The sequence below is a fragment of the Crocodylus siamensis genome, chromosome 5 (genome assembly GCF_052110815.1).
Source record: "Crocodylus siamensis isolate JL-2025a chromosome 5, ASM5211081v1, whole genome shotgun sequence".
NCBI lineage: Eukaryota > Metazoa > Chordata > Crocodylia > Crocodylidae > Crocodylus > Crocodylus siamensis.
In genome coordinates, this window is record NC_143399.1 from 67,951,283 (window position 1) to 68,095,461 (window position 144,179).

General features: G+C 44.0%; 2 long non-coding RNA genes across 2 annotated transcripts; both read left to right on the top strand.

Moving 5' to 3' along the window:
* Positions 1-6,241: 6,241 nt before the first annotated feature.
* LOC149864206 (uncharacterized) lies at positions 6,242-100,702 on the top strand. Its single transcript, XR_016442664.1, has 4 exons — positions 6,242-6,296; positions 66,726-66,903; positions 75,522-75,746; positions 99,987-100,702. It is a non-coding gene; the product is annotated as an uncharacterized LOC149864206 (long non-coding RNA).
* A 33,260-nt stretch (positions 100,703-133,962) lies between these two features.
* LOC149864207 (uncharacterized) lies at positions 133,963-141,127 on the top strand. The gene is made up of 3 exons (XR_016442436.1): positions 133,963-134,122; positions 139,656-139,758; positions 140,948-141,127. It is a non-coding gene; the product is annotated as an uncharacterized LOC149864207 (long non-coding RNA).
* Positions 141,128-144,179: the final 3,052 nt, after the last annotated feature.

Here is a 144,179-nt window from a genome sequence, read left to right on the forward strand (position 1 = left end):
CCATTCTGTGGTCTTCCATACAGAAGTACTGGTTCTGCAGAATTTTGACCACCTCTAATTTCAGCCAGAAGCCCCTGCCTGTGGTTGGCAAGACAACAGTATTTGTGGATTTAGTTATGGCTGAGTGTAATGCAAGGTAGATAATGCTCTTTGCCACCCTAGCCACGCGTACAAGTCAAAGCAGAGGTGACGTGTAGGGGTGCACACACGTGCATGTCCAACCCCTAAGTGTGGCGGTACACCTCCTAAAAAAAGGCACCGCTGATACTGTCAGCAGCACCTGTGGGCGGTCATCGCTCACCACCCCACCGCTGACACTGCTGGTGACATCTGCAGGCGGACTGCGATTCCCATTGGCCGCTGTTGACGCTGCTGGAGGGGTCACCAACCCCTCATCAGTGCTCGCCACCCCCCCGGCCTATGACAGCGCTGGCAGCATCTGTGAGAGCTCCCCGCTTACCGCTGTCATGCTCCTGCCACTGCCACTACACTCCTGCAGCCGCCGGGGGCACACGTTGTTCATGAGTCAAAGAGCTGAATTTTAGCTAATTTTGGATTTAAACTTCATTGCTGAGCAACAAGAAAGATTTCTACATCTCTCAGCCTTTCTGCCATCTGACACCACCAGCGAAAGAATCCTGCATTATCTGCACATCAAAGAGCAGCTCACAAAGACACTCTCATGGACCCAAAGGAAGAGACTTCCACTGTCAGCTTCCTTTGTGTAAAAATGAAAATGAAGTTTATTTTCTACCTATGGGGACTTCTTATCATCTTTAATTTTCCTTCAGCCTGATGAAGGGCATGTATGCCCAAAAGCTTGCAGAAAAATATAATTTTTTTGTGATTTCTTAGTTGGTCTAATTAATAAAAAGTATCATCTCTGAACCAAGAGTTCTAGAGTTTTGCATTTCTTATTACTCTTCATGCCTTCTATATCAGCAACTTGTTCATGAACACTAAGGAGTCAATAGTAATATTTCCACTGACTTCTGGGGAGGGAAGCAGATTTCTTATTTTTATGGATTCCCAGATTAAGCCACATATATGGACCTGATTTTAAGGAGTACTGGGTGAGTCTACACATGCAAATGCTGTGGGGTGGTTTTACTCTAGATCAAATGACTATAGCATAAACATACCCTGGGCAGACATCTAAATGCGTGGGGATATGGGACCAGATTTGCTGCTCCTAGCAGCAGTCTTCTCCCACTCCCTCTGGCCTTGCACCGGCCCCCTGCAGCAGGAGGGGGAGCTGGAGGCACCAACGCAGCTGCCTGTGGCCATCTTTAAAAGTCAGTCCTGCACACTGCTCCCTGGCCATCTGCTTTCTGGGCTCAGAGCAGTACACAGAACATGGTAGTAGCATGATGCAGCTCTGTCACTGGAGTCTCTGCCTACCGCACCATGGCTGCTCCATCCCCAGATCCCAGGAGTGATGTCTGCCACTCCGGGCTCTTCTTTGCTACTATGCTGACTCATCATGGCAACCAACACCTGGCCCAGGTCAGTCTTGGCCCTTGTGGCCCCCCCCACATGGTGCAGCCTCCTAACCTGGCTCACTGCACTTTCCCAGGACACCTGCCCCCATGCTGCTGCTGCTGCCTGGACCCCATGCTGCTGCCCGGGGCCTAGCACGGATGCTGACAATATGTTCCTGGATGCCACCACTGGGGCTATCCATGTGCTTCTAGGTGTCCAGCCCCATCAGCTGTGGACCCACCAGGCCAGTCACGACTTATGGCTACACATGGTCGAGCACATCTGTGATGCTGAGCAATGGCTGGAGTCATTCTGGATGACCCAGGCCACCTTCCAGGAGCTCTATAACCAGTTCTTTCCACACCTGGCCACTGTTATGTGTCTGCCTCTCCCTGAAGACACCGGCTGACCCTCACACTGCTCAAGGTGGCCCTGCCTGCAAGTCTCCACTCTATCAGCCACTTCTTCAGAGTGGGAAAGGCCACTGCTGAGGAGGCCAAACTGGAGGCATGTGATGCCCTCCAGAATGTGCTAGGGCACACTGCTGCGGGTGCATGACCCTCTAGAGGTGGTGGTGGGGTTCAATGTCCTGGGCTTCCCCCAGTGCATCAGAGCCCTGGACAGAACTCATATCTCCATCATCTTCCTGCCTTGTGATGATTGTCCCTACTACAGCCAGTGGGGCTTCCACTGCACTGTGTTCCAGGCCATCATGGACTGTTGCAGCACGTACACCAATGTGAGTGCCAGCTGGGTGCACAATGCCCACGATGTTCATGTCTTCTGTAACTCCACCTTTCCAGCTATGGTGGAAAGTGGGTGCTTCATACCAGAGCTGCCAGACCTCCAGCTAGGTGCAGTTGTCCATGGATCCCTGCCCCACTTTGCACCTTTAGCACCATACTCACTGCAGACAGTTATCAGAAAAGCACTTCCCTCTCATCACAAACACAGCTCCCCAACTCTCCTCCCTGTAAGAGGGATACCTGTGGCTGTGCTAAACATCTCTGCCCCCCACACCCAAGGAAGAAATTGGTGCTGGCATCAGTGCATTCCTCAGCATGTGAGAGGCCTATGCCCACTTAGTTGTGGGGGCTCAGGCTGCTCAATAAAGTTTTACACTGTCTCCCATCTCCCTGTGTGTTGTGGAATGGGAGTTCTGAGGGCCAGGTGGAGCACAGGTGGGCATGTCCAGCTGCTGCAGAAGGGGCATGGCTTTGTAGGCAGCCCCCAGCTAGTGGTTGTGGTCAGTGATGGTGACCCACTGTGCCCCCAAAGCCCTGATCTTTATGGGGCACTGGCATGCTGACTGGTCATGCCCACACTCCTGCATGTGACCTGACAGGCCCTCATAAATGTGAACTTTGGAGCACCCACTCTGTGCAAACTGGCTGAGGACCATGGTCTTGCCCCACAGTACCACAAGGTCCAGGGTCTCCTCTTGGGGCCATTTGCAGCCCTGGAAGGTGGCATGTAGTGTTGGGGAGGATGCCAGCATGGCTCCCTTGACAGCTTGGTGGGCCTCTGTGTGGCAGTCCCAGTACTGGCAGGCCTGGGCAGGTGCCTGCAGTGTCCAGTGCAGGAGCATGGCATGGGACAGGCAGGTGTATAGTGATGGTATGCCAGGCACCAGAGGTGGGTCTGGGCAGGCTGCTGTAGGTGTCCTGGGGCCAGCTGGAACCTCACCTGGGGGTCAGGAGCTGGCTGCAGGTGTCCCAGGGTACTGCTGGGCCTGGCAGCTGCCTGCAGCACCCAACACAGTGCAACAATGTGGGACAGGCAGCTGCACAGCGATGTGGTGCTAGAGACCAGTGCCAGGGTGTGGGCAGCCTGCTGAAGCTGGCCTGAGGCCTCTGCAGGCCATACAATGGCCAGAGGCCAGGTGCCTAGGTGGCTTAGGGCCCTGGTGTGCCTGGAGACTTTTAAGGGCCCGGGGCTGGAGAAGCTCTTAGCCCCAGAGCCCTGGAGCTAAGGTGCTGGTGGCCCCTTAGTGGTGGGGCTGACCAGTAGCAAATTTGCTCCCAGTCAGTGTCTACATGTGTGTTACTGTGCAGTAATTACTTGGGAGTTAATTTGCTACTTCTATTTACAGGTAACAAATTTACTTGTGATTGGACCAAATTACTGTGCAGTAATCATCTGCATGTGTAGATGGTGAGGCTTACCGAACAGTAATATGGTCTGTTGCCCAGTAAAACATCTTGTGTAGACACGTTCACTGAGAACACATATCTGACTGAAGTCCACAGGAGCTGTGCATTTTTAACACATCTAAAAAACTGGATGTTTCTACTGTTTGTTATGGAACGTGAAGTTAGTGGGCAGGTATGGAACACTGGACTTTGAAATGCTTTTTGTCTAGTGTCCTCTTTGTAAAAAGCAGCATATAATGTCTTTTCTTTAAAGGTAGGTACATTAGTGTTTATATGAGGCACTCAGACAGACAGTGAAAAACCCATAGAAAATCCCACACAGAAATAAGAAAACCCTTACATAGTGCAGGTCTGGGATGTCATGAAAATTATAAGGCATGGGACCACACACTGACTGATGAATAAAACAGTGCTGAACAGCTGCCTCATTCCCTAAGCACCAACCAACCTGCACATTGAATGAGGCACAGGTCCTGTTAAAAAGAGGACATGCGATCATATAATTAGAGACTGAATGATTATGTATGCACACACGGAGAACAAATTAAGGTCACACAAATTCTGGAAATGTGTAACTTTAAAGTGTTTGTTTTGCATGTCATTTTAATGTAATTCATTTGAGGAATATAGGTGCTGTGTAAGAGATTGTGATACAGTATGGGTGACTGATATAACTAATACAAACCTTAATAACTAATACAAGTCAATAGATTGCATGATTATGATAAAAATTCTTGATCCAAAAAACCCTGATTAGAACAGTGATTTACCAACTGTTCACATGGGAATGAGCCAGGATTCATCATTTAAAGTAATACCTAATTAATCCTGCTTTTCAACAGATGTCAGACTTATTTTGTAGTTGTCTGTACATGAATTTGGTTTTAGCTTGGCTCAATCTTCAGCTGCTAGTCCAGTGCAGGAGAGCCATGAAACTGCCCTAAAATAGTAGCTGGGTATTCTTTTGATGTACCTCATACTCAGGAGGTATAAAATCAATGTATTCAGCCCTAAATCACTTGTTCCATCTATTCCATGCTAGGAAATGGCTGAAACAAGTGCTAGGAAATGGCCTGGAGTTAAGATGCAGTGTCAAATACCATGGCCAGCCAGTATAGTTACTCCAAGGTACAATATAGTGATGTGGTCCCTAGTGGCCCAGAAGTAGGGGAGACAAGAAGGAAGACCAAACTTCTCTCTCTTTTTACATCTTTTCTCAGCTGCACATCTATTTGAGGGCCTGCATTGTCTTATATGCAGGAAGCATTATTGTAGGTAGGTAGGACAGGTAATTGGCATGCCAGCAGTCAGTATCTCAGGCAGACAAAACAAGGCAATTCAGCTGTAGCCCCTAGCACTGTGCTGAGAAGCATTCTGGGCTACCGCATTAATTAATATGATTCAAATTGAATGTTTTTTTATTCTGTAATTGTAAGAGGCTGTTGTATTTTTTGCCTTAAAAAGTAGTTTATTATATTGCCTCGGTCTCCTCTGCCATAATATGACACTGGCTATCCTGGTCCACTGCCTGCAGGGATGCTCAGAACTAGCTTAGGAATGCCAATCATTGTACACTTTGCCAGGAACTATTATATATAACTATGCAAGCTGTAGTGTGTTAGCCTTTTTACCAAACTGAATTTGTATAGCATGCACAACAATTAATATAGAGTGCATTGTGCACTATTCATATAGTTGTCCATGGCAGCTTGCAGACAAACCCAAGGATCTTAGAGTCTCAGACAAAGAACATAAGGAGATATGACAAAAGATCTTGAGAGGGATGGAAATGGGAGAGACAACAGAGTACAAAATGATAGAGAAAACATCTGTGAAATGCTGAATTTTCTTGGGATTTTTTCCTTCCCTCTCTAATTTCATCTAATTTGCTTTCCAACCTGCAGAGCTTCAAAAAGGCCACAGGCAGCCCCCACGGCTTGTGGAAGTGGGAAGAACAGAGGTCAGAGGTGGATGTGGCTCTGTACAATTTATTTTACATAGGGCTCCCCAAAACCTAGGGAGCTGTGGATATTGAAGAGATGATTGGACAGAAACACAATACAGAGGCAGCAGATTCTTCAGTAGCAGAGACTTAAAAGGAGGTACATTAGCAAAAAGAGTAAGAAACAAATTTACTCCACTGATAATTATCCCAGCCTTCAGAGCCTAGGAAAAGAACTACACTTCTCTTGCTCCCTAGCCATTCTTCTCCCTCCTTTTATCCAGCAGTCCTACTTTCCCCCTTTCCCTGTATACCTGTAGAAGGTGAGAGCAAGGGAAACAGGAGTTAAATGTTGGTGAGAGTGAAGAAATCCCCTTTTTGACTGTCTCTGTTTTGCTGTGTGTCTTGTTTGGGCGTTGTGCTTTGCTTCCTCTTATCCCCCTTTACTTCTTTCAAACCCTTTGTCTTAAGTTTCCCGACTGGGGAACTTGTGGAACTAGTTTTGTGATACTGGTCACCCCTCCAGGCATTGCTGACAACTTTTAAAAGAACTGGACTATATCAGCGGTGTTCAGAGGATGCTTGTTTCTGGTTGGAACCAGGTGATGAGGTCAGCAAAGTTATTTAAGGGTGAGGCCACTTGGTCTGGGGAAAGCCTCCAGCAGGCATTTGGAAACACACACCGAAGCATGGGCCTCCAGAATTCTCTGGATGTATATGTAAGTAGCTTACCTGAAATTTAGCCAGTAAATTAGGGTTAGGTATCTTTAGCCAACAAGTCCATTCTGTTTTGCTCAAGGCATTTTCTTTAATGCAGGCAACCCCCACTTAACATGGTTTCACTTAGCACTATTTCACTGTAGCACTCATTTAAAATTCATACTTGATTTCACTTAGTGCTGAGCCAGTTTCATTATAGCTCTCAGCAAAGCAGCAGTGGTGGCAAGAAGCAGTGAGTGACAGCGAGTGGGCAGGTGGGCATGAGTGCAGGGCTTGCATTGGTGCCGCAGGGCCAGCAGGAGCCCAGGGTGAGGCAGCAGGAATGGGAGGCCTGGGCTGGCACATGGTGCCGGAGCAGCTGGTGGGTGGCGGGGGAGGGGAGAGAAGCGGCAATGGCAAGAAGGAACAAGTCGGGGGGCAGTCATGAGTGCGGGGCCCCTGCCAGTGCCAGCAGGGGCCCAGGGCAGGGCAGCAGGAGAATGGGCCAGGGCTGGCACTTGGTGACTGGAGGGCAGTGGAGGAGGGAGAAGCAGTGGTGGCGAGAAGAAGTGAGTGCGGGCCTCCACCAGTACCCAGAGCCGGGCACCCAGGGACCCAGAGTAGAGCAGCAGGAGTGCAGGGTGTGGGCTGCCACGTGGGGCTGGAGCGGCCAGCAGGTAGATGGAGGGTTGGGGAGAGGCGGCGGCGATAGTGAGATGCTATGGCAAGAAGCAGCAGTAACCAATTGTTTCTATTTACATTAATGTCTATGGGTAAATGAGTTTCACTTAGCGTGGTTCCGCTTAATGCTCATTTTTTCCAGAACCAATTAAGAGAGTTAAGCGGGGGTTGCCTGTACTCCTTTGTCTTGGACCCCCCGCTCCCATTTTACCCTTCTCTGATTAATAAAAGCTATCTGTTACAGCATACCTAGCTGTGAATGCTTGAGGGGGTACAGGCCTATTTTCTCCTAAGATAGATTGGCTGATTATTATCTGGCTCAGTCCTACCTGGAAACATTCTAGGTGGCTCCAGGTTATAAATAACACCCAGCAATAGCACCCCCAGGGTCTGCAGAGTCTGTGTACCCCTGGCTGCACAGACCCCTAACAGAGATCAGAGCCTGGGTGGCAGCAATTATCCCTGGCTTGTGGGTGTGCTCCAGGAAGTGGGTCAGCCAGAAGTAGGCACCCCAGGGGAGTCAACTGAAGCATGGTTTTGGTTGGGCACAGTGAGGTGGGTGGCTCAGTGTAGTAGCAACCCCTACTGTCCTGCCACAGTGAGTTGGGGACAAAGTAGTGTTTTTCCTCCCTGTCACAGGATCTGTGTTAAATCAGATATCTCTTTCTTATATGATTATTCTCAAAATCTACTTATACCTATCTAAATTATTTATGAAGAGGGGGCAAGATTTTTTTTTAAATTAGTAGTGATTAGAAATATAAATTTCTGTGTGTTCACATTATGACACTTCAGAGGCACCTGCCTTTCTGAGCTAAAACCAAACAGTTTGGCTATAATAAAAAAACAAAACCCTTTGGCTGCAAATGATGCAATATTACCCTTAATTCCCAGCTTTCTTTGGCTTTCTTCCATCTGTCAACACATGCAAAAAGTATTATCATAAAAAATAGCTCCTCATACGGTACAGCTTAGGAAGAAGCTTGACATTCAAATATGCAAGAGTAATTAATATGTTATAAAATAATATTTATTTAAATACAAAAGGTGAGATTGAATCACAGGATCACAACTCTAAAAAAGAACAAGTTTTATGGCTTGAAAACAGCTCAGCTCGGTTTCTTTAACAAAAATTGGAATCTTGGGCTTAGGCTGCATGTGCCAATTTTCAGCTGAGAGTGATTTTTTATGGTTGAGTCATAAACCCCTTAAAATCAAAGTATAAAGTAGAAAGGCTGATACAGCCTTAATTATAATGTTGGAAGAAACAACATGACTAAAAGCATGTTATTCCTGTAACGCATGGGAATAAATTAGTATTTTAATGTCCCGTGTGCCCCATTTTTGGTCATATTTTGAAAAATGTGACAGCAAAACAAATAATACTATTCATTCTTTCAATCTATATCTGATTATCAAGTGTGCAAATTATATTACTTCCACCTAAATGGCACATATTCTTTTAAATTCATTGACCAGTTTAGAATGAATATAGTAGTACTGGGTGCATCTACACATTCAATTAATTTGAAGCAATAAACTCCAGAGCAGTTTGAGCTGCAGCAAACTACTCCTGGGCACGGCCTCTACATTTGCATTTGGAACAACAGCAATTTGAGCTGGGACGGAACAGTTTACACCAGGGCTGCTCCTACCCTTCTTGGCCTGGGCTGGCAGGGGACACGGGGGGTGGGGGAGTGGGGAGGGGAAGATGGTATCAGGTGGCGGAGGGGCTGGTTGGGGCACAAAGGTGCTGAAAATGTGAAGCCATGTGGCTAAGCAGCAAGCAGGAGTCTGGCCCTCTGCTGCCTTAAGTAATTGGGCACAATTTATGCCTACAGTCAGCATCTACACATGCATTTACACATGTAAAATTGTACTGTCCCAGACAGTACTATACTATGGCAGTGAAAATTAGTTTACTGCAGCCTGACAGCAGTACACTTATAGATGGTAGCGCTTTACCCCACAGCTAATTCATCTACTCCATAGTTAAGCACACCTGTAGATATGGCCACAGTGTATTCATTGTGAATGACTACAGCAAAAGGCTATATATTAAACCATTTAACTTTGAAATCAGTGGACAATTTTTTTAAAACAATGTCTAATTTGCTGGCAAACACTAAACATTCAAAATTCATGTCTCTCAAAAATTATAATTATAATGTCATAATTATAATTACAATGATAATGTTATAATTATAATTACAATTATAATTATAACGTTACAAAAAACAAGATTTAAAATATACAACATTTTATTTTGACTCCTAGTTCTTAAGGCTTTAGGATCCATATAATCAAGTTTTGTTGTAAGACACAAAGGTTAGAAATATATTTAAGAAATGATAGGTGATATTCTCACAAATTTCTAGGAGCTGGGGCTCTAGGAATAATAGCAAATAGCATTTGATAAATTGTGGAAATTGACAATTATAAATTGCAGGCCATGCAAAACTTTAGACCTGCTTACTATGGTAATAGCATTACAGACTATTTTGAGTTCCTTTAAAAAATAAAGCCCTTTAGTTTTTTTAAAATTAAATCTGAACTTAAAATTTGCCTCACATCTTAGCTAGAGAGACCAATTTTAGGGAAAGAGAGAGTAATTAAAGTCCCCCTTACTAACATCTTCTAAGATTGCTTGTGACAGTGCGCATTAGTGCCATTTATGGTAGTATTTTACTGTTGTGGACATGTCTACTAGGTCTTTGTGCTTACTAAGTCATTTTTCAAAGGGTACTGTTGGTTGTTAGAGGCAACAAGTTTTATTACCAAGCTGGACTCTGCTTTTTTATCTCGATGAAGTCAGTTGGAGATTTGCTACAGTTTTTAATGAAAGTGAGATTGGGCTGGACTTGAATGGGTGCCTAGAGACTGTATACATGCATTTATGCTATTACCAATATCATAAAAAACCTGTTTCATCAGACACTTTTAATAAGTACAGATACCTGGAATATACACTAATTTTTAACACAAGATCAATATTTTGTAACTTTGCTAAGTGTCCTTTGAAAATGGCGATTTCTCGAGGTCTTTAGATAACTATTGTTATTCACAAGTAATTATTGATGTTATTGAGATTTTGGAGGGATGTATACAGATTTGCAGGCTGGTCATAAAATGTGAGCATAGTTTCAAGGATGCATTGAAGAATAACTTCAAATCATGCAATCTGTAACAACAGACACAAAAGTAGTTTTTGAACCCCTGGATATTGTCGTGTCTGAGGACCGGTATACCCTTGACCTGCGAGCCTGGATCGGCACGACCGGCTGGACGCGGGTGGGGTAGGTAGTCAGACAGGTGGGTAAGTAAGAGGAGTCAGGAAGTTTAACGCATCTTGGTTATGCAGAAAGTTTATTTTTACTTACACTACAGGAGATTGCAGCGTAGGAAGGAAGTTGTGGTTGCACGGTGTAGAAAGAGAAGTTGAGCTATTCAGTTCAGCATGCAGATATTTTCGTTGCACAGATTACAAACTGCGTGGTGCAGATTTTAAGCAAAGCATACAGGTAACTTTGATCTGAAGATTTTCGTGAGCTCTTGACGAGAACGAATGAGCCAGCAGAACGAATACACTTGAAAACTTTTACCGTAGGTGGGGAGAGGTCAGCGACTGGCCAAATTGCTGACTATGTCTCCTGGGTGTGCGTGGAGGTCTCCACAGAAGGCGGAAATCTTTCCAAAATTATAGTTTATAGGGTAGCCTATTACAACATGCCAGGCCTGAATAATTACAGGACTGCCAATCATGACTGTGAACAGACTCTGTATGTTCTTAGGTTTCATGTGAGATTGACTGCACATGTGTTTTACATTTAAGCTGGGGGGGGTTGGATATGGAACTATAATGATGAAATATGTTATGTTAGCCTTTTGACCTTTTTGCCATCAGCATCTGAAACCAAAGATTTTTCTTTGACAGATATCACCTGATGGTGAAGCTAGTGTAATAAACAGATAAGTATAATTGCACGGTATATTTATAAAACCCTTGCAAACTTATGCTGGAGCTTCTATGATACTTGGTGGGGAGTAGGGCTTATAGAAGAAATCATTTTAAAGGCAATTTAATCTGTTTAGCGGGTAGAATATAGCATTCTCTGTATGCTTCTGATACACAGGAAAGAAAAGCAGCAAAATTAAAGATTTGTTAAGCTTCTTGGAAGAAAGGTCCCATCTTTCTGTGGTGTGTGGGCACTGTGATTACTACAAAGAAATACTGATCCTGACTGGGATCTCCACAACCTAGTGCAATATAAATGATTATATCAATAAATCCAAATTTATAGCTCTAGCAATACCATAATTACTCAAATATAAGACAAACCTGATTATTAGGCAACGCCACAGTAATTAGATTCTATATAGGAAAAAATTATAAATTTGTTACAATTTTTCAGGTACAGAATCTAATTATTGGATCTTTGCTTTAAATTTGTCTCCCTGCCAGATCTAGAGGGTCAGGTAGTCCCCTTGCCCTCTGCCCTTCCAACTTCTTTCCCCTGAAGCCCCTTCCCCTGTTCCTTATTGTCAGACCCTGCTGTCCCTAAGCAGATGGAAGGGAGGGACAAATTTGAAAACACTGATCTAAAAATAAACATACCTGTAATAAATTGCATATAGGGAAATTACTACAGGTAACCAGAGACTTAATTCACCCAGAATTGATGAGTTTACCTCATTTGAAACTGCTGCAAATTTTAACATAGGCACTCCATATATGCCCTTTTAAGCAGCACTTCTGTACCTATTTGTATATAATACAAACTTCTTTTTTTAAATAGTTTTGAGGGCCAAATCAGTTCCAAATACTATTGGGTAAAGCGCAATAGACAAGTTCTAAATTTCGACTGAGCGGAGTGGAATTGTTCAAGTCTGTGTGGATCTAACACTGAACATGTATCTTCCTTCCTTTCCAGATGTATCAGTCTGGGCCTTCATATTTTCCATCACTCCCTCATGCCCCAGCCAGTCCCTCTACAGCACATTGGGATGGGGAGAACAGCCTTGGGCTGTCAGACTGGTGTCCTGGGACCCCATGCCAGCCAGGACTATTCCAATCTGGTTCAATGTGCTATGGTCCTGGGTGCTCATTCAAATAGCATACCTGGCAGCAATAAGCTCTGGAGTTTATAGATTCACATTCATTGCATGTGTAGATACACCTGCTAGGCATGACATTAGTACAAAGCCAAAAGGCTCATGATTTACCATATAGTTCATTGGGCTGTACCCCAGGTGACTTAACAGAATTTCAAGCCATGGTGACCCTACAGCTCAGCACTGCTCAGTGTATGTGTGTACTCGAGGCATCGCTGTCACAAAGGATCCATGTGTTAATTAGCTCCTCCCCCATGACTGGAACCAGGTCTCCTTGTCATGAGTCCTGGTATCTTGTATGCAGATGAAGGGCAAGGCCCCTGGTCAGGGTCCATCTTGTGGAGAGTGGAGCCATGCTAATCATATGTGACAGGCTGAGAGAGGGACTGACAGAGGGATTCTGGGTAACCTGTTTGGGGCCCCATTTAGTGATGTTTGCCAGACATTTAAGGCTGGTTAAAAACCAACTCATTGATAATGGGAAAGGAAGGTACAGTTTAGCTGTGGGAGTGAGGACGTATTCAGCTGTGGGAAGTCAAAATGTATTCAGTGTAGTGGCTCACTATGACTTGAAAAAGAGTGCTGATGGGGACTATATATTTTATGCAGATGGGCTGTACTAATATATTCTCATGGTAGGTTCCAGTCTTCAGATATGCCCAGTGGAAAGCCAGGAACCTTCTCATAAAAAGACACTTGGGCCCCACAGTCAAGGTGGCCTGAGTGAAATGTACTGGCACTACAGAAAGACAGAAGAGGACAATGGGAAAGAAATGGCAGACATCATATGGTAGAGAGGGGACTAGCATAGATTTTTCAGAGGCAAACTCTCTGAAAGAACAATGCGTGATAGCACTGGAATGGTAGGTGCACGGGTGCGCAGTGTGTACTGTGTAATGGAACTACAATAGTTTAACTGTCAAAGTATGTTTTGGTCTGTCAACTGAACCACAGTGGTCACTTGACAGGTTGTTGGAAGTAGAGCTACATATGACTATGTATGTATATATATTGAAATAAATATTTTTGCAAAAAAATCAGTATGTTTGCCCAATGTGGGCCATGTGTTTTTATAGTTATGCTCAGTGTTGGTTGCATTTAAGCTCCTTCCTAGGTGGATTCTATTACTAAACACACACTGCTTTTGGCAGCAGTTTAATGATAGCCAGTGTGTTTAGTAAGAGTACCTTGTATGTGAAGGTATCCTCCCCATGTCGATTTGGGGGAATAACCTCATTTTATATTTGAGTAAGTATCATAGTTAAATCACCAGCTATCTGGGAGAAAATTCATCCAAGGAAGGACTATAAACTGGACCCAAAATAACAAGGATGGGTTGAAGCAGTCCTTGCAATTGATAATTATATTATGAAATGGAAATCTTTGGCATGTAGGAGACAAAGGGACAGATAATTTACAAATGCCATGTCTAGGTAGATCATATCAGCCACTTGTTTGCTAATAGTTGTCCTATTCCAGCAGGCTCATCCTGCTTTCAGATGATAAAGCTCTTGGTTGCACAACAGATAGATGACAGCTACAGGGAAATACTGCTGATTTAATAGAGCCACCAAAATCACAACCCTAGTAACTGAGTCTGCGTTTGTTAGTAAACACAGTTAATTGAAAAAAAGAAACAAAAATAACTAATTCTGCAGGCAATGAAAGAGTAAAGCATGAGAATCTCAGTTAAAGTTAATGCCATGTTGGCTGATGCACAGGCAGCTTCAATTCTCTTTAATTAGTTCAGAGTTAAGTGACAAAGTATTTAATCAGTGAACTAACAAGTGCAGCAGCTGATTGCTCTGCATGTGCCTGTGCGGGGGTGTGACTGAAAAAAAGTAAATAAAATTACTTTCCTTCCTTTAAATGAAATGGAATCCCTAATTTTATTACAGTAGCAATCGGTTTAGAAGCATGATAGAGCAATAAAAATTGATTCTTTCCTAGTTTATTCCTTTAACAAAGTATTTCATTTAAGAGGATACCATTGTAGTTTAACTCTTTGGGTCCCCTGTGAATGAGAGAGAGCCTTTTCTCAAGAAATAAGGTCAGGTATCCTTTGTTATGGAGATAATTAATTAAGTATATCCTACCACGGTGTTGTTATTTTTAATAACATGTTTACTTTTTTTAAATTTGCAGTTGGCCTGAACTTACTTTGACAGAGATCTAGCCATAATCATCCATGCTTCCAGTCTTAATAGTGCAGTTCATGATCCAAACATCCTGAAAAATCTTTTATTGTAGCAAAATATGACCACTCACGTGTTTAGGAACACAGATTGCTACCACCACATCATCCGTATGCTATGCTGCCTGCATTGGCTCCCTACTGAACAATGTCCAGTAGAAAATTTCTATTTCTATATTCAAAGCCCTCAATGCAGATATGTCTAGCAATCTGATAGATCACATCTCCCTTTGCAAGTCCCTTGACAGCTCTACTCCACTGGAAACATGAAACTGTCAACCCATAGTGGGAGGCTCATGTGTATAAAAAACAGGCATGAACTTGATCAGCACCATGAAACTCATGCCTATCACTTAGAAAATGATCATGAACCTTTTCATTTTTCTTATTATTTTGTATTATATTTCTGTAGTACCTAGGAGACCCAGTCAAGGACCAGAACCTCATTGTGTACTCTATTGTGTTAGGTGCTGTATGAACACAAAACAGAAAAGAAAAGAGTTCCTGACCCCAAAAGGTCACAATCTAAGGAGAAAATAGAGACCAACAAGGGACAACAAGGAAACAATGAAAGCATGTATGATGGTACTGCATGACAGGCAATAGTCATAGCACAGCTATAGCCTGAACTGTTGTCAGGGCTAAATGCAAAACAGATTTCTTATACTTAGCTTTTCTTCAATAAATTTGTCATATGCACAACACATCTGCTCCCACACACAAACTATCTTAACTAATCAAGCTATTTCCATTACAAGCTTGTGTGGAAAAAAAGGAAAGAGAGAGAAAGGGATTGTAAGTGTTACTTGTATTTCTAGTGACTAATCAGTCTCAGATACTACAGATATGGAGGCCATAAGTCTCTAAGTTAGAAACTTATTTAAGATGTTGATGAAGCACACTTGTATAAAATAATTGTATTGAATGTGTGGGGTGGATATACATGCATGGTACCTCCTGTTGTAGAGTCCATCTGCAGGTACCTTTCATGTTTAGCAATTATTTTGCATTTCCGAGACCAGCTTTGTGAACAAGGACCCCAGGTTTTTATGAAAGAAGTAGAAAATGATCATAGGGCTCACAAGGGGAACATCCAAGGGACAAGGGTCTCACATGAACTCCCTCCAAATCATGTGTGCACTATAAAGACAAAATTAAATTGGAAATACCACAATTTCTTTATACAGTTTTGGCCCTTCTTGCCACACCCCACTTACCCACCTCCCCTACACCCCAAGTAAGAGAAGAGAGTTTGTCTGGATCCTCAGCAAGTTTCCAGTGAAATCAGTTGGAGGTATACCTATTTACTGCAGCTTGAAAAACACAGGTAAAATCCTGAATTCTGGCAAAACTTCTACCAACTTCACTGATGCTAGGCTTTCTCTTTGGGACCTAATACCAGGTACTCAGTGGGTACATCTACATGTGCCCCAATTGCACAGTTGGTACTGGACAGTCCTGGTGGAGCACAGGTCGTTTTTGACCCTACTATGCAGTAGTATTGAGCTACTATGCAGTAGCAGAGGCATCAGGGTTAGTGCCCGTCAGTGCTACAGTGACATAGTAAGGAGCTACAGTGACCTAGTGTCTCATGTAGACGTGCTCAGTAAGCAAGCTTTTTGTCCTTCCCTGCAATTCCAAGTATCCTGACAGGAGCTGCCTAGTGTTATTGGAAATAGTCACATCCCACATACAACTACGCATATACCTATAGTGGGGAGATTCAACCTGAGATTTTCTGTGATTTCCTGTGAGATGAGATTTCCATAAAAATAGAAAGCAGATGATTTATTTTGAGGATTTATAATCCTGACCCCACTGAATTTAATGGCAAATATTGCATTACATTCAATGAACCTAATACAGGATTTTTGGTGTTGAGTTCAGGAAGGTCAGGATTTTATCCTTGGTAACTAGTTTACAGGAGGGGGCTGCACCAGCACCAGACAGCTCAGGAGCAGCAGAACATAGGGATATAAATGACTTTTAGAAGCCCACTTCTAAGGTGTGCTGTGCACTTTTCATTCAGAGCGGAGGACCTAGGGCCTCAATTTCTAACTGTAATACAGAGAGCTAAGGGAGGCTAGTCAGTAAAGGCAGCAGAAGGCAGACTTGCAAAATAGACCCTTGAATGTGAGGCTGACAGGCTTTATTTAGAAAGCCAGCATATGCACTAGCTGCATTCATATCTAAAATGTTCCCCAACTTGACAGGCAATCTACAGCACAGTGTATATTAAGGGGAGGTAGTTTTGGATCTGGATTTTGGTTCACTTCTAACAATTCTTGTAACACTGAACATTTTCAGACAGGCATTGATTTTGTTTTTCAATAAGGATTATGGATGGAGCTGATCTTAATGTCTTTTTTTTAAGAACTCACAGGAGAAAGATTGCATTTTTAAGATGATTCTGACTGCCTGTTTAGGCATTTTCTCCAAGTCTGCATTTTCTTCAAACACAGGAATACCATCAAAATCCATTCTGGAAAGACTAGAAAGAGGGGATAAGGTTTTTAATGGCTTTAATTTATTTTCAGAAATAATATCTAGCAGGTAGAGTGCAATATGTAGTAAAGTAAACAATTTTTGTTACCCTCAAAGTTTTACTTTTTTAGTACCCTTAAGAGGTGGAGTTGGAGTTGTGTGCATTTTCAGTTCAACGGAGTTCCTTCAAGATCTCAGAATGAGCTTTCTATAGCCGCCTCTACAAGTTATAGGTATTGCACAATAAATTGATTAGTTATTGTGGGAGGTCAGAGCAGCTGCAGTTTCCCAGACAAAGAATTGCGTGGTGGTCCCCATGGCTGGAAGATCACAGCAGAAGCAGTCTCCTAGCCCCAGAGAACCCCCTGATGATAATGATGACGGTGAAGTGGGTGTCGCCACACTCATGATGGAAGCAGGAGGGTCAGAAAGCCAGCAACAGGTAGAATGGTCAATCTCAATAAGACCTTGGGCACCCGAAAAGGGGACTGTAAGGGCATTCATAGATGATGTGGGACTGGGCTGCTTCAGCCCAGCCATCGGAGCAGACAAAAGTTATGAAGGCACTCCACTTTGCAGAACCTTCATTTGAACCCTCATTTAATGAGGGTTAATTTGCTGCGCCATCAGAGTGCTCTTTAGGTGTGCACTTGTGGCAAAATATAACCACTCACGTGTTTAGGAACACAGATTGCCCTCTTTCAAGAGCCCTTTCAAGGGGCCAACGATGCAACAAATGTAGTTTCTGTCTGTGCCCTAAGAGAAGTTTGCAGGAGGAATTTGGAACCACAGTTGATTGACTTTTCAGCATTCCCCAGATTTATTTAAAATGGTCTTGACTGTTAGCTATTTGTACAGTTAACGAAGTGCAGTATCTCAATAAAGAATTAAACAGGAACCTCTCTGCAGTTAGAGATAGAGGACCACATTCAAACGTGAGTATAACTGAATTCCCTAAGCTAAGGGGATCTAGATTGGTATAATGCGTCTTTTCTTGGGTCTGTCAATGTATTACATTAATTTAGGCATCCCTAAAGGAAAGAAAATCCGAAGGCTCTAAAGGAAGTCTAAAAGATCTAAAGTCTAAATCTGAAGCAAGTATAAGATTTTCTCTTAGGACCATACTGCATTGTCAATATACCTTTTGGCTTACATTTCCCTTCAAGAGATCTCTTCTGAATTTGGCTCATTGAGTTGGTGTATAAAGACCTGAAAAGAGGTGCACAGCAAACAGCAACTAATAGGAAAATGCCAGAAATTGATCCTTGATTGTGCTGTGCAAATACCTTCATGAGGGAGAAAATCAGGTATTAAAGGATTCTTTCATCTGGCAGAGAAAGTCATGATAAAAAACAATCACTGGGAGTTTAAATAAATTTAAATGAATGATAATGCACACTTTTTTAACAATGAAGATGATTAGCCATCGGAAGAAGCTATGAATGGGTGTAATACATTCTCAGTTTCTTGAAGTCTTGTTGAAATTTGGGGCAGAAGTCTTCTTAAAGATATGCTTTAGTCAAATACAAGTTACTTGGCTCAACACAGTGTACATGGTAAAACAGTATGGCTGCTTTTTACATCAGGTGAGAATAGATACTAAAATGGTCCCTTAAAATCTGTGAATGTATGCATAAGTAAAAGCAATCACTTCTCTTTTTAGCTTATGCTTTTTCTTCAGCTCCTTAGTATGTATATTAAGTCAAATTAGCCTGCCTACATATCAGAAAGTGGGCATAATACAAACAGATCTATCAAAATCTAGCGTAAAGAAATTTAAATTACATCACCTTTCATGTCAGCTCTGCATTTGGCTTAATGAACCTGCATAGAGGCAGGGATTTATTGAGCTGATATCTTTTATTGGACCAACTGCACATTTGGGATAACGTTAGACATTAACGTTGAATCTGCACATGCATTCAACTGACTAATATGATTCTTACTGACTACAGCTGAGGACTGTTTTGCTAGGGCCTTAGTACTTTCTTGCGAACATTTTAAGTCTGAAATTATTCTCTGAATTATTCTCTGAATGATTTCAGGGAACCTCATGTCATTCATCATCCAGGTAAAAGTACAGTGGGCCTCAAAGCGTAAAATATTTTGAACGAGGAAGAGTGGATCATTTATGCAATTGTTAAGAAGCTTTTACTCCTAGGTGGCAAGTTGGAAGCCTGCCCAACTGAACAATGAAATAAAAGCAGTACCGTATGATAGCTGTTTACTGACCTATATGTTAAATGAATTGGTGGCTTCAGTTCAGCTCCCAGTAGACTGATGTCTGGATGACAAAACCTGCCACTACTACTGGCACTGACACTATGCCAATTTTGGAAGACAGAACAGGATAGTATAGAAATAGTGACTGAATTATCCTAATGCTACAGGTGACCCCTTTGCTTCAGCCCATTACTGAAGCACAAACAGGTCAGGGAAAGTACAATGATGGCACTTCCACTCCTGCTGCCGTGGATAGAAACTTACACCAGAGAACCTGCTGTTATTTTTTGTCATAATAAAAATGTGCTCTGAATAAGACCAAGCAAATGTAATTCCACAGACAAGTATGTTAGTCAATTATTCATTAGTTTGCTTTGCATGAGTTTTTAGAGTTCTTGCTTAAATGAGTCCATCAGGATGAATGAAGTAGAGTTACTGTTGTCTTCAGCACACAAAGCTTCTGGGGAATCATATACTAAAATCTGTGGGAAGAGAATACATTAGTACTCGTTTGGCTTGGCTTATTAGAGACACTTCACACATCTTGCATGGGCTAGATGAATTACCCATCCAGGTGTGGAAACCTCTCTGCTACAAAACCCTTGGAAGTATTTTTCATTTGAAAAAGGAACAGAACAGTAAGATGAACAGTCGTGCAAATGAAAATAATGCATTCTCAGAACGAATTCAAACATTTAATGTTGTTGTTATAATATAACTCCTTTCCTCTAGTTAAAATGAAGTCTTCTGGTTGCAATATTAGAGGGTTCATTTGAGAGTGTGAGGGAGAAGGGTAAGAAGAGAGAATTTAGAGAAGCTTTGAAAAGAAAATATAGTATCATCTACTTTGTGGCTAAACTGATTAGTTCCTTTATAATGACTTCTCAGCTGATGAACTTGGGAACTTTAAGACTCCTGTCTGTTTTTTCTGTTTCATTCTTTAAGGAGATTAAGAGGTTAATCCTGAGGCTGTACTAAAGCACCTGTTGTTTGAGCCTCTCTGTCTAACATGGCTTTTGAGGCAATGCTTTGATAGTACACCTCTTTGTGCACTTGTTAAGTTCCAAGTGTGCAGAATATTGGGCATGTGAGGTTTCCATCAGCACAATTAGAAAACCTAGTCCTTCCTCTCCAGCTGTACTGATATGTTAACCTCTTCCTCTTGCTCCCTATTTTCCACTTCCTGAGTTTGCTCTTTATAAAATAGCCAGCAGTGAGAACATTTGTTCTTTGTTATGCTGTCCCTTGCTTGTCAACCATCTCATACTGTGGAGTAAACATGGCCCTCTACACACACTATAGAGGACTGGAAGGATGTTCTAGGGGAAGAGTAATAGAGACAGGAAAGCCCGTGAAAAAGGACTGAGTTACAACCACAGTGTGGCTGCATTTTCTTTTTCTCTCTCCCTTGCTCTATACACACCATCTGGGTACATGAGGTTGTAAAATGGATCATGCTTCAGTATGTACTCAGTTTATCAGGGTAGTTACTTGGGACTGGCATAGGTCTAGCAGTTTTTGGGCAGAATAATGGCATGCACAAATACAGTTTGGGGAATGACTGGATAGGCTGCAGTACTACAGAGATAGACCTAGGGCAGGGACAGGCAATTATTTCGGGCAGAGGGCTGCTTACCCAGTTTTGGCAAGCTGTTGAGGGCTGCATGGGTAGTCCTGCCCCTTGACAGGTGCCCTGCCCCCTGGTGCTGCAGCCACATGCAGTTCACGTTGGGCTGCCTGTGCCTGCTCAGGACAGCCCCGCGTGGGCTGTGAGCGGCTGCTGCAGGGAGTGCCGGCCATGGGGTGGCGGGGGGCCCACTTTTCCCTGCACTCAGCTCCAGCTCATTTCCTGCCTGTGGTCCTCTCCTGCTCCACCCCCTCCTTCTTACCTGAGTTTTCTGTGCCGGTGCAGCCACGAGGAGCCACATGGAGCTCTGTGGTTTATTGCTGCCCCCAGATGGCATGTGTAGATGAGCCCTATATCCTCTAGGTCAGGACTGGGCAAAATATGGCCTGTGGGCTGGATCCAGCCCACTAGGCCATTCTATCTGGCCCATGGGGCCCCTAAAAAATTTAGAAAATTAATATTTGTTTGCCCTTGGTTCCTGTCAAAGAGGACAGGAGCCAGGGGCAGTAGTACTCAGGGAAAGCCCCAGCAGCCTCCTGCAACAGCAGGGCCTGCCTGGCGCCCCCCCCACAGCTGGAAGCCCCTGCCTAGCTAAATGCTTTTGCACCGCTTTAATGGTGTTGGTGTTTGCACACCTTGGTGGCATATTGTGCACTAAGTCCAGCTGCTGTAGGAACTTCAGTGCCATAATGCACCTTGAATGACTTGGGGCACAGCAAACTAAAACTTCAAAGAGTTTTAGTTTGCTGCCCTTACAGCCATGAAGCACTGGGCTCCATGCACCTCCATAGCTCTGCAGGAAGCCCCGCAGGCAGCCTAAAAGCAGCCTGGGAAAGCAGGCTCAGCCCAAGAAAAGTGGTGAGCCTTGATCTCCCCCACCCCCTGAAACCTGCCTGCCTGCCTGAGCTGCCTGGGACCCCAGTGCTTTCCTCCACGGCTGTGGTGCCCCCCGGATCTACCTAAGCTGGGAGCCTGTGGGTGGGCGCTGCAGCTTTCCTGGAGGGAAGCACTAGGCCCCCTGGGCCCAGGGACTGCTCTGCCCACCAGCAGCTTGCCCTTCCCTCCCACTGGAGAAGCAGGTAAGTCAGCAGGGTGTGTGCATGACACAGGGGTTTAATCAGCCCTACACTGAAGCTGTGTTTTTTTAAAATGTACCACTTCAATTTAGGGCCCCTGTTTAGTATAACATGCCCAGTTATGCTAAAACTGGCTTGAAATCCTTATTCTACATAATCTGCTAGGACACCCTGGTAGCCATTCAAACTGGAACACATTCCTGCAAACCATAGTGGCTGGCCTTTCTACTCACATGTAATTCATTCAGAGTCAGATTCCAGAGTTAGACCCACATTCTTTTTTCCTCATGAATGGAGGATCCTTTTTCATTTTAATTATTAGCAAAATGCAGTTATTCAGGAAATTGTTTTAAGCCTATCCAACAAAACAGCGTGCTTAACACCAACAAAACAAGTGGTTAATGTCAAGCAGACAAATAGCTTCTTTGATTTTAATGGCACTACTCAGATGCTTAGAATTAAGCTCATACTTAAATGCCCTGCTTGACTGTGGCCTTCTATTCTATTACAGATGCATTATGAATAAAAAGAAACAATGAATTCATTTTTATCATCAGCCACATAAACATTCAAGCTCTCCATTTCAAATTCTGTCCCTTAGAAAAGCCCATGAGAATAGGCAGACTGCATTATGATTTGAAAGTTAACATACCCAGGTTATTTTAAATGTGAAGGGTAAGTAGGTCTCAGGGTCAAGGGCTCTGTATTGAAAATGTCCTGCCATCAAGCTTCGTCATATATTAATGCAAGAAGCTGGTAAGAGGTAGTTCATTTTCTTGTCCTTTTTTGATGTTTTGTGCATCCATCCAGCCTGTCTTCTCTTTTCAAGCTACTCTGAATTCATTACTCTTTTGGTCATAATATTTTCAAATGTATTGTGCATACACCTAGAAGAATTATAGTTGCATATGGTTTTTCTGTCTTCTTGAGTTACGCAGGTTGGCAGAGCCATATTTATTTGCTACACATTTATTATAACCATGGCATTTTCTGTAGAATGGAAATTGACAAATATCAAGCATCGACTTGCCAGTACATTTCTGACACTGGAAGGATGATTACCAAGAAACATCTGTAAACATATGGCTATTGTTTTTGATGAATCTGTTCCTTTATATTCTCTGACAGGGAGTGGGAAGGTCACTGAATTCCAGCATGGCTGAGTCACTTCTGGCTGCCCCTAGTTCTAACCTCTAGTAATCACAATTAAAATATTCAATTAGACTGCACACAACATTATATTAGAGAATGGATCAGTATAATTAGCACTTGTAATACTAGGAATGGCTCAGTAGAAAGAGAATTTTCTGAAAAATATTTTCACGGAGTGCCTTAATTTGCAAAGTGCTGAACACAAACAGGAGATTACATTTATGTTTTGGTAGCAATGGATGAAAAAATGGATTAATCATCAGGTTCCTGATACTACAACACAGATAAAATGAACAACATAAGAGTTCTCCAATACCTAGAATATTGTGCAGTTAACCAAGGAAGATCATGGCAAACATAATTTCTGAATTTGAATTTTTACAAGCCGTCTTTAAAACTGAATTGCAAGAAAGTATATAATAGGTGTGCATCAGGATCTGGGGGAATGCCTGTTCACCAGAGCACCCCAAGGGATGACGAGGTCAAACAGTCACAAACCGCTCCAAGCCCATTTCAGGCTGGACATAAGGAAGAATTTCTTTACTGTCCAAGCCCCCAAGACCTGGAACAGATTGCCACCAGAGGTGGTGCAAGCACCTACTTTGGACTCCTTTAAGAGTCAATTGGACGTTTATCTTGCTGGGATCCTGTGACCCCAGCTGACTTCCTGCCCCTTGGGCAGGGGGCTATACTCAATGATCTTCTGAGGTCCCTTCCAGCCCGAATCTATGAAATCTATGAAAAAAAGTTCAGCATTTTGATGTAAAAGATGTCAGGAAGGAGAAGTTTGAAGATAAATTTCTGTATGGCAACACTAAGGAGGCAACACTAAGGATGCAGGGGTCTTTCCAAAAGTAAATCTTCCAGGAGTTGAATGGCTTTTCTTGCATGGCTCTGTGTTCACTATTTTTGTGTAAGAAGCATATAGTTTTTATAAACAAGTCTTTCAGTCTTGCAGCATGCATTTTATGCCACCCCAAAACATTTTAAATACCTTTATTTGAATATATTTGCAGAAGTTAAAGGTTCAAGTTTTGAATCTTGGCCCTTATTTATATTGGGATTTCAGCCACTGTCTTACTTTTTTCCCCCCATTTGTTAGCCACCCTAAGCATTTGTTGGGAAGGGTAGCATGTAAGGGTAGTCCATGCCTAACAACTTTACAGAGCTGAAATGCAGATCAACTGGTCCACTACTACCAGCGTCCCTCCTATTATTACTGTGTTCCTTTTTCTGTGTGGCTTATTGAAGAAGTGCAATAATATATACCTCACTCCTGTCATAACAACTACACTGATAACCTACTATTAACAAGACCTTTACCATTTTTTATATTACAATTAATTTAATTTTTACCTGTGGGTTGGCATTACACTGAAGGAATAATGAAGACCCTTAGAAGATGCTGTGGGGTCTGATGTGCAATCCCAGCAATCATACTTTCTGGCATGCCACATGTACATGGCAGGGTTGTGATTGTGGGATCAGTCATCAGATCCCATTGTGACATATTGCTGGTGGAGGAAAACCTAGGATCATGTCTTTAGGTTCCCTGTCCAAGAGCCAGTAACAAGCTTCCCTGGCTGGAAGCCCCATTGGTTGATAGGACTCTCAGCTGTGGGGTCAAACTAACCCCCCACAAGGCTGGGAGCTATCCACTGATCTGGATCAGCTGATCTGGATTCAGATCCCGGATCAGCTGATGCCTGCCAGCCATGGGGCCACTAGGTATGCCCCAGACTCACCACATCGTCTATTAATGGTGTTATAGGAACCAGCCACAAAGTTATTAAACATATTTTGTGATATAACTTTGTGATTTATTCATTGTTTTATCAGGCCATCAACTGTTTTAACACGTGGCAGGGTAATTACTTAAGATGTGATTAATTGGTTAATCATGTCTTTAGTGTAATGTGTGCAGGGGACTTAGACTGATATCACTCTACTTCTTAACAAAAGATGATCCTGCATTTTTGTATATTGTATGGTAACTAACTGGAATAGTAAAATCCCAATTATTTTTGTTTAAAAGTTTTTCTTTATACACAAATTAATGCCGAATAAATACAATTTCCCTTTTGCTTTATTATAACTTATTAGTTGACACGGCTCCCTTAATTTACTTGTAATCTCAAATAAGTCAGTACATAGAGCCTCTTTCCAGCAAGAAGTCTTCATTATATCTTATGAAGACTTTCAAAGCAACTGAGTGGCATTATATTACTAAGTACTAACACACAGATATGACAGCCTCACAGGAAAATGAATGAAGTGTTGAGTACATAAAAAGTGTTAGAGAAGTAGATATTTTGGAGAATTATTATTCCCTGTTCTTTAGCTGGCAAAGCTATATGTCTTATTGCAATGAAATATAAGAATACATACTCATGAGGACAAAACTGATCATAACTGTATTTAATACAGCTTTTTGCATATTACAGAAGATAAAGAGATCACATGAGAATTATTCCAGCTCTGTATAAAAGGATTTACAATATTGTAGAAATTAATTTTGTATTTTCTACAAAATACTCAGAAGCTAGACAATTTATATGTCATATCAATGTATCACTAGAAATTATCTGCAACTTCTTTGGCATCATTATTGGTAATGCAGAAGAACTAAAAAGTATATGACTGTTGAAAGTCATGACAATCAGAACATTGAGAATTACCTATACTGAAGCCAGAATAGGAAAGCAGAACTATTAACCATTCCAAGATAAACTGAAGGATAGAGTAACAAATAAGTGGTCAACTAGATCTTCATTACTATATTTACTTTTCTTTACAACTCTTTGTGTAGATAACAATTCTTTCTTTCCCTGAGGGAGTACTTTTTCCTTCTCTTTGTGTGTCACCATTTAGTTATAGGATGACACTAAAGTGCTCCAGGATGGCCATTTTTGGATTTCATGGTGGCAATGGCATGACAACTCCAAGATCACAGCCGTGTAGCAATATTGAGCCTAAGGCCCCTGTCATACATTAATAAAATGGTGTGGCTGGGATCTGAGGAATTTTATGCCATCCTAAAAATTGTGCATCCTGCCATGCCAGATGTGCAGTGTCTAGGATGGGGTATAAAATTCCCCAGATTTGGGAGGAATCAGTCTGGGAGCAGCAGGCAGGTGGGGAGGCACCACCGCACACAAATGAGGTAGTGGCGGCTCACCCGTCTCACCCCTGGGCAGCTGCTGCAGCACTCTGCTCCCAGCAGCCCCCGTGGCGCCGGGTCAGGAGGTCCTTTTGGTGGCCAATTTATAGCCACAGCAAAAAAAAGGTTGGGAATCACTGTCATAGCCTAACCAATGGTTTGCCTTGACCTTGATTTAGACACAAACCCTGGTTTGGTACTTCAGACTCAAACTGGTACTGAGCAGGTGTATCTACATGTTCACTAATGTGCTTTAGATAATGCGCATTTAGTTTAGTAGTTTCTTAATAAAGTTCTAACTAAATAAGCAGTAACTAGTTATTGCACAGTAGCACCAGTGCATCGTTATTTTGTGATGCTTACTGCACCTTCGCCTAATAACCCAGCACAGTAGGCTGTTAGCACAGTTTTTAACCACCATGCCACTGTGCAGGGTTATTAGGCTAATACACAATAAGCATCTCGTGTAAAAATTTCCAGCCTGACTCTGGCTGTCTTCATGTAACCACTTTTTTAGCATGCCCAGCGGCCCATACTCTGCTCCACCCTAACATCAGGACACAGCCAAATGCTTCTGAACCTGTGGGAACAGGCTGGGGGCAGCTGATATTGAATGTTGGTTCAGGGCAGCGCAAGGACTGGTTCAGCCCTGGCACCACCATAGTTGAGATCAGAGAAATTTTATTATATTTTAAATAAACAAACAAACAAGTCTTTATTTATTTTATTTTATTATATTATCCAAACACTGTACATCATACCATGCCTGTTTGGCATGACAGGAACTTGATTTTTGGGTTGGAGCATAAAATTCCTCAGATCCAAATCATGCCAGGGGCTTTATAATATTAAATTCAATTTCTCCTAGCCATAAGACATCACAGAAAGATCTAGAATTACAGGGTGTGTGGCAGGAAACTCATCCTTTTCTGAAGATAAACTTCCATAAACTTGAAGATTTCATGTAGTAAAAGACTTTCCCAGATTTATAGATTTGACTCATCTGAATTATGCAAAGTTTTGATTTAGTATATGCTGCTAAAAGCAAGCTTGATATAATCAGAAATGATGCTCGTTTCCAGTAGAAGAAAAACAATCTTAAAATGTAAGGATCAAGATATGTCAAGCCATTTTAGCTGATGTCAATCTAATTCTTCTGTTTCTATATTTTAAACTCTATAATAATACCCAGATATGTATGAATGTGAATGTTCTAAGGCAACAAAAGCAGCCATTAACAAGGAAATAAAATCCTCTCTTCCCACCTGAAAAGGCTTAACAACAGCTAAAAGGTAGAGTACTGGTATGGTTCAAACAAAAATATAACCAGATTATTCCAAGGCCCAAAACTGGAGCTTGCCAGGTAGAAGAGCTTGTGATTAAAAATGTCAGTCGTAGATTTGGAATGAAATTATTTTTACTAAATGGTATACTCAAATATCAGTTTTACTTTAGAGTGTAAATTATTACTTTATTCACTTGAATACAAGATGATTTCCCCTAATAAGATTATATCTATGGAAAATATATTAATTAATTATAATTTTACAGGTATAGAATCAAATTATTGGCGGTTTACCTTGAATTTGTCCCCTTCCGACTGGTACAGGAGGGGAAATAAATCTAGGGAGGAGAGAGTCAGGCAGGCCCTTGCCCTCTGCACCCCAAAACTTTTTCCCCCAGTCTTCCTGCTACCCTTAATATCACACCCTGCTCTGTCTCTGTTTCCTGCCCAAGCACAATGCAGAAATGAGCTAAGTGTGACATTAAGGAGGGAAAGGGACAAAGAAGAGGGCAGAAACTGCAAAACAGAACAGGAGACTGATGTGGGACTCACTCTGACTTCAGTCCTGACTGCTGCAAGTTTTAGCACAAGTACTCCATAAACACACTTTTAAGCAATGCTTTTGTACCTACTTTAAAAAAAAAAAAATTAAGTGCCAAATCAGTACCAAATTCTACTGGGCAGAACCCAATAGTCAAGTTGCAAATTTTGACTGAACAGAGTTCAAATATTCAAGTCTCTGTGACTCTATCACCTTCTTTTCAGACCCATTAGTCTGGGCCTTAAGATACTCTCCAGATTTGTGGCAGGCATCAAGTGTAGTGGCTGGGCAGAGGCCTGGTTTTCATTGCCTTGATCAATGTCAGGAGCAGTGTGGGGAGCACCAGGAGGGAGGAGTTGTTTTTAGGAGCCTGAAACAGCATCAGTGGTGGTGTTGGAGAGGAGAGTGACAGTTATGGAAGGGAAAGCAGACCAAGAGATGAGAAGTGAATCAGAGAGCAGAAGAGAAGACTGAGAGTCTGATGGAGGATTGATGAAGGTGGGGAAGAGGAGACAAAGAGGAGAGGAAAGAAAGGTGTGGTGGGATCTGTGATTTTGGAGGAGGCTTTACTGAAAGAAGCAATGAGGGAAGAATCCAGCTGACAGGAAGAACAGAAGAAAAGGAGGGAGTGGCAAGCCATCCACTCCTGAGACTAAAAGCAGTATTAACAGGGAAGGAGAACAGAGAAGTTGGACAACGAATAGATATGAATTTATAGAGAAAATATTGTTTGAAGTTTTAGATGTTAAAGCAGAATATTTGAATACCTTTGTCTTTGCAATCTGGAAGTCTTGGGAATTTTTGTATTGGAACACAGAAGGTTATGAGGATTTTTGGAAGACGGAGCAGTAGGGGAGAGAAGAACTTACGGGGTAAGATTTATTGCAGGAGAAACGACAAGAGAAAGGGCATATTTGTGTACATTATTTGAATGTACATGGGTATGCTTGAGTTGGGGGAGATAGGAAAATGGCTGGAGAGTTATGTACAAAAATTTATGTTGAGAAGATACACAATAACGATGGTATATGGATAGGATTGTGGAGAGCTTGCGTGGTAGTGAGGGTGGATGAGTGGAGTTCAGTGGGATAATGCACTTATTATTAGTAATCAAAGTCAGGTGACACCAAGGGTGTACAATTATTTCAGGCAGCCTAAACTCTGTAGCAAGTGTGGGCAGGAAGAACATCTGGCTGCATCCTGCCAGTGCACAATATGCTACAGAAGAGAAAGGAAAGGACACAGGGCGGTGGAATGCCAAGAAGTACCGGAGTGTATTATATGTGGGGAAAAGGGACACTTCCAGTGGTGATGTTCATGGTCCTTCTCAAATAAAGCTAGAGCTACAGAAGAGTGGCAGAGACAGGAATGGGAAAGTGGGGAAGAAGAAGAGGTTGAATCAGAATGTATGACAGTGGAGGAGATGCCACAAGGAGGAAGACCTGGGGAGGAAGAGAGTGAAATTTCAGTAGTTGATGAGGCACAGTGTGGCAGCTGAAAAATATGTCTGTGTGATAAAAGTGCTTGCTGAAGGCTCTATGAAGATTAGACCAAGTGTTTTTCTGTATTTGTTTAGATATTAAGCTATAAGTTGTTGCTGAAAGCCTAATTATAGTTTAAGACGTAGTGAGGCCTTGTATAAAGTAAGGCCTAGTACATTTAACAAAGCATAGAAGTAGTAAGGCTCTGTGGCGCGGTTAAAATTACCTTATCAAAGGAATGCAAGGCATGTATGGCTATTGGTTAGCCTATGAACAGTTGAAGAAAAAGGACTCTAAATGGTCGTACATTATCAGTGTCCTTCAGAAGCTATAAATTAGCCGAAATATTTGGAAACCAGAAGGAAGATGCAGCTCTGTGAAAAGGATTAGTTAGCTTTTGCCTGGATCAGTGGGCCTGTGGACCTCAAGGAGCCCAAAAACTGCATTCCAGGGTCCTTCCCAGCATCCCTCAGACAGTGTTGTCTGGGGATGCCTGACCTTGCTGAACCTTGTGAAAAGACGCTTGCTGTGGATTGTGCATCAGAGGGACTGCCGATAAGTTGCTGATGTGAATTCCTTTTGTCTGTCATCATTTGTCTTGTTACTTCTCGTAGTTGTGTTTTTCTTAAGTCAATAAATCTTTCTTACCTTTCCAGCCCCGACCACACTCTCAATCTAAACGCTTTGCAGGCGGCTGGGACACGAGTCACTCTGTTTTCTAACGCTCAGTTGCTCCCACAGCCATGGAAGCTATTTTGAGCTGTATAAAGCCCAGCATGATTTCTGATGATGACATGCTGCAGGATCCCACATGGAGCCTTCTTAGAGATGGTGATATAAATAAGTACATCTCTAAGCCCACATTCATGATGAATTGAAAGTTATGTTAATTGCAAAGCAATTCATATTTCCTATTTAGAAATCCTCATCCCTCATCAACAGTAGTGGGCCTCAGAGAGCATGCTAAACTGGAAAAGCTTCTTTTCAGCTGATCAATAAAGGCAACATTTCCAGAATAGATGTTCTTTATTTTTGGCTCTGTGTGATTAATAATTTAGCAAATAAATTCTAGTGTGTTTCATAAACCATTCCCCTTACATTAAAATATTGTTCTGCTTTGTAAGCCATCGTTATATGAATCCATTTCTTTTTGTTATTTTTCTTTTGAGTTTAGTTCTGTTTCAGGACAATCTCCAGCGCCAGTGAAATTTGAAGCAAAGATTTGAGAAGCCCAGTCCATGAAAATATAGCTGACAGATTTGATCTCCTCTATGCCTGGTGCTCCATGGAAAAAAATAGTGTGTTATTTTGCATATTTACACCTAGTTTGCATATCACTATGCTAGAGAAGAACTGGTGGGGGCATCAGTAGTGGATATCTAAGTGGTGGTGGGATTAGCTGTGGGGAAGCTAGGATCCTTAGGGAATGGTAAGATCTTTGAGGGTGCTGAAATACATGACTAGAGTACATGCAGACATTACACTTAGATCAACCTAAGTAGGGTTAGGTTGATCTGAGTGCCAAACTATACATAAGTTCAAGGAATTTAGATTGGGCAAAAAATGGCAGGCTTGATTTAACTTAGTTCACCTGAGGAGAAATGCTATGTAGATCAGGCTAACCCTTGCCCAGACTAACTGAACCAGCTGCTTGTCCTAGCCCTGGGGCTGTGCTTTTCCTACCCATCCACCATGACCAAACTATTTTTAGCCCTCTGACCTTCTGCCCTCGACAGATAACCCCTCCACCCCTACAGATCCATTGATCATCCTCTTGATCCCACCTGCCCCTTTCCCCACCCTGACTTTGATCTTGTTTCTAGGGCAGCTTCTGACACCAGCAAACTCGTACACAAGGGGGATCCAATCTATTATCCCATGACTTAAAGTAAGCCGCCTAATCATAGATTGGATCCTGAGAACATATCTGCATGCCCCTAGGAAGAGAAATGGGTGTAGGCAGGTTCCCTACAATACTAATACACCTGGGCTGGAATGCATGATGGGCATTTGTTGACATGGGTACAGGTTCTCAGGTGACCGTGGACAAACACTAGACTGAGATATCTAAAAAAATATTTGTTCTGTGAACCTACAGCAGCTAGGCTTGGAGAAACACTAAGCGGGATGCTGACTGCTATTGCTGCTGGCCCCCCAGGGCCCTCCATGGGCTGCAGCAGCTCCCAGTTTGGCAGTGGCTTCTAACATTGCTGTGACCCTACTCTTGGGGCTGAACCTGGAGCTGGGGAAAGGCTGGATCACTAAGTAAGCTAACTGCATAGTGCATAACCAACTGAGTTAGACAAGGAAGTGCCTAGCTAGCCTTTGGGTTTTAAAAAGGACTGCAAGCTACCTTGGGGCCAGAGCCCTTTGGTATTGCCCTTCACTGGGGACAGAGACAGGAGAAAAGGGTATTTTTATTGTGTTGCTTCTTCATTTTTTGTAATTGAACAATACATTTTCTAAGAAGAATAAGTGGGTTTAGGGCACAGCCATGGACTCCTCTCTACTTCTCATGCCTGACTGGCATTAGCTTTGCACTAAATTACTTCAGGGGTGTCAGTTGTGGCTTTCAGCCATCCATTTAGGAGAGGGAGATATGGTTTGTGACAGAAAGTCACAAGGACTCCCTTGTGAGCCAGACGAATGTGAGTGGTGGGTATTGTAACAAGTCCTGGCCCCCTAAGGCAAGCCATGATGCTCCTAGTGGTTGACTTACTTCTACCTCACTTTGGCTCCTTTGCTTGTCTCACCTGCCACTCCTTGTTGGATATTTTTGTCCTTTGGGAGGCAGCCCCAGAGCCCTGAAGTGAGCCTCAGTTCACCTCTCCCTCTACTTCTCATGCCTGGCTGGCATCAGTTTTGCTATTAGGTACTAAGTCACCCTTAAAGTGTTAATTAGTCTCCTGATAACCACTCCCATGCCTCACAGGTGTCACTGTTGTTATCCATCTTCATGGGTGACTGGGGCCGACATAGTTGGCGGGGGCATATGCCCCCCCACCCGTGACATGTCCCTCTGACTAGAGGGAGGGCTTCCCCTGTGGCCAGTCTCCTGTCCTGGCTGATCTTGTGGTGGCCAATTGCTGCAGATGATCAATGTGGCCATTTCTGGGACTGGCTGCCGCCACTTTTGAGAGCAGCTGCAGTGATCAGCTGGCGCTTGAATGGGGGGCACGAATGCTCCCTCCGGCCCCCCCTTCCCATCGCCTAAGTGGTGAGTGCAGTTGGTCAGGGGGGTGCACTGGCGCTCTCAGGGGGTGTATGTACACTCCTGTGTACCCCCTACACATTGCCACTATCCACCTCTCTGTACAGACTTCAGCCCTCTGGCTGTAAGCCTCCAGGCTGGGTCCACTTATTTTGGCCTGGCTTTTCAGTCTCACCCTTTTTCTTTCTCTGTTTGTGGGCTCAGACTCTGGCACTCTTGGTTGCAACCTGCCCCTGGGCCTTTGGCCCCTTTCTGGTTTCAGCCTCTGTCAGGCTCTAGCTCCATTAGCTAGGGCTTTAGCCCTCTTTCTCTTGGCCTAGTCTTGTGTGACACTGGCTCAAACCCCGAGTGCCTCAGGCACCCCTGTAACCACCTCTACAGCAACAACACATTGGGAATTGTCTTTCTTTAAGCAGGGTTTGGACTAGATGACCTTCTGCAGTCCCTTCTAATACTAATTTTCCATGATTCTGTGATTCTATAACCCTGTCCATTGGTTTAAACTGCAACACGAGTGTAAGAAAATCAGTTCCCACAAAAATTCAAACCTCCCTTTGGGTCACCAAGCTGATGCCAAAGCTACCTCCCCACTCACTGGCTCTCTTAGCCCCTGGGGGCACCTGACATGATTTGCAGCTTCTGCTTCCAGCATAAGCTTATCACTCTGTGGACTATAGGGCAACACTGGTCACCCCTGCCTCAGGGACCCAGGTTTACATTCCCTGAGGTCTTCCACTTCCACTCAAGTGTTTTTCTGACCAGCTGCAGGTATGGTCCCTGAGCTTAATGAGCAGCGTTCTGTTGTTTTGGATGTGTTGCAGTTGGTTCTCTCTTTCCTACCTGGACCCCTGTCTTTCTGCTCTGCAGCTAGCTACCAGGTAAGTCTTTGCAGTCCTTTAGCTCCCTACCTGCCTATTCTTCTGCAGCTAGCTCTGGTTCAGCTGCTAGCTTCTGCCTGTGGGGCTTAGCTGTTACAATTTTTACCTTAAAGTTGCAAATATGAAGATGACAGCCTTTTGGTAAAAAGGGAAGTCACCAGTGAGTCTGTAGGTGATTGAGGACTTGTCTACATGTGCCTTAATTTACAGTGCTTACTGAACATTAAGTTTAGCAAATGCTCAGTAACCAGTGCTACTGTGCAGTAGCACCACTGCATGCCTTTTAAGTGATGTTAGCATACACTAGAGAGTTCCCTGTGGTTCAGTGGCAGACTCTGTGTCTACCCCACAGGAGACCTAAGTTCAATTCCTAGATGCTTATAGAGTGCTATGGAGGCACTAAATATCTGGATGTGTTTTGGTCTTTGGCTTCTGTGTCAGTGGCCTGATGAAAGGTCTGAATAGCTTCCACTCCTCCCAGGTATATGTTTCAAAGGTCTGGGTGGTCCTTATTCACATACCATGATCCGGGAGGACTGACAGCTGCCACCAATGTGCAGTAGACTAATTCTACTGTGCATTAGCACAATTGCATGGTTTTTGCCATGATATGCTAATGCACAGTAAAATTAGTCTACTGAGCATGTAGTGTCTCGTGTAGATGTGCCCTGAGGAGTCCAATCCAAGATCCTCATATTCAGTTGTGTATGTGGCAAATAGTTTTAGAAGGAAGAAGCAGATTCTGGTGATGTCAGAACATGGCTTTTTCCTTTTATCTTTCTCATCTATCTGCCCCCACAGTAAAGTGAGTTTGCTTGAAATTATTGATGTCTTATCATATATCATGGTGTCATTGGGGACAGTTTAGTGCTGGATGTTAATATTGTATTTCTTCAGACTGACCTTCAGGGAGTCCTCAAATCTCTTCTTTTGCCCACTTCTAGAGTGGTAACCATCAATGACTTAGAAGTACAGGGCCTGTTCTGGGAGCTGGTTGACAGGCGTTTTCAGGCACATGAATGCCACATGCCCTCGACGGTTGGTGGTGGCATGGTGAGCTCTGGAAGGTGGGGGTGGCACTGGCAGTGGTGGGAGCATGGCAGCATTAAGTGTGGAGCTCCCACAAGCAGCTGCAGCGCCGTCACAGGTGGTGGGTGGTGGGGAGCACCGACCAGTGGTTGGTGACCACCCACAGATGCCGCCAGCAGCATCAGCGGTGATTGGGGGGGGAGGGGATGGCAAGCGGCGACTGCCCACAGGTGCCACTGGCAGTGTTAGTGGTGCTTTTTCATAGGGGGTGCACTGCCATACTGAGGGAGTGCACACACACCTGGGTTCATCCCCTATGTATTGCCAATGCTCAGGCATGTCCTGTCCAATGGCACTGGTGCCATATAAACATATCTTCAATGCTTGTGGTATTTCATTGAGCCAGAATGCTGGTCTTCATTTTTCTGTCATAGATTCATAGATTCATAGATTCATAGATGCTAGGGTCGGAAGGGACCTCAATAGATCATCGAGTCCGACCCCCTGCATAAGCAGGAAAGAGTGCTGGGCCTACATTACCCCAGCTAGATACACATCCAACCTTCTCTTGAATACCCCCAGGGTAGGGGAGAGCACCACCTCCCTTGGGAGCCCGTTCCAGACCTTGGCCACTCGAACTGTGAAGAAGTTCCTCCTAATATCCAATCTAAATCTGCTCTCTTCTAGCTTGTGGCCATTATTTCTTGTAACCCCCAGGGGCGCCTTGGTGAATAAATACTCACTGTCCTTCCAATTGACATAGCAGTTTGTATTGAATGTGGGTTGTGTTGTGTTGGGTGGGCGTTCTTCCTATTCAGAGGCAGGGGAATGGAAAGGGTTGTAGATTGTTTTTGAATTTGGTGAATTTGGCACGGGGGTTGGGATTTGTTTTGTGGTATCTTCTTTTTTTAATCCCATATTTTATGTCCTGAGCCTTTTTTTTGGGAAGGTTGGTATATAAATCTAACAAGCAAATAAGTTTTTCAAGCTGCCACTGCTATTAATGTGGCCAGGTGTTCCGTCTTTGGTACACCCAGCACGTGGCTTCAAGTGGGAAGGCAGACCTGCCACCTGCTCAGCTCCTCTCACATAGGCCCCACATGACTATGACATGAAGCTGTAGGAAAAGGCACCCTTAGGTGCTCATGGAAGAGGTTCTGAAGCAGGCGGTATCAGTTAAGAATATTATCTGTCCACCAGCCTACTGCAAGGCTCAGTTACTTCCTGCAGAAGTATACCTCAGCAAGGACCCAAACTGCAATGTTCTCTGCTGCTTGTGGGGGGAAGAGGCCTTTCCCTCAGCTTCTGTGGATTTCTCAAGTCCACAATCTTGTATATCATACACCCAAGATTTCACTACTTAAAGAGTATGCTGTAGATATTTTCCCTCCAAAGCTTGAAAAAGTTATGAAGAACAGGACTGGAGATCATACCCCACAGTACGTAAATTATACATTAAGTAGCTCAAATATTCAATCCAAACAATAAAAGAACCTTCTCATAACTGGAACACAGCACAAAATATTCAGGTAAGAATAATTTATGACAGTAGTTATGGCATAAACCAACATGTCAGCAGCTAGTTGTTTAACTTCCTCCTTTCCCACTCTATACTTCTCAAATCTTTGGGGAAATCACTGGAAGAAATGACCCCTCTACCAGGCATATTCATCAGAAAAAGGATGCTATACATGAACGCTTTACTGAGTAATGAAAAACAAATCTCATTTGCAGTGTCTAGAGATATACAGGGTCAACTAATGTTTTGGTAACCAGCTTTAGTTTTTACTAGCAACACATGACATTAATCAATATCTTTGCATGACTTTCATGAGTAAAATTTAAACAGCATTTATGCACATAATTATAAATACTGTCTTTTTTAATGTTTTGACACCCACTGCTTTTATTTTGCATACACTTCATTTTATGTAATCAGCCATAAAATAACTTGGTTTTTTTTAGTAGCAAATGTGTTCTGGATTAAATTATGACATTATATGACCTATAAGTGTGCTTTCAGGGTTACAGCTGCAATTTCAATGTTGCAATCAAGACAGAGAGGACTGTTGCATTTTGCATTAATGAAAAATGTAACCCCCCAACCCAAACCAAAAAACACCTCCCTCCCAAAAAGTGCTCCCTAAATATCTTTAAAATTAAATTTATGTAAGTGAAGCATAACAGATTAACAAAACTGAGGTCTGAAGTACTCGGGCTAGTTCAACACTAGAAGACCCCAGCCAGTACAGGAATATGTTATAGGGTGTATTTACATGAGATGCTACTGCTCAGTAGCAATGAGCTCCTTCACAGTAGCGCAGCAGCATTGCTGGGCACTAACTGTGATGCGAGGTGCAGTAGCATCGGAAAAAAATTGTGCAGGGATAGTACTCTGCAGTAACTAAGCATATGCAAGTACTAAATGACTGCTTAGTAACACCTGTGCAGTCCACTGCTCATGTGGAAATGGCCATATTATACTATATGGTGTACTATACTGACAAAGTATTCCTAGGCCGAATACAGACATTCAAAAATTCCAAGCCTGAATCAATTCAATCTTTACAGGTTAGTCTAACCTGCATAGATTGAAACAAGAAGCAAGTGAAGAGACATTCACTTTTGATTCTGGAAATGCAGCCATAAGCCTGCAGTGGGGGTGCTAGAGCAAGACCTTCCTTCCCTTCATCCAGAGGGAATCTGAGCTGGGGCAGGGGGAGAGCATGCACAGTCCCCAGCCGGGGTATGCCTTGAGGGGGAGGGGGTCAGCAGCTCTTGCCAGGGGGTCCCCCCTCATCCCTGCTCACTGCAGGAGCACTTGAGCTTCCCCCTTCCCTGGGTGGAGACTACTGAATTTACTCAGACTGAGAGACTTCACTGTGCACAGCATTTGGAAATTTTGTTGAACACTGGATGTAGAAATTGGAGGCTGCTTGAATTTAGAGCTGTTGAGGATTGCAAGATCTGTTCGCGGGGTTTGGAGGCTTAGTAACATAAACTTGCCAAACTGGTTTTGCAAGGGGTGGAGCACAGATTAAGTTGGAATTCAGGAGCTTTTGCCCTTTTTGGATTGATTTGATATGGCAGGCTGGTGAGGAAAGAGCTATTGGACCTAGAAAAGGGGATGATAAGAAAAACAGGTCCAGGTTTTTGGAGTAAGGATGTATTACATGGACCAGATGAGTTTGTACAATTTTGTGATGAGTGGTCTTCTCAGATTGTCTTTGGGCATAAACTCTGGGTAAATAAAAAGATAAAAAAAGAATCACTCTGGAAGGGTTACTATTGATATGCAAAGTTTTAACTAAAGAGATACAACAAAAGGAACAGCTGTTAAAGATAGTGAAAGAAGAATCCAGGAAGCTGCAGCATGACAGCGCCTCCCTCCCCCCCGGTTCCTGCCACTCAAGTAGAAATGCGGGGGGGAGGGGAAGGGGAGCGGGGTGGTGGTGTTGGAGGGCTGGGGACAAGCAGACAGGCAGACCTTGGCTGGGGTCCCATGCAATTGGGAGAAGGGAAGAGAGTGGGGTGGGAATTAAACCGCCACTTCCCCTCAAGCTCCTGGGGAGCAGGGTTTCCCACCCCTACCACCTTTGCAGCCAGATGGAGCAGTGATAGTGCTCTGACAAGGGGGGAGAGGGGTGGGGTCAAGTTGGAGCAGACAGCCCAGCCCAACCCAGGGCTGCAAAGCATGCTGGGATGCTGTGGGACTGTAAGTTAACTTAAACCCTTAAACCAGGAAGGAGTCTGGGACAGAAGTTCCATAAACTGGTTTGACTTAAATCAATGAAGTCTGATACTACATTCAACCAGGTTTATCTTAAACCAGTTTCAGTCATTTTGAAAGTGGTTTATGTGCACTGAACTTCTGCTCTGTTACAGGTTTAACCAGTTTCTGATTGCTTAAACTGGTTTATGTATAACTTCTGTTTCTATCCCTAGTGTGCTTAAAGCTGGACTGGCAAAGTTGCACTTTGTACTTGTATAATAAAAACACTTCCACTAAACAGAGCAAACTATTCTGGTTCAGCTTAATCGTATAACTGGGACTATAGCAGAGGTATCTCTTGGCATAACTAGGTTGGTTAGTAATTAAATGTTCCTGATATAACTATGGTTGCACAGTTTAGATTGTAGGCCTAATTTCTACACTGACAGAACTGAGCACAACTTGGTGAGAGCAGATTAATCCCCATATCTATTCAGGGACCCCTGGGAAGCTCTGAGCATGCTGCTTTTCTGCTGAAGTTCTTAAAACCTTGTCAAGTCAAGAATTCAATCCCTATTCTCTTAGCCAAAACTACTAGTTGGAGTGCTAATGTTGGTTTTTGTGATGTGGGTACCTATTCAACAGGAACTTGAGAATGACCATCAACCCTTTTCACATTGGTCACCAAGGAATCTTCAAATATGGACCTTGCACTGTGAGCCATACAAATGTGGATGGATGTTAGTGGTAGCTTGAGTTTGGAGCAGTCTCAATTCAGGCCAGCAAGGGCCTGGAGGTACTGAAATGTAAAACTCCCTCACCCTCCACCCTTCAGGCCCCCCACCCTGTTTCTCACTGCCTGCAGGGCATTACTTACTTGTAACTGCCTGTGCTGTCTGTTGCAGAGAAGCAGGCAGGCAGAAGATAACCTGTCTGCCCAGCTTCCGGCTGCTGCTCTTCTGGCCCAGAGAGCAGCAGCAGAGGCAGCTGCTGGGCAGAAAGTTTAACCTTTGCCTGCCTGCTCCCTTGGGACAGACTGTGAGGGCAGCCACAAGTAAGTGGAAGGGAGTGGTGATCTGGGATGCTGGGGAGGGCAGGAGAAGGGCAGTGGCCCTGATTTGGGCCAGTGGGAGAGGTGGGTAGGTGGGGTGTTCGCATTAAGGCGTAATTTAGAGTGACTATGCCTTAGTTTAACATGATCTGGGTAGAATGGATCAGAGATAATCCTGCCCTGGAGTGGCATAATTTGAGTCACTTCATGAATGCTTAACACCAGTTTCAGGTGTTAATGAGTGAACAATCCAGGGGTTAAGAGTTCCAGGATCTGCCCAAAATTATCATATAACAAGGCCCTGTGTTACGGTTCTTTCACCATTAGCTAGGAAGAGGATGAATCTATTTTGAGGTTCAAAAAATGCCAAATTGAACATGTAGGATTGAGTGTCTGGGTATGTGGGAGGAGTGTGTGTGTGTGTATGTTGGGGGGTGTTGGGTGTGTGTGCATGGGGGGTGGGCGTATGTGTGTGGGGTGGGCATGTGGAATGTATGTGGGGGTATATGTCTGTGGGGGGTGGGTGTATGTATGTGGGAGAGTTGGTGTATGTGTGTTGGGGGTTGGAGCTGCCCACAGGTGGGGAGAGCAAGGGAGCTGGCCCTGAGACCTGCTATAGGTGAGCAGAGGGAGGGAGGGAGAGGAGGGAGAGGAGGGGGAAGGGGCGTATGCAGCAAACCTTATCAGCCTGCTTTTACCTGTGGCAGCACAAACTGCACTCCCATTCCCAGCTATGACCAGTACACACAGTTTCCTGGCAGGGCTGTTCCCAGTGTAGCTGCAGCCACCCGACATGATGGACAGCCAATTGGGTGGAAGGTGGCTGGGAGCTGGAGCCCTGCGAACTGGGCAGAAGACGCCTGGCTGCAGCTTCCCCCCTGCCTGGCTGGGCATCTGCTGCCCTGCACATGTCTCTATGGCCTTCCTGCTTTACCTGCTGCCTGGAGGGGCAGGAGGAGGAGCTGCTGGCAGTGGAGGGGCCAAGCAGTACCCAGGCGGCTGAGGCAGCAGTCCTGCTGGGAAGCTCTGAGCACTGGCTAGGGCCAGGGTGGTGCTGTCTGGCGAGGCGTGTGGCAGGTATGGACTGAAGCACTGTGCTGGCTGTCCCAGGTAGGAATAGGTAGGACTTGGCCCCCCATGGAGCGCTGCTGGGGCAGCTGCAGACCAGATCCAGTCAGTTGGTGAGCATCCACCTGTGGGTCGGGACCCATTTGGCAGGTTGGATTCAGCCTGCGAACCGTATTTTGCCCATCCCTGATTTAGCGCATTAAGCAGGAAATTGACTAGGTAACTAAAGTAAATGCTTTCTCAGTAACAGCCTTTCGTGATCAGAATTTTATGATGTGTAATTTCTTTTGAGAGCTTTCCTGATTCTTGACAGCTTCATTTCTGCATCTTGTGGCATCATGCTGCCCCTTGTACTTACGTCCTTACAAGGTAAAATTAGTATGTGAGTACATTGGTAAAACAAGGAAGTCAACTGTGTTTCAGACTGAGAGCTGTTGGTTTACGAGACCTGTAAAAGAAACAATTGCCAGTAATAGGAGTTATTTGTAATTTTGTGTATTGAATAGAAACAACACCTGAACAATTAAAGAGAGCCTGCTTCTCCTGGTAATATGATATATGCAGGTCAGGAATCTGCAACATTGTTGAGTCAATAATCCTGAAATGCTCTATTCCAAAGTCAGTACACCTTCTACAGGATACAGTATTGCCAACCCCACAGTGTTAAAAATCATGAGATAAACTCTTAAACATCAAGAAATTGGGAATGTAAATCATAGGATGCTATTTTTGAAGAGTGTGTATGCAGTTCCCAGGGCAAAAGCAGCAGGGCGCAGAGCTGCAGCCAGAAGCCTGCCTCTGCCACCCACACAAATCCATGGGACACATGCCCCTCATGCCTCCTTCAGCCCCCAGACCCCACTCCCTCCCTCACCATGGGGGTCTCGATCTGGCCCCATCCCCCTTCCCTTTCCCCTTCACCTCCACAGACTCACAAGCTTGGCACTGTCTACATGTGCCAGAGGAAGAAATCCTGAGATTTGATCTCTGTTTCATGAGATCATGAGTCAGAGTTAATTTGACATGGAAACCAGGAGTCTCGTGAATTTTTCATGAGAATTGGCATTACTGGGGATAGTTGTGGACAATCAGAGCAACATCATGGCTAACAGGCAGGTGTTCTAATTCAGTCCCAATGTATCTACACCAACAGGCAGCACGAAGCAGAGTATACCAGCAAAATCAGGAAGCAGAACAGGTGCAGAGGTTTGGAGCCAACATGTGGATTAACATTACCTCCAGTAAAACCTTGGGGATTCACAAGTTCTAGAAGCTGGTCAACCCTGTTAGTTGTAATGTGGAGAGAAGGGAGAAAAATGAAGGAAAGTAAAATTATTCAATAATCATGGGAAATTCTGAGTGGCTCTACCATTAAGGAGCTTTCTGTTATCAGGCTTGTCCATGGACAAGACCATCTGGCCCAAAACATCTCCATCTTCCCCTAACATGTTATTTCTATTTTCATCCTCACCCTTATATGTGTAGCCCTTCTGCCAGGCACCAGATGGCAGCAACAAGGGCTGAGTTCAACTTAGGGATTTTACACAAATTGATTATCTTAGCGCAAGCCCCCACTCAGAAACCTGGGGGAAAATGTGAACAAACTTCCCCACTCACAAGCAATATCAAATGACATAAACCTGTATTAATGGGAGAAAGGGAGATGGGATAACAAACAGATTTAAGAACCCATTAATAGTTGGTATCCCACCTCAACCTACTATTAGCTTTTCAGCACAGTCAATAGGTTTGAAGCTCTTGCTTAGCTGAATAGGGTGAACAGTGTAGTCAGTAGAGCTGGTGTAGCTCTTAGCCTAAGGTTTCCCACACCTCACCACCACTGGGGTGCTCCTCTTTGTCATCCCTCATCACTGCTAGGGGATGGGGGCCACTGTTCTTCACTGCTGCTGGGAAGCACTGTTTGCTGCCTAGGGGCTCTGCTGTTTTTCTGGTTGCAGAGGCAACCCAGCTCTTTTAGATGCAACTTCAACTCTTCAGGATCTAGCAGATATAGGCTTCTACCTGTTAGTATCCAAAGGATTTTAGTTCTTTAGGACCAAGTGGGTAATAAACTCAGGCTGAACTCAGTAAGGGGACTTTCATAGATTCACAGATGCTAGGGTCAGAAGGGACCTCAACAGATCATCAAGTTTGACCCCCTGCCTAAGCAGGAAAGAGTGCTGGGGTCAGATGACCCCAGCCAGATGCCTATCCAGCCTTCTCTTAAAGACCCCCAAGGTAGGGGAGAGAACCACCTCCCTTGGAAACCCATTCCAAATTTTGGTCACCCTTACCATGACGTTTTTCCTGATATCTAGCCTAAATCTGCTCTCTGTCAATTTGCGATCATTGTTCCTTGTTACCCCAAGAGACGCCCTGGTGAACAGAGCATCTTTGATCCCTTGCTGTGTCCCTCTAATGAATTTGTAGGCGGTCACAAGCTCACCACTCAGCCTTCTCTTGCAGAGGCTGAAGAGCTCCAGGTCCCTCAGTCTCTCCTTACAGGGCTTGTTTTGTAAGCCCCTAACCATACGAGTGTCCCTCCTCTGGAACCTCTCGCGTCTATCAACATCCTTCTTTGAAGTATGGCACCCAAAACTGGACACAGTACTCCAACTACGGTCTGACCAATGCCGCATAGAGGGGGAGTATCACCTCCTTGGATCTATTTGTCATGCATCTGCTGATATTTTTGTGCCATAGGTGGATATTTTTGTGCCATAGGTGCATCACTTGTCCTTGTTGTACTGTATCCTGTTGTGTACTGCCCACTTTCCTAACCTGTCCAGGTCTGCTTGCAATTGTTTCCTACCCTCCAGAGTGTGCACTTCATCCCACAATTTAGTATCATCTGCAAACTTGGACAGAGTACACTTCACGCTCACATCCAAGTCACTGATGAAGATATTTCATAGATTTCATAGACATCAGGGCTGGAAGGGACCTCGGGAGATCATCGAGTCCAGCCCCCTGCCCAAAGGGCAGGAAGTCAGCTGGGGTCATAGGATCCCAGCAAGATAAGCATCCAATTTACTCTTGAAGGTGTTCAATGTAGGTGCTTGAACCACCTCCACTGGTGGACTGTTCCAGACCTTGGGGGCTTGGACAGTAAAGAAATTCTTCCTTATGTCCAGCCTGAAACAGTCTTGCAGGAGTTTGTGACCATTCGACCTCATCATCCCCTGGGGCGCTCTGGTGAACAAACTTTCCCCCAGATCCTGGTGGTCACCCTTGATAAACTTATAGGTGGCCATGAGATCACCCCTGAGCCTGCGCTTTTCCAGGCTAAAGAGTCCCATGTCTCTCAGCCTGTCATCGTAAGATCTGTTTTCCTGACCTCTGATCATGCGCGTGGCTCTCCTCTGGACTCTCTCAAGCTTCTCCACATCCTTTTTGAATTGTGGAGCCCAAAACTGGACGCAGTACTCCATCTGCGGCCTCACCAATGCTGAGTACAAGGGAAGAATGACGTCCCGGGATTTGCTCGAGAAGCATCTATGGATGCAAGCCAGCGTTTTGGTCGCTTTATTAGCCGCAGCATTGCATTGCAGACTCATGTTCATCTTGTGGTCAATGATGACCCCCAAGTCTCTTTCTTCTGTAGTGCTATCCAACGTAGCACTGCCGAGCCTATAAGGATGCTGCAGGTTTTTCCTCCCAAGGTGGAGAACCTTGCACTTTTCGGTGTTAAACACTGTAACAGGGCGCCTGCTACTAGCAGGAGGAATAGGGCTGCTGAAGCACCCTGGAGCAACACAGATGGGGGTTGCTAGGGCAACCAGGCAGGTCATGTGGCCAGGAGGGGGCAGGGCCAGGCCCTTATAAATAGCTAGGCCAAAGCCTGGCTAGCAGTATCCTTCTGGATGCCACAGGAGCAGGAGCTCTGTGGCTGAGCTGAGCGGCCAGAGTCGGGGGTTGCAGCCTTACCTCACTGACCGGCTGCAATGATGCTAGGGACGAGGACACCCTGATAAGAGGTAGGGCTGAGAGCCCGAGAGGGGCTGAGAGTTTGCATTACGAGCGGGTAGGCTCTTTGTTGGTTTTGTTACAGCCGTTCGGGCTTGGCTTGAGTTATGGTTAACCGGAGGACCGGGTGAGGCTGTAGGGGAGTGAGGAGGCCTCAGCGGGGCTCCCTAGCAGCTTGGGGGCTCCGGGTGCCCAGTAGGGCCACAGTGCCAGTGGGGCACAACTGTTTGTGCCGGAGTGGCACGGAGCACGGGGTTGGACCCCGGCCCGTAAGGACGGCACTTTGCCCAGTGGGGCAAAAGACCCAGGAAAGGGTCAAGGGGGCCAGGCACGGCTAAGGCCACCTGAGCCCCAAGCCCAGAGAGGGCGCAGCGCCAAGGAGCGTGGTATAGGCCCAGAGAGGGCGAGGCCCCAAGAGAGGGCGCGGCGCTGAGAGAGCACGATACACAGGCCCCAGAGAGGGCGAGGCCCCAAGAGAGGGCGCGGCGCTGAGAGAGCACGGTATACAGGCCCCAGAGAGGGCGAGGCCCCAAGAGAGGGCGCGGCGCTGAGAGAGCGCGGTACACAGGCCCCAAGAGAGGGCGCGGCGCTAGAGAGAGCGCGGTACACAGGCCCCAGAGAGGGCGCGGCGCTGAGAGAGCGCGGTACACAGGCCCCAGAGAGGGCGAGGCCCCAAGAGAGGGCGCAGCGCCGAGAGCGCGGTACAGGCCCAGAGAGGGCGAGGCCCGGAGAGGCCGCAGAGCAGAAACGACTCAGGAAAGGGTCAAGGGGGCCAGGCACGGCTACGGCCACCTGAGCCCCAAACGCGGGAAACCCGCAAGCGCGGAGGACGCGGCAGAGACCCCGAGTGGGGCCGCAAGCGCGGAGGACGCGGCAGAGACCCCGAGTGGGGCCGCAAGCGCGGAGGACGCGGTGGAGACCCTGGGGGGGTGAGAGGAGCTAGGGAGACCCAAGGGCGTCAGTAATAGGCTGGTGGGTGAGAGCCCGGCCCAGGGGTGCCAGGTGGGTGACGAGCCCAGGGTGCCAGAGGGAGAGCACCAAAGGGGCAGGGGACCAGACAACGTCCCCCGGGACAGCTGCGAGGCTTGGGGCGTGCTAAAGGGGAGGTTTTGGAGGCACGCATTTGCCCATAAGGCTGGGGTGAGAGTACACCCCACTTTGGAATGGAGGGGATACCATCAAGGTGCCGTTAGGTATAAGTAGGCAGCCTCCCATTTTGAACCTCAACAGCAAAGACGTGGCGGGCGAGTAGAGGGTGCCAGACCACCCTAATTGGCACGGCAAAGGGGCACTCGCGAGCTCACGGCCGCTCGCGGGGCCATCCGTGACAAACACCATCAGGTTCTCATCTGCCCATTTGCTGAGTTTGTCCAGGTTAGCCTGGATCACCCGCCTATCTTCTGGCGTGGATGCTTTGCCCCAAAGTTTGGTGTCATCGGCAAACTTGACCAGTCCACTCCTGACTCCAATGTCCACATCATTAATGAAGATGTTGAACAGTATGGGTCCAAGGACAGAGACTTGAGGGACCCCACTGGTCACAGGGCACCACGATGAGTGACTGCCATCAATTACAACCCTCTGGGTCCGACCATGCAGCCAATTTCCCAGCCAGGGAAAAGTACAGCTCCAAGGACTGAACCCCACTCCCTGCATCCTTCCAGGTCGATACCGACCCATCTATTACTATTCTCTGGGTGCAACTGCTAAGCCAATTTTGCCACCTACTGGACCAATTCTTGTAGGAAATGAACATCAGTAGCTACTGAGCATGAGAGTTCATAGATTCATAGATGCTAGGGTCAGAAGGGACCTCAGTGGATCACTGAGTCTGACCCCCTGCCCATGGCAGAAAAAAGTGCTGGGGTCATGTGACCCCAGCCAGGTGCTTGTCCAGTCTCTTCTTGAAGACTGCCAACATAGAGGAGAATACCACCTCCCTTGGAAGCCCATTCCAGATTCTGGCAACCCTAACCATGAAGAAGTTCTTTCAGATGTCCAGCCTAAATCTACTCTCTATCAGCTTGTGGCCATTGTTCCTGGTTATTTCAAGGGGTGCCCTGCTAAACAAAGCATCTCCTATTCCCTGCTGCCCCTGTGCCCCCTTCCCACCCCCCGGTGAATTTATATACTGCCACAACATCTCCCCTCAGCCTTCTCTTGCTGAGGCTGAAAAGGTCCAGGTCCCTTAGCCTTTCCTTGTAGGGCCTTCCCTGCAGGCCTCTAACCATATGAGTACCCCTCCTCTGGACCCTTTCAAGGTTATCCAAATCCCTCTTGAACTGCGGCACCCAGAATTGGACACAGAACTCCAGTTGTGGTCTGACCAGTGCTACATAGTGGGGAAGCTTCACCTCCCTGGTCCTGTTTGTGAAGCACCTACTACTGCATGACAAAGTGTGGTTAGCTCTGCTAATTACTTTGTTACATTGTCAACGCATTTTCATCTCAGAGTTGACAACGACTCTGAGATCTCTTTCTGCCACTGTGCTGCTGAGAAGGTCATCCCCCAGCCTATAGGTGTGCTGGTGATTCCCTTTCTCTAGGTACAGCACCTTGCACTTGTCCTTGTTGAACTGCATCCTATTGTTCTCTGCCCACTTCTCTAACCTGTCCTGGTCCACCTGGATTTGGTATCCTCCCATCAGTGTGTTTACTTCTCCCCATAATTTTATGTCATCTGAGAATGTAGACAGAGTGCTTTCCACGCCCTCATCGAGGTTGCTGATGAGGATATTGAATGGTACTGACCCAAGGACTGAGCCTTGGGGGACCCCACTGCCTGCATCTTTCCAGGTCAATACTGACCCATCCACCACCACTCTCTGGGTACGACCCTTTAGCCAATTTGCCATCCACATGGCTGTGTAATTGTTTATGGCACAGCTGTTCAATTTGTTTATGAGAATGGGATGGGATACTGGGTCAAAGGCCTTCTTAAAGTCCAAGTAGGTGACATCTACCTCGACTCCTGCATCTAAGCATTTAGTGACCTGGTCATAGAAAAAAACAAGGTTAGTCAGGCAGGATCTACCTGCTATGAACCCATGCTGATTGCCTTTCTGCATTATATTACCTGCTGGACTCCTACAAATGATCCTTGATCATTTTTTCAAGGGTTTTCCCAAGGAAAAAGGTGAGACTAACTGGTCTGTAGTTACCTGGATCCTCCTTCCTCCCCTTCTTGAAAATGGGGACCACATTGGCCCTTTTCCAGTCGTCTGGGATCTCACCTGAGCACCACAAGTGCTCAAACAACTGTGCCAGTGGCTCTGCTGTGACACTGGATAATTCTTTCAGCACCCTTGGATGAAGCTCATCTGGTCTTGCTGACTTAAACACATCCAACCCTGCCAAGTATCTTTTTACTAGGTCGGCGCTGACAGTACGTGGGCTGGTGTTCTTCCTGATTTTATCTCTAATGCTTGAGAGATTTGTCTAGATCTGTGTTCAAGAATACAGAGGCAGAGCACCCATTGAAAACTCCTGTAGGGGTCCTATGCTGCCCTGCGCGTTCTTTTTGCTTCATATGTACCTGAAGAACGGCTTTTTGTTGTCCTTAATTTTTGTCGCCAGTTTAAGTTCTAATGGAGTTAGGGATACAGCCTCTGAATCAGAACTTCCTAGACCTTATACGTGCCTATACATGAGCGGCAAGGCTGCTCCAATGCACCATAAGTACAATGCATCGGAGCAGACTCAATTAATTGAGAGTGCTGGAGTGTGGTAATTACTGTGCTCCAGCAGATTCCAGCACCTCATGTATCAGTGTTCCCGCACTTAAAAGCAGTGGAGTGAGCACTTTAACTAAAGCTTATATAGTGAGCTTTAGTTAAAGCACCCCTGCCACCATTTTTAAGTGCGGGGACACTGATACATAGGATGCTCTGGGCACTTAATTAACACCCCCTCCTTTCACCCCCCATCCTGGAGCATGCGTATAAATTCTGGAGGCTTCAAGTGAGGAGGAACATTGGGAAAAATCCCTGGCCATTCCCAGTTTATTCTCCCTTTCAGCATCCACTCTCTGCCACTGTGTGACACAGGATATTGGACAAGATGGATTAATAGACTGACACAGTAAATGTCTGCTTTTATGTTCTTATTCATTATGTGCCAGACCAGCTCCATACAACACATGAAGCGTGGGGAACTGGGGCTGGCACATGATGTATGTGGAGGGCAGTGCTGGTCTGAGACTCAGCGGGGGCGGTTGGGGCTGCATATCCTGCATGCTGCTTGCACAGCTGGTCTGAGACCCATGGGCCAGATCATAAGGCTCCACAGGCCAGATCTTGACACCCCTGACTTAAACTGTTTCAGGATAGTGGTATAGAATACGCATGGAAGTTTGAAAAAAATCCTTCGTGTAATTGTATTTTAAACCGAATAGGGATAACACGAAGAAAGCGTAACAAAAATAGGTGCCCTCCTTCCCCTTAATACCAGTCAAAGGTTAGGAAAGAGATTAGAATGAAGTTTTACATTTTCAGACAAGGCAATCACTGTTAAACTAGAAAAAAAGTCAGAAGGCCTTTTGAGGAGCAGCAGGATGCAGAATTGGGATTGCTAAACAACTATGTCCAAGACAACATTTCAAATGATAAGAAGTGATGTTAGAAAAACAATGGAACAGCATATCTCATAGATGGTGGGAACTTTTAAAACAGAAGAATAACATACGGTGTATATCAAATACTGGGTGCATCTACACAAGATGTTTACTGTGGAGCTGCTTACTTTGGCTCACGGTAGAGTCTCAGCATCCACACATTTGGTTCTATTAGGCTGCAGTAAACTAATTGACTCTGCCGTAGGTTAGTACTTGTAAACACAAATACTATCCTATAGCAGTATTCTTTAGTGTGCTGCAGTGCATGTGTAGATGCTGATGGGGCTGGCTGGGATGTTAGGGTGCTTCAGTCTGTGGGCTACCCACCAGCTAGCCCTTCACTGAACCACTCTCATGCCCCAGCCAGCCCATCCACAGCACATTTAGCTGGCAGGTTTCATGCTGGTAGGCTGACCTCCTGGGCCCCTTGCCAGCTGGGGCTGCTACAACTCGGCTCAGTGTGCTGCAGTCCTAAGTGATGTGTTTACATGTTATATGCCAGAGTTTATAGTGTCACATTAATTTCATGTGTAGATGCATCTACTGAACCTCAGTATTCTGACAGACCAATATTGTTTGGCTGAAAATCCAGGTATTAATATGAAAAACAGGTGTTCTTAAAACATCCTCAGGAATAAAACCCTCTTTGTGCTGGTGTTTGTGAAGCATGTAACAAGGGCTGCACATGATCCGACTTGGAGCTGTTCAGAATTAGGACAAATATTTACAAACACATTTTATGCAGTGTTTGACCAGCTTGAATAAAGAGTCAGAAGAGGAGTATGTGTCCTGATTTGGATGGAAATGGTATTCCAAGCACCTCTAATAACAAGAGGTTTTGAAAAGGAGCACATAAAATATGCCTCCCATGGTCCCATAATTGCACATACCTTTCATTTCATTGTTTATCACTTCCCTTGCTATTTTTGCTCATTATTAAAAAAAAAAATCGTTTAAAAGAAATATTTTCCCCTCACAGCTCATTTACTTCTCTTGATTGACCCTGCAGTTGAGTTCAAAATTACAAATATGTGACATCACTATATTTTTTTTCTCATGTAACAAACTGTGAAGCCATTAACAAAGAACTGTGACTTAACAGTCAGATCAAAGAGAATGAGAAGTTGGCTTAGCAAGGAAAAAGCTCTTATTCAAACACATATATCTTCAATAATAGCAGGGGAAATACAGAAAATTACTGTCAAAGTAAATAGAATTTTGTATAAATGCCATCTCCTTGCAAGTTTGGCCCAGCATTATAATCCTTCTTTATTTAGTGGTGTTGCCCTTTTCTATTTAGAGACCTTTAGTGAAGTTGTCTTTTATATTTTATGTATCATTAAAATGATCTAAATGAACAGGGATGTGGCTTATCTCACATTTATTTTTAATTATTTACATAAATGAAGAGATGTCCTGATTGCACACTTGCTGCATTTATAAAAATATATTTTCTTCATTTATAAGGAGAATTAGGTGCCTATGAGAGATGAACAGACAGATTGTAGATAGGACTCTTTTGTCTATGAAAAATGATCAAGAAGGATCAACTTCCCAGGGACAATGAGGTCTGAGTTTCCATTCAGCTTTTGGCATCTCTGGGCATGTCTACATAAGATGTTTAATGTGCAGTTGATGATTAACTACGCAGTAAATTTCTTGGCATGTACACATGTACCCCTCTTAGGGTGCACAAAACTAATAAACTCTGCAGCAGGGTAGAGTTTGTAAAATAAAAGCACTATCCTGCTGCAGAGTTTTTCATGTACAGTAGTGCACAATAGATGCTACCCTGGCTAGCTGGGGCACAGAGTGTTTCAGTGTGGGGCTAGCCTGCAGGCACCCTGTCCTGAGGCACCCTGCACCCCAGGCAGCTGCTTGGCAGCATATGGAGACACTGCATGGGTTGCAGGGTTTCTCAGCATGGGCGCTGTTAGCTTCATGCTGAGAAAACCTGTGCCCCAGCCAGCCCACACATGCAGCATATTCAGCTGCTCCCCCCATCTCCATGTGCTGCCAAGCAGCTGCCTGAAGCTGCATCTACACATGTGCTGCTGTGTATGAAAAAACTCTGGCGCAATTAGCCCCAGAATTTATTTGTACGCATTAATCGCATGGGTAGATGTGCCCTCTGATCCTACAAACAGTGCCAATTTTTTTTTCTTTAGGAAAAGGGATTTGATGGGGGAAGAATATTACTTTGTACTTTCCAGGAGGTAGGATTTAACCCATTGTTTACACCCTACACTGATCCAAGGATGGCTTAACTAAACCTAGGGCCTTGTTACACATTTGCATGTTAAGCTGCTCAAATGTTAATCAGTATGGGTGCAGCTACAAGTGCTATTAGTGCACAGCAATAAACTATGGAGCTTATTGCTTCACAGTTTATTGCTCCCAGGCATGAGGTTTACATGTGTGCCCAGACAGCAACACATTGAATCAGGTCAGAGCAGCCCTGACTGGCAGTGGGCCCTGGGGGGTCAGCCTGCCAACCCAGGGCTGCTCCAACCAGGCTTAATGTTCTGCAGAGAGGCTGGCTGAGGCATGAGGGTCTTTTAGCGTAGGGATAGCCGGCAGGCAGCCCATGCACTGAAGCACCCAAGGTAGCTGGATCAGCATCTACATGTATGCTGCTGTGCACAAAAAACTCTGCAGCAGGGTAGTACTTGTAAGTACTACCATAGGCGACAGGTAGGGCGGACACCAGGGGGTGGCATGTGTCCGTCCTGAGAGCACTGGTGTGCCTTCTAAGCGTGAGCACTTTGGCTGGTAGGGGGGCATGGAGAGCATTAGTGCTCCCCCTGAAATTGTCTCTGCCAGTGGCATGACAGTGGTGGAAGTGCCAGCAGTTCTGCTGCTGCCGTGCTACTGGCATGCTTGGTGACTGGCCACTGGGGGACTCCTTCCTGGTCACTGGGTGGCCACTTGGGACCCCCCTGTTGTGCCCCAGTGGGGACTGCCCAGACTCGGGCAGATCCAGTCACCCATTAACTACCCTGTTGCAGAGTTTATTAGTTTCCTGCACCCTAAGAGACACACATGTAGACACTGAGATGTTTACTGTGCAGTTAATTAGTCAACTGCACAGTAAACATCTCATGTAGATGCTCTCTGTTAGTGCTAGCTTGAGTTTGGAGCAGTCGCACCTTAAGGGTAAAAACTTTCTCGGACTTCCCCCGGCCTGCAGAGCTATGATTTGCCACTAGAGGACTGGTGAGAAGGGGCCTGACTAAGAGCTACAGCTGTGAGTTGCCACTACAAGGCTGGTGAGCCAGGACAGGCTTCTATCCCTGCTGTAGGTGCAGGTGGGTTGGAGAGATGGGTTGGGGGTAAGAGCATGAGACTGGAAGGGGGAGAGTTTTAATGATGGAGACTAGGTCATGAAATGAGAGGTGGAGAGGCAATGGGTGGGAATAGCAACTGGGGCTGAGTGATGAAATGAAGGAAGTCAGCCACAGAAGTATAAAATAGAAAGAAGAAAAAAAAAAAAATTAAAAAAATGAAGAAGTAAATTAAAGACAGTCTCATGTTTTAATAATTTGGGATTTGGGATTGGGCTGTGGGGGGTGCTGGTTATATTTCCTGGGGTGGCTGGGAGGTGGGACTGGTGAGAGAAGGAAGCCCTAGCTTATCGGGACCTGATCCGGCCCCCATCTGCACCCTGAGACCTAATTAGTTTATATGTGCTCTTCAGGCTATTTGTTGGGGGATAGGAAGGTCATATCCCCAAGGAGTGGAAACAGGTGGCAGGGGAGTTGGACTGGTGCCAGAACTGCTCTCTGGGCAGTAGTTCAGGGTGTGGAAAGTTTGTCTCCATGGGAGGGTGGGGGAGGAGGGACATTGCATCCTAGGATGCTGGAGGACTGCAACTTGTGCAGCTCACCTGTGGGGAGTGACCTTACATTACTGGAACAAACTGGGTAACATGGATTGGATATAAACTTGCCCTGAGTGGCATAATTTTAAGCTACTTAAAGCATGCTTAAAAGTAGTTTCCTCTGGAGTGTGGACAATCCATGGGTTAAGAGCTTCAGGAGCCATCTAAAATTAATGGGTGACTACACACGAGTGTGGAGGCTGCTCTGATGTGCTGTAATCAAGTCTGCTGGAGCATGGTAATTACCATGCCATGCTCCAGTCAGCCTCCATGTCTCGTATCAGCATTCCCATGCTGCAAAATGGTGGCAGGGGCATTTTATCTAAAGCTTGTTTAATGAGCTTTAGATGAAGCATTCCTGCCACCATTTTGAAGCACAGGGATTCTCATACATGAGGTGCTCCAGGCGCTTGAATTCGAGTGGCTCTCAAAGATGCTGTAATTAAAATGCCCTTTGTAAAAACATTCAATGTGTTACAAGGCTCATAGTCAGTTTCTTTTCGATAAAAGCAAGTGACTAGCCCTTGAACTGATGGTGTGTGTCAATACTCAAGAAGCTGAACCAAAAGATGAGAATAAGCTTTTCATATGATATATGTGCAGTCTATTTCTAATAGAATAAACTTATTTCGGAGCCAGAAACACTTAAGCATAAAAAATGGAGATGCTAAAAACCCTCACAAGTCCAACATTGTGATCAAAACCCCCAAATTAGTGTCTGCCTAACCCTTAAAGTACCTAAATTTGCTAGGCTCCTCCCTTTAAACATGCAAATTTCCCAACAAGTCTGCTTCTTTGAAGTTCCATTTTGATGCAGGAACTAGATGCAGCAGTGTCTAGCTCCTCTGGGGCAACGATCTGGTAGGTTCGTTCTGAACATGGAAAACATGCACTGACAGGGCCAAGTCCATCACCAAAAGCAGTCTATGGCTACTTTCTATTCAAAACATGATTGCCAAAAAAATTACTTCTGTTATATATTTTCATTAAAAAGCTTTGTGATTAGAGCACTCACCTAGGAGGTGGGAGACATAGATTCGGTTTGTTTCTCAGACCACAAAACTATTGCTGGTTTTTATCCAATCACTATGTAAAAGTCATAAACCATCTTAGAAGCAGGGGTGAGAACTGAGGCTTCCCCTTTGCAGCTGGGTACTCTAATCTCTAGGGGCACTTTTACATGTGCTCCAGGGTGGTGCTTTAATTAGAGGGGATCCAAGTGCCGCTCTAATTAAAGCACCATAGCATCTCATGTATCAGTGTCCCCATGCTTAAAAATGGTGGTAGGGGTGCTTGGACTAAAGCTCATTTGAGTTCAAACGCCCCCACCCCACCATTTTTTAAGCGTGGGGACACTGTCACAGGAGGCTGCTGGAGTGCAGTAATTAGCATACTCCAGCAGACTCGATTAATCGTGTCAGAGCAGCCTCCTCACTCATGTACAGGCACCCTAGATTACTGTGTCCTCCTACTTCTTTGTTCTCCTTTTGTTCCCATGAATCTTGCATTCTTTTCTATAAAATTGCACAGCCTTAGTAGGTGGGGTGGAGGATACCTCCCTCTGCCCAGAATCCCATCTGGTGGTTAAGACTGCTCCCCTGGAAAAGTAGCAGATGTGGATTTGAATCCCCTTGGGCTGAAGAAGGAATTTGACCCAGGATCCCTGTTTCTTTATCAAAAGTGGGCAGCAGTGGCTCTCCTACCTTGGGTTGTGTTTTAAGAGAGAGCAGTGAGCCCTGATGCATTCTTTGAAACAACAGTTGCAAGCACCATCCCCAAGGAAAGGAATTAAGGCTCTATAACCTGAATGAATGAAACCAGCTCCCTGCAATCTTGATTCAGATATCTAAGTTCCAGAGGGAGATGGGATTTCAGACTTTCAGACTTTGTGCTTAGTGCTTTCCATTGGCCCCCTGTAGCCAGCTTGATGTGCAGGTTTTTAGATTTCCTTGCTGAGATGCCTGACTTCCCACCAGTATACTGATTCAGTTCTGTTCTATTTATTTATTCTTTGAGTTCTGGACTCTACCAGAGGGACCAGGAGTTTAATCTGTAGGTGTTGCAGTTGCCTTAAGCCCTCTATCATTTGATTTGATCTGCCTCTAATGACTAAAGGGTAAAGAGGTTTTTTGATAAGTCAGAAAGTTGAATTGCAGCTTGTTGGGTTGTTTTCCTTGTGTTATTTCATTCATAGTTTCATAGTAGCTAGGGTCAGGAGGGACCTGAACAGATCATCTAGCCTGACCCCCTGCCACATGCAGGAATGAATGCTGGGTTCACAAGACCCCAGACAGGTGATCATCCAACCTCTTCTTGAATTTGCCCAAGGTAGGGGCAGGGACCACTTCCCTGGGAAGTTGGTTCCAGATTTTGGCTACCCTAACTGTAAAAAAAAATTGTTTTCTAATCTCTAACCTAAACCTATTCTCCATCAGCTTATTACCATTGTTCCTCATCACCCCAGGTGGTGCTGGGGAGAAAAGGGCTCTACCTATTTGTTGTTGATCTCCCCTGATGAGTTTGTAGGCAGCCACCAGGTCCCCCCACAGCCTCCTCTTGCTGAGGCTGAACAGGTTCAGGTCCCTCAGTCTCTCCTCGTAGGGCCTGCCCTGCTGCCCTCTCACCCAGCAGGTGGCCCTCCTCTGAACCCTCTCCAGGCTGGCCACATCCCTTTTGAAGTGCAGCGCCCAGTACTGGATGCAGTACTCCAACTGTGGCCTGAACAAAGTCACACAGAGGGGGAGTATCACCTCTCTGGACCGGCATGAGATGCACCTTGACATGGTATGGCTGGCCTTGCTGGCTGCAGTCTGGCATTGGCGGCTCATGTTCATCTTGGAGTCAATAATGACTCCAAGATCCCTTTCCGCCTCTGTGCTTTCAAGAGGGGAACTCCCCAGCCTGTATGTATGCTGTGGACTCCTTCTCCCAAGGTGCAGCACCCTGCATTTGTCTACATTGAACCCCATCCTATTATCATCTGCCCATTTTTGTAGCCTGTCTAAATCTATTTGCAGCCTCTCTCTTCCTTCAAGTGTGTCCACCTCGCCCCACATGTTAGTGTCATCAGCAAACTTGGACAGTGTGCTTTCCAGCTCCTCGACCAAGTCGCTGATGAAGATGTTAAACAGTGCGGGCCTGAGGACCGAGCCCTGGGGTATCCCACTGCTCACATCTTGCCAGGTTGAGTACAACCCATCCACCACTACTCTCTGGGTGCAGCCCATCATCCAATTTTTTACCCATCCAACTGTGCAGGCATCAATGCCACAGTCGCTTAATTTATTGATGAGGATGGGGTGAGAGACAATGTCAAAGGCCTTCTTAAAGTTTAGAGAAACTATGTCCATGGCAACACCATCATCCAAGGATTTAGTTACTTGGTCATAAAAGGCAATCAGGTTGGTCAGGCACGACCTGCCTTTGATGAACCCATGCTGATTGCCCTGAGCATGATCTCCCCTGCAGGCCCCCCACAGATGTGCTTCTTGATGATTCTCTCCAAGATCTTCCCAAACACCGAGGTGAAGCTTACAGACCTATGGTTACTTGGGTCCTCCTTCCTCCCTTTCTTGAAAATTGGGACAACATTAGCCAGTTTCCAATGCCCCGGCACCTGGCCAGAGGACCATGAATGCTTATACAGCCAGGCCAAGGGCTCGCGATAACCCTATCTATTTGCATTAATCATGAAATGTATAAAAGATGTGTTTAAAAATATAGGAATTCCAATACATTTAATTAATCTGAAACTCCATTTGTCAACAGTACTGGCTACTGAAAGTTATTGGTTCTGCTTTCTCATGAAGTGCCTTCTGTTTTCTAGTACCAAAAATGCAACTCAAAATGGTTTACATAATAGTTAATTCAGATACAGATTTCTGGAATGACTAGATTCCATTTCAGCCATTTTAGATTTCACAGTAAGTTTAATTTGGAACAGCTTATTTAAAAATAACATGCAATGGGTTGGGACAGTTTTGCCATCAACTGTTTTATATAATCACATATATAAAGCAGCTATTTTTCTTCTTTACCTTTTTTGGATGTAGTGAACCACGTTTTCTTAGGTGGGGTTTTCTAAAGTAGTAGATAGGACTGGTTGTAGTGTAACTTCATTGTGGAAATGGTTTTGATTTATATCAGAGTAAGTGAGGAGAAAAAACAATCTGTGATTTTCACACATAGGGGATGTGTCTACATGAGATGCTTTACTGCAAGATTAGACTAATCTGATGAACAGTAAAGAGTCAGCATCTACATGTGCAAGGGACTTACTACATAGTAAGTTAGGCTAATGCTTTTATGATGAGGTGTTTGTGAAGGTGGAGGACTAGTACTAGGGCTATGCAAAGCTTCAGTCCCTGATTGTATTTGGCGGAGATTTGGCCCGATTTGGTGGCCAAATCTCCAAATCCAAATCAAATCAGGAGACTCTTTCATCTCTCTGAATCAAATTGTAACCTTCTGAATTGATTCAAAGAGATTTGGAAAGATTCAATGATTCGAACATAGACACAGCTTGACATGGCTGGTCACTGAGAGGGGGGAGGGTGTGGGGGCCTGCCAGAGTGCTCAGCAGTGGACCAGGAAGTGGACCAGAAGTACTGCTGGTCCACTTCCAAGTTCAGCACTGAGCATGCAGGTGCCCCCCCCCCACTCCTGTGGGATGCTCCATCTGCCCCACCATCTCAGTGTTCATGAGCTGTGCCTGGTACATAGAGGTATGTACAAAAAACATTTAAAGCTGTGTCTATGGTCGAATAGCTGATTCTCCAAATCAGCATTGAATCTTCAGATTTGGATTTGGCTGAAATGAACTGGGGACAGTGATCCAAATCAATGAATCAAATCACTGTCCCTGATTCAGGCTGAATCCGAATCGAATATGGCCCATTTCACACACCCCTAGCTACTACCAACAAATACACTTACTAGATTAATGGCACATTAGTTAATGCACAGTAGCACATGTGTAAATGTTCTCCAGAAGCTCTCCCTTTCCCTCAGCCATGTCACTGCCCACGCAGCACATGCCCAAGTTGGCTCCTATTCTCTGCCTGTGCCTGGGGGGAGTGGGGAGCTAAGCAGCACTGGGACTGGGGTGGGGGAAATGCAGGAGGGGGAAGCAGCAGTGGTCACTATCTACATGTGCAGTACTTAGCAGTGCCTACTGTGTGGTTAATCTACTACCTGTATCTAGTAGCTAGTTGTGCTAAACTAATTTCCTGTACATTAAATGCCAGGCACGTGTAGACAGTGATGCTTTACTGTACAGTAGATTAGTTTATTGTGCAGTAAAGCATCTCATGAAGATGCACTGACTGGGTGAATCTACATATGAAATTAGTGTGCCTGAATAAAGTTCTGCTGTTTGTGTTGGAGCTTATTGCTCCTGGGTGCAGTGTTTACACATGCACTCCAGACTGCAGCATGTTGAACTGTGGTGGTGCAGCCCCGGCTGACAGGTAGTCTAGACAGTCAGCCTACCAGCCCAGAGCTGCTTTACTGTGGCTCAACAGGCTGCAGAAGAGCTGGCTGGGGCACGAGTGTGCTACAGTGTGGGGCTAGCTGACATGCATTGTGGTACACTAAATAACTGCACTGTAGGATAGTATTTGTGTCCAGCAGCACTATCCTATGGCAGAGTTAATTAGTTTACTCCATCCTAATAGCACTGCATGTGTAGACAGTGATACTTTATTGCAGAACTAATTAGTCAACTCCTCAGTAAAGCACAAATGTAGATGCCCCCACTGTGTAATTCAGCAGAGGGTAGTCTATTTAGCTGAATACCTGTTGAGGAACAAGATATGCAGTAACATTTTAATGATTTACTGTAAATAGCCCAAATTGTTGTTTAAAAGTTTAAGTCATCAGTTAAAAGCTGTGTGATTAATGGTTGCTTAACAGCTTGGTGTATGTATAAAAATTATGTTGCTGAGTGGCTGAATTCCAGGTATGTTGATTGATTGTGTTACTGGTATGCACATATGTTACTGGGTGCACATAAATTATCATTAGGCATAGGGCTGTAGAAATAATTTTTTTTTAAAGAAAGTTCCTCCATTTTGATTTCTTTGCTATTCAGCTTGATCCAACGCTATTTCCTGTCTTGCACTGCTCTCTCTGTAGTTGTTTCCTTGCTCTCTTTCATGTGACCATGATGTCCCAGGAGTGATAACAGCAACAGCAATGGAAATAAAATTTATTTTGATATCTTGGTCGAAATAATTTGCACAAAATATTTCTACATTTTAAGCAAACAAAAATTATTTTTAACTTTGCTATGGCAAAACTATTCAGCATTAGGAGTAAATTTTTTTAAGATAAGAAAGGACCAGGTTTGTAAAAATATTTAGGTACCTGACTTCTACTTAATTGTAGACTTGATACCAACAAAGTGCTTGGGTTTATGTCTTCAAAGGTATAAAGTACTAACATAACTTTGACTGTTTGGGGCCCCAGATACTTTTAACAATTTAGTTCTAAGTGACTTGAAGCCCCTGGACTTTCAGGGGAACGTGGGATCCTAAGTCACTTAGGCACCTGGAAAATTTTACTTCAGTTCTGTTAATGCATATAAAGTCCCATTCATCAGGTGTGCTGCAACTGCTTTGATCCATGTTGCTAGTACTAAGTGGCCCTAAACCTGGTATACTCCATCACAGAGGGTGAATCTACACATGAAATTAATGTGCCTGCATTTTCTGGGCAGAAAATTCAGGCTCATCAAAGTGCTCCTGGGCACACATCTGGACATGCACCTGTTGGGAACAAATTTGGTTCTACCTGCTCTGCCCCCCCTGCAGCAGCCAGAGGGAACTCCAGGCTCCCCTGGATGCCAGCCCTGGTCTGACAAAGAGCACAGGGGTCATTCCTAATCTTGGGTGGGGGGGCAGGGGAGAGCTGTCCTGGCTCTGGGGGCAGCTGCCTTCCAGCCGTGTATATATTGGGACACATCTGATCACTAAGTGGCTGTGAGGCTGCTGTTCTGCAGCCAGAACAGGTCTTCCTTGCTCCTCAGAGATCAGGACAGGCCCCTATCTCCATGTGGCTGGGAGGCAGCTGTCCCCAGGGCCAGGACAGCTCTCTCTGTCCCACAGAGATTGGAATGGGTCCTGATCTCCACCTGGCTGGGAGGCAGCTGCCCTCACCCCATGGAGATCAGACCTTAGCCAGTCAGCAGTGGCCCCCTGCTGCCTGGGCTGACCAGGAGCAAACTGCTCCCAGTCGGGGTCTACATTTGTGCTCCAGCACATTACTTAATGTGCCACTTCTCTAGTACCTGCATGTATTGGTACCAACAAATGATGTGTTAGACTAATTTAGTGCACAGTAATTGACACACACATGCAGACCGTGACACTTTACTGTACATTTGGTTAGTCTAATGTGCAATAAAGTGTCTTGTGTAGACATACCCAGAGGGATCTTGATGAAAACCCAGTAGAACAGCCCTTTTGCCACATGTCCTATGCCTTGTGTCCAGTGTAGGTGAATGGCTAGAGCAGGGGTGGGCAAAATATGGCCTGCAGGCTGCATCTGGGCTGCCAGGCACTTTCATCCAGCCTGTGGTGCCCAGCACTGAATTGTGCCCTGTACAGCCCTTCCACCCATGAGGGTGGGAGTGAGGTGCCTACACCTACCCTCAACATACCCTATTATGTCTTGCTCCCATCCTTGTGGGCAGTGGGCCTGGCCTGGGTAGGACTGCTGCTTCAGGCTTCCCCATGTCCCACCCGCTCTGGGCAGCAGGTAGAAAAGCAGTGGGGGTGGGGCTGCATCTGGGTGGGAGCATGGAGTGTGGGGCTGGCGGCAGGGCAGAGCCCATGCCCAGGAGCTGGGGGCAGAGTGGAGCTGGGCTGGGCAGGGTGTGGGTGTGAGGGAGGGTTGGTGGAGTATGGGGACCCCTCCCACACTCCCCCATTGGACACAACCCTGGCAGGCAGTGGAGGCAGCAGCAGCAGTAGCAGTGGGGGAGGGGTGCTCATGCTCAGTGGTGTTGCCTGGCTCCAGCCAGGGCTGCACATTGTGGCAAGGAGTACAGCCCCCACCAGGCCATCTGTATGGCCGATGCTCACAGCATTTGCGTGGCACAAGAGAGAAGCCCCAGGCACTGGAGCCAGCTGGAGTTGGGAAGGCTTCCCTCCCCTGCTGTGTGAGTGCTGGGGAGTGTTGGTGATTGAGATGGTCCAGTGCGGGCTTTACTCCTCACTGCAATATGCAGGGCTGGCCAGAGCCAGGCATCAGCACTCCTGTCTGCTCCTGTGCCATAGGGGAAGTATGGCGGGGTCCCCACACCCCTCCTAGCCTCCTTCACACTCCACAAATGACACACACACACACACACACACACACACACACACACACACGAGTGTTGCCTGTGCTGACTGCAGGAGAGGACAGTGTGTTCCACAGACCAGTGTGTTCCAGAGCCACACACCCACACCCCACAAACACCAGACAACCCTCCAATGTATCCTATGTCCCTACACACAGCCAACCCCCCTCACAAACTTCCCCCACACCCTCCCACACTCCACGACACACACATCCCACCATACACCCCCCTACACCCCACCATACACACCCTCACACACCACCACATCCTCACACATCACTGCACACACACCTCTTCACTGTACGTACACACACCCACCATACACACATACATGCACCCTCCCATACCATACACATACATAAACGGCCCCAGCCACAACCCCTATACAATATAAAATACTAAGAATTTATTTTTGAGTTATTATGCAATCACATCTAGGTACACTACATAAACGCAAATCATGACAAAAGTATTGTTTGTAATAAAAATAGAATATGTTATAGTAGGTGTTTGACTTTTAGTGTATGATTTGGTTTCTTCTGGTTCTAAGATGCCAATCCCCCACTCCCAAAAGGAGTACTTCCCGGGGGCAAGGGGAGGGACTTCTGGTGGCAAAGGTCAGGGGTTAGGGGTCAGGCTTCTGGTCCCAAGATGGTGACCAGGGGCCAGAGCAACTGTTAAGGGACAGGGCTATCTATGTGACCCTCGACAGTTCACCAAACTTTGTTAAGTGGCCCTCTGCCCAAAATAATTTCCCACCCTTGGGCTAGAGTGAAAGGGGAGTTGGTCATGATTTCTTTGCACTCCTGATTTCAGGATTCCATTTTTGCCCCTTGGAGATTTGGCAGGAGGAATAAACCAGAGCAGCCTAACAGAGGACCTGCTCAAGGGTAACAAAGGTCTTTTACATCCTGTTTTCCATGGCCTGCTGAATTACACTGCATGCTCCCCAGGTACAGCCCAAACTCTGGGACTTATCATTGTACAATTCTTTAAAGGGAGAAAGAGAGAGAGAGAGAGAATATGATGTATTGACAACAATGGGAAGTAGAGTGTTTAGCATGTATAAGTCAGTGGTTCTCAAGCTTTTTAGATTCAAGGCACCCTGCAGAAAATGCCAGGTCTTACTTTTCACTTGTTTCTTGACTACAGAAAAATAATAGAGCTGTTCTTCTGTTGCAAAGAACTGATAAAGACTACAACAGGTCAGAATGTTTTTAACTCTATGGATTCCTGGTTGAAATCTCTGGGGTTGTCTTGTGAATCATGTTTGCACACCTAACAGTGCTAATATTTCATGGCACCCACAGCACCCTTGAAAAGATCTTATGACACCCCAGGTTGCCATAGCACCTGGTAGAGTATTACAGCTCTGATTAAAGTGGTTAGCATAGACATCTACAGTGCATGACTTGTCCTATTACCCTTGCCAGCATGACTCAGTTATGACTTGTAGGAAGCATGTTTAGCCATAAGTAGGTCTGTAGATTCATTCAAGATTAGCCTGTCTGCTGAGGTTGCCAGTTGTGCTAGTTTTAGTGAGAATGCCTGTTTACTAGGATCAGGACTGAGACAATTAACTCATTTCACAAGGCCATAAAACAGGTTTCAAATGGTAACTGCTTTCATTCACAAGCTCTGTTATTTGTACATTACTGTAATTTCTGCCTCTCTCCCTATGTAGCTCCACAGCATACCACCCTGTCGATGTTCAGAGCAGTTTGCTGTATGCAGATCGGGGGTAGATTTTTCTATCAGAAATAAATATCTTAAATGATGTTTTCCCTTGAAGATTATTATCATTGTAAAATCAAAATATTTTGCAATTCCTGAAAGCTCAAAGAATATTCTGCGTATGAGCTGACAGAAAACCATAATCAAATTGTCAAGCAATTGCTCCTACTGTGGCAAAGTGAGAATGTTAGATTACATGTGTCAGCATGTGAAGATAAAGACTGCATAGTGAACAGCATGTTGAAGGCTTGATAGGAGATGGGAAGTTTATCGCTGTAAACTGTAACCCATTGTAGACAGTTCTGCTACCTCAGCAGACTTCAGGTTGAATTAAAAACCTTTATGATCAATAAAATGTCTCGATTTTGGCTTTTGGAAAACAGTTAAATTTTCATACCAATCTTATGTGGCCAGTTAAAATTGAGGACTAATTATCGTTGCAAAGGGTTAAGTAATGAAAGAAACAGAATGGTAAGATCTTGCATACATGAGTTATTTATTGAATCTAATCTTATCCCCACCATAATCTCTTCAAATAGGCACCCAAATGCATGCTGCTGTGGTTATTTGAGTAAGAAAAATAGCTCATTTATTCAACATATGCATTGGCTGCTAGTCTGGGTTCTTAGCTATTTAAAGATTTATGTTCAAATTATTTTTCTCCACTTTTCCTGTCCTTTTACCTATTTTTTCTCTGAACTCCTCCGTCTTGCTGCCCAACATGGCTGTTCTGTGAAGCTCCCCTGATAGTATCTCCCCAGGGTGTTTTATTATGACCTTGGGCCCAATCCTGAAATGTACTATGCACTTTCATTCCCTGTAGATTCAATGAGAATTGATTGTGCTCAGCACCTTGAAGGACTAGGCATGTGGGACATTACACCAGCCTGTCATTTAGATTGTTCCTTGGGGGCAAGAGTGAAATGTGTTTTCAGAGCAGGATATATCAAGGTTTTAGCCAGTGTACTATTGAGATATACGATTTAACCATATAGCTAGAATATTTATCTAGGATTTGCTAAATATTTTTTAATAATTTACCCACTTATACATTATAGGACTATTAATCTGATTTCAATACTATGTAAGATTTTACAACAAATTTTGAAGGAAGAGCAATTAAAAATATGGAAGCAAATCGAAAATGGGATAAAGGCAACATGAGTTCATCAAAGAGAGATTGAACCAGACTAACCTGATAGCTTTCTTTGAAATAATAATGTATGACCTAGTTGTCTAGGTCATACATTATTATTTCAAAGAATAGATGTAGTATATCTTATCCATCTGAATGTTCATAAAGCATTTGTCATAATGTCACCATGACAGTTATTAAGCTGAAATACATGGGGATTTTGGAACGTAGGTAAGGATGATCTGTAAGGTCCCGTCCAGCCCCTGACAACTATGAGACTATGAAGTGGGGTAAAACTGAGATGACGACAAACAGGAAGGAGAGTCTACTGACCAAAGGGAGATTACTGGTGGAGATCCTGAAGGCTCAGTCTAAGGACTGATCTGTGACTTTCATTAATGACTGTGGCACAAAAAGTAGTGTATTACTGGAATCTGCTCAGAGTGCAAAGCTGGGAGACATTATCGATACAGGGCACATTGCTATGAGACACTACGTCATCGTAGCAATGAGCTATGGTGACAGCTCGTTGCTACAGTGGCATAGCATCAGCAGCCATGAACCATGATGCTGACACTGCTGCGCAGTAGCAAAGAGCTTGTTGCTACTGTTCAGTAGGGTCAGAAATGACTGTGCACCACTGGGATGGTGCAGTAACAGTGGCTACTGTGCAATCACCTGTGCAGTTATTTAGTATTTGCTAAAGCAAGTACTAAATGATGCATAGTAACAACTGCACAGTCAGGCGCACATGGAGGCATGCCCACAGAAGAGAACTGGAATATCATGCAGCAGGCTTTGGCTTCTTCTGAAGGGTGGAAAAAAAGAAATGGGATGCAGCTTAACATTACAAAGTGCAAAATCATATATCCATGTAGTAACAAGAATTTCTGGTTTAATCAGCTGGAAACAAAAGAGCAGGAATAAGGGCTGGATATATTAATCTTTCATGGGAAGACTATGAGCCACCAATGTGATGTGCCTCTGGAAAAGATAAATGTGATATTAGGCTGCATCAGGTAAAACATTTCTAGTAGAGGTATGGAACAGTTAATGTCTGTATATAAGGCATTGTATGAACTCATCTAGAACACTGTGTACAATTGAGGTTTTCCATATTCAAAAGAGGAATTAAAAAATTACAGCTGTAAAGAAGGGTTTCTAGGATGATCAGGGAAACAGAGAGCCTTTTACAAAAACAGCCTGAAAGACCTTGACTTGTATAGCTTGGCAAAACAAAGGCTGCTAAAAATGTGACTGCTGCCTGTAAGTACATCGGGGTAAACACCAGGGAGGTGTTTAGAAGACAATGTTGGTACAAGTTCAAAAGGGGGTGAACTGACCATGAATTTATTAGGCTGAAACATTTCTAACTATCAGAGAAATGATGCTCAAGAGCACCCTTCTAATAAGATCAGTAGGGGGCAAAAATATCTATAAGTTTAAAGATGAAATTTGATCAGTTTCTGAAAGAAATTATATAATCTGGTTGCTTGCAATAGAAAGTGACTAAATGTCATGACTCAGCAGGTCTCTTTCCTTTCTTATGTTTGAATGTATGTGTGTATCTTTGTAGTACAACTCTTTACCTAATGAACATGTTATTTCTCAGAACTTATATTTATGTATTATGACTAAATACCTTGATACACTTGGGGGAAGGTCTTTAAAAGGAGGTCTGGAGAGGGGACTGGGTAATGTCTGATCTTTGCTCTGCAGGTTAAAGCACCATGCTTACAAGAAAGATAGATGAAGGTTCAAATTCCTGCTGAAGAAGGGGGAGACTAGGACTTCTTAATTAAGTGCCCTAATAAGTAGGAGAAAGCATGGGAGGGCTGCTTTGCTTTCACATCTACTACACATTATCATTAATTCCTATTTTATAGCACTCTTCACATTTATTCTTTTACAGAGAAGGTATCATTATCTCTACTGTATAACTGGGGAAGCTGAGGCATAGAGAGGTAAAAGACTGGCTGGCCGTAAGTGATGGGCACAAAGGTAGATATCGACTTAAGTCTTTTGAGTCTCATTTCATTTTTATGGTGGTATTCAACACTGAATAAAATCTGCCAGTGCTGCTTTTGGATGTCTCTGAAATCATGTCATCATGATCATGACATCAGAACCCAAACCAAACTTTATATCTACCTGACTGTTGTCATTCCAACCTTGTTGTATGGGTGTGAAACCTAGACAATGCATCAGAAACACCTGAAAGCCTTGGAATGTTATCATCAGCAATGTATTTGGAAAATCTCCGTGTCAATTGGCAGGACAAAAGAATGAATTCCAGCATTCTTGCTCAAGCAAAGGCCACTGCCATCAAAGCCATATTTATATAGTACTAGACCCATTGGGTGGGACATGCCATAAGGTAGCCTGATAACAGGATCCCAAAACAGGTCCTATCCTATACTCTCAACTCATTAATGGTCACCACTCTAGAGGTGGGTAACATAAGAGATTTAAGGACACCCTGAATGCCAATTTGAAAACAATGCAATATTAATATTAATATCAATAACCAGGAGACTCAAGCATTGAGTTGTCTCCAGTGGTGCTATGAAGTACAACACTGAACAAATCAACCATTTGAGCAAACTTACTTCACTATGAAGGCAAATAGGTGAGAGAGACAAAGGTAAAGAGCTGTGGCCCAGCATCACCAAGATCCACTCCTTCCTCCTAGAAGTGTATGCCATTCTCGGATTGGCCTCTTTAGTTATCTCTGTACTCACTGATGACCAGGGATCCAGGTTTTCTGTTTCCCACACAAAAACATGGAAAAATATGGATTTTCCCCTTTACAGGAGAAAACTGCAGGAAACCACAGGTTTCGCCTTGCAGGCTGGCAGCCTGCTTAGAGCTGCTTGGGGCTGCAGGGAGCGGTGGAGGCAGGAAGTGCCAGGTACATGTGCATGTGCACACACAAGTGACCAGTATACAGCTCCGTATGGTGGTGGGAGTAGCCCTGGCATTCTGATACAGGTAAGTGCAGGGGTGGAGGACCAGGGTTTGGGGACTGTCCAGGGGGCTGTGTGGGGCATATGTGTGATGTGTGTGTGTGTGTGTGTGTGTGTGTGTGTGTGTATGTGGCAGGGGTATGTCTAGGCACTGGGGTTGTGGTGGTCTGTGGCAACACTCAGTGCAACTGGTGAGCCCAGCTCTGTGCTGCTTCCAATAGGGCACACCTGGAGGTTCCTGCCCCTCAAGCAGGGGAAGGGGGTGTCCTTTGGGGGTGGTGGGAAGCGGTGTACCTGTTGCCCATGCTCTCAGGGGCAGGGGTGGGGCAGTCAGGAAATGCTGCATGAAGGGGGTGGGGCATGGCCAGGCCCTGCAGCTCCAGCCCTAGGTGGAGGGTGCCATAGTTGCCCCCACCTCCTCCTTCCAGCCTGCACTGGGGATGGACTCACTCCTCGGCTGCCCACAAGAGCTGGAGGTGCTGCAGTTACCATGTTCTGGCCTGGTTGAGATAGGGACTGGAGCCCCTTGCTGTTTTCCTGCTGCCTGCAGCATGGCTAGGCCAGAGCTATGCTTTGCTTTATGCTGTTGAGCGTGGCGCTGGTCCTCCTGACCCCACCACACTGTTAGAAATATTATTAAAAATGTATTATCAATAAGTCTTGTTAAAACAGCGCAGCTGTCAGCCCTCCCTGGTGAGAGAACTGGGAGAGCTACTGAGAGCTCTTTGTATTAAGGTATCACTCTCTCTTTGTTTTGCAAAGTTACTATCTCTTTGTTACAGTAAAGCATATACTCCTCAGCTTTTCTCATGCAGATAAGAGTAAATTGCAATTCTAGCCTTGAAGCAAGGAAAATTTAAACTCTTGTAACCTCAGATACTTTCTACCCATGCGCAATAACCTAATACATATAAGCCTATCCGCCCCGCATACTTAAGTAGTTAATTATAATACACATGCGACGTATGATTTGACGTATTCACATACATGTTTGTATGAATCGGAAATGAGTTGTAAAAGTTCCTCCTTCTGCACACGTGGTCAGGAGAGAGGGGATAAAGCCAGCTGGGCAGTTTCCCTCGGGGGCAGCAGAGTGTTTGATCTTTTGTCTCTCTCTCTGACCCTATTTGCAAATATATACCTTTTGTGTTGCTAATAGAGTGTGTCTGTGGCTGAAGGTTTTTTTCGCCTCCCGAGAAATGAACCGCGATTTTTACATCAACACCACGCCATACCATACCATGGTCCAAGCCCCAACCCCAGCCCCAACCCATGGATCAGGGCAGTATGTCTGTCTGTGGATCACAGCCACTGCCTGTGTTTCCACGTAAGGTGAGCTGCATACACCTCATGATGGAGGCCATCCCCACTGTGTCCCACAGGCGACCATCCAGAGTTTGTGTAGAGCCCGATGGGGTGGGGAGCAGCTGAGGGCCCCACCTGCAGGGATGGGGGTGCAGGGGGCTGTAGGTTGAAAGTAAGGGGCACCAGCAGGGACAGGGGGCTCTGGCTTGGGAGTGAAGGTCACTGAGAGGGGGGCAATGGACTGTGGGTCAGGAGTGACTGGCTGGGGGGGGTGGGGAACTGTGGGTTGGGAAGGAGGGGCACTGGCAGGGCTGGGGGGACTGTGGCTATGGAGTGAGGGGCAATGGCATGGGCAGGGCACCAGCATATTAGGGCTGCTCAGCACCACAAAGCAGCAGGGGGACAGTCACACCTGGACCCAAATATCGTGGTGCATGAAGGGGCAGGAGGAGCTCTGATTTTCCATGATAAGAAAAACAAAATCAAATGCCAAAATATATAGGTATTTAGAATATATTGTATTATAATGATTGTGGCACTGGTAGGTTTCCAAATTGCTTTAAAACTGTAAATATATCAATAAAACATTGTGTTCATATATATAGCAGCATTTATTTTAATCACAGAAAAACATGGATTTTGGTTTTTCTATTAAAGAATTTGGGGTTTTTATCAGAGAATTGGGGATTTTTAAACAGAGACAACCAGGATCCCTGCTGATGACTTCTGTATCTACTGAAAGGCTGTCATCTTCACATCAAGGGATTGCTGCCACCAATAATTTTTCTCTCTACTTGACCACACTGCCTTGCTTCTCAGGGGCTGAGCCACTCCATTATTGTGTGTCAAACCAGCCTGAAGAAAGTGGTATTTCCCTCGCATAAAAGTATTTTGAGGGTTTTTTCTGAAATAATATGATTCTGTAATGTAGGGAAAATCCACTCTCTACAGTATAGTATTCTAGGGCAATGTATAGGTTTTGACAAAGGAACAAGGACATTCAGATTTAAGATCAGACTTAATACTTGTTGAGGATTTTAAATGATGTTCTTCAGTCTTCTGAAACTTTTGTTTACTAGCAATTTGCAGGTCTTTCCACTTGTTAATTAGTATTCATTGCTGGTCATTGTCTCCCCATCCCATAGGATTTATCAGCTTTATTCCAGTAGACAAATGCATTCCTTTAATGAAAATTTGTTGAGTGTCTTACTTGAAAACCGCAGTGTCTGATCAGTTTCATGTATCACGTACGCTTAAGTAATGAATTCCCATAGGCTTCTTTCTACATGTCTTCACAAGAGAAGCTGAAAATAACCAAGAATTAAGTAACAATTAATATTGCTTTTAACTCTTGATTCAAAACTGCTTACTTGTGATTTATTTTTGCACAGCTCTCTAAACTGTCTACCTAAAAAGACATTTAATATGTCTGTTGTATTACTAGTAAGGATATCCTGCCAAGGGCTATTATGATGATAAAATAAATGACAATGGTCATATTTTGCCAACAGAATATTGGATCGCAACCTTTTCCTTCAGCAGTTTTCACAATCACAGACTAAGCTGAAGGTGGGCTGTGTATAATGAAAGGACTTAACCTCAGCACACATTCTTCTCTATCCAGCATGCATCTCCCTTTTTTAAAGACCTTGTACACACATTTTCAAGGGATGAATCTTATACAAGAAGCCCTCCATGGCTCTTCTATTTCTTTGGTAATTACCAGGTTGATTGCATTAGAAGAATATCTTTGTTGTACCATTCAAGAAGGAGGCTTTGTTGTCTTACATCTTAATAATTTATCATGCTCTTGATAAGAATTCTAAAAGATTGGTCAATAAAAATAAACAGTCACAGAGAGACAGCCCTTTGACGCCAATTTTGTTAATTTTGCAGCAACTGAATCAGGCTTCTGCCATTACAGCTTAAGATACAGAATTGCTGGGTCATCATTTTGGAGAAGTTAGTACTGCCAAGTCGTTTACAAAATGACCTGTGTATTAATTAAAACCTTTAAAACAATAAAACAGAACAAACAAAAATATAACTCTTCCTGTTACATAGAAGGGAGGAAGAAACCCATAGCGGGCAGAAACTTCAAACATTCGTATACAAGTTGCAAGCTATCCTCTAGAACATTAAAAGGGGAGGAGAGGATAGTAAATGTTTTGATAAATAATCAAAGTTAGGAATGGGCAGACTAGTTCAGATAAAATTAAACCCAACATGAACCTCCACTTAAAGCTTAAATAGTTTGAAGGGTTAAAGACATATAATGAACTTTCCCCTCCCTTTTTATATGCCTCACTACTTCCAAGTTGAAATGCTGCAAGTAAGATTGTGCTCAAGAGATCATTCCAGTCATGTTACCAGGGCTAGGAATATGGAAGTTCTCCCTGTGAGATACCAAACATTATCTTTGTTCCATTCCTTAACTTCTTTTTATCACTTTCCTCATGGGGTATTTGGGATAACAGTATTTAGTTACTTTGCAGGATTCATTGTTTGTAAAGATCTTTGAAGACGAAAAGTGCTATGATATACAGACTCTGCTCTGTGGTATTTAACAGTTATGCAGTGGAGCTCCTGGAGGAAGCTAAGTAGCATTGAGTGGCTGGAGTACAGCCACTCTTAAACCTTTGGAACAGGTGCAGTTTGTACTGTTCCTGTATAAGGACCAGATCTGTTGTTTGATCCAGGATGACTGAAACTCTGCAGGCACATCTACACGTGCACTTTAATGTGCAGTAGCCTATTCTACTGTGCATTAAAGCAGCACATAAAAAACCATGATAATACACGAATGCACAGTAGAATAGGTTACTGCAGATTAAGCGTCACCTAAAAAGCATGCATTTGCACTACTGCACATTAGTGCAGCTTAACACACATTTATTTAGTACCTCATATTGGAGGTACTAAATTTAATGTGCATTAGGAAAAGCACATTAACGCACATGCAGTTTTGCTCTGCACATCCTCTGAGGAGCTTAACATTAGTGGTTATATTATTTAGGGTCAAGTAATCCTTGAATGTGAGGGAGCAGGTGAGCTGTGATTATACTCAGTTCTGGTTAAGGACTGTGAAATTGGGAAAATAAGTACTGGATTGTAAATGAACATTTCTTGTGCAGTACTGGGTGCCCCACTTAGTACATATCAATCCAGGCTGTCCAGAGGGTCAGGTAAGTGTGACTGGAGGGATATATTAGACTCCTAATTGTTTCAGAGATTTGAGAAAATAATATTGGAATCCCAAAAATCAACTTTCAAGAAAGGTCTGACATTGCAGAATAATGCTAATTTAGCATTATTGGATGTGAGATACAAGTAAAAGAATAGTTGATTATCTTAATTCTTGTAGGAGAACATAGGACTAGAGTCTCATTTTCTAGATTCCTGCAGGAGGACTACTGTAGGTCTAGATCCTATTTTTATTAATGCTAATGTAAAACCAGAGTTGTACCGCTGAAATTAATGGACTTACTACAGAATTATGCCACTGTAACTCAGACAGAGTTTGGTCTGAGGTTGTAAGAATTCATGTAATATTATTCATACCTACAGGTAACCATGCAGCTATTATTTTACCATTAAAACAATGCAGCTATATTATCTGGTGCCATTCCTTTAGACACACGCTGAAGCAGCTTGTGCCCTGAATATCCATTCAGGAGGAAATATCTAATCAGATATGACTTGGTGAAAATTTAATTCCTGGAAGATACACATTTCTTGGAACGGTTTACTATGTGAATAAATGGGAAACATGGTGTACATCGTCCCCATGTTGTTCCTGTTTTCTTACTTAATTGTCTAAGGATGGAAGAAAACCAGATTGTTTCCATCGTATTCTTGCTCAGAACAGAGCACTGCAGGCAGGCATAGTTTTTATAAAGAAGAACATCCAAAACAATAATAAGAGGAAGATGTATTTTTGAAACAGATTATAGCCCTGAAAAATTATTTTGATCACAGAAAAAAAGAGCATCTTAATGAAAAGTGTTCTCCAGCAGTACTGTTAAAATAAGTCTTCCACACCCACTGGCTTTTTTTTTCCTTTCTGAGAATGTCATAAAAGTGCTGGCCACCATTCAGTTGGTTTCCAGATCATGTTGTCACTTAATGCTTTAATTTCTTTAAAATGGTTTTATGCTTCAGCAATATAGGTGTGCTGTCAATATAGGTGTGCCTTTTTTGTTGCATTGCTAGAGAACTTCTTTTCCAGGTTTGCAACCCAATAAGTTGTGCATTATGAACCAATATAATCTAGCTTCATAAAATAGCATTATTGAAGAGGCACTCTGTATGATTTCAAGTGCTCACTTTACTTACATGTGACTATTCTCATGAGTAAGGAGAGCAGGATTTGAATCTCAATACAGTAATGAACAATATAAGGGTCAGGGTCTAATCTCATTTGCAATTGTGTAAATGTAGAGTAACTCAACAAAAGTCAATGAAGTTGCTCTGGATTTACATTGGTCTAACTAAGATCAGAATGTGATCCAATATCTCATGAGTAGGTCTCTATAAGACTCAAGACACAGATAATATTTTCTAAAGTACTAGATTGTCTTTTTCATTGTAGGGCAAAGTATTTAAGAGTCTTAGAAAGGAAACACAACTGGGATTAAGTCATTTTCAAAATATGCCTGCACATTTTGTCACTATAATTATTTGCGTTGTCTTTTTCAACAGCGTTGTTCCTTTTGAAGCATCCTATTCTATTTGATAAAAATGAAGATGGTAAACAAGAGGAAAATTCCCTTAGCATTTTTTTTAGTAACGGTTATGGCAATTTTAAAAATCTGTATCATGCCAGTCTGTGTTTTAAAGTAATTTGAGAACATTAAAACTAATCTTACGGAGACAATAATAAAACATGGCAGAGCATTCAAGGAACACTGAGTACCACACAATGGAAAATATGTGGCTTGATTCTGATTTCACTTACAGCAGTTTAACTGTTGATTTGAAGATACTCCTGATTTCAATCTGTTCAAGTTTGAGACTCTTAGGGTGCCTCTACACATTGTTTTACATCACTGTAGAGATACATGACATCACTGTATGCTGCACTATGGCGATGTAGTGATCCTGTGAGTCTACACATGATCAGCAGCTACGTTGCTGTAGCGCTGCGCTCCCCCATTTTAGCATGCCGCTACAGCGATGTAGTAGCAAAAAATAACTGCGCCAAATGCACATCACAGTATGGGCAGTTATTGCACCATGCTTTAGTACTTCCAAAAGGAAGTACTAAAGCACAGCGCTGTAGCAACATTGTTGTACAGCAATGTGTAGATGCGCCCTTAGAGTCTGGTTGGGTTTGGCAAATTCGAATTGCATCTGCCTTTGACTGGTGTGTTAAATCCAGTTTTTTGACAGTGAAGTAGTCTTTAGAGTGAGCTTTAACATCTCCTATTTACCTATATTATCTGTGGCAGAATTAGGGGCTGTAATTGCACCCTTCAAGGCTGAGTCCAAAGCCTTAATATGGAGCAGGCACTGCAAGACCACTCAAGCTGGAAAGGAGAACAGCTTAATCATACTGTGAGCTTTATAAGTACTGGGCTTCATGTTGAGCTCAAAATTGCTCTGTTTGGGCTCCTCAGGCCCTCTATGGACTGCAGCCGCCAAACAGGACCACTAATGTCACTAATCCCCCTGCTCTGGGTGTGAGCTCAGAGTAGGGGAGGGTTAGGACAGTGGACAAGCACTACATAGGTAACTGAGCTATAAGGGGATAGGCCTAGCCAGCCTATGAGTTTTATAATGGCTGTAGGCTGCCCTGTTGAAGGGTTCTCTTTGGTATCCTTAGAAGGGTAAAGCTGGATTTCAGTGTATTGCTTGTTATGATGGTTTAAACTGAGTAATGTATTTTTTAGGAGAGAGAGGAGAGGACGAGTAGGTTTTGGGGATAACCTGTGGGAGGTATGGATTTGGGAGGAATAGTAAAGGGAGGGGACTCTGATGATTTTGAGGTGGGGGGGTGAGTAGGGATGGGAGTGAATATTGGAGATGGGTTGGGGTGGCGTTGTCTTCTTTTATGGAGGTAGTGAAAATGGGTTGGGAAACAAAGTTGTGTTGGGCAGGGAAAAATGTCTCCTAGATCAGAGGTGAGGGAGAGGACTCGGTGAGGTGGGGTGAATTGCTTTTTAATTTGGAAGGTACTAGGGTGGGGGGGAGCAGGTTGGTAAATTTTGAATTTTCATATTTTATTCATTTTTATAAGGTTTTTCCTGTCTTTTATTATAAGCCACCCTAAGCCTTTTTGAGGAAAGGAAACATATAAAACTAATAAATACATTAATTGATCAGAAGGCCATTCTCATGTCTTTTGCTTTGGTCAATAACTAGCCTATGGGCGTAGCTGTCATGCACATACATAGACATCATAGTTATTATCTAACCATGCAGAGCCTAGCTGTCACCAGACCAAATTCACCCATGATTTACTTTGGCAGTGTCTATATGGGCTTTAATGCGTTTTTCTTAATGCACATTAAATCTAGTACCTCCAATGTGGGGTGCATTAGGCTGCCTTAATGATCAGCAGTAAAAGTGCACACTTTTTTTAGTGATGCTTAATGCATAGTAGCCTATTTTACTGCAGATTAGCATATTTGCACTTTTTAATGAAATGCTTTAATGTACAGTTAAATAGGTTACTGCACATTAAAGAGCGTATGTAGATGAGCCCACTGACTTCTTCCTATGCAAACCAGGAACAGGTTCCTAGTTGTGAAAAGTGTCAAAGAGAGTTTGTAGAATAGGTTTTGGCAAAAAAACTATATTTGGAATTTCTCTGTAAGGGATACTGATATACTCATAAAAGTGTGTGGTACTGGGCAGGAGGGGTAGGCAATGGCCTAGGAAGCCACTGTTCATAGCTGTATGGCTTCTTATGGGACATCCATATGAGATAACACTGTTCCTGGTCCATAGTACTCCTAAATTGGTGCAAGGCATAACCCTTCACAGAGGCTGATTCCATTGAACTCAAATACAAGTTGTTTTAACAGGAGTTAATCTAATCAGCTGGGTCAAGTTCCTAAACTAGCGTTCCTCTTGTATGGGCTTTGCCTATCTTATTTAGCAGAGCACTTGAATAGGAATGATGTACAGAATGATTCCAATCCACAGGAACAGTGGAATATACAAGGGCGCAGAATGCAAGTCCACAGAAAACCTTTTCCTACTTGAACTTAAAGCAGCAGGAAATGGAGCAAGAGCAGGGTGACTAATAATTAAAGTTGGTCATGATATTAACAAGTAAAAGCACTGTGAGTTCAATATAATCTTTGTGTTTTACCACTTTCTTTAATCTTTCAGGAAGGACCAGTGGAGCAGACATGAAAACACAGCATGACATAAAACTGGGGCTATGAAAGCAGCATAAAGAGAGAGATGCATTAGAGTTCATATTGCCCTAGTCATAGACATGACCCATTGTGCTAGACACTGTAATGATATAGAACAACCACACGAACCTTATATTGGAGAGTTTACAGCCTGTGTGAAATTCAGACACTACAGAAGGCTTTATCTTCCAGCATGGTAGGTACTCTAAGAATTTAACAACAATCAGCCTATATATATAGAGCCTTGACATGGTGTAGGGCAAAATGAAAGTGGCATTTGCATTGACTTGTCCTCAGTAGGGGTGTGTGAAATGGGCTGTATTCAATTTGGATTTGGATTTGGCTTTGGCTGGAATCAGGGTCGACTGGTTGATTTCGGATCACTGTCCTTGATTCAATTTAGCCAAATCCGAATCTGATGATTCGATGCTGATTCAGAGAATCAGTGATTTGGCCATAGACACAGCTTTAAATGTTTTTTCTACATACCTCTAGGTACCGGGCATGGCTTATGAATGCTGCAATGGTGAGGTGGATAAAGCTTCCCAAAGGCGTGCTTGGATAAAGCAACCCCTGGCATGCTTGGCGGTGAACCCGGAAGTGGATTGGAACTACTTCTAGTCCACTTCTGGGTCTGCCAAGGAGCACACTGGGGCTCAGCAATTGGCTGCAGGAGGACCCTGGGTACCCCCCCAGATGGCACCAGTTGCTAAGTTGGGGGGTTACGGGGTGGACTGGAAGTGCTTCTGGTCCACTTCTGGGTCTGCTGCTGAGTGTATTGGGGCCCCACCTCCTCGTGCTCTTGTGGGATGCTCCATCCACCCCAGCATTGTAGCATTGATGAACCGCCTGGTACCTTGAGGTATGTAGAAAAAACATTTAAAACTGTGTCTATGTCCAAATCTCTGAATCTTTCTGAATCTCTCTGAATCAATTCAGAGGATTCTGATTTGATTCAGAAAGATAAAAGGGTCTCCTGATTCAATTTGGACTGGGAGATTCAGCCACTTAATCAAGCCAAATCTCCGCCGAACTGAATCGGACACTGAAGCTTTGCACAGCCCTAGCCCTCAGCAGACACAGTGAGCCTGATTCTTACTTTTGTGATGGCCAGAACCAAAAAATTAATAAGCAATAAATATGTGCTTCTTGGAGGCATTTGGAACTTTGGTCTAATATGAAGCTTGTATTTTTGTAACCCGCAAATGTAACTTGTAACTGTTTGTGGAACTGACTAGGCCTCAAAGACAAAGCTATAGCTGTGAAATTAGCTGACCTAATAGCTCTTTCTTCTCAGAATTTAGCTTTGATGATGATAAAAACTGAATTCAACTGCCCAGCTTATCCAGTACATTTCAAGAAAGGACATCTCAAAAAAACATAGAGAATTTTGAAGGGGCTGGATTTAGGCGGGATAATGTTAATTTTAAACCTGAAGATGTTGTGTTGCAATTTGCTTATTGGATAAACCCAAGCTTGGGCAGGAACTTATTATAATAATTTCTAACACCTTTTAACCCCATAGGATAACAGCTATAAAGCAATATTATGAATGGCTATATAACTAAAAAATTAGCATAATTAGAATGTAAAAGAACACACACTTCATAGTAACCCTCAGGAAGGATGGAACACAAGGGTCACTGCTGTCCCATACCCCCATGGATCTCTCTTACTCCCTGTGAGAGTGAGGACTAGATCCTGACTGAGGGGCTTCCACCGGTATCCTTCAGGCAGCCCAGTTCAGAGACGTCTGAGTTCTCTGATTCAATTTGCTGTGCATCTTCTAACCGAGGGACTATTGATAAGTTACTAACCAAGTGGGAACTCTTGGCTAATTTCTTTATCTGTTTTATTATCACCGTCAATTTTAATCTGTATTGTTATGTTGTCTGCTTATTAGCTTAACCTTTTTATTAACTATTATATAGGCAAACTCTATCTTTTGTTTTCATAAGTAAAATTCATTCCTTTTCATAAGTGAAACTTGTCATTTCTTTCCTTTCTAACATCACCTTCTCAATCCTGAACCAAAAAGCCCAGTGGCTAATAAAGTTGCAGTGCTCAGTCGGTCTGCAACTAAATTGATATACTCACAGTGTCCAGCTGGCCTGTGACAACTTTATGTATAGAGGTATTAACTATGGTGGCTTCACTGGGGTTCTAGCTTATTCATAATCAGATAACTGAAAGCAAATTCTATTTTGAAGACGAACGAGATTTTATCAGTTGTATATCAAATACAATATTATATTACCTTGAAAAAGATACACATGCCCATTGTAAAAGGAGAAGTAACATTGACAGGTTTCATTTTTCCCCCATTCTGAGAACATGTAACATAGCTGACAGTTCCTTTCTGTTTTTCACATAGTTCTCAGTATACACAATTGGGGAGATGGAGCCTTTTGTTCTTCCCTTGATTGTTACCTTGTGATTCTTGCACAGTGCCTTTGTTGAGAGCTTCAGGGGGAGACAAAAAGGGTGGTCAGAATAAGTAGGGTATATATTTAGTTCATAGCACACACAGAATACACAGTGCATTAATGTCCAGCTTGTGTCCCATTTTTATTTTTTCCCCTTTCTTTTATTTTACTAAACACAAACTTAAGCCAGAGCTTCCTTCTAAGTTTTTTGTTTCTAAGATTTATGCCTGCGATAAGTCTTCTCACTTAGAGAAATCAAACAGTTCCTTTCATACTTTTGTATTGAGGATAATGAGAACCAACCATGTGGCTGAAAGCACAAGATAGAAGAACCTTGCAGTTCCAGGCAATGGCCTCAAAACATTACAATCCATTATAAATGATCATGGACAACTTCTGCTCTTTGCTCTTTCTGCTGCTTGCGTGAGGTCTGGCAGACACAAATTAACAGTATGCTCTAGAATCTTCTAATATTATGTCCAGTTTGCCTTCTGTAACAAGATGGATAGCTCAGGGGCTAGAGCACAGCTGCAGGGGATTAGAGGGAATATCCTGCCTGCCTAGGAGCACTGGACCAGCTGACAGGGATGATTGGCTGGCCCTAGAAGTTAAAAGCTCCCAGGGAGAGTAGCTGAGGGAAGGGAGAGAGGAGGTTGGTATGTTGAGAGAAAAGCACAGAGCCTGGGTTGCTTTCCTCTCCTAGATCTGAGGAAAAACCAGAGGATTTGCTTTTGTTTGTTATTTGCACATTTGCTTATGTTGTTGTTTGCTTTGTTTGCTGTGGGGACAAGCTTTCTACATGTAAAATAAATGGACTGGAAATTTGAACTATGAGTTGACTGGCCTTTATGATGAAGCTGTCTCCTGGGTTGAGCTAAAAGAGGGGCAACCTGCTCTACCATCTAAATCCTTATATACAGCATCTGAATGACATACTTGCCAAATAGCTAATCTTTTTATTAGCCAGTTAAGCATTTTTAATGTTTTTTCATTATCTAATGTTATTTTTCATATATCCAAGAAGAAAATCTAACTTAAGAGAATATTTAAAATATGTTTTGTCATGTTTTACTCTTAAATATGTGTTATTTCTCTTGGATACTTTTGAGTGAATACACTCCTCTGGTTGTAGAATGGTGTATGTGCATAAATCATGTTATCTTGTACTAAAGATACAACTCCCCATGTCTCTTTGTAGCCTCTGACACCTTTCAAGAAACACATACAAAGAAGATGACAAATTTTATATTCAGTTCTTTCCCCCCGCTATAGTATGTGCCAGACTGATACTAAGGCAATTTGTAATGTACAAAATAAAGACACGCCTTCTTGCCTTGGAGCTCTTACCTCCATGATTAGCTTAGTTATCTCTCTTGGAAAATATACTTTTACCATATTTACTCAAACTAGAAGGTGACCAACTCCCCCACACACATACTTAACATGTGTGGGGGAGGGGACAGTCGCTCACCTTACAATCAAGCATGAGTCAGTGTGTGTGTGTAGAGAGGGGCAGACGACTGCTGTGGCTCTGACCCAAACCTGAGGCTAGGGCTGGATCTGGAGCTTCTGTCTGCCACCCCCACTGTCTCTGCATGCCCTGACATTTCTCCTTTGCAGCTTCCCACTCTCCCCCTATGCCACTTCTTCCTCTCTCTCCTTCTCTTCGTTATTCCTCCTTGTCTTTGCTCCATGCTGGCAGGCTCCAACCCTGGTGCAGCCTAGGGCATGGAGCATGGCCTCTGCCCACTTCATGGCAGTGGCATGGAGCCAGCACTGCTGTTCCTGCCTGGCCCCATACCAGCAGCACTGGCTCCCCACTGTTGCTGCTATGGGGCTGGGCTGGAACAGCAGTACCTGCTCTATGCCACTGCTATGGGGTGGGCTAGAGCCATGCTCCATGCCCTGAGCTGCAGCAGGAATGGAGCCTACCAGTACAGAGCAAAGGTAAGGTGGTGGAGCTTAGGGGTAGATAGGGGGAGAGACTTTGCTGGGGGGAGATGGGTGGAGTAGGCACATGAGGCTGTGCATGGCAGAAGGATGGAGAGGGGAGAAGGGGGGGGCAGGGGAAGGTAGAATTAGGGCAACCTGTGGCTGTGGGAGGCCGGGAACAAGGGGGAGTAAGTGGGGGGGGGGGGGGTAGGCAGCAGGGGATAAGCTGCCTGCCTCTCTCACTGTCTTCTCTACTGCTTCCACATTGCCTTCCCTCCACTGCCTGCCCTATCATATGCCCCTCCACTGCCTCCCCCACTGTCTGCCCCCACCACCTGCCCCCTTACATCTCCCCTCATCACCTCTCCCCCCACTACCTGCAGGGATGGATTTAAGATGCTTCTCTAATAATTAGATTTCAAACATGGAAAATTGTAATTAATTTATAAATGTTCTGTGTATAGAATTTAAGTATTGGGTGGGGGGAGGGTGTTATCTTACATTTAGAGTTATCTTGTATTTGAGTTTATATGGCAAATAAAATGTGATCTACAGTCTTTGAATAGAAATATTGTGAAAATATGATCCAGCCTCAAATGACCTAGACAAGGCAGGCAAAGAGAGGGTATGTAGTTTATTGGATAGGCAGGAGAGCTAAGAGTCAAATCATCTGGGTTCTTTTAGCAGCTCACAGATCTCAGGACAGCCATTTGACCTCTATGTTTTCCACTCCTCCCCTTTGTCTATTTTATCTATATAGACTGTGAAATTTTCAGAGCATGACCTGTTATTTACTGTGTGTTTGCTCATGGAGTTGTTGGGACTTGATAGCAATTTGGACCTTTAGTCACTACAGCAGCACAAATAACATAGTATAAAGGGTGGCATGATATTATAGTTATGATAGCCTGGGAAAAATGTGAGAGACAAGGCTTTTTGTGGGTGATTTTTATTGAACCAATTGTATAGCTGGAAATGACACAGACATGCTTCCAGGTATCACATACATACACTAATCTTATTAATCAGATTTGTATTTCTCATTTGGTTCAGCAGGAGTGCCCTATCATGGTTGTTGGTTATGCTTTAGATATTACTATAACTAGAGATACGTTTAGGAGTAAAAAAGAATGATCTGCTTATTGGCTATAATAAACTTCTGTTGTATTTTTCATATTTTTTAACAACTCAAATGTACATTGATCCTATTAAATAACTTTTAAAATCTTGTGTTAGAGAAGCAGTGGTACCCAAAGGCTGTCAATATCCCTCTGAAGTATATAGATGATCCTATAAAAATATCACTTGCTTTCACCTCTGCATAATATAAACTCTTTGAGAAGATCATCATGGAGCACATCTGTGATGGGCTGGCCTCAGGGATGATGCTCAAGGGCAACCAGCACAGTTTCATTAGGGGCGGGTCATGTCAGACCAACCTGATTGCCTTTTATGATCAGGTCACAAAAGCATTGGATGCAGGTGTCGCCATGGATGTAGTCTTTCTGGACTTCAGCAAGGCCTTTGACACTGTCTCCCACCCCATCCTCATTAAAAAATTGGGCGACTGTGGCATTGATTGCAAATTGGCTGAAGGGTCATACACAGAGGGTGGTGGTGGTGGACAGGTCATATTCAACCTGGGGAGAAGTGGGCAGCGGAGTCCCCCAGGGCTCAGTCCTTGGACCCGTGCTGTTCAATTTCTTTATCAGCGATTTGGACGATGGGGTGAAAAGCTACCTGTTTAAATTTGCTGATGATTCCAAAATTGGAGGTGAGGCGAGCACGCTAGTAGGGAGGGAAAGACTGCAGCAAGACTTGGATAGGTTACAGGGGTGGGCTAACAAAAACAGGATGCGCTTTAATACTGACAATTGCAGGGTGCTGCACTTGGGCAGTAGTAACCAGCAGCACACTTATAAGATGGGAAACTCACTTCTTGAGAGCACAGAGGCAGAAAGAGATCTTGGAGTCATTATTGACTCCAAGATGAACATGGGCCGACAATGTGAGGTCATGGATGGCAGGGCTAACCGGACCTTGTTGTGCATCCACAGGTGCATCTCAAGTAGGGCCAAGGAGGTGATCCTCCCCCTCTATGTGATGCTGGTCAGGCCACAGCTGGAGTACTGTGTCCAGTTCTGTGCGCCCCACTTCAGGAGGGTTGTGGCCAACAAGGAGAGGTTCCAGAGGAGGGCCACCCGCATGATCCAGGGACAACAGGGCAGACCCTACAATGAGAGACTGTGAGACCTGAACCTGTTCAGCCTTCAGAAGAGAAGGCTGAGGGGGGACCTAGTGACCATCTATAAACTCACTAGGGGGAACCAGAAGGATTTGGGAGAGATCTTGTTTCCCCTAGCCCACCCCGGCATGACAAGGAATAATGGCCACAAGTTGTTGGAGAGTAGGTTTAGATTAGACATCCGTAAGCACTACTTCACAGTTAGGGCGGCTAGGATCTGGAACCAACTTCCAAGGGAAGTGGTGTTGGCTCCTACCCTGGGGGTCTTTAAGAGGAGGCTTGATGCCTACCTGGCTGGAGTAATTTGAGCCCAGTTTTTCTCCTGCCCAGGAAGGGGGTCGGACTTGAAGATCTACAAGGTCCCTTCCAACCCTACTTCTATGATTCTATGATTTTAGGGTGTGGGGGGGCAGTCATCATCTGCAGGGGGGACTGAGGGAGTGGGAGGGCAGGCATAATTCATGGGAGCAACTGGGGAGGAGCAGGTGGGATTCACAAGAGTGATCAGGAGTGTTGGGGGACAGGGGGCAGGCAGCATCTGCCAGAGCGAGGTGGGGGTGGTGGTGAGGAGAGCAGGCAAGCTCTATGGGAATAGTTGGGTGAATGGGGGGCAGGTTAGGTTCATAGGGGGATTGGTGGAGTCCAGGAGGGTTTGGCAGGATCAGGAGGACTCACAGGGTCTGGGAGGGGGAGTTTTGGGGGAATCTGGAGCTATTATTAGCTCCCCTAGTCTTCCCCTTGGCGAACCTACACCCCTATTTCTTCATCTGCTCCCACCACTAATACTTACTGGCTTGGCTCCCAGCAGCAGTGAACACTGATAAATCTGGCACCTGGAGCAGCCTGCAGGATGGATGTTAGGAAGGGCTGGCTGGCCTGGGGGGAGAGTTGCCAGGGGCTAGGGGCCTCAAAATAGCCTGGTGCCAGGGAGGCAGGTATGAAAAGCACAGCCCTGGGACTGGGGCCAGTGGCTGGACTTTCCGAGTCCTAGGGCTGTATAAGCAACTGTGCTGAAGTTCTATGCACCAGTCCATCTTATATTGATTAGGTTTCAGACCAGTCTGTGAGTGCAGAACTTCTGAACTCTTACGGGTTTAGGATGAATTCTGATCAATGAGACCATGTCTAAGTATAAGGTCTGCACCTGGGTGAACAAAGTTAGATTGGGTGGCCATTTTTAACCTGATCTAAGCTCCTCCTAACCTCCTGAATGTCTGCATTTAGCCCGCATCAATCACTCACTTCCATTATCAGGGGATCAACCTTTGAATGTCTCACTGAAAACCTAGGTTGTCTATGAATTGTAAATGTACTTCTCTACTTTGTGAACAATCTTTGAAGTAGATGGGAAAAATGGACATAATATTTCCCCACACTTCAGTAGTTTTTCCATTTCTAAGAGGGGTTAACAATGGAATGTTTTTAAACTCAAGCTTATCTTGTTAAATAAAAAAGTATGATAAGAGGTATTTTTGTCAGCTGTCTAGTGACGTATTAATACTGCTTAGCATTGAAGCAGGGCTTTTCATTGCTATGTCTCAAAGCACTTTACAGATGTGGGTCAGTATTATTAACCTCTTTTTACACATGGGGAATCTGAAGCACAGAGAGGTTAAAACCGATATTTTAAAAAGTAACCTTTGATTTTGGATTCCTCAATTTTACTATAAGTGACTGCAAAAGTGACCCTGCATTTCATAGCAATTCATTGGCAGGCCTTGGGATAGACTCTGACACCCACTCTGCTACCCCATCCATTAGACTATATTACCCATGGTCTGCATTTCTTTAGTTGAGGTTTTAGACTATAATCAATGTCTGTCTTTCATTGTAAGCAATTAATTATACCCTGTCTCATTCTATTTCTACTTTTCATTATTAAAAGTATATGTAAGGATGCCACTCCTGTGGTGTCTTGGAGCATATTTCATCCTCTCAGTTTTTAGTCAGTGATATGTGAAGATAGCATGATTCATATATAACCTGCCTAAAGCTCAGATGTATGGTTTTGGAGAAATATGTTACTATGAAAAAGTTTTTGATTTGGTGTTTACAAAGACCAAAAGACACACAGACTATTGTGGGTTGGTGATTTAACCATAATCTGACCCACTGACATTTGTATATGGCAACGAAATTAGTGGAGTGCAGATTCAGGCTTTAAGTGACCCTGGATGAAATAAGCATGAAGTCTATGTGGCATCATTTCAAAAAGAGAAAACTAGAAGTGAAGGAAACAAAATAACAATCAGAACAGAAATAAAGGGGTTTCTGACAGGTGAGAAACAAAACCATGATTTCATTCATAACCAGGTCTGGAACAGTGAGATGCAATCCTAGAACTTGTTAGAGTTCTTGGTTTTGGGTGCACAATACAGGTTTTTAGTTCTTTTGCCTATCTCCAACAGTTCCATACTTCTGATATGTCTTTGAAATTTTACTGGAACATTTTATTGGTCTTACTTTATTAAATAATTCTGTATAACTGTATAAATCTCTTTTGAACTCCTAGCATTACCCTGAAGACATTTTGCATTCAAAATTTGCCTTGTGTAACAAAGACAATACCTTCCTTCCATTTCTGGACGCCTGCTTTGTGAACATTTACTCTTGACTGAAACTAATAGAAAGGTTTAGTTTAGGTACATATTTTTCCCACATTTTTAAAATCAGTTAAACATATACCTCTGTTGAAAAGTATATATGAAAATAAAATAAAGATCTTCTTTTAACCTTTTTTGGTACTCAGGAGACTTTTGCAAATGATTAGTCCATAATGTGGCCTAATTGCTTTGAATATTTTGAAATAAGTAAAAATTAAAACAATTCTGAAAAGTGGCTACTACTTATGAACAGTAATTTTCTAATATGACAGACTGAAATAGACTTTTTCCACTGTTATCAGGACTGGAGGGTAATGCATTCCATGAACACATCCAGAAACATTCTCTGTGGCAAACAGGGTTGAATCAAGCATCTTGCATTAAAGTTAATGGGTTGATTTTTGAGAACAGAATAGTGGTGGTGTAACTCCGTTGCTTGGCCTGCCAACAGCTCAGTTCCTGGCCACAGGAGAGTTGGGCAGGCTCTGCCAAAAGAAAAGAAAAAAGGATTGGGTCCTTTGCCACTTCTGCCTTCAGCAGAAGGGTTGTCTTAAATTTGAAGTCATCTTAGATTCGGGTAAATACAGTATATATTACACACATATATATGTCTGTACATATATGTGCATATATGTATGTATGTGTGTGTGAGATTTTATATATGCATATACATACATACCACACACACACTCACATATACATACACATATTACATACACTGTGATACCATTTATTCACACAAAGCGACATTTTGTTACATGCATATGTTAATCGCATCACGTGTACAAGTGCCCCATGTGCTTCTAGCTCAGTGTCATCTTTCTGGGGAGGAATTGCCAGATGGGACTGCAAGCATATTGCACTGTTTCACTGTGTTCCTGGTGGATTCTTTGCAACCAGAACCCACATCCTGGGGGCTGTGAATTTCACATCACTATAATTTTCCTCTTTTCTCATTAATGATGTCAAATTTTCAATGCTTTTTCTATCTCTGAACAACAGAGCCAGTTTTGAAAAAGCAGCTCTCTCTACGCCCCCTACTAACTCTAAGTCAATTCCAATATACAGCCATACAACTGGGTCTTCAAGTTTCACGACTAAAGATTAAATGCATGACATTTTCCTATGTGCCCCAGTGTTTAAGACATATCTTTGGGCATGTATAGTTTTATAGAAAATGGGCAGTAATCAATGAGTGGGTATTTGGAAGTGAGCATTAAACAGGAGGACATGGTTATATGCCCCAGCTAGGGCCATGATCAAGGGAGATAAATCCTAACTCCCCAGGATCCTCAAGTTATTATCATCATAGAGCTCTCAGTCAGCATGAAGCATCTCATACTCAATATAAGGAGGCAATGGAGCACAACAGGGAAGCATAACCTGGGGACCCCTTATGGCTGCAGGTTTGACAGCTCTACCTGAACTTGCCCTGCTCTAGTTCCTTCTTTCTTAGAGATTTAAGGATGCCTTATGAGATTACTTAGCTTCTGTGGTTTAAATTGTATGCTGCTGATGTGTGTGTGCAGCGGAGGGGGTGTTGTAAAGGAAATAAATTGAGTAAGGGCAGAAACAAATGCCTGCTCTCAGAGTGCAGTTTGTCTTCTTTGGGCAGGGTGGCAGCAGCTCAGTTTACACAATGAGAAAAACTATTTTAAAAATACCAATAACTGTATTAAATTTGTAAAGCATATGCTATAATAACCCTATCTCAGCCATCACTTGATAAAGGGAAAAGCATTTTTACATATGCATTATTTCCTCCAGCTTAAGGATTCCCTGTCATGAAAGATAAATGTAGAAATGACATCAGTTTTAGAACGAACCAAAAGAGTAATACACAAGGAAATATAGTTATAGATGCAAGTACCTACCATGACTCAAACTGGCAGTTAACATGCCCTGAACTTTAGTTAAACAAGTCTGAATTAATATATTCCTAATATGTGATAAATAGCATGTAAATAGGTGACTCAAGTAATCTCTGTAGAGCACCAAGGAACCAACTTAAGAAACCATCCTTATTCAGGGAGCACATAAGTACATGCTTAACTTAAACCATGCGCTTCAATCCCACTGAAGCCACTGGGATATTAGCAGATGTATAAGTGCTTTACTGAGTTGGGGTCTAAATAGCTAGCAGGTCCCTACTAACTGAAACTGCACCACAGATAAATTAAAAATAAATATGCTTTATTATCATTTTAAATATTCTGCTTTACATCAGGAATAACCAAAAAAAAAAAAAAAAGAGAGAGAAAAAAAGATGCATAAGATTTTCTGGAGATTAAAGAAAGGCTATTGGTTCCTCCTAGGTAGTCATTCAGCCTTAAGGAATATTTATGCACTCTAATTATCATGCATGTTTCTCACATGAAAAGTAAATCTTGACCAACTGGGATCACCTTTTTCCAAACACAGGGCCATTCATCTAATTTGAGAAATAGATTATATCCATAGCTAGTGAAGATTAATGAAGATTCTGCCAACCTAAATTCCTTCTTTCCACATTTCTTACTACACAAGGTATTCATTCCTTTCCTTCATATTTTGTTAATTATAAGTCATCGTAATCACTATTGCTTAAAAAGCTGAAATCATACATTCCACAGTTTCAAGGTTCTGATACATTAAATCATTGTATTTATTTGAATATAAGATTACCCTGATCATAAGACAACCCCCCAATAATTAGAGTCTATGTATGGAAACTCTGTAAGTTTGCTATAATTTTCCAGGTATAGAATCTTATTATTGGAGGCTTGTCTTGAATTCATCTCCCTCCCACTGCTACAGCATAGGAACAAAAATATGGGGAATCAGGTAGCCCCTTTGCCCTCTGTGCCCCCCCCACAACAGGTTCTTCTTCTTGCTGCCCTTTCCCCCCAACTTACTGTCAGACCCTGCTCTCCCAGAGTACATGGAACTGAGAAATAAATTTGTAAAAAGTGACCTAGAAATAAACACAGCAGTAGTAATTTATGTTTGCTTATCCCCATAGACTTAGTTCATCTCAAACTGATGTATTTTGCCTTTTTTGCAACTGCTGTAAGTTTTTGCACAGGTACTTCATAAGTACACTTTTAAGCAGTACTTTTGTACCTATTTAGAGAGGCTACAAACTTTTTTTTTAAGGAAAATTTTTTGTCCCCCAAGTCATATCAGCCAAATCAATTCCAAATCTGTGGGACATTCAAGAACCATATGTGGCCCTGCTATGGCAAGCATTCTCCACCCTAGTCTAGGGTTTCAGATGCTTCCAAGTCCTTTGGTGGGTATGGCAGATTGCCATCTCTGTCTCACCCCAAACTCTGCTATCAGGCAGATGCCTAATCTGACAATTTGGTTACTGCAGAGGGCAGATACCTCTGGCCGCATCAGCTTCAGGTAACCCTGAATTGTAATCTGAGCAAGATACGCTCTTGAGGGAGGGGAAAACATGCTCTCTCTGCCTATGTGACTGGCCTCACACACGTGGGTGGGGGCTTAAACTCCCAATTGTTCTAAGCAATGCCATCATGACTGGGAGGCGGTCTAGAGATCCTGCCAGTCTGCTTAGCAACAAGTGATGCATTTCAAATTGGTTGGCTGGCAGCCAACAATTGCTGGCCTTCATTGGATCAGGTAAATGAAGTCATAAGGTATTAATTAAGGACTGCCCAGGAGGTGTGGCAGCCACCATGATGAAAACTCTCAGAGAAGCTGGACCATCTGAAACTTGCTCTGTCTCTTGAAACTCATGTTCAATGAACTGCTTGCCTCCAGACCAAATCTCCACCTGCCTCTGGATGATACTTGTGAGTAAGCTACTTGAGATCTAACTGGATATATTGCTTGCAGTAACACAGATGTGTAATCAAAGGCTACCATGCCACTATTTGCTCTAAGGTAGTTCTCTGATATTGCTGTATGCTGTACCCTATTCCAAACCTACTCCTTGTAACTAATAAAGTTCTCCTTTGTACCTAGCTTAGGAGACTTAATGGGAAAGGGCTTAGATTATTCCTTGGGGTCCTCTTTGTTTGGCTGACTAAGGGAGACCACTATTTGTGCTTCAGACTGAAGGAAGCAACCCAAGTTCTTGCAGTGGGTCATGTACCTTCATAGACTACTAGGCCTGTGTTTCCCTGGGGCCACAGGACCAAGATAAATCCAGACCTTGGATGGTGGTGGTATTATCTCAGGCTTACAGTTGTGCTCCAGGAAGGGGATTGGCTGGATGTGAGGTGCTCCCAGGGAGGCACTTGGAGCCTGGAAGGTTCTCGGGAACAGTGAGGTGGGTAGCTCAATGCAGGAGCACCCTCTACTGGCCCACTATAGTGGGGATCATACATGCAAGCCCAAGTCCAAAACTTGGTTGTTCAGATGCCCTCAAGTTTCACTTGCCCTCCGCCATATGGCCTGAGAAGCAAGGTAGGGAGGAGTCTTACATTTCCATAAAGTTGGTGCAGAGTCAAGATCTTCCCAATGAAAGAGAATGTGGGAAGCTAACTATGCATTACCTCCATTTCAGGTACTACTCCCTGCCATATTTGTGGTTTTCCCCAGCCAGTAGGAAAGTCACCTTGGTGGCTAAAACCTTTTTTTTAATTTAAATTTCTATATTCCAAGCCAAATTTGCCAAATCAAATTCCAAATCCGCAAGTCAGTCCAGAACCATAAATGGCCCTACTATTGGCAAACATTCTCCACCCCCATCTAGGGCTTCAGATGTTTCCAAATCCTTTGGTGGGCATCCTACTTGCAGGCCCCACCCTGGAGGCTTGGGGTTCAGATGCCCCTGAGTTTTGCTTGCCCTCAGCCATATGGCCATAGGAACAAGGTAGGGAGGAATCTCCCGTCTCCATAAAGTGGGCATAAAGCCAAGGCCTTACCACTCCAGCAGCTAAGTACGATATTTTCTATATAATGCCTTGGCAGCTACTTTCCCCATGCCAGGAGAGCAGTCTTCCCTGGATGCAACTAGGAAGACCACCTCAGTGTTCACAGTGTTTCCCTTGACAGGTAAGATGGGTCTTTTTTTTAAAAAAAATTAATTGTATGTATTTGAGGCCAAATTAGCTAAAAAAAAAAAAATCCAAATCTAAGAGTCCAGAATCATAAGTGGCCCTACTACTAGTAAACATCCTCCACCCCCATGTTGGGGTTCAGATATTTCCAAAACCTTTGGAAGGCATCCTACTTGCAGGCCCAAGCCCGGAGACTTCGGGTTCAGATGCCCCTGAGTTCTGCTTGCCCTCAGCTGTTAGGTCCCAGAGGCAAACCAGAGAAGAGTCTCCCATTTCCATAAAGTGGGATTAAAGCCAAGACCTTCCCACTTAAACAGCTAAGTGGAAGGTTTACTGTACATTACCTTGGCAGATACTATCCCCATGCCAGGAGAGCAGTCTTCTTCAGGAGCAGCTAGGAAGACTGCCTCTGGTCATGTGGTCACAGTGTTCCCCACTGGCAGTTAAGCACAGGACTTTTTTTTTTAAATATAATTTGTAACCAAGGCCAAATTAGCTAAAACTAATTCCAAGAGTCCAGAACCATAAGTGGCCCTACTACTAGCAAACATCCTCTACCTACACCTGAGGCTTAATATGTTTCCAAAAACCTAGGACTTTGCATGATATTAATCCAAAGTCTAAAGGCTCATGATTTGCTATATATTTCATTGGGTTGGGCCCCACCAGAATCAACAATATTTCAAGCCATGGTGATACTGAAGCTCAGCACTGCTCATTATGTATGTGTACTCTAGATACCCCCAACCAAAGATCCATGTGCTAATTAGCTCCCACTCATGTGACTGGAACTGGGTATTCTTGTCATGAATCCTGAGACCCTCCAAAAATGTATATGCAGATAAGGCATAGAGCAGCTTGGTTTGGCTTTGTGTCAAGGAAGGTGGGACCATACTACTCATATGTGACAGGCTGAGAGAGGGGCTGACAGAGGGATGTTTGCTGATATTTTCCAGAAGTTTAAGGCTGGAGAAGAAACATTGGAAATGGAAAAGAAAGGCACAGCTCACCTGTGGAAGTGGAGAGGAAGTAAAAATGTGTGCAATGTAGTGGCTCACCATGATTTCAAAAAGAGTCATCCTTGATAGAGACTGTGCTGAATGGTCACTATCATGGTTTATTCAGATGTCCTGCACTATTTTATTCTTGTGGTAGGTTCCTATTGGCATGTTTGCATATGTGGGCTATGCGCTTTATGGTTATGCTCAGTGTTACCTTCATGTAATCAACTTCAGAGGTGGTTTCCATTAGTGAGCACATGCATTTTATAGCAGCAGTTCAAAGACTGACCATGTATTTACTGTAGTTTCCTTGTATGTGAATGTAAGATAAGGGACTTTCCCCCCATGGTGACTGGGAGAAAATCTCCTCTTAATATATATGAGTAAATATGGTAATCATACTTTGAATTTGCATGTCTGTTGATTCCCACTGATAACAGATATGTCCTCACCATTGCAGAGATAGACACTGAATTCTCTTAACTTCATTACGGCCCCATGATTATTAGATGCTACAAACGTGTTTAACCCCCACCCCCCTCATTTTAGAATAAGAGTACCACTATAATTGCTAGTCTCAAAACACCGTCTCCATATGTCACATTCAGTAACATGAACATTCTGGCTGCAATCAGCAATTTGTATTAAATTGTTCTCAACCAAAGGAGAGTGCTTGCTGGAAACATTTAAAGTTATTGATTGACACACACACACTCTTACACTCTCATCAGCTAGATGTTATCTTTAACAAGAAAGCCAAAAGGCTAACTCCTCCAAAGAGAGGGGTGTTCAAAATCCAACCCAGACCCATGACCCAGGTGCAGTCTCTTCAGAACACTTGCAGGTGAAATAGTCTTATATTGATTCAACAGGCTTTTCACTTTTCTTGCCTTGAGTTTCTTCTATGTTGTCCTTTAATTCAATCATTTGGGGCTTTTCAAGAAATCTCAGAAAGGAAGTATCCAATCTCTTGCTTTTCAGTTTCTATTATTTCTGCACAAAATACTTTGCTTAGGTCCACAAAGGTTGAAAGTATCTAGCAGTAACTGTAAAGGTGAAAAAACCTACAAGGATGTTGTTTTACACACACACACACACACACACACACACAGAAAAAACTCTATGAGGATGTGTATATATAATGTGTGTGTGTGTGTGTAGAAACAGATGCAATCTGATGTTTTATTTATGCTGCCATAAGTTTTTTTTATGATCCCATTGTCTCCCGTCCTGCACCATTAAGGGCTGTGACACATTGGCAATGTCCATTTTTAGTGTATGTATCTCCTTGTTCTCTCTCTTTCACACACACACACACACACACACACACACACACACGGGGAGAAAAAAAATATTCATCTTGGATTTGAGTACTAGCCTGGGGTAGGAAGTGGTTCATTTCTGGCTTTGGTTCTGGACTGAAGCCAAAGCTGAGTCACCACCTGCCCTGGGCCAGAATGCCTTATTTGGTGGGGAAGTGGGCATGTAGCCCCAGTGGAACACAGGGCAGACTTCAGAGCTTGGGAAAGCCTGCATCCTTCCCTTCCACTCCTTGCCTACATGTCTGTGCCTGCCCCTGCACACTGTGCCTTCCCCTCCTCCTGTAGCCATTCCTTCCACCCCGATGCCTCTCATCCAGATGCTCCTCCCTACTTACCTTCTTCTCCAGCTCTACCACATTAGTTCTGACCTGGCTATATGCATATAACACTTTCTTAAGGCTTTGCTATGGCAACTGATTAATATCCCTTAAACCCCCATATATATACACACACACACACACACACACCCCACCTCCTCTTGTAAGGTGTTTCAGACTTAGGTTACTGTTATGTGTGTACATGTGGTTCCAACCTGTGGCATGAGTGTTCCAAGTAGATACAGCCTCTGTGTGGCATGTGGCAGATAATGGACGAGGCACAGATCACAGTGACAGAAAGTAAAAGAAGCAGGAAGCAGAGTGGCAGATCTGCCAGGGAGCAGAGGGAAGAGTGCAGAAAGAAGAGCAGCAGATCTGGTGGGGAGTACAGGGCAGGGAACAGAAAGTGGAGCAATGAATCAGGTGAGGCAGAGAATAAGAGTAGCACTGAGGAAGGCCCAGGGATTAACTCATGACACGTCTGCTCCCACTGATAGCAATAACATCCTTGTAGTGTTTTTCATCTGCTATTTGTATGTGCATATGGATATTAATATATAAGATATTCAGCTATTAAAAAGTCACCAAAATCAGTGTTAAGGTTGAAGTTGTATGAATCCTGAGAATTGTAACTTAGAGAGATACACAATTAGGATCACTCTAAAGAACCTCTATTACTCATAGCAAAGCCTTAAGAAGAATGAGGAACTCTGAGACAACTCTCATCATAGATCCTGAAGACCTATTAAAATCCACATTTCATAGATTTCATAGATTTCATAGACATTAGGGCTGGAAGGGACCTCAGGAGATCATCGAGTCCAGCCCCCTGCCCAAAGGGCAGGAAGTCAGCTGGGGTCATAGGATCCCAGCAAGATAAGCATCCAATTTACTCTTGAAGGTGTTCAATGTAGGTGTTTGAACCACCTCCGCTGGCAGACTGTTCCAGACCTTGGGGGCTCGGACAGTAAAGACATTCTTCCTTATGTCCAGCCTGAAATGGTCTTGCAGGAGTTTGTGACCGTTCGACCTCGTCATCCCTTGGGGCGCTCTGGTGAACAGACGTTCCCCCAGATCCTGGTGGTCACCCCTGATAAATTTGTAGGTGGCCATCAGATCACCCCTGAGCCTGCGCTTTTCCAGGCTAAAGAGTCCCATGGCTCTCAGCCTGTCATCGTAAGATCTGTTTTCCTGACCTCTGATCATGCGCGTGGCTCTCCTCTGGACTCTCTCAAGCTTCTCCACATCCTTTTTGAATTGTGGAGCCCAAAACTGGACGCAGTACTCCAGCTGCGGCCTCACCAAGGCCGAGTACAAGGGGAGAATGACGTCTCGGGATTTGCTCGAGAAGCATCTATGGATGCACGCCAGCATTTTGGTCACTTTACTAGCCGCAGCATCACGTTGCAGGCTCATGTTCATCTTCTGGTCAATAATGACCCCCAAGTCTCTTTCTTCTGTAGTGCTAACCAACGTAGCACTGCCGAGCCTATAAGGGTGCTGCAGGTTTTTCCTCCCAAGGTGGAGAACCTTGCATTTATCAGTGTTAAACACCATCAGGTTCTCATCTGCCCATTTACTGAGCTTGTCCAGGTCAGCATGGATCACCCGCCTATCTTCTGGTGTGGATGCTTTGCCCCAAAGTTTGGCGTCATCGGCGAACTTGGCCAGTCCACTCCTGACTCCAATGTCCACATCGTTAATGAAGATGTTGAACAGTATGGGTCCAAGGACAGAGCCTTGAGGGACCCCAATGGTCACAGGGCACCATGATGAGTGACTGCCACCAATCACAACCCTCTGGGTCCGACCATGAAGCCAATTTCCCAGTCAGTGGATCGTGGTGGAGCCAAGGCCACAACTGGGCAGTTTGGCCAAGAGGTGATCATGGGATACCAGATCAAAAGCTTTTTTGAGGTCAAGATATATGACATCAATCTCTTCTCCCTTGTCCAGGTGATAGGTCACCTGGTCATAGAAGGAAATGAGATTGGTCAAACAAGACCTACCCGCAACAAACCCATGCTGGCTATCCCTTAGGATGTTAGCCTGGGCCAGTCCCTCAAGGATGGCCTCCTTAATAAACTTTTCCAAGATCTTCCCCAGGATAGAAGTCAGGCTAATGGGCCTGTAGTTAGCCGGATCCACTCTCCTCCCTTTCTTGAAGATCGGCACCACATTGGCCTTCTTCCAGTCTTCGGGCACTACACCAGAGCACCAGGAGTTTTCAAAGATCCGTGCCAGGGGCTGGGCTATGACGCTCGCCAGCTCCTTGAGTACCCTGGGGTGCAGATTGTCAGGGCCAGATGACTTGAAGGTATCCAGCTTCTCAAGGTGTTCCTTCACGAGGTCAGCATTGATGGAGGGTAGGGGATCCCCCTCACCCAGATTTCCCTGTCCCATAGCAGGCATGGGCATCCCGTGTGACTGATGAAAGACTGACGCAAAGTACCTATTTAATAGGTTGGCTTTTTCCTGGGCATCAGTTGTCAGTTGCCCCATCTGGTTTAGCAGGGGTCCAACATTGCCCTTGCTTTTCCTCTGGCTCCCCACATACCTGAAAAAGGACTTTTTGTTGTCCTTGATGCCTGAAGCTAGTTGGAGTTCAGTTGCAGCCTTGGCTTTCCTGGTTTGGTCCCTGCAGGACTGGACCAGCGCGGAGTAATCCTCTTTGGAGGTGAATCCCGTCCTCCATCCTTTGTAGGCTTTCCTTTTTAGCCACAGTAGGTCCGCTAGGTCTCTGGAGAGCCAGGAGGGCTGCTGTGCCTTCTTGCTGCCTTTCCTCTGTGTTGGAATAGATTTAGCTTGTGCACTGAGGATCGCTTCCTTGAGAAGCAACCACTCTTCTTGAACTCCCATCTCCCTGGGGTCATGGTCCCTGAGGGCCTGATTGACTAGCCTCTTGAGCTTATCAAAGTCGGCTTTTCTGAAGTCAAGGACTTCTGTGTTGCTGACTGACTTGCCAGCTTTACGGCGGATAGTGAAGGTGATCAGCTCGTGGTTGCTGTCACCCAACTTCCCACCAATCACTAGGTCGCCGATTAGGTCGTCCCCCGTAGCCAGTACCAGGTCAAGCAGCGCTTTGCCTCTCATTGGCCCATAGACTTCTTGAGTCAGGTAGAGGTCATCCACGCACGAGAGAAAGCTTTGCGCCTGCTCAGATTTAGCTGAGTGATCTTCCCACGAGATGTCCGGGTAATTGAAGTCACCCATGACAACCAAGGTCCTGGAGCAAGCAGCCTCAGTCAGTTCCCGGGCGAATTCCTGGTCAAGCACGGGACTTTGAGTGGGAGGTCTGTAGTAGACTCCCACCGTTGTGTCCCCTGTGCCGAATTCCCCATGAATTTTTACCCAGAGGGTCTCTAGCTGTCCATGCCAGTCGCCAACATCAGCTTGCAGGGACATGTAGCTTTCCTTCACATAGAGAGCTACACTCCCACCCCTTTTGTCAACACGATCCCTCCTGTATAGGGTATAGCCCTCTATACCCGTGGTCCAGTCATGGGTGGAGTCCCACCAGGTCTCCGTTATCCCAATGACATCATATTTCTTTGCACTGAGCAGGAGGACGAGCTCATCCTGCTTGTTGCCCAGGCTCCTGGTATTAGTGTACAGGCAGGCAAGTGTGCCCTTGGGGGCTCGTGCCTTGCCCACAGATTGTGGAGGAACACCTGAGAGTGGGAGGGAGGCTCTAGTAATCACAGTCATCTTTTAAACAGATTATTTTAACAGTCTACCTTTAAAATTCTGGTCAGAGCCTCAGCGAGTGTAATTTCTTTGAAGTCAGTAAGCTATTCCAGGTTATACCAGTTGAAAATTTGGCTCAGCTGTTTTAGAGAAAGCACAGATTCCCTGGGCCTATGAAGCTCCTATTGCACTTTAAAAGTTAGCAAAAGCAAAAATTATGGTATTCCTATTACACTAGTGAACAAGTTCCCCAATACTCTTCTTTCTCTTCAAATTGGCACTGTGCACTAGGGGCCTTATTTCACTGCAGCCAAAAAGAGCTCTAGATTTCTCCTGTAAATCTCATCTGAAGTTTCCAAGACAAAATCTTTTTTGAAATAAGAAGTGGCAAAATATATGTTAGGGCCTTGTTACACAGTAATTTTGGGGAGCCCTTGCAGCTCGTGACACCTGCATTCCTACACATCAACACTTGAGACTAGTTTTAAGCACTTGCTAAGCCTGCACACTGCTTATGCCACTCCGGGGCAGGATTATCTCTGATCTATGTTACCCAGCTCATATTACATTAAGGTGTAGCCACTGTAAGAAAGTGTAAACACCCAGTGGTACAAAGGAGGGTTTGGGGGGTTATGGCCCCAGTGCTGCCACTCACTCCACACAGTCTGTGGCAGCAATGCCTGGCCTGCTCTGCCCTGCCCCAACCCACAGCATACCCCCTACCAGGAAGAGGCTTGAGCTTCCTGGAAACCATGAGAGGGCTGGTGCCCCATCAAGGTCACTTAAAAACCCCTCCCTGGCCAGTTTACTTCAGGGCTGGCCATGCCCTTGCCCCAGCATAGCTGCCCTGCAGCTGACAGCGTGCTCAAGGACCCTCTGGCTTCTGGCCTGAGCCATTGCAGGCATCTACCTGCATTTCCTGCATCTCTATTCACTTGCAAATAGGTTCAATCTAGGCAGGTTAGACAAACCTGCAAAGATTGAATCAATTCAGGCTGCAGCTTTTTGAATGTCTGTCCCTAGCCACAGTGAACCACTTTAGTGCACATGAAATCAAACCACACTAAATTGAAGACAGGTGATGGCAAACTTCTACATACATCTGGCCCACAAATCTGGGCTATGCTTAGCATGATTAAGAGGTAGGGGCTAGAGGCAAATGTGGCTGTAACAACTTATTGCCACCCTGATGGTGGGGAACGATGATGTCTCAACAGAAATTTTTAATGGCTCTGGGCTTCTCTAATTTATGTCATTTGCCTGTTCTTCACTTGGAAATTGTAAGGGCTTTCCAGGCTCATTACCTTGGCTGGGTAGGTCCTCTATACAAGGGGCTTAGGGCCAGGTGGCAGTCAGCACCTAGGTCAGTGATTAAGAAAGCTACTCTTCTGGCTGCTTTGTCCTGTCACTGTGCAAAGCAGTTACAACATAGCATCAGGCTTGTATTCAGCAGCAGTGCTGTATCAAACCTCACATCAAAACAGATGGTGCAAAGATGCCACATTATTTAAGAGCTGTAATCCCTGAAGGGCTGGATAGGATCATCAAATTCCCCCGCTTTTTTCTTTACTATTTAGATGCAGGTTCTTAGGTATCATGCTGAGGGATAACTAATAAAAACCCAAGCATATAGAACCTAGATTTATATTACATAATGCATAAAGTCCCAGGACTGGTGCTCTTTTCTGCTTGATACTGGCACATCAGGTGAAGTAGCTCAACAAACTTATAATGTAAAATTATATTAAATTTTCATTTATTTTTAGAGATAATGGGCTCCATGAACTCATGGCAGCACATAGCCACTAAACTTTAAATTTGTTGTACTCCTAAACTTTTGGTAAAATATTTGCTGGATGACAGATGAGTTAAGTCTTTTAATCACTTCCAAAATGGAGGCTAGCAACTTGATATGCCAATTTTTTCCTAATACATTTACTGGCTGCTTGTAGATCGCTGATGGAATAATCTCTTTAAAAATTTGTGAGTTTATAAACTTGATGCCAGCACTTTCCAGCTAACTGGATTCAATTACTGACTCACCCTTTTTCATCCCTGGAAAAAATCAGTACTAAACCATTTCATCCTGGGGGGATCAGAAGTGAAAATCAGTAATAAATCTTCCCCACCCTTTGTAAGCATGCACATCTTTACTCACGCATTATATGACATTTAGAAACTTTGCAACTCTCTCAGTGAAACTCTATGTCATGTATGTTTCTTCTGCTTTGCTACCAAATTATTCTTCAGCCCATATTTGCTGTGGTTTGAGAATTACTCTGTTAACTTGGGATGTTTCAGATGTATTGGGGGGAAATTCCAGATTCAGGCTTGTGATTTATTTCCCCAATACAGACCAGCATAACAGTTTTCTGGAAGTTTTGAGGGAATCTTCTCATCTTCAGTTCACTATTCTAGTATCTTCAAATGACCATCTCTTGCTATTTAAGAACAGACATTTGGTTCCTATCTTCTGTGCTGTAGATAGTGATGAGAAAAACCTCAGAATGGGTTCCTTGTTGCCTCATTTAATTCTGAGTGCATTGATTCTTTGAATATTGGTATGGGTAAAAAATCTGGTAGATGCAGGAGATTATTATATATTTACTTATTTAAGGATTATTAATTTAATATTGAATGATGAAGTTCATAAGACTTTGCTAGGAGCAGGCTACTTACTCCTCTGCCCATAGACAAGTTAACCACAAGAATATAGAAAACATGGGAGACTATCCTGGTGGGAGTAGGGGAATCCAAAAACAAGGGAGTTGAAGCCATTTTGAAGCCATGTGAAAACTGGTGACTTGTTATTACCTTGTGATCCAGTGACAAGGTGTTAATCAACCTCATAGTACATTAAACAGTCAATTTTATCTCTGCATCAATCTTTTTCAAAATACGATAGGAGAAACAGCATCTTAGTAAGACAGGCCAGCATAATAATTAATATGCAGTATTAAATCTCTCATAAGCGAGGAGTAAGGAAAAGAAAGCACAGTCATTACATTGGATTTAATTTGCTGAGGGAAACAGCCTTCACACCTGAGCCACAGTCACAGCTTGGTATTCTCTCAATTAAATCCATGCTTGTCTAAAGCAATGAGGGTTTGGAGGACAAGATCAGGGCACATACTAATGAAATTCCCTGCAGTACAAGGGCATTAAGCAGAAACTATTATAAGGAAGGAATCGCATAATCTGTATTTAAAATTCTCTTTTAAGCAAGCATTATACAATCTCAATGAACATCAGATGCGGCCACATTATTGTTAATGTAAATCAGGGAGTATTAAAAGTTTCACCTTGTAGGCAAAATAATGAACAAAAGTGACCATGGTATATGCTTGAAATAGTGAAAATTCTGTAGATTTGAATATTATTTCATTAGACGAGTCAACCAGATATGCATATTTTCTAGTTGCAATACTTTTCAAAATATACACTTGGTATTTACAGGACCGAGTCACTCAAGAATATGTCATAAGTCAAGACATTGTGTAGCAAAACCCCCAGTTTTTTTCTTTATATATATATATATATATATATATATGATAGATGTGCATTCCCTTCCCTTCTCCAATTATTTCTGGCTTTTCTTTCTCTCCCTCTCTATTCCCTACAGACAAGCATAAGTGAGCTCAGACTTAGGATAAGCTTTAACATTTTTATTTTGGTAGCAAGTTTTTGGTTTTGGATAGCCACTGTTTTATATTGTATTATTATTAGGTTTGTATTGATTTTTACTGTTGTATATTGTATTATCATCATTTTTGTATTGATTTTTATTGTTTCATATAGATATTGTATGGTTTAGGCCTATGTTTGTAAGTGAACCAAAGTAATGTCAAGTTTCCTTTTTGTATGTCAAGTCTCCATCTTGTGTCCTCTGCCCAGGCATCCCCTGTGTTGCAACTGTATGAGTCATGTATCCTGCCGTGTAAATTGGTTCCCCTATGAATGACAGTGATTGGAAATGATTGAAATACAATGGTAGCAGGCCTCTACTGAATGGCCTGTAAGGACTGGGCCATCACCTCGCATTGATTCATCCAGGAACCATGGACCTCACCCAGGAACACAGACAAGAACCCAGCATTTGAAAGACTAAAGACCCTGCAGAACCAGCAACTCTACCATTGTACTCCACCGTTACAGACACCCGAAACTGCACATCCCTGCATGGAGCACGCATGCTCAGTATGCCAAGGGCTGACCCTTGCCTGGGCATGCCTCTTGTCACTAGGGTCACACAAGGTCTGCTCCTATAAAAAGGGGCAGTGAAGACAGACCCAGTGGGATGCCCTCTCCATCTGGACCAGCTCCATGCTACACCACCTCTCCACCCAGAGGCCCTGCCGGCAACCCCACTCTAGACAACACCTACTGGACAAGGACACTTTTCCAGCTGGATAGATAGCTATCACCTCCCACTCCCTCTTCAACCAAGGACTTGGACTCTGCTTCTCTTCCCCACCTGGACTCCAGCCCTTCCACTGAGTCTCTTTCTCCTGCTGCCTTTGTGAGTGCTTGTGTGGGTGTGTGTGGGTGTGTGTGTGTGTGAGAACCAATAACTTCATGGGGCTGTGTAGTGTGTCGTCTGTGTAATAAAACTGTTATTTGGACCCCTAAGTTGGGTTTTGCTTTACTATGGTTTGGCCCTAATCTAATCTCTGCTCCTTGTCTCTCTAACTTCTGTCTCATTTCTCCCTGTCCCGCTTCTGGCTCACTGCCACCTCCAACACCTGTCCTGAGCTCCTCTCTGCCTCCAAACCCTGTGTTTCTTTGCCACTGTCTTATCCCCACTGCCTTTTCCTTTTCCCCTGAGCAACCAGGTTTCTGCCTCAGTTTCTTTCCTGGCTGTCTCTTCCTTGCCACCACTTATCTGCGCCCCCCGCCAAGTATCTTAGCTGTCTGCTTCAGTTTCCAGCTCCAGTCTACCTTAAGTAAACCCAAGCCTTAGTTCCTCAGCCAGCTTCTGTGTAGTCCACCGTGTCACGGATGGCCCCGCGAGCGGCCGTGAGCTCGCGGGCGCCCCCTTGCCGTGCCAATTAGGGTGGTCTGACACCCTCTACTCGCCCGCCACGTCTTTGCTGTTAAGGTTCAGAATGGGAGGCTGCCTACTCATACCTAACGGCACCTTGATGGTATCACCTCCGCTCCAAAGTGGGGGTACTCTCGCCCCAGCCTTATGGGCAAATGCGTGCCTCCAGAACCTCCCCTTTAGCACGCCCCAAGCCTCGCAGCTGTCCCGGGGGACGTTGTCTGGTCCCCTGCCCCTTGGGTGCTCTCCCTCTGGCGCCCTGGGCTCGTCACCCGCCTGGCGCCCCTGGGCCGGGCTCTCACCCACCGGCCTATTCCTGACGCCCTTGGGTCCCTCTAGCTCCTCTCACCCCTCTCGGGGTCTCCGCCGCACCCTCTGCGCTTGCGGCCCCACTCCGGGTCTCTGCCGCGTCCTCCGCACTTGCGGATTTCCCGTGTTTGGGGCTCAGGTGGCCGTAGCCGTGCCTGGCCCCCTTGACCCTTTCCTGGGTCGTTTCTGTTCTGCGCCCTCTCCGGGCCTCGCCCTCTCTGGGGCCTGTACCGCGCTCTCCGCGCCGCGCCCTCTCCGGGCCTCGCCCTCTCTGGGGCCTGTACCGCGCTCTCCGCGCCGCGCCCTCTCCGGGCCTCGCCCTCTCTGGGGCCTGTACCGCGCTCTCCGCGCTGCGCGCCTCCCGCGCTTGGGGCTCAGGTGGCCGTAGCCGTGCCTGGCCCCCTCGACCCTTTCTTGGGTCTTTTGCCCCACTGGGCAAAGTGCCGCCCTTCCGGGCCGGGGTCCAACCCCATGCTCCGTGCCACTCCGGCACAAACCGTTGTGCCCCCCTGGCACTGTGCCCCTACTGGGCACCCAGAGCCCCCAAACTGCTGGGGAGCCCCGCTGAGGCCTCCTCGCTCCCCTACAGCCTCACCCGGTCCTCCGGTGTAAACTGTAACTCAAAGCCAAGCCCGAACGGCTGTAACAAAATCAACAAAGAGCCTACCTGCTCGTAAAGCCAACTCTCAGCCCCTCCCGGGCTCCCAGCCCTACCTTTCATCAGGGCGATCTTGTTCCCTGTATCATTGCAGCCTGTTAGGGGTAAGGCTGCAACCCCCGACTCTGGCCACTCAGCTCAGCCGCAGAGCTCCTGCTCCTGCGGCAGCCAGAAGGGAACTGCTCCCTAGGCTTTGGCCTAGCTGTTTATAAGGGCCTGGCCCTGCCCCCTCCTGGCCACCTGACCGGCCTGGTTGCCCCAGCAACCCCCATCTGTGTTGCCCCAGGCCTCTCCTCTTCCTGGGCATCTCCTTAGGAGCGGGGCGCGGGAGTGCCCCGCGACACACCGGTTCTACGATGTAGACCCATCCTGTTCAACATCTTCATTAACGATGTGGACATTGGAGTCAGGAGTGGACTGGCCAAGTTCGCCGATGACACCAAACTTTGGGGCATAGCATCCACGCCAGAAGATAGGCAGGTGAACCAGGCTGACCTGGACAAACTCAGCAAATGGGCAGATGAGAACCTGATGGTGTTTAACACTGATAAATGCAAGGTTCTCCACCTTGGGAGGAAAAACCTGCAGCACCCTTATAGGCTCGGCAATGCTACGTTGGTTAGCACTACAGAAGAAAGAGACTTGGGGTCATTATTGACCAGAAGATGAACATGAGCCTGCAATGCGATGCTGCGGCTAGTAAAGCGACCAAAATGCTGGCGTGCATCCATAGATGCTTCTCGAGCAAATCCCGAGACGTCATTCTCCCCTTGTACTCGGCCTTGGTGAGGCCGCAGCTGGAGTACTGCGTCCAGTTTTGGGCTCCACAATTCAAAAAGGATGTGGAGAAGCTTGAGAGAGTCCAGAGGAGAGCCACGCGCATGATCAGAGGTCAGGAAAACAGATCTTACGATGACAGGCTGAGAGCCATGGGACTCTTTAGCCTGGAAAAGCGCAGGCTCAGGGGTGATCTGATGGCCACCTATAAGTTTATCAGGGGTGACCACCAGGATCTGGGGGAACGTCTGTTCACCAGAGCGCCCCATGGGATGACGAGGTCGAACGGTCACAAACTCCTGCAAGACCGTTTCAGGCTGGACATAAGGAAGAATGTCTTTACTGTCCGAGCCCCCAAGGTCTGGAACAGTCTGCCAGCGGAGGTGGTTCAAACACCTACATTGAACACCTTCAAGAGTAAATTGGATGCTTATCTTGCTGGGATCCTATGACCCCAGCTGACTTCCTGCCCTTTGGGCAGGGGGCTGGACTCGATGATCTCCCGAGGTCCCTTCCAGCCCTAATGTCTGTGAAATCTATGAAATAATCCCTGTTCTGGCAACTTTCACTCCCTACACTAACTCTCTCTCTCACCTGAACCTTCCCCCAAGCACACACATACACACTGTACCATCCAAGTTAGGAACTTACCAGTGTGTATGTTTAGGTGGAGTGTGTGTGTGTGTGTGTGTGTGTGTGTGTGTGTATATACACACACACACACACACGTGGCATTGTGTGCATGATATACAAATTAGTGATCTGTGTCTAACTTTTGGGTGTATAGTGTATGTGCTTGAACTGGTGATAGGTATGCATGTGCCTAGGCTGGTTTGGATGTGTATGTGCCTGAGCAGGTTGTGTGTGTGTGTGTGTGTGTGTGTGTGTGTGTGTATGCACCTAATTGATTTGTGTGTTTTGTATATGTACAATTGTCACACCCTCCTGTCTAACAGCACAATATTGAGATCCTGAGAGTTGGCCTGACCCCATAGGGCTACAGTTGTGTATTATGGTTCTTAACTGTGTTGAAGTCTAGTATAATAAAAAGGTGTCCACCAAACTTGAGATGGCTACCAGCCAATTTTGCATGCAGATTTCAGGGCCATGCCACAGCAATCATGAGGAATACAGGTTCACGAGAGGGAACCAGCATTTTATTTGATATGAGTGAATATTCTGAGGGTGGTGTTTCTGAGTGTTTTATAAATATGTTAGTTGAGCAGTTACAAAATCCTTTCCTTTATAGCAACAAGTTCCACTGCAGGTTTAGAAGAACTGGTAGAAATCAGAGTGCGGTGTTTCAAATGCACATAAATCCAAATCTTTTCTTCTGGTCTTTTACACTGTTTAACCATGGAAAAACTTGATTTGTTGAACCTTTGTAAACATCAGGGTCTGCAGTCCCCTATGAACCGGTTGTGGCATTAAAGATATCAGAAAGCTCATTCCATTCCAAGGACCTATGTATTGCACAGCTCTGCTCTGAACCATTTCTTGGTCAAAGAATGGAGTTTTGCAATCTGTTTCAGTTCATTCTGCACTGACTCCTTGCCCTCTTGTTTTTGAGAGGGTATTGACACCTAACTAGAACAAATCTTGAGAAAACCAGTAAACCTTGAGTTTATGTAGTGGTCATTAAAGTTAATGAAAGTCCTTTGATTTGTCTCTGACAAATTAAAAACTGAGCATTTTTTGATACAGAAAGTCATGGACCTCAAAATAAGGATAACAAAGTGAAAATAGTTTAACACTTCAAATTCAAGACTCTAGGAAGAGACTTAGGACCTGATTGTAATCTCCTTTATGCTGGTTTGAATCAGAAGAAACTTCACTGAATGGAGGGACAAAATGTTAGTATTAGTATACCTATATCAGAAATAGGCCCATAAGATAGAATCCTATTTCACTTTACACACCCAAATGGCAGTCACTCAGTTGCATTAACTGTGCTATTTTTGATTCAACTGCATTTGCACATTAGGCTGTGTGCTGGCTGGGTATGTGTCAATCACAAAATTATACTCAGCAAAAAGTTATGAGGGGGCCAACCGTGGTACATTTTCATCCAAGAGCTGTGAAAGCTATCGCAAAGACAGTGTGCTGGGTGGGGGAGGGGGAAACAAGTTCTGGAGAAAAAAAAATGGATCGAGGCCCTTGGAGCTCAAGCAGTCTTGCCCCTAGCTTCTAGTCCTGCCCCTGATCACTAAGCCTCTACTAACAAGTCACAACTGTGCAGGTGAAGGACAGTCAGAGATGTTTTTTCACCTTACGGTGTGACTGTGACTGCTCCACTAAGTGGAACAGCATTATGCTGATTAACATTTGCTCAGCTTACAATGTAAGGTGTAACAAGGCCCTTACTGTCATTGAGCTGACATATGGAGTTCCAGAGGTGACGTGAAGGATTAAAACAGGCACATTCAGTACTGGAGGTCTAAGAGCAGCACAGTTACATACATTTTTGTAATACTTTACAACAGTAAAAAAACCAAGAAGTACAAATAGTTGTAACCACAATTGTTCCAGTGTTAGCTGAAGCTGGTTGATGTATGTTAGCTCTGAGGTGTTGATTTGAGTGAGTGCATGTGCATGTATTAGGCCACCGTTTTACTTTTAGCACTTGTGTATTTACAGACACCCATATTAATAACCAGAAAGGTAACAGTTCAAAACAATGCTTACCTAAAAGGGTGAGAAGGCAAACACAATGGCTTAACAATTAAAAAAAATGCCATCAGCAAGGGCAGTAAATTCAGCAAGACTGTCACTATTCATAATCTTGCTATTAAGATTAGCTTTTATCATGAGAAAATTGTGTGTGGGGGGGAGGGGAGGTATTCTTCTAGAGCTTAACAATCTGTATCCATTTTAGTAAATGCAAGATGCAGAGGCTCAGTTTCAAGAGGAAGAGTGGATAACCCTTAACCTTTGGCCTGGGGGATTAGCACATTGTGCTAAGAAGTTCGGGAAATATGGATTCAAATTCCTTTCAGGTGTGTCAGTAGGTAGGGGATAGAATCTAGAATCTTGGTCTTCTGCTACCTATCTGAGTGGCCTAAGGATTCCACTATTGGATTGGAACACATGAAGGCCCTCCTCCTCCTCACTTGGCCATAGTTTTGGGACTTACATTCCCACATCTGGGACATTGCAGAGAAGATCCCAAAGCTCCTCCAGCCCACAGACCACTATCCTATGCTCCTTATTCATGTGGGCACCAATGACACGGCTCAGAGTGCTCTGAGCTGGGTCATGAGGTGCTACAGGGATTTGGGAGTGGGGATAAAGGGTCTGGGGGCACAGGTGGTGTTTTTGTTGATCCTCCCAGTCTCAGGCTATGAGGAGGGAGAGGAGGATCCATGTAGTCAACCAAAGACTGTGGCTCTGGTGTCATCGGAAGACTTTGGCTTCCATGACCACAGCCTGCTCTTTGGCAGTGAGCTGCTGGGAAGAGATGGCCTCCACCTCTCTCCCCTGGGTAGGAGGCTTTTCTTAGCCAGACTGGCTGACCTGCTCCACTGGGCTTTAAACTAAACTCACTGGAGGATGGGGGGGACTACCGCCACTGCTGGCCTGCTGAGCAACCCTTGCAAAGCCAGCAGGCCAAGGCACTTAAGGGAGACCACCCTTTCCCCAGCCCTGGTACAATCTGTGGGCAAGGCAAGAGTCCCCGAGGGGATACTTGCTTGCCTGTACACAAATGCCAGGAGCTTAGGGAATAAGCAGGAGGAGCTCGTCCTCTGCTCAGTGCAAATAATTATGATGTCATAGGGATAATGGAGACCTGGTGGGACTCCACCCATGACTGGACCTCGAGTATAGAGGGCTATACCCTGTACAGGAGGGATCATGTAGATAAAAGGAGCGGGGGTGTAGCTCTCTATGTTAAGGAAAGCTACGTGTCCCTGCAAGCTGATATTGTTGACCAGGGTGGATGACTGGAGACCTTCTGGGTTAAAATCCATGGGGAACACGGCACAGGGGACATAACGGTGGGAATCTACTACAGACCTCCTACCCAAAGTCCTGAGCTTGACCAGGAGTTCACCCAGGAACTGGCTGAGGCTGCATGCTCCAGGACCATGGTTGTCATGGGTGACTTCACTTACCTGGACATCTCATGGGAAGATCACTCAGCAAAATCTGAGCAGTCGCAAAGCTTCCTCTCGTGCATGGATGATCTCTATCTGACTCAAGAAGTCTATGGGCCAACAAGAGGCAAAGTGCTGCTCGACCTGGTACTGGCTACAGGGAATGACCTAATCAGTGACCTAGTGATTGATGGGAAGCTGGGTGACAGCGACCATGAGCTGATCACCTTCACTGTCCACTGTAAAGCTGGCAAGTCAGTCAGCAACATGGAAGTCCTTGACTTCAGGAAAGCTGACTTTGACAAGCTCAGGAGGCTTGTCAGTCAGGCCCTAAGGGACCATGACCCCAGGGAGAGGGGAGTTCAAGAAGAGTGGTTGCTCCTCAAGGAAGCAATCCTCAATGCACATGCTAGGAAAGGCAACAAGAGGGCACAGCAGCCCCCCTGGCTCTCCAGGGACCTAGCAGACCTCCTAAGGCTAAAAAGAAAAGCCTACAAAGGATGGAAGATGGGATTCACCTCCAAGGAGGATTATTCTGCACTGGTTGGGTCCTACAGGGAGCAAACCAGAAAAGCCAACGATGCAACTGAACTCCAACTAGCTTTGAGCATCGAGGACAATAAAATGTCCTTTTCCAGATATGTGGAGAGCCAGAGGAAAAGCACGGGCAACATTGGACCACTGCTGAACCAGTTGGGACAACTGACAACCAACACCCAGGAAAAAAGCAACCTATTAAATGGGAACTTTGCATCAGTCTTTCATTGATCCCATGGGATGCCCATGCCAGCTATGGGACAGGGAGGTCTGGGTGAGGGAGATCCCCTGCCCTCCATTAATGCTGACCTCATGAAGGAACACCTTGAGAAGCTGGATATCTTCAAGTCAGCCGGCCCTGACAATCTGCACCCCAGGGTACTCAAGGAGCTGGCGAGCATCATTGCTCAGCCCCTGGCACAGATCTTTGAAAACTTCCGGCGCTCTGGTGTAGTGCCCAAAGACTGGAAGAAGGCCAATGTGGTGCCAATCTTCAAGAAAGGGAGGAAAGTGGATCCGTCTAACTATAGGCCTGTCATCCTGACTTCTATCCAGGGGAAGATCTTAGAAAAGTTATTAAAGAGGCCATCCTTAATGGACTGGCTGATGCCAACATCCTAAGGGATAGCCAGCATGGGTGTGTTGCGGGTAGGTCTTGCCTGACTAATCTCATTTCCTTGTATGACCAGGTGACCTATTACCTGGATAAGGGAGAAGAAATTGATGTCATATATCTTGACTTCAAAAAAGCCTTCGATCTGATATCCCCTGATCACTTCCTGGTGCAATTGTGGCCTTGGGTCCACCATGATCCGCTGGCTGGGAAATGGCCAGACCTAGGGAGTAGTAATTGATGGCAGTCACTCATCATGGTGTCCTGTGACCAGTGGGGTCCCCCCCAAGGATCTGTCCTTGGACCCATATTGTTCAACTTCTTCAGTAATGATGTGGACATTGGAGTCAGGAGCAGACTGGCCAAGTTTGCCGATGACACCAAACCTGGGGGCAAAGCATCCATGCCAGAAGACAGGCGGGTGATCCAGGCTGACCTGGACAAGCTCAGCAAATGGGCAGATGAGACCCTGATGGTGTTTAACACTGAAAAATGCAAGGTTCTCCACCTTAGGAAGAAAAACCTATAGCATCCTTATAGGCTCGGCAGTGGTATGCTGGTTAGCACTACAGAAGAAAGAGACTTGGGTGTCATCATTGACCACAAGATCAACATGAGCCTGCAATGTGATGCTGTGGCTACTAAAGCAACCAAAATGCTGGCTTGCATCCATAGATGCTTCTCAAGCAAATCCTGGGACAATCATTCTCCCCTTGTACTTGGCCTTGGTGATGCCTCTATCTGCGGCTGGAGTACTGCATCCAGGTCTGGGCTCCACAATTCAAAAAGGATGTGGAGAAGCTTGAGAGAGTCCAGAGAAGAGCCATGCGCATGATCAGAGGTCAGGAAAACAGACCTTACGACAATGGGCTGAGAGCCATGGGGTTCTTTAGCCTGGAAAAGCGTAGGCTCAGGGGTGATCTGATGGCCACCTATACGTTGATTAGGGGTGACCACCAGTATCTGGGGTAATGTTTGTTCACCAGAGCGCCCCAAGGGACAACGAGGTTGAATGGTCATAAACTCCTGCAAGACCTTTTCAGGCTGGACATAAGGAAGAATTTCTTTACTGTCCGAGCCCCCAAGGTCTGGAACAGCCTGCCATCAGAGATGGTTCAAGCACCTACATTGAACACCTTTAATAGCAAATTGGATGCTTATCTTGCTGGGATCCTATGACCCCATCTGACTTCCTGCCTTTTGGGTGGAGGGCTGTACTCAAAGATCTTCCGAGGTCCCTTCCAGCCCAAATGTCTATGAAATCTATGAAATTCAGGTATACACATACAGAATTGCATAACAGCCCAAATGGAATATACCGAATATATCCAGTAGCCAAGTGGATGATAATATATCCATACTGCACATGGAATAGGATTGAAAACTGTGCATAAGTGCTACAGATGTGCAGACACCTAGGAAATTGGCTCTTGAGGGTGTAAATTGAAATAGGAATCTGCTCATAGTGTCCTCTTCAAATGAATTTTTAGTACTTGTTTTATTTCATCAGGAATTTTAGAGTAAGAAAAAATAGAGATAAAAATACCTGTTGGGTCAATTAGTCTGTCATCCTGCTGGTTCAGGTTTTTCTTTAGTTCTTTGTTCCATCTAGTTTTAAAGGTCCTAGATTATTTGCTTCCCTCTGCCTTATTGTCCAGGTATTTTGCCTGATATTCAGCTCAGATTCCCATATTCTTTATTTGATCCAACTTCTAATTACATCCACTTATTCCATTGCCATTCCTTCCCTCATTCTTTGTGTTTAGGTCTATGACAGGAATGAAACCTTGCCTGATTGCCACCACCCCATTCCTATCTGTGAGGTTTCAGTTTCAGATAAGCTCCAACCTGGATCTGGAAGAGCAGACTTTTGTTTTTCCAAATGTTACCTTGACAGATAAGATGTTGTTAAACAAAGGTCAAGTCACCCAGTTGTACAAATCCCTAGAGAATATCATCTCCTTCAAATACGTCAATAGATTTCCATTGTGGACACTTCTGAGCCAGGCAATGCAGACTGAGTTTCAATTTTTATGCTCTGATTCTGAAGTTTCCCCTTATGAAACACAATATTTGACATGCAGTCTCACTAAAATTACTGAAATAAGCTATCAGCTCCATATTCTGTGATACAATGTTTCTGCTTATGCAGCCCAAAGTAACTTTGGCCTGTTTTGCTGTTACTTTCTACACGTTTCATTTCCTCTGACTATCTGTGTTTTGGATTCTTTCTTTCCAAATGTTCGATCCTCTTCCTTTTTAGATGACCATGATATGGTATCTTCACTAGAAGTTCACATTCACAAAGAAAATACAATAATTATATAACACCCAGACAAACATTATTATACATTTCAATATTCACTGGTTTAAATAGGCCGGGATTTTCTTTCATGTAGTGTGTTTATGTTTATTTTGTGTAATCAGCTTGATCTAAAATAGTAGGATTGAACATAATATTCAGTGGGAGCATAAACATAAGTGTAGAGGAAACAAAATAAAATATTTTAAGGCCCTTAGTAGTGTTGAAATTGATATGTGTGGCAATCTGATCAGCAGTTTTCCATATATGAGACTGCAGGTTTAAATATGCAAAGGTAAGCAGAATAACAAATAGATGGGAGAAAACTGGCAAAAGAGGAGAGAATATATAAAAATAATGGAACATTTGGAATGTAAATTAACTTAATGATCCCATTTAAAAAAGGAAAAAAAAATAACCCTCTCTTCCCTATATCTCCCTAAAAGAGAATAAGGGATGGATATAAAAAGGTATTTATTTTATATGAATCTAAAATGACAAAGATCAGAATTTTAATAAGGAAAAGCTTGCCAGAGTAGGCAATAAAAACTATTCTAGATAAAGAAAGATGATGTAATGTAATACAAAGCAAAGTAAATGGTATGGCTGCAACTCTAACCATTACTGACGATGCCAAAAAAGGAACTAAAAATGACATAGCAATAGAACTGTGCAACTGTGAAAATGTTTGATTTGCAGAATATGAGATGAAACTGATTAGTATGATTTAGCAGGACTTCATTCCCTTCCATTTCCCATATTATTTCTCTGGTTTATTATTTTTATTTCAGGTATAATCATAATGCCTAGGAGTCCTAAGTATATACCAAGACCTACCTGTGGTAAGCCTAAGCACAAAGCAGAAAGATGGCCTCTACTACAAAGAGTTTATAATCTTGACATAAGAAAATAGATGGAGACTGGACAGTACCAAAAGATAATAGAACAATAGTAATGAAGTGATAGACCAGAAGTAACCTGACTATTATCAAGACTTTTGTAGGCTCCAAGCCAAAGAGTTTTAAGGAGGAATTTGAAGAACAATGACTTGATTTTGTGGATGTTTGTTCATAATACTTCTCAACAGTGAGAAGCAGCATGGAAGATAAAACAAAGCTATTTAATAAAATGATGACTGGCATTATGGGCTAGTTGGAGATAGCGTCTTAGTATTGAAGGAAAACTAATGGTTTGGGATGGGATAGACTGTGACTGAAGAGAAGTTACTTATTAGCAGGGATCTGGGGTTTCTGTTTCCTGTGGAAAAATGCCAATTTTCTCCTTTAAAAGAGAAAAACCCAGGAAACTATGGGATTCCCCTTGCAGCCTGGCAGATTTCCAGCCTACAAGGGGTTGCTTGGGGCTGGGGGGAGCAGGGGGTGGGTAAACAGAGGCAGGGAGTGCCACATGCATGTGCACGTGCACATATGTAAGTGACTGGCAATACAGCCAGGCAGTGTGGTGAAGAGCAGCTCCTGAAGCTCCATGCAAGTAAGCCTATGGCGAAGCATAGGCAATGCATGGGGAGGCTGGTGGCATAGGTAATGCATGGGTGGTGCCATAGTGAGGGCACAACTTCTGGGGAGATTGAAGCAGTGGCAGTGGCTTGCACTGAACCTGCATGGTGAAGGAGAGAGTGGGGCAGGATTGGTTAGTACGTGATTTCATCTGAACACCGTCATAGCTGCTATGATCAGGTAGCACTGACCCATCATAGTAAGGTCAGATTTCAGTGCAACTTAAAAAACAAGTGCAGCATTTATAGACCTGTCCTCCAGATGTGACACCATTTGGAAAAAAGGACTTTTGCTGAAGTTGGCATATATCATCAACTGCAGACCAACTCTTGCACTAATAAACATGTTCCTATCAAACTGTAGATTGTGGGTACATCTCGGTGAGGATTTCAGCCACTGGCGAGTGCTATATCACGGTCTCTCTTGGGAGTCTGTTCTTTCTCTGCTTCTTTTCCATCTATACACCAGCAACATCCTGCCAACAGCATCACGTAAATTTATTTATGCTGATGATATTGCATTAGTTACACATGGTGATTTTTTTGAGGCAACAGAGAAAGTCCTTGAAAATGATCTGTACACCCTAAAAGACTATTTCAAAAGTTGGCACTAGAAAACCTAACACAGTTAAGATAGCCATTTCCTCATTCCACCTTAACAACTCTCAGGTCAATAAAATGCTAAATGTACAGTTTTGTGGAACTGCTATGGGCAGGAAGTTATTGAGGTCAAATGAGCCTGGCAAGGTACTTATCCAGCCTCATCTTGAACACTTCCAAGGATGGTGAATACATGACCTCTGCTGGGAAAGTGTTCCAGATTCTGGTAACCCTTATGTAAAAAAGGTCCTCATCCTCCCTTGAGGTGCCTTCCTGAAGAGTTGCTTCCCTAGATCTTGATGCTCACCCTTAACATACTTGTAGGTGGCTATCAAGTCACCTCCCAGTCTTCTCTAACTCAGACTAAACAGGCCCAGTTCCTGGAGTCTCTCCTCATAGGGCCTATGCTCTAGGCCCCTATTAATATGGGTGGCCTTTCTTTGTACCTTCTTGAGCTTATCCACCTCTTTCTTGAAGTGCAGCACCCAGAACTGGACACAGTACCCTAGCTATGGCCTCACCGATGCCAAACAGAGAGGGAGAAGAACCTCCCTGGATCTATTGGCAACACGTGAGCTGATGTGCCAGTTCTACTTGCCCTGCTGGCAAATTCATCACATTGTTGGGTCATGTTCATCTTCTGGTGGATTGTGACCCCCAGGTCCCATTCAGATGTTGTGCCAGCCAGTGTACCACCACTCATCATGTAGTTATGGTGTCAGTTATTCCTACTCAGGTGAAGAATGCTGCACTTTTCTCTGTGCAACCACATCTGATTCCATTCTGCCCATAAAGCCAGTCTGTCAAGGTCATCCTGGATCTTTACTCTATCCTTTGGTGTGCCCGCATTTCTCCATAACTTAACATCATCCACAAACTTAATCATTAAGCTTTCCACCCCCTCATCCAAGTCATTCATAAATATGTTAAAGAGCATGGATCCAAGCACAGATCCCTGGGGGACACCACTGGAGATAGCCCTCCAGGATTACAACTCTCTGGGATTGGCCTCTAAGCCAGTTATCTACACACCTTACTGGAGACTGGTTCAGCCCAGTAGCCTCCAATTTAGTCAAGAGAATCTTGTAGGAAACAGAATCAAAGGCTTTACTGAAGTCTAAGTAAATTACATCAACCTCATGTCTCTCATCCAGATGTTTAGTTACTTGGTCATAGAAGGGCACCAGGTTTGTCAGGCATAATCTACCCTCAACAAAGCCATGCTGGTTACTTCTTAATGCCCCGCCAGTTACCCACTTGTAATTGATAGCCTCCTTAACACATTTTTCAAATTTTTTCCCAGGACTGAAGTTTGCCAAAGTCTGTAGTTTGCAGGGTCATGTCTTGAGACTGATTTCATGTAGCTTGTTATCTACCCCATATTCCCTGGGCCTCTGAACAGGTGAGCAGCCCTCATTTGATTTTAGGAATACCAATGTGAAATATGTATTTAGGAGCTCTGCCTTTTCACAGGGATCAACTGTGGGCTACCCCTCTGTATTCAGTAGGGGTCACACAATAGCGCCCGATTTTTTTTTTTCTTGCTCACTATGTATCTATAGAAGGACTTTATGGTGTCCTTTATTCCAGTTGCCATCTTGATCTCCATTCCTGCCTTGGCTTTCTGTGTCTCATATCTGCAGACCCTGTGTACTCATCAGTGATTGCTGAACCATTCTTCTATTGTTTGTAAGCTTCTTTTTTTCTTTTTCAACAGTTCCCTAATATTTCTGTTGAGCCAAGTGGGTCTCTTGGCTCCTTTTCTGATTTCTGTCTATGTGGGGATGGTTTCTTTTTGAACAGTGAGAATTTCCCCCTTAAGGAAGCACCACCATTCCTGAACTCCCAAACCATCCAGTCATTGGTCGCAGAGGGCCTTTCCAACTAACCTCTTGAGTCTGCCAAAGTCTGCCTTTCCAAAATCTCTGACTTCTGTTCTACTAACTGATTTCCCAGCCTTTTGGTGGAAGGTGAACCTAACCAAGCTGTGATCATTGTTGCCCAAAGTGCCTCCAATTCTCAGGTTGCCTATCATGTCCTCCCCTTTGGTCAGCACTAAATCTAGAGTGGCCTTATCCCTAGTAGACCCTTACACAACCTGTGCCTGCATCATCAGCTTTCTCTCTCCTGATCCCTCTTGTATCTTGACCCAGAGGGTCTCAAGGGACCCTTCCCTGCTATCAAATGTGACCTGTGGGGACGGGTACTGCTTTTTCACGTAGAGGGCCACACCTCCCTTCTTCCTAACCCAATCCTTCCAGTAAAGCCTATAGCCCACAATATCCACTGCTCAATCATACATGCCATCCCACCAGATCTCCGTCAACTTAATGAGATCAAATTCCTCGTCTACCAGAAGGAGTGCCAGTTCCTCCTGTTTATTTTCCATGCTTCTGGTATTCCCATAAATACACTGTATTTGGTACTTTCCAGGAAAATTTGAGATTTTTTACTGTAATAAATTTGAGTAAGGAAGGTATGGGGCATTGTTCCTTTGAAAGATGCTCATGGGAAAAAGTTGTAACTGGCTGTTATGTTGTGCAGAGGCTTATATTACACAGTGCTAGTATATAAGAAATTTGCCAGTGAATGAATCAGACCTCTGAGATCTCTGAACAAAACAGGAGAAGCCAGAGGAAGGAAGCAAATAAAAGGGTCAATTAATGTTCAATGCAATGAAAAAAAAAGGTCTGTATCATTATTCTGAACGGAATGAAGAAAGATTATATTCATCAAAGCCAGAGAAAAAGATGTTGCTTCATTTGATACATGAGACAAGCAAATCCTGACCAAGAGTTATACCTGTGTGGATGGATAAGAAAAACTGTATCTTAGAGGTGTTATGTACAAAGAATCTACAATATTTAGACATATTCTAGGTATGAGGACCTAGATTTACCTGGAAAAAGAGGCAGTAGTACAGCGGTGTGCATAGTAATTGAAAAAGGAAGTAGTGAGGTGGTTTCTGAGAAGAAGAGTAATAGCTATGGTGATATTAATGTAACACCTAGATATATTCTAGGAGGTATCAGAGAGAAAATTGGAGGGGGCTGATCCTGTTAAGTATACATAGAAAGGACAAATTAAAGAGGAAAGAGATAAGAACAGTCATGGAAACCGAAGCAAGAAAAAGGTTCACAGAGATCATGGTTCATTGAATCATTGGCAGATGGAAGGTGGCTAAAATAATTCTTTTGGCTAAAAGAATGTCATTAAACTCTTGCTGTGAAATGGCAAGATTTCATCAAACATATGTCTGTTTGAAAATAGGGTCTTGGGATAAGAAAAAAGAAAAATACAGTTTTTAGCATGATTTTGCTTTGTGTTATTTACAAAGCTCTAATCAGTAGCCTAATGCTGATAATGGTAATTTTTACCATAAAGAAAGCCTTTTTGCTTTTTAGTACTGAAGTCCTAGAACTAGGTATGCAGGTGCTTAGCAGCTCTGAAGTAAAACCGTAGGTGCTTTATACTGGGGAGCCAGAAGGGCTAAATACATTTGCAAATTTTGCCTTTAGTGATTTATACATGGAGCTGAATGAAAAAAGAAAGACCTGAAAAAGAAAACAGGCTGATTATCAAAGGCTGGCACTCAGTTTCTGAACACATAAGAAGGAGTGCTATTTTTGGTGATTTGGTTCAAATCCAGTAAAACATTTTATACAGATTTTACTATATACTTGCTAAATTAGTCACCATGAAGATCACCAACTAGGAGCAGCACTGGAAGCAGTGCTTGGGGGAGGCACATTAGAACATATGCTCTGGCTCTGCCCTTGAATTGGACAGTTCTGAAAACAAATTATATAAGGTGTTGACAGCAAACTAAAATCCCTGAGGTAAATTTAGCTTCTGAAAATATTCTCTAAGAATCATTTGACAGTCCCTTTAAGAATAAGGATGTGAAAAAAATAGTATATGATAATTTGTTAGAAGCCTCAAAGCTGTCCAGTCTCTTAAAATGAAGCTAAAGCATCTATGGTTTATTGTAGATATGGAGAAATTTACAATGTCCTCATACTTTTAAAAACATAGGAAGAACATTTTTTGTATATGAGATCTTGGTTTGTATATCTCTTCCTTATTCCAGGTTTTACCAAAACTGGGCCAAATTATACATCAAATGTAACTGAAAACTGGGTCAATTCTGTTCTTAGTTCAGTTGATATAAACACAGAATAACCGTGTGGAAATTAATGGAGTTTATCTAGTGTTACACAACCATAACCAAGAAAAGAACTTGACTCAATAAGGTGCAAGTATTTTGACATTTGTAAGTGTTAGATTTAAGAATTGATTGATGGCATAAGCTGGGAGGGATAATAGGGGTCATAACTGGTTATATGTCAGTGGCGAGTGCCTGGATCCCATTACATTTCACTTCCAAACTTTCTAGTTTTGGGCTTTTTAAATGAGCATAGAATTTTGGCAAGTAAAATGTAATATTGTTATCTGGGCCCTAATGTAATATTTTTAACCTTTGACCTTTTAACCTGTTTTTTGTTTAGGAATAAACAAATATATGTATAAATATAAATATGTATTATCATATTTACTGTGACATTGTAACTACTGGTTGTTATTCCTGAGTATACTCTTGAATACTGGTTGGTAGTAAAGAGATCTATTATTATGGCCATCCCTAGGGGGGTGATGAATTGGGCAAACTGCCGCGGGCTCTGCACTTTAGGGGGCCCTGCGGAGCTGGGCAGAGCAAAGGCAATGCCAAGCTGGGTGAAGCAGCCAGCTGCTCGCTACCCTCCCGCTGCCACTACTGCTGCTGCTGATGGTGGAGGCAGCTTCTTGGGGTCCGGGACCCATGGTATCAGAGTGGGGGCAGGGCCCCACATAGGTTGATTTGCCCCAGGCCCCTCACTCTGCTTGGGTCAGCTCTCTCTATTATACAAAGCTAATGGTATGTGACTGTGGCAGGGCACTGTTTGTGCCTGCCACTTTAAGGGCCTGAAGCCAGCAGATGGCAGGTGCCTGATGAGGGCAGCCATTTTGGATCCAGGGCTGCCCATATAAACAGGGCATTCTGCTGCTGGAAGGCCAGATAACAACATTGCCTGACTGCAAGGCTGCTGGTATCTTCTGGAGGTAAGGGAGGGGCAGTAGGGGATGCTCGCAGTCCTGAAAATAACCTAAAACCGCATTCTGATGAGAGTGGGTGGCCTGGTGGGGTTCTCAGTGGCATGGGAGCCCCCAGGAAATACCAGGTCATTTACCACCCTGGTGAAAGGCGGGTCAGGGCACCTTTAACCCCAGATCCCACCTTTGGGTGGGTCAGGTGACAATGGAGGTAGAGGGGCCAGGCATGGCCATGGCCACCTGAGCTCACCTAAGGAGGGAAGCCCCGAGACCCCAAGTAGAGGGGGCACTGTGGAGCCCTGAGAAAAGGGGGAGAAGAACTAGAGAGCTGAGGGCCCAGTACACATACAGACACTGAGTGTTACCCTGAAAGGGACCTGAGTGTGCTTAGACCTGGTCAGGTAATTGGCTGGCCACTGCCCCAGTGAGGGTCGTGGGAGAGGCCCAACAAATGGTATGTCTGCTACTCAAGGAATGGACTAGCAAAGTCTATGGCCAAAGTGTGCCCGCTTCAAGAGGGAGCAAGGCAGCATAAGTTGTCAATGTGAGAGAGACCCTGTGAGAGAGGGTGGGGTGAGTGAGGCCCAAGTGAGAAGCAGGTGTTATGACTGGGGGTTATGACTGAGGCCTGATGGCATGGCCTAAGCATGTTCCAGCTGTAGGCTGGGGGCACTGTAACAGCTGGATGCCATCTGTAAGGTTTGGGCCACAGTGTAGGGGAGGTATGGAGCCACAGACACCCCCAAATATCAGGGTGCAATAATGGGCAGCCTCCCACCTTTATTTAACAGCATATTCCAACAAGGAATGGTGGGTGAGACAAATGGGCAGCATGCCCAGAGGCAGGTGGGGGGCTAGCTGTGGCTAGTGGGGATACCCATGTTGGCACAATGACAAAAATGAAAATGAAGCAAAATGCCTTTCATTTCTATAAACTTTCTGTTACTAGTTTCTTACTAATTTATCTGTGATTTTGATAATCTGGTGGAAACAATATTTTTTTTTCTCTTTCAAAATATAAGTGGCAGATAAACTCCTAAAGACTGTTATCTCTTCCAGCTTTGTTTGAACAAGATGTTGTTTGCCATATCCCATTCTTGTGATTCTCTGGTGTTTGTCACTTTTAATATACTATCTTCCACTGCAGATAACATTTAAAAAAAGTATTGGTACATAGAATTTCAGAGGAATGACAGAAAAAGAAGCAAACATGTTTTTCTGGGGAATGAATGTACATTGCATCCCAGTATTCTATGCATTTTTAAAATCAGGCCTCTTGACTGATGTTCCCATTTTAAGATCTCAGTTCCCTTGGACTGTAGTTGACAATATATACTGAACAAGTCTACATGAGATGCTTAAATGAACATTAGCATAGTTTACTGTGCAGTAAGCATGCATGTGTACATGTGTGAATGTTTACTGTGCAGTAAAACACCCTAATTGTGAATAAACTTGATATCTGGAAATGCAGGTAGCCAATTTATGTGCAATTAGTCACTGTATAATAAAGCACATATATAGATGAGGCCCTGGCGCAAATTTACTCCCAGGTCAGTGCTGCCACTAGGGTTAGCCCTAGGACTCTAGGCTGGTACCCTCTCCAGGTTAGCCCTAGGACTCGGGTTAGCCCTAGGACTCCAGGTTGGTACCCTCTCCTGCCCCAGGGCTGGGCTGCCTCTGGCCTGTAAGCCTGTGGGCATTTTGAGTCCTGGGTGACACCAGAAGGGTGCCTGAGGCCTCAGCAGCAGGTGGCAGAAACATAGTGCTGCAAGCTCCATCCAGGCCTGCCAGCCTTCAGGCCCAGCTACAGGTGGCTTCTGGCTACTGGGGTCAGCTCCACCTGCCTGTAGTCAACCCCTAGTACCCTTCCCAGAGCCTGAAGGTGCTGTGGAGCTACCCTACCCACACCAGGGCCCTGTGCTGGGTGCTGCAGGCAGCTGCCCAGGTCCAGCAGCCAAGGACAGCCACATGAAGGTCTAGAGAACCAGCATGGCCATCTGCATGCCATCACTGAGCGAAGGACAGCCACATGAAGGCCCAGAGAACCAGCACAGTGGTGGTGTTCTTTCTGATGCCCATGCCCACGCCTGTGCCCACCACCTGGGGCCCCAACTGGTTGAAAGAGGAGAGTGGTGACCTTATGGCACTGTGGGGCAAGGTGTAGGTGCAGTACCAGTTCAAGTGGGGTGGATGCTCCAATGCCCACATTTATGAAGGTCTGTCAGCTCAGATGTGGGAAAGCGGGCACAACTGGTCGGTGTAGCATTGCCACATAAAGGATAAAGCCTTGGGGGCACAATGGGTGGCCATCATCAACCACAACCACTGGCTGGGGAGTGCCGGTAAGTCTATGCCCTTTGTGGCAACTGATGGATATTTGTTGTATGCTGGGACCCAGGCCACAGTCATGTTGCTTATAGCAATATGGGTGGCCTGCTCAAGCCCCTACTGTGGGCTGATACCTGCAGTGACACATCACTGGGGGAGGGCCCCTAAGGCATCCATCAGTCTGTTCTGCTGAGCTCTCTGACTGCACCCTCCACCAGCAGCTTGGGGAGCCTGGGCCAATGCCTGCCATGCCAGCTCCACAGCCCCTGCCACTAGGTACGGCTGGCCATGACACCACAGGCTGCCAGTAGTGCCAGCTCCTCCCCAAGGGAGCCTGCATCTGGGTGCCCACCCACCATGCCCCACCCTCTAAGGACACTACCCAAAGCTGCATCCCATCACTGACAGCCATGACTGTGCAGAGCCACCACACCTGGCCATGTGGTAAGGCCTGTACTGGTGGGGGAGACCCTCCTCACCTAAGCCCCTGGACCCTGCCCCTGCCCCTTCTCCCTGCCTAGCCTGCCCTCGCTTCCCTGGCCCCATGCTCCCTCCTCACAGCACTTAGGGAGGCAGGAGACAGTTAAAAACTTTATTTAGCAGCTTGTGCCTCTGCAGATAGGTGGGCATGGGTCTCTCACATGCTGAGGAATGTGTTGATGCTGGTGGGGATATTCTCCTCAGCAGCGGGGGGCAGAGACATATAGTACAGCCACAGATAGCCCTCAAGGAAGTGGCAGAGGTTGCAGTACAGCCTGGGCTTGCCCCCACACGGTTGAAGCTCAGGGTCCCATGCCAGGTGCACAGGTGCACTTGGGGCACCGTGGCCATCATCATCAGGGTGTAGTGGGCATGCCTCAGTCTGTGCAAACAGTTCCTTGGGCACTACCTGGGGCATGTGCATCAGGGGCTTGCTCAGGGCACAGCAGCAACATGGGGGATTGGGGGGGCTGGCCCTGGGGTGCCTCCCTGGAGAGGTGGGAAGCTCCTTGCCCCAGGAGTCCTGTGCCCCCTGAGCCTGGGGACTATGGACTGGGTGGCAGCACAACAGAGAGGCCTGTAGGAAGACAGAGGGACTTAGCCAGGTCTGGAGCCATGGCAGCAGCTACTGCCAGGAACCTGGCTTTTCCTATCCTGGGAATGGGGTGTAGACAGTGCATCCAGGGGAGCTAGTAGAGTTGCAGGGCTTGGTTGGTGGCTACCTTGGCTCAGGCCTGCTCACCTGACTTGCTATGGTCCTGAGGTACCTGTGCATGCCTGACATCTGATCTGAGGCTAGGCAATGTATAGCCGCTGGTACAGAGCACCTCTCTATCTCTGAAATGTAGAAAACTCAAACAAACAACTTTCTCATGGCTCTATTGGGCCTTCAGCTGCATACAGGGGAGAGGCTGCACTTGGCAGCCAGGCCTCAGGGTCACTGCTGCCCACAGCTGAGACCCTCTATATGCACCAGCTCTGCCAGAGGAGGACCCTGGACAGGACCCTCCTCCTGGGCCACATACTTACAGAATCGAGTACTGGCTGGCAGAGGCATGTGCCTGGTGGGTGGAGAACATGGCCCACCAGGACAGGAGGTCATCCATGAGGATATGTGGGACCTGAATGAGGAGGCACAAGACTGGGTGAACAGGGAGTTCCAGGTGCAGGTCCTGGCCCTGGAGCATGAGTGGGTGGAGGCGTTATGGGAGCACAACATCATCCTGTCCCAGGTAGTCCAGGCCATGGATGATGACCACTGGGTGCTGGACACCATTCTGACTCTGGCAGTCACCTTTGTGCGACTTGCTGCTTGGCCCCCAACCCTAGCCCCACCTGCCACACAGCAGCTACTCACCACCTAGCAGGGTGGTGCCTGGGCCTGGGACGAGTTCCTGTGCCACCTCTAGCAGCCAGGAGCCCCAAGCCTGGCCCCTGCCCAAGGTCCAGCACCACCAAGCCCCCTCCACCTGGTCCCAGTCTTGCCGTTCACCCTGTATCCACATGGGTATGGAGCTGGAGCTGCCTGTAGTGGGGCCAGGACTGCACACTGGCCCTGGACACCAGAAGATGCCCATGTTAGGGGAGTACCAGCTGCTGTTGTCCCTGGGTGAGCCCCCCCTGTCTACTACACTCAGCGTGGTATATGCACCCATGGGGGAATGGCCAGAGGCTGGGGTGCTGGTCACCCATCCCTGGGCTCTGTCCCCTGGGCACCCCCACTCCACGGTCCTCCACCCCAGGAAGGCCCACACAGACCACTGTACAGAGCAATACATATCCTCAACAAACAGCATTGGGTCAGAGGAGGGGCAGACTGAAGTGCTCTGGGCCCGTATACAAGGGGGTTGAGGGGAAAGGGACTTATTGGTTTTACTACAGGCCACCCAACCAGGGGGAAGAGCTGGAATGGGAATTCTCAGGTCAGTTCGGGGAGGCAGTTAAGTCAAGGGACGTGGTCATCATGGGTGACCTAAACTACCTGGACATCTACTGGGAAGAGCAGTCAGCCAGGTCTGACTGCTCACGTAGGTTCCTAGCTGAGTTACAGGACCTCCATTTAACCCAGGAGGTGCACAGTCCCACCAGGGGAAATGCCTTGTTGGAACGGGTCCTGGCCACGGGAGATGACCTGGTGAGGGGGCTGTGGGTGCTCAACCACCTGGGTGATAATGATCATCACCTACTGGAATTCACCATCCAGTGCAGGATGTCAAAGGCCTGCAGCAAGGCAACAGCTCTGGACTTCAGAAGGGTGGGTTTCAATGAGGTAAGTGCCTCCCTGACTTCCAGGGAATTGGCTGGCCAGAGAGCAGCAGGCAGGGCTGGCTTTTGAAGAGGGCTGCTGGCAGCTGGAGTTAGAGTCTGGAGCTCTCCCAGGTGGCCACAGAGGCGCATTGTGGTGCCCCAGGAAGCGGAAGGAGATTGGCAGCAAATCAGTTCCTGCTTCCTTGCACATGCAGATGCTTGCCCGGCGCCCTTTACTCATGAATAATTTACTCATGAGTCAACTGGTGCCACAGCAAATGCATGTGTAGATGTGCCTACTTTGTAGTGTAGATAGAGGGAAAAATGAAGTCCGAAGAGCCTCTCATTCCTTCTGAAAGTATTAGTGACTTTTTTTTTTAAGAAAGCATATTTTCAGAACATATTTTGAATTGTTACATGACCTCTACAGGGACTGTTATCCTAGATATTTTGTACAGACTATAGAAATAGTGCACTGTGGTATACACAATCCTAAATTATACAAATGCAATAATTTGGTGGTTATTATTATTTTTTTTCAATAGTAACACACAGAGGCTTAATCATGATCAGCTTCCCATTTCAGAAGGCACAATTCAAACACACACAGACAAAGATAGGCTCTGCTCTAGAGACTTGATGATATAAGAAATATAATTGTACAATCCAATTATAAATTCAAAGAGAAAAAATGTGATGCTACAGGAAAGAGGCTTTGGAGATCTAAATGGTTAATGAGGTTCTACTCTGACAAATGACAATCTTAAAATGGAATTCTGCTTTTCCACATTCATCATCTTGCAAATGCATTTGTTGTCTCTCCTTGATTTCTATTTCAAAGCCTCTCAGTTTGTAAATAAAACATTTGTTGTGGTTTTTTTTGGTTTTTTTTTTTTTTTTTTTTTTAATTCCAGCTCTACAAACTCAAATGAGAACTGGTAAATCAAACATTTTTTGTCTGTTTCCTGTAAAACTCCCAGTTGCATTGACCCAGCTCAAGTATTCTATATAAGCAGTCAGGACCTGAGCAAACTAAGCATGAAGTTTGTTAGCTTTATGCATGGGAAGTAGTGTATACTTAGGCCCTGATTTAGCAGCACACTTCAGCACACGTAACACTTTAAGAAAGTGGAACTTAAGTAAGTGCTTGAACTAAGCTTCTGTCAAAGTGTTTTGTTGAATAGTGATGAATTCAAAATTAAGAAGGTGCATAAGTGCTTTTCTGAATTTGTATGTTCAAGCATATACTATATATACATCAACATACAGATTTTGTTTCTCTAGACTGTTTAATAATTCACAACTGGATGTGCAACACAGGAAAGAGTCAACTGAGCCAGCCAAAATTGGTATCTGCTCTTATCACTGTCTTCTGCAGTGTTAGCAGTTAAACAGAAAAAAAATAACAACTTAATTTTGGTGCTAAAGCAGATATAATTCCAAATACATAGGAGAGCTGTTGTTCAGTAAGAACGTGCCATTGTTATTTAGTGCAGTAACGATCCTAACCACAACTGTACTTTACAAAAGATATGTTAGCCTTTTTGATTTATGCTGTATTTCAGTGTATGATGCTGCAGACATACATGCACCACAGTTCTGTCTTTGATCATTCAAGTGAATGAAATGGCCATTACAAATCAGCTAGGTGCCTTTTTGAGGGAGAAGGGTAGAATATCAGGATTCATTTCTTTTGAACATCAGTGAGAATACTGCGGCATGCTGAATCAAGGTATGAAGCAGAGAAAGAACTTATCAATTTTCTTGCATCAGAATTTCATTTTATCTACACTGGTAAGCTCTACATTTGAAATAATGATACCTGGAGACCTGTATTTCATTTTTTTTAAACAACTGAAACTTGTCTTGCTTTGTCAGATATCACCCTGCCTCATAAATGCCAATTCTAACACATCAAACACAGATTGGTTTTAAAGGGATTACAAAATGACCAGAATCCTTCATACATACTACACACCTTACACTATTGATATTAACATACCAACGCAAGTAACCTTCTCTTGCACTATTCAACACTAGCAAAATCAACTTGATGCAGAAATCTTTTCTTTAGTTGCTCTGGTGGCAATTTTTTTCTTTAACCAGAAGAGCAGGCAGCTACTGCTGTCAATATTGATCACGGATCAGCCAGCAGGAAGTTTTTACAGCTGCAATATTGTCACTCTGTCCCCCGTGTCATCAAGTGTATCACCTTCAGAATACGACCACACTCTGTTTTCCCAGCGAGTGGAATACTGAGGCTGTGACATGACCTGGTATTAAGATAACAGATACCATACAGCTGCTCCACTGAGCCAACTGGTTCATCTGCCGAGGCTTAAGACTTGGTATTGTTTCAGGTAATTTATTTTGTTTTTTGAATTAAGAACTGGAACTTTTCTGGACAGTTTTTTTTTTCTTACCTTTTTTTGTATTCTGATTATACCTGCCAAATATTCACACTCTGCCTTTAAGACTTTTAGCACATTTTTTGTCTACACAGGGGAATCTCCTATCTGAACAAAATTAAAGAAAGTCAAAGACCACCTTCAAGTGACCATGGTGGATCAAGTTGCTGTATGACAGTTCCATATCCGGAATAATGATTCCTCTTCCAATTTCAATAGAAATCAGATGTACTTCTGTGTGATGTAGAATTTTCATGCTGCTCACATTTTTCTTCTATTGATTTCCAGGGCTAGAATCCTGTTTTATTGAAAGTATCCTCCCCACCAATTGCAAAATGTCAACACAGTTTACAAAATATTGCATCCTCTCTATCACTGAATACTATTCAATTAAATGCATCACACCGGCATACATTAAAACTGCAGAGCTTTCCAGAGAAATGTAATATAGGTTAGGACATTTCAATTTTTTTTTACTGTCTCTGGGTTTCATACAAATGAGGTAAATTAAGATGACTGTCACTGAAAGGCAGCTTTTTAACAGCTGAAAATAACTCTGTGACTACTGTGTATCATTTACATTTTAGATCCACTCAGTCTTACATAATTATTTAGTCAAAATGTATCATCTGAGAGTTTGTATGACTTCCCTGAAACATAGTAGCTGTAAACAGAATAGCTTTTGATCACTTTCTGTGTTGGAGTTGGTGTTATGGCATTTCTTGAAAGAATCATCAAAACTTCAATTTCTAGTGTTTTACTCTAAGATATATCCTATTAATTCCAAAGAGCCCACTGGAAGTGGAAGATATTACTCAGTTTGAATAAGGATGATGGAGTCAGACTGTAAGATGATAGAAGTTGCATTTATTTCTACAACTCCATTTAAAAAGTGCGTTTTGAAAGATTTCTCTGTAAGAAATATTTAACAACAAGCCAGCTAGTTTGCAGAAGCTTATTCAAAAATCCATTTTCTCTTACCTGGAGGTAAGATGAAGAGTGCTGTGGAGATGACTGGGTGGCATAGAGCTCAAACAAATGAGCTACTCGACTCCAACATCCTACAGTGCCTGATGCAATGAAATTTGTACCCACTGAAACTTGACTTTGCAGTAGGGCTGTATGAAATTTCACTGGCTATTTTGATTTGACACTGTTTCAACTCATTTCAAATTTGAAACAGTGAAAGGGCTTTGAAACAGCCTCAAAACAAAATGAGACTAATTGAAATGTTTCAAAGCCAGCAGTGAGGTGATGGGAGACAGGTAAGAACCAGGGCTGCACTCCCAGCAGCAGCCAGGATCACAGCCCTGGCTCTCCCCGTCTCCTGCTGCAGGGCTGTGGTGGTTGATTACAGCACAGGGGAAGCATTGCGATCGGGCTGAGGATGGGAAGTCAGCCCAGCTGGGCTGCATTCCCAACCCCAGCACAACCACTGGGGCGAAACCATAGTCAGGCAAAATGTCGAAGCAGGGTCAAAACAGCCTCACTGTTTCGATGAAGCAAAATGGAACAGCTGTTTCAACTCAAAGTGGATTTGAAACAAAATGCTGTTCCATTTGAGCCTCGAAACTCAAGTCGAAATGGAACAGTGCCGTTTCGCACAGCCCTACTTTGCAGAACAAAGAAACAGCCTTGCTAGGGCTGGAGATGTAAGGAGCCTCTGAAGTCTTGTGATTATCATACATATGCTTTTTATGTTGTATCCTCATGACACGTTGTCAGAATGCAGAGTGCTGCAAGTTACTACTGAAATGCGATGTCAGGAGGACACTATGCAGTGATATTTTTGTATCTGAATTCTTGATGACCTAATGAGTCAGATTCACTGGACCACTAAAGCTGCTTTGTATCATTCTGACACAAAAAACAGCTTTAAAGTGCCTTAGTAAAGGTTTCCCTTGTGGTCCCTATGCAATTGCTCTTCTATAGTGAGGTATACCCAAGGGAAATAGTGCATAGCTGGGGCATTTCCTAGCCAAAATGGCCCCTGGTAATTAAAGGCTTAACTTACAGCACAGTGCATGTAAAGCTAACAATGGTCCCACCCCTGTGGTACCATGCTGAACCTCACTTACTGGGACCAATATACCCAGCACAAAGTCACATTTCTATCTTTCCTTTGAGGATGGATGATAGAGCATAGAGCACAAACCATTCCTTGCTTACCACTTCTGGCGGTGGGAGGAATGGAGCTTTTAACACATTTCTCTCTTCCTCCATTTTTGTTTCCTTAAAATGAAAGAGAGAGAGATCTTAAAGGGTAGTCTTTATTCCATTCTTGCTCTAACTTGTATGTGCAAGGGGACTGGAGGAACTTGATAAGGGAACAAAGGAGTTTTTCTCCAACTTGTAGTTGCATTTAATGTGCGCGTGTGACCTTAGTGCTTATGGTCTTACAGACAGAGATAAAGTATCACTTCATTAAATATGCTCTTTCTTCTTGCCACATCTTGCAGTAGTGAAGGAAAATGTTTAAGCTAAAGATTCATTTCAAGATAGCCTACTTAAAAAAGAAAAAGAAAAAAAAGCTCTGGTAGAAGTCCATATCATGAGAAGAGTGGATATTAGGACTGTGTGAAGCTTTGGGTGGTAATTCAATTCAGAGGAGATCTGACCTTATTTGGTGGCTGAATTTCTGAATCCGAATCGAATCAGGTGACCAATTCAAAGGTCTGAATTGATTCTAAGGTCTCTGAATCTTCAGCAAAGATTCAGAGAGTTTTGATGATTTGGACAGCCCCTGGTGGCTGCAGCATGGAGCTGCAGCACTCTGAACTGGGAAGTACTAGGGGCAGAGAAAGCGGGGGCTGGGGGAGGGGACCATGGGGTGACCTCTGCTAGCCTCCTGACCCCCCCCCCCCCCAGCCCAACCCAACTCAGTACTTTAAAAAAAAGCCCCAGTGCTCACTGGGTGCTGCCAGGTGGGGGTCTATCGCCACTGTCCCCCATTGCCCCACACTGCATGGGGGGCTCTGCATGAGCCCCCTTAACCCCCCCTTCTCCACAGGGCCCCCCCACATCCCATCAGCATCCTCTGTTGGCTTTACAGCTGCCTGTTCTGACAAAGTTTTCCTTCCTGGTACAACATACTGAGTACACTGGAGATTCTTATTCTTGCTCCATTGGAATCTGTCTTGGACTGCATGAATGGGTGTGTGGTTAGCTGACACTGAGTTTTGTAATTTATATTTGGAGAAATCCATTTGGTGCTTCTGGTCTCATTTATTTTTAAAGGTATCGCCTAGCAAATTACTCAGATTCATTGATGTAGGGTCAGTGAGAGTGGATCAGCTTGCAGTATTTTCAAAGGAATAGGAATATTCTGACCTGTTCTTAAAGATGAGGTTTTAAAAGATGATTGAAACATAGAGAATGAAGAGAAGAAAGAAAATGAGTAAGGATTCTGACCTCAACTACATTTTCAGTGTTTTTCCTTTTAAACACTAGTTAATTTTACACAATAGGCCAGGGAAGTAACCTCATCTTTTTAGGAAATGCTTGCATTTTTACCTTTTTTCCCTAACCTGACACTAACAATGATCTCTAATTCCTCTCATGTACATTTGATTCTAATGGCAAAGCAGGGCTTTGGTTGTTGCATATCAGGGACTTAATCCCCTTGGTCAGATTTTACTAGGTCTTATTAACATTATGATACATTTTTATTGCTCAGCACTTGATAGCAATGATAGAAAACTAGTGCACCTGACTAAATATTTGCAGGAATTAAGGCACTCACTCAAGAGAGATTTTTTTAAATGCCTATAGAACTAGGTTTTATTTTCTACCTGACTCTGTATGTGAACTTTCAAGATAGAATGCCAGATTGAATCACGCACAGTTAAACAAATAGGTTGTATGTAATTTTTATATGATCTCATTAGGGCCTCCAGTACGACATGAAAATATCTTACAACAAAACAGGTTTTAAGTGTAATGTAATTTTAATAAAATATATCAGTGAATAAATAGTTTTCCTTCCCTTACTCTTTATGTTTTTCTTCTAAAAGGCTCTTTTCTGTTACACTCCTGCAATTTTTTATGACAATAATAATTATAGGACACTGTCAATAATGCATGATATCATCCTTTCTCTGAGTGGAGCCCATCCAATGGCCCTCTGAGTTCCATGGTTATCTTTTCTTTTCCCGTTGAACAGGCCACACAGGGTCCATATATTTGTGGATATTCTGTAAATAACCAGGCTAAAACTCTTGCCTGTGAAATCCATAAAAAAATTGAGCTTCATGTAAAAACATGAAGTCCCCAGAGATGATCGAAGTTCCACAGTGGGGAAGAAGCTAGACACAGTGTTGAAACACATACAGAGCACAGCAGTGTTACCTTTTGTCCAAGAGGGACACCCTGAAGACGGGTCTTCTCAGAGCTTTGTGGCTCATGGGACTGTCCATAGCTTCTTTCCCAAACCCAAGCCACATGCTTGTGCTTCTGATGTCTTCTGTCTTCCTGTAACAGTGGGGCTGACAGGGGTGAGGATGAGGGATTGAATGGGGGAGAAGCATGGTGTGGGGTGCAGTTGAAGGTGCTAGAATGTAGGGTTGAGTAGAGGATCCCTGGGGTAGGGACAGAAGGTGTAAAATCATTGCTTCAGTCAAGTAGGATTGCCAGCCCAAGAATTTTTAAAAATAATAATCTACAAATATTTTACTGACAACTAAACTTTTAAAAATATGGCTTGATCCTGATCTTTGTTCAAGGTCTGGCAGAAGGGTTACATTTAAAATTATGTAAAACATGGCAGTAAAAAGAAGTTTGGTTGTTGGTAAAAATCTTGCAGATTGTTAGTAAAAAAACAAAAAACAAAACCTGTCTTGGGTTGGTAACCCTGAAGTCATGGGATTTGTCTCATCAAATGTATGGGATTTAGGAGGCCTTGGTGATGTCAGAACCTTGTACACAAGGACCCAGCTCTTCATATCAACTCTGTTTCCCATAGGTTGCTCCAGTAGTCCCTGCACCGATTTTGACAAACCTTTGCTACCAGGTGTACTCTGGCTTCTACTGCACTGGCACTTCTCTTAAAGGGGTAATGTTCAATGGAGAGGGCACTTCAGGAAAGATAATACAGCCCTATGGTTTAAGAGCATAAGGAGGTTGCCAGAAAAAGTCTGATGGACATTTCCTTCATGTAGTATTATGGGCATTTAAGGCTTTTGAAGAAAACTGAACAATTTTTTTCCCCCCTTGTTGTACTACAGTGCACACATGAAGAAAATCTTTCTGAACATAGTGTCAAGTTTCCAGGAAGTGCTGCTTCGTCATAGTAAAACATCACAACTTACAAAGATGATGGGAGCTTCAATCATGACACAAATTATTGCTGGTCTTATCTGTCTCCTTCATTTTCTATAATCCCTCGTGTCTTGTGATTTTGGATGAATAAGTAAAAGCCATTGATCTACATTTTAAATCTCCATGGCATATTCACACAGCTTCCTTCTCTTTGTGTTTTAATATAATGATGGTTTAAACAGCTAAACCATTGAGAGTAGATGCCAGGGAGGGTAATGAACCGGGGAAGGACCACTCTAGATCAGTGGTTCTCAACCTTTGGTACCTTATGTACCCCATGCTGATCAATGTGGCTAAAGTGAAACTGGAATTCCCCCTGCGGCACTTCCAGTTTTGCCGCCATGAGCTGAGTCCCACTTTTTCCACCACAACCCAGAGCAAAGCAGCCTGTACAGGGCTTCCCTCCCTGTCCCCCAGCACACTGATGCTGGGGAATGAAAGCCCTGGTGCACTGGAGATGGTGGAAGGGGCAGCAGCTGGAACTTCTGGCTTGAGCAGGCAAAGACCAAAATGCAGCATCCACGTACCCCCGCCGGTGTCTCGTGTACCCCCAGGGGTACACATACCCTGGGTTGAGAAACACTGCTCTAGATCTACCCTGTTCATATGCTTCCCCTTAAAGTATCCACTTCTTCTAGTCTTCATGAGACAGGACACAAGACTAGAGGGACCACATGTCTGACATAGTGTACTTCTTACGGTACTTCCTAGGCACATATACACATGCCATTAATGAGCACAAATAAATTAAAGAGCTCATTGCTGTGGAGTTTTTTGATCCTGGGTGAACCGTTTGAACACGTCCAAGCAGGACCATCCCCAAATTCATCATCCCAGCCAAGGCATTGTCTAGCTGGTTCTTAAAAACCTCCAAGGATGGAGAGTCCACAATGTCTTTGGTAATCTGTTCCTTTTTTTTACTACCCTCCTGGTGAAAAAGTTTTTCCTAATATCTAACTTAACCTTCCCTTTCTGCAACATGAGACCATTGCTTGAGACCAAAGCAAGGAGCAGAGGAATGGAGCTGCAGAAGAAAAGCAGAGCACAAAATAATAATTAAAAAAACCTCTCTATCATCGTACCTGATGATTTTTGAACACTGGCTATTGGTTCCTGCTATGATATTGCCCTACCTTCTCTGGTCTGTGAACAGCAGAAAATGGAATCCATGCTGGCAGAGAAATATTGGATGTAGGATTGGAAGGGACCTTCTACATATAGGGTTGTAATTCTATGGCCCATAGAAGAGGGCATTTGCTCTGAAAGGGAGGAGTCCTGGATTCTAGTCCCTGCTGGTAGGAGTGTTTAGCTGTTTTGAGTACTGCATGTTAAGCAGGATGTAAAGAAGCTAGAGAGATCACGGACAAGCAACAAAGATGATAAAGTGATTGACAAGGGAAACCACATGAGGAATTTCTCAAAATCAAAAAATAGGTATATTTAGTATGAAGAAAAGATTAAGGCAGGGTGGAGAGGGCATGATAGAAAGTTTCAAATATTTGAAAGGCAGCAAGAAAGAAGATGGAGAAAAAATGTTCTTACATATGTGACATGTAAGTACTGTCAGTGGGGGAGCACAACTCCATGCTGCTGCCACACCCCCGGAGCTGCCCAGCATTTGGTCTAGCCAGGCTGTAGTTCCACACCCCGCCACTGGTGTAGAAATTACATTGCTGCTGCCAGCCCCACTGCTGTCAGGCTCTGGCTAAGCTACAGCCCCGTGCCCCATGCCCCATGCTCTGCTGTTGGCACAGAAATCTGGGGGGTTATATTTTCCCCTTGAAGTGGTTTGTGGATAATTTGATAGGACTGTTACTTATGTATACTGTTTTTTTCCTTACATTGGAAACTTCTCTGAAGAGGATTAGACATGGTAATAGCTAATGGAGAAGTTCCTTAGCTACTGGGCAAAGTATGAAGGCATCAAATCTCCATGTTAAATAGTTTCACCCCAAACTTCAGAACTTCTGTGAACTGAGAGGAGTATCCAAGTGAAGGAATGAAATGAAAGTTTAGAGATTTTTAGCCTTGATGCACAAGTCTTTAATTTGTAGTATGGCAAGTTTCTTTGGGTAGGTGTGATATCTTTTATTAATATGGCTGGAAAAACGTTCTTTGCAAGCTTTTGGACACAACCTCCCTTCATCAGGCACAGGGAGACACTGCTGGGTTTTTTTTCCTGGTAATTTGTAGTATGTAATTTGGCCAGTAAGGGATTCAGAAACTTCAAGCTTGTGTAACTCACAGAATTAGAACTAGGCCAGTTTTAAAGTTTTGAGTCTGCTGAAGCAGCAAAGAAAAGTTATATGTTTTCATAGGATGCTCTATATAAACTAGCTTAAATACCTATGTTTTATAAAGAAGCATGCAAAACTGAGGTGGCACCACTTTCTGCAGTCATATAATATCAACTACTATATATTTTTAAATAACCTGTCCAGCTTCTGTTATATCATAGGCTGGAGTCTCAGCTGATGTAAATCAATGTAAATCAGCATAGCTCTGTTGAAGCTATACCATTTTCCAGTGGAAGGTGTGACTCTCTATATATCTTCCTAAACTCGGAGGGAAATTAGCTTCCTTAAAAACCTAGATTTGTCCTTTCTCTTCTTACAAGATCTCAGTCTACTTCATGAAATCAGATTTCTGGTACTGTTACACAGTAACACCAATGATATGAATACTGATCTCATGCTTCTTGTTTCAAGCCTATTTATCTAGGACAGTTCTCTGAGAAGTAAGATCAGTAACCTGCTAAACCTATTTTCTTTTCATCTTGCTCTACCTAAACCATGGTATGAAACAGTGGCAAATTTTAAACACCAGCACAGTTGGCATTACGCTATTTTAACCACACCCCATGTGAGGGGAGGATTGCTTCCCAGCATGTCATTATAAAAGGAATACAGTACACCCAAAATAACTTTATGTAAAACACAAATTATTTTGTATTTCAGTGATCCTAAAACCACACAGTTTATTAATGTTGCAACCTGCTGTGGCTTACTCCTTACTGCTGCTGCTAGATGATAATTACTGCCTGTCAAAATAGAAATTTGCAGGAGCCTATGATCTCCGTAATCTCTTCATTTAAAGTACTTTATGCAGCACTTTGCAGTACTCGGTATTTGCTGGTCTCCAAGCCATAAGTCTGTGTCAGCAGTTTTGCCTTTTAATTACTCATTTCTCTTACACTGGCAGATCACAGCAGGGTAGTTGCTTTAACTAGACCCACTCTTAGCTAGCAGGATGGCAAAACTGAAACAAAACAACCTCCCCAGGAAACTCTGCCATTGTACAACATTTACACACACACGCACCCACATACACTTCTTCTTAAAGACAAACGTAAAAGACTTGGGGGTATCTAAGAAGAAAACAGCCAAGCAAACACTTCCTTTATGTGAAAGCCATCTATCATCTAAATTATGGAAGAAGCTGCCCCATGTCCTTTATACTACATTTCCACCCATTCCTCAACTTAGCTTTTTTGCTTTCCTAAGACATTTCCTCTCTCCTTCCTTGGTCTCTTTTCAGTTGCATCTCTGGTGTACTCCATGTACCCCCATACTCTGTTTTCTGGAATGCTTTAGAGCCTGATGTCAGCTGTTTTGGAGAAAGCCTCAGAATAACCCGGTGATCACACGACTCAAGTACTAGAAGTTCCCAAGACAAGGAAAAGCAGCACCTGGATCAGCACCTCTTTACAGGTATGAAGAAAAAAGGGCCTGGAATATAAGGGGCATATAGGACAGGGAACAGCGCTGCCTGAGAACTATAGAAATGGAGTTAGAAAGTTGAAAGGAAGAAGCAGGTTCTAGGACAATCAGGAAGGATTTTGGAGACTGACCTGATACAACCTGGGACTAGAAGGTTAAAGTTAAGTTCAGAAAAGTTTGAGGCTGTTTCTTAACTCTAAAAAACATGGGATATTCAGTTCCAAGTCCTGACCTGCAGCCGATGGTGTATCTAGTTAATTTATTTTGGATGGGGTTAACTTGCAGTGCTGCAGTCTCTGTGCCTTGTTCTTTTCTTTCTCACTCTCTCCCAGTTTCTCTGCCGGCTCCCTCTGATGTTTTTGAAATCCACAACACAACACCAGCTCCTTCTCTCATTATGTAAGAAACCCCACTTCCATTTAAAAATAAATTGTAAGTTTCTAGTCTTCCTGATTGTGGACCTGAAAACGAGACCTCTGAAAAGCTGAGAAACTACAAGGCAAGTGACAAGGATCTATCATTAAAAAAACAACAACAACAAAAACCAATCAACCAAACAAAAAACCAACCCCCATAAGACTTTAAAGTGAATCTTGTTTCTTCATAGGCCAAACTCATGGTTTCTGAATGCTTTAGGGTATGGGGCAATCAGGACTCATTAGTAGAAATTATATCTTTTATTAGACCAACAAGAGTTTTGCAAAAAAATGTCTTTTATTGCAAGCTTTTGGGCACAAACACCCTCCATCAAGCATTGGAAAAAAGATTGTAAAAGTTCTTCTGGATAGAAATGAAAGTTTATATTTCATAGGATTTCACAGAGGAGTCAATAGATGGAAAACTCCTCTGGACAGTCAGTTCATAGCTGGTATGGAGCCTCTCACCTCTTGTGAGAATCTGTGATGATGCAAATTACCTTGAAACAAAGGCAGGAGCAGGATCTCAGGTTTCAGGCAGTCACAGTTGCTTCCTGCTTGGGAAAATATGAAGATTTCATTTTAAAAAATCAGCTAAAATTCAATATCTTCCATGTGTCTGACATATGTTAGGGTACAAGGACTTTTCTGTTCCTTTACTGCCTCATTGAGCCTCCTTTACCCTTCCCTTTATATTGGATAGAAATTATGGATGAGAGCAATAGCAAAAACAAAACAAAACAAAACAATACTACCATTGCCTCACCCTGTTCAGTCTTCCCCTCTCCTTTTGTCCAGCTTGTCTGTTTGACTTGTACTTGGAGCACAAAGGTTGTTTGTGGCTTCTAGGTGCTACTGTAATGGAAGTGATAAATAATTGTTACCTCAGTCTGATTAGAAAATCCTGAGCCCAGTCTTGCTCATAATAACTTCAAAGAGAAAAGAGAAGTAGACTTAAATAATGTGATTTTTCTTGTGATAAGAATATTGACTAACCATTCTTATTTTAGTTGAGAATCGCACCTGTAGGTTTTCTTTTATCAACTTTTGTTTGTGATTTTCACAGAATGTTATTTTTTATATGTTCTGCTATCTCAGTTTAGCTGAAGGTAGGACAGGCTAGCACCTTAGGGTATGTCCAAGCATTACTTGTAGTTCAACATAACCATGGTTAGGTTGATCTAAGTGGCCAGGTGTGCAGGTGTTCTCAGGGCTTTGGTCACCTTAAAATGGTGTACTTTATCTAAAGTTAGTTTGCCTGAGAGGTTAACTCAATCTAAAGTGGGTTTACTGGGCCTAACAATATTCCTGTACATGTTCACAGCACAGCACTGGAACTGGGAAAACACAACCATTTATTTTATTTCTATATTGAGGTGACATGGATTCAAATTCTCTTAAAGAAAAATGTCAGTGATCCTTCTCCCAATCATTCATACATTCCACCTGGATGATTTTATTTTTGGTATGCTGTATATAGCTGTTAAGTGTATTAATGAGGATTTTTTTCCCCCTCTTCAGTTTGGAACTCAAGCAGCTGTAGTTAACAATAGTGTATTTTTATTGCTAATACTTTTTATCTGTTTTGTATGTGGTTTTTTTGTTTGCATTAGAAAAGATTTTTTGTAGTTCCACTATTTATTTGTAATCGGCAGTCATTAAAATCATGATAATTATGTTCAAACAATAGAAAGTTAACTAATGCATTCATTTAGAGAAGGGAGCTGATGGTTTCTCCTTTGATCTGATTGGGAGGAGAGGAGTGGGGGTGTTATTTCATCCTTTTCTGGAATGGACAGTGTTTACAGTATCAGAAACTCAAATTATGGGTGATCCCAAGAAAGGCTAAGGCCATCTCTGCAAGGCTCAGCTACTTGAATACTAGTTCATGAACTATCTGGTTCCCCCTATGATGCTCTTTCCTATTAATGTTGCTTTTATAAACCTGCAAGAGTGTCACAGGGGTTCTACAACACCAATAAATTCCATACAATATTTAATGTAGCTGCAGGATGAGCATCAATATTTTTATTTTTACTCACTTGCAATGCATACATGTGTGCTAGACCTGATGAAGCAGCTGGCTTTCCTTCTGCATGGGCACAGGGTAATTTGTACTTGGAACTTCCTCCCCATCTTATTAATAATCCCTCTATCACCTAGCTCATTGTTGGCTCCATACACACAACAGATAATAATAATGCACAATAATAATAATTTACCTCAGTGGGAGCATGATTCATTCCTCACATCCCAGAGGCAGTGGTGTGTCCCTGAACTCTGAAATTCTAGTTAGCAGCTGAAATCACACAGTTTTGGCTCAGCTGAACTTCATCAAAGAAAACCAATTAGTGCTAGGTATGTTTGTAGGGAAGAATGCTCTTAATCACAGGTTTTTAGAAGCGTAAATAATAGTGTTATATAGTAGACAAGGAAGAGAAAGCAATGTTGATTGCTCAGTTAGATTTAGTAGACCCCACTAATCTATCAGTGATTTGAAAGCAATTTTAATTTGTTATATGTTACACTTCTATGTTCACATTCTTTATGTGTTAAATCAAAAGGTCGTATTACTCGTTATCTGGCAATTACTTTTTTCAGTCTGTAAGGTAATACCTCTTAAAATGCTGCTTGTATTATGAAATTTAAGGTATAAACATACATACCCTTTGTGTAATGTATAGGTTGGCAGTGACAGTAAAACAGAGACATAGAGAACTAAAGCCTGCATAGGATGTCTTTCTATTTGCACAAATTAAGAGGAACTCCAGTAATGTCAATGGAAGAATGCTGGTAAAGCGGGAGTAAGTGACGTCAACATTGGGACATCAGAAAAGGCCCATAAGGGCTCTTGATAGCCTTTGCAAATGGACAAGTGTTATTTGTCTATTATTAAAATGTTTGCAAATTATATCCACAAAAATAGACATAAAACTAAAATTAAAAATTAATTCAGATAAGATGTAGTACTGATCTAGTGTAGTCAAGAGCTGATCTAGTCAAGAGTCTTCATTGCACAGGGAATTTTATTAGATTAAAAATTGTGTTTAGTTCCAAATCCAGACAAAATATTTCATTTTTAACTTCTTGAAACATTTGATTTAGGTTTTATCCTCTTATGGTAGAAATCATATTGTTGTGGAAATCATAGACATGTAGGACTGTAAGAAACTTCAAAAGGTCCTCTAGTCTGTGCCCTTGCTCTAAAGTGGCTCAATATACTTAAATAATTCTTACCATATTTTTGCCTGAGCTGTTTCATAGTACTATGAATGAAGAGAAATACTCTTATTGATGCATTCCAGTACTTAAGTATCCTTTTTCTGATAAAGTATTTCCTAATCAAAATCTATTTTGCTGTTCATTAAGATACTTTTTGTCCTGCCCCCAGTTTACTTGGAGAATACCTGTTTAACGTTCTTTTTTATAACAATTTTATGTATAGGACACTTATTATGCTGCTCTTCAGTCTGCTCTTTTCTAGACTAAATAAACATATTTCATTTACTTATAGACTTATTTTCTTCACAGGCTCTGTTTTTTAAATATCTTATCGTTCTTGCATATATTTTACTCTTTGTTTTATTGATGAAATATATAACTGGGGTGTGAAGGGGGAAGAGAAAGGGGATGAGAAAGCCCAGAAGAGAGCCCTTTATGGTCACTCCTGTCACTTACCTTAGTGCAGGTGGCAAGCGTGAGTGGCATGTCAGGCTCCAGCCCATCAATTCTGGAGCAGCGTGGCCCTGTGGATTGGAGTGGCAAAGGGGTGGAGAGGCATTTGGCATGGTGGAGGGACTCCAAAAGTGGGGAGGAGTCTGGTGGAAGTAGTATGCTTTGTGGGAGGGAGCTCTGGAAATGGAGTGGAGTCTGGGTGGAGAGGCATGCCATGGGAAGACTCCAGATAAGAGACCAGCAGGGAGCTAGGACATGGTTACTGAAGTGGTGGTGCAGAGCAGCAGAGGCAGGAATGCCATGCCTGAAGAGGAGCAGGTGAAGAGGGTGGGATGAGCAGCTGGAGTTCCAGTGAGTGCAGATGGGGAGAGAATGGACACAGGTCAGAAGGGGCCAGGGAGAAAGGTGAAGTGGGGAGGGATGACAGTTTACCTGGAAGTGCTCTAATAACACTGTGGTGAAGCAGGGAAGGGCCAGAGGGCTTGCTGGCCCCAACTAACTGAGGCTAAAAGGAAAAGGACTAATAAAAGTAGAAGAGGCTCCACCACAGAGCAAGTGGGCCTGGGGAAAGTACTTCGGAGTATGCAGCAGCTGATATTTTAGTTATAGTTTGCATTTTAAGTATTTGTTTAGAATTATTCTCTCAAAGAGGGACTGTTAAGTTTACTGATTCATACGCAAATCATCAAAAGCTGTAGAACAGAGCTTCCTGCTCAAAGAAGGCTTGCACAAAGATGGCCTCTCACACAGGTGGTTACCAAAGACTGTTGACTGACAGGTGAGTGTGTTATCATCTGTAGCCTTACACATCAAGACACTGACATCAGTTCAGGCCCTGGATGTGGTAAGGGTGAGGTATAGGGGAAGCTGGAGCCCCACAAGGAAGCCAGGGCATGAGACACAGAGAGTCACCTGCGGGGAACTGTCTCCCAACAAATTTCATAGATTTCATAGACATTAGGGCTGGAAGGGACCTTGAAGATCATCAAGTCCAGCCCCCTGCCCCAGGGGCAGGAAGTCAGCTAGGGTCAAAGGACCCCAGCAAGATAAACATCCAAGCATTTCTTGAATGAGTCCAGAGTAGGTGCCTGCACCACTTCTGGATGGAGTCTATTCCAGGTCTTGGGGGCTCTAACTGTAAAGACATTTTTTCTTATGTCCAGCCTAAAGTGGTCTTGTAGGAGTTTATGACTGTTGGTCCTTGTTTTTCTTTGGGGTGTTCTGGTGAACAGACATTCTCCCAGATTCTGATATACACCCCTTATGTACTTATAAGCAGCCACCAGGTTCCCCCCTCGCCTGCACTCTTCCAGACTGAAGAGTCCCATGGATCTCAGACTCTCTCTGTAAGGCCTATTCTCTTGCCCTCTGATCATACACATGGCTCTCCTCTGGACTCTCTCAAGCTTCTTGACATCCTTCTTGAATTGCAGAGTCCAGAATCGGATGCAGCACTCCAGTGTGGCCTCACCGAGGCTGAGTACAGCGGGAGGATGACATCTTGAGATTTACTTGAGAAGCGTCTATGGGTGCAAGGTAGGGTTTTGTTTGCTTTACCAGCTGCAACATTGGATTGGTGGCTCATGTTCGTCTTGTGGTCAATAATGACCCCCAGGTCTTTTTCAGCAGTGGTGCTAGCAAGTGTAGCACTGCTGAGCCTATAAGTATGCTGCGAGTTTTTTCCCCCCTGAGGTGGAGTACCTTACATTTATCGGTATTGAACGTCATCAGGATTGTGTCCGCCCACTTACTAAGTTTATCCAAGTCAGCCTGGATCACTAGCCTGTCCTCAGGTGTGGACACTATGCCCCAAAGTTTAGTGTCATAGGTGAACTTAGCCAGTGTGCTTCTGACACCAGTGTCCTTTTCTTTGATAAAGATTTTAAAGAGAACCGGTCCAAGGACAGAGCCTTGGGGGATGCCACTGGTCACAGAGCACCATGATGATTCACTGCCATCAACCATTACTCTCTGGGTCTGACCTTGGAGCCAATTTCCTAGCCATCAGACTGGGGTGTAGCCAAGGCTGCAGTTGGCCAATTTTTCCATGAGGAGGTCATGGGACACCAGATCAAAGGCTTTTTTAAAGTCCAGATATATGACATCAACTTCTTCTCCCTTGTCCAGGTGATACATCACCTGGTCATAGAAGGATATGACAAACCCATGCTGGTTGTCTCTCAGGATGTTGCCCTCAGCCAGTTTATCCAGAAGGGTCTCCTTGATAATCTTGTCAAGAATCTTACCAGGGATTGAGGTCAAGCTGATTGGCCGGTAATTCCCAGGATCTACTTTCCTCCCTTTCTTGAAGATGGGTACCGCATTGGCCTTCTTTCAGTCTTCAGGTGCTTCACCTGAGTGGAGAGAGTTTTCAAATATTTTTGCCAATGGCTGGGCTATGGCATCTGCCAGCTCCTTGAGTACGCTAGGGTGTAATCTGTCAGGACCAGCTGCCTTCAAGGTGTCCAGCCTCTCAAGATGATCCTTTACTTATCAACACCAATGCTGGGTATAAATACGCCCTCCCCTGGCCGTCCCATGTCTTGCTAGGCAGGGCAGTCCCATTGGACTGATGAAAGAGCAACGCGAAGTATCCATTAAGCAGGTTGGCCTTTTCCTGGATGTTGGTTATCAGCTGTCCCATTTGGTTCAGCAGGGGTCCAATGTTACCCTTGCTTTTTTCCAACTCCCTACATATCTGAAAAAGGAATTTTTGTTATCCTAGATATGTGAAGCCAGATGGAGCTCGGCTGCAGCCTTGGCGTTCCTGATCTGCTCCCTGCAGGTACGGACCAGTGCTGAATACTCCTCACACGAAGAACCACCTTGTCATTGCCAGTGAGCAGGGTGTCAGCCAAAGGGGACCCAAGTCCTACAATATATACTAGGGACATGGGGCATCAAACATTACTTTAAAGGCATAATGGGATCTGATGTGGGATCCTGACAATCATGCCATGCACATGTGGCATCTGCTGCAGCTCTAGGAGTTGTGGTAATTAATGCTGTCGCTAACAAATTTCTGGCCCTGTGGGCCAAATGACACAGCACTGTGCTCCAGTTCCAACCTGAAGACTGACTCTAGCCAATGCTCCAGGAGTCCTGGGCTACCCACCTGACCCTTGGGGCCGAATGAGTTTGACACCCCGTAATATAAACAAATTCAAATAAGAGAGCTGAAAGATGTTTTGCTTCTGCTGGGAAAAAAGTACTTTGATAGTTTTCTGTGAAAAAAATTAATACAACCCTGCAAGAAGTTTTGCTCTTGTGTCTACGTTTTACCAAGAACAGTCCCATGAGGAAAAAAAAATGACTTATTTTATTAGTAACATTAAAAAATGGTCAGGCACCCAGTTACTGATTATTTGCTAAACCAAAATATTGCTTGTGACAGACACAAATGAAATGAAACAAAGCTGGCTTTGCATCAGGCAATAATCTATTCAGATTCACACATTGTCAACACCACTCATAATCACAGGCTTGCTTCCGAGCTCTACCAGAACACATTAATCTTGAAACTGCATTGTTTCCATGAATGAGTCTAAGGGAAGTTACTTTTCTCCTCTTGACTAGATTCTTATAGAAGATGATACTTGATAGGGGACTTGACACATGCATGCAAAGTAGAATTATTTATCTGCTCCATTCTCCAAACTTTAGGGATTTAGATAAAATACAATCTGTATCTAAACCACTCATGGTTTTAGTTTTTCGAATTAATCTGTGAGTGCTGAAATTAAACAGACAAAACTAGCATTACCCCTTGATTTTGACCTGTCATATAAGGTTGTACTAAAGCTAGAAATATTTATCCAGAGCACCCACTTCTTTCTTTGGGTTCAGATAAAATAGGTTATAGTTCTTAATCAAAACGAAGTGGTTTTGAATGAAATGCTGAAATCATCCTGGTTATGTTGCTCTCAAAGGACCTTGCTACTGAGCTGAGTCATGTGAGCAGTTGAAATCCTGTTTGGTTGACTGCGCAGTGAGTTGCACTAAGCTTCTAGGCTATAGTCCCTGGTTCTTTGTGAATGAGAGTGTTTTAGTAACTCAAATGACACCCAGCTCACACAGCTTTTTCATTCTGTATCATCAAAGTGTCAGTTTCACTATAATACCAAATTTCTTTTGCATAAAAATGAGGAGGCATCTGAATCCATGATTTCTGAAGGAAATACTATAGTTTTGTTTGAAGAAAACTTGGATACAAAGAACAGCTTTCCATATTCCAAAATGCATCAGAGACTAAAGCAACTTCATTATATGGGATTTTTTGTAATTTTTGCTTTGACTTTCTAAATACAGTACTTACTTTTCAAACATGACTTGTGCTCCCACATCTCCAGCTCTCTTTCACCTCAACAGTGTAGGTGTTTTATTGACCAGATGCTTGGAGTGGGGAAGGAGGGAATAGAATGCATGAGTAGATCATGCTTGTTTAATCAAAGCCTCCCAAGATATTCTTTGCTCTTGCTAATCTTTTTCAACTTGAAGCATACATCATTGGAAACTTATAAGTCATCAACTGAATTAAAAAAAATGTCCAAATAGGTGATGTTAACTATACAGCAATGTCTAATGTTCAGACACTGATGAATTCTGTGACTCACAAAATAGTACATCCACATTTTAACTTAATAAAAGCAGCAGGTTTTGATCTTTATGACATTTTGTTCCTGCATGCTTTTAAAGTTGGCATATTAATTTATTTGCTAAATGTTATGCAATTTTTTACTTCTTAATTTATTAATTCAGAACTTGCCTGCCTCTATTTTTGTGAAGGTAAAAATGGATTTAACATAAATAATACAGAGTTTTGTGCATAATTTAATGGAGACATCCACAATATACAGTCCTTTAAAAATAAATGTGTACTATATTGTGCTTTGCAAGTGAAATGAAATGCAAATGCTGAATTTGGATGCACTGCTTAGAATATAGCAGATAAACAGTGTCTTCACTTTCTGCTGTTTACATTATTATTTTGAGCTATTGTTTTTGGTTGAACTCTTAGTAATTTCCCATATGGAAACTTTTGCAGCGCTTCAGTGCAGTTCATTCTTGCTATCGACACATTTCTGCTTTCTTTAAAGGAGATGAGTCAAACAAAATGGAAAGGGGATTACTCAGTTCATTTAACGTTACTTAAATACCTGAAGCAAATAACATATATGTGTATGGATCTCCATACAGCAATTCAGGGCTTAGGTTAGCTGATATTAAAATAAGGGAGCATGAATTTAGATGGTTAAATATGAAATGAGACAGTAAGGGGCATAAGACATTCAGCCTGTGTAGAAAATGCTCCTGAAACAGATTTTAAAGAAAAACAAAAATGTAAATCAGGCTGCAGAGGAAAAGGTTGACACTGAGATCCTACGTATAATTAAGCTTTTTACAAACTAGCGGCCAAAAATTGGTATAGCTTCACTGCCACTTACTCCTAAAGGAAGATATGTGTGGGGATTTACATTTCTTGAGACAGTCATAGTTTTAGCTCAAGTCCCTGGCTTGTCTCTCATTTAATGTTAGGAGGTCAGGATGGGCTATATGTGGTTATAAGTAGATCTCTTTTCACTCGGTGTAACTTTTACTTTCTTTGAAATTTAAACTAGGATCAATGGGTGGAGAATCTTTGGTTTATATATATATTTTAAATGAACATGAAAAGTTAAAGGACATTCACATTTGGAGTTAATGTAAATTATCAGTGGGAGTTGCTATTGTCCATGGTAAATGCAGATACATTTGTCTGGTGGTTAAAAATAAAGGTTAATCTTAAAACTACAAGTTCCAAATATGACAGATTTGGGGGATTGGTTTAGGTCTCTATTTTGTAAGTTTGATTTTGATTTTAGTATCCTTAAGTAGTCATTGATTTTTCTAACTTAATTTCCTTCCTAATGTATTTTAAATCAAGCCAGCTCTGCCATTCAACTACAAATCACTCTGAT